At 38.7% G+C, this 144,179-nt stretch overlaps 1 protein-coding gene and 1 non-coding gene across 2 annotated transcripts; both read left to right on the forward strand.

Moving 5' to 3' along the window:
• The first annotated feature begins 311 nt into the window (after positions 1 to 311).
• On the forward strand, positions 312 to 110,160 carry HIBADH (3-hydroxyisobutyrate dehydrogenase). The gene is made up of 8 exons (XM_061165463.1): positions 312 to 512; positions 12,384 to 12,544; positions 25,938 to 26,047; positions 29,064 to 29,185; positions 92,235 to 92,368; positions 93,950 to 94,026; positions 101,077 to 101,233; positions 109,180 to 110,160. The coding sequence occupies exons 1-8, from the start codon at positions 422 to 424 to the stop codon at positions 109,336 to 109,338; spliced, it is 1,011 nt and encodes a 336-aa protein (XP_061021446.1). The 5' UTR covers positions 312 to 421; the 3' UTR covers positions 109,339 to 110,160.
• Positions 18,910 to 18,980, forward strand: LOC133073184 (small nucleolar RNA SNORD56). The gene has a single exon (XR_009696892.1). It is a non-coding gene; the product is annotated as a small nucleolar RNA SNORD56 (small nucleolar RNA).
• Positions 110,161 to 144,179: the final 34,019 nt, after the last annotated feature.

Consider the following 144,179-nt stretch of genomic DNA (forward strand, 5'->3'; position numbering starts at 1 on the left):
CTGAGGGGCAGGTGTTGCAAGAAGGCGCTGAGTGACAGCCACCGCCTCCCACTCGCCCTCTGGGTTTTGGTAAACAAGGAGACTCCAACCCGCAGTCCGTAAATAAGGGAGGAACCTGGGGGCGGGGCCATGGAGGTATCCGCCCCCCTACTGGTGGTTCTCAAAGGGCGGAGAGCTCTGGGACGTCTGATTGACCTCCTTCCCTGTTTGTAAGGAGATTGACGGCGCTTGTCCCGCCGGGTCACGCCTCTCGGCTCCGTGCTCCTCCCCTCGTGGGTAGGTGTCCGCCCCGAGCGGCAGAGCGCGTGCGCATGCGGCCCCACGCCGCAGCCGAGCCCGCCCGCCGTACCACGCACCCTGGCAGTCAGTGGGTGAGCCGGGAGCCGCGGAGGTCACCGTGGGGAGGCGGGGCGGGGGCAGCATGGCAGCCTCCTTACGGCTCCGTGGAGCCGCCTCCGGCCTCCGGTATTGGAGCCGCCGGCAGCCTCCGGCAGTGGCCAGCCTTGCAGTGGGTAAGGACCCCGCTCCTTCTTCCCCCGTCCCTCCTCCAGTCGCCCGCTTCTAGCTCCCTGATCGCCGAAGAGGTTTTTTTTCACTGGAGGCGCTGCGATTAGATCGGGGCTTAAAACCCAACATTTTGCCTGGTTCCAAGGCCTAGGCTCTTCTGCGGCCGCGGCTCGCGCCCGCCAGTGCGTCTCCCAACTCTCCCCACCTGGATCTACATGAATAGGGTTTAGCGTCCTTCTGGGACTTGGTAATGCGAAGAGCTTGGGATAGAGGGAGGAGTGTTTGGGTCCGATTCGTGCTTCTTTGAAGTTAGGACTTCGAGGACAATTGGAGGCCCCAGCCTCACGGCCGACCCCGTACCCACGCTGGCGACCCCTGGCCTTGCAGCGCTGGCTGGCCTTTCAACGCCCCGGGTGGGCGCGCCGTCTGGCCGCAAGACCTGATTTTTGTTAAACTACCTTAACTGTTTCAGATGTTTTTACACAAATGGAGTCGGTACAGACCAGATGATCAGTCAGTCTTTCCAGCAAAGTTTTAAGTCACCTTTCGGTGGCCAGGAGGGCTCCTTGCCCTCCCCGCCAGCCCTCCGGCCCCCAAGTTCTCTGTAACTGTGCCACCTGAAGATGGCACTTCTGTCAATTTTATTAACCAGAATACTTTCTGTGTCCTTATAATTGTGGCCTGAAGCTATCCTGCTTACGTCCCCTTCCACCCTCCGTATGATTATAACTTATGGAAGCTAACCATCGATTTAGCAAGAAACAATTTTTTTTAGACCCACAGAGAACTAATAGTCTTTTCATTTTTCAGAGGAAAGAACCTAAAGCCTCTCGGATAAGTGAATTAGGATATTACAACAGGACCTAGAAAGTAGTCCTTGGTTCTTCCTGATTCCTGCATGTTTCTTCTACAACAGGATTCCTGTTTAATTGAAAAATTGATTGGTTTGTGCAGACACTGCCATTGTCTTCCTGTAAAAAATTTTAGTTTTGACAGTGCACTGTTTAACACGCTTATACTTGAGAGTTTTGAGAAAGCCTTGGTGTTAATTTTTTTCTGATCCTCACTGAAAAAAAAATATAGCAGGCTGAGAATTGAGTTCTTAACAGCCTCCCTTCCTATCCCTCAGTAAAAACCTAAGCAGAAGAGTGGATTTCCTCTCTGGTTTGAAAAAAGAAAGCTCCCTGTGATGAGAGAAAACAGATGTCTGATACAGAATCACAGTAATAAGATACAAACTCACAGAATTTGTCAAACTTGAGTGTAACCACTGCTTCATCTACATCTATTAAACTACAGAAAATGCCTCGCACATTGGAGATATTAAAAAAAAAGTCACTTTTCTGCAGTAGTAAATGTAGCACCAGTTTTCAGATGAATGTATGATTCTTTCAGTTTTGATTAGTCAAAGAAGACATATGTGCTGTTTAGTGGTTTTACAAGGTGTTCTAATGATATTTTAATGAACCCTTGAAGTACCTTTTAGAGTTACGAAAGTTCTTAAAATTCATGGAAGAGGAGTCAGAGGCCTTTGACTATAATAAATGCTTCTCTAGACTGGAAAGGCCTACCTTGAAACATTGATAGACTACTTTGGCATGTAATCTTGTTATTTACCCAAATACATTGTAATAATACAGATAAATGACAAATTTTGATTTTTTTTTTTTGGTGTGTGTGTGATGATTGTTTCAAATGCTTCAGTGTTCTTACTCTGGAATTGTTTTAAATGTTTTTGTTAATTTACTGCAAAAGTGTTAACTTTTTTGATGTTGGAGTCCTAAAAATTAGATGCCGGTTTGGAGTCTAGGGACATTAAGAAAAACAGCCAAGTTCAAACAGTAACATTATTTAGTGTGCTAAATTCTGTAGGCTCTTTGTCTCCATGGTATGTTTAACATGTTTATATCATATGGAGGGTAATATTACAAAGATCTGTACAGTTATTTACAGTTTGAAAAAAATAATATCTAGTAGTTACTGGTTAATAGCATATCTTAATTTTAATATTTAAAGCTTTAAAAAGGAAATAGAAAAATGAGAAGCATTAGACTAGCCATACATCACCATTTAATAAAAGTAAGTTTTGTGTTTTATCTTAAAGGGTAATTAAATTTAGTTTCAGACTTCTTTGTACAGACAAAAAAATTACAGATGTTGACCCTCTACAGCCATTGTGATTCACTAACAAGCATAAGTAAAAATAAATTTGTAACAGATCATCTTAAAGTGACCACCTGAGCAAAAGTAGAATGGGAAAATTAGCCAGAATTATAGACAGAAATGGGAATACACTTCTTTATTATTGACGCTGTGTGTGTATGAAATCTGCTTTTAAAACAGCATAACTTCTTGTGTAAATAAGACTAATGGCATTTTTTTTCTCTTTGCATTAGCTTCTAGGGTTGCACACGAAGCTCTGAGAAGCTGCACGTGACCTTGGGACCAAAAGTTGACCTTAAAATTGCATAAGGAAAATACAGTTGACCTTTGAACAAAATGGGTTTGAACTGCAAGGGTCAGGTTACAAATGGATTTGTTTTCAATGAATTTGTACTACAGTTGGTTTAATCTGCAGATTTGGAACCATGGATGTGGAGGGCCAACTACAAATTATATTTGGATTTTGTGAGGAGCGTCACAAAACCCCCACTTGTTCAGAGGTCAACTGTATTTCTAAAATAACTTGATCCAAATAATGAAGGCCTTTATAGAGTCACTACCCTTAGTCTAGTAATACATAGCAGTAAAGCAAAAGGAATGCTTATGACATAATATGTGATAAAGTAGGACACCAAGTTATATATACAACATGTCTCGTGATATAATTTAAAAAATGCATTCAGAAGACTGGTTCAGTTCCTCTCAGTTGCTCAGTCATGTCTGACTCTTTGCGACCCCATGAATCGCGCAGCACGCCAGGCTGCGATTCACCAACTCCCCGAGTTTACTCAAACTCATGTCCTTCGAGTCGGTGATGCCATCCAGCCATCTCATCCTCTGTCGTCCCCTTCTCCTCCTGCCCCCCAAGACTGGTAGGGCTATACAAAAAGCGAACTGGTTATTTTTGTGTAGTGAAATTAACTTTTTCCTTATGACTTTGTTAGTTGTTGTTCAGTTGCTAAGTCATGTCTGACTTTTTGTGGCCCCATGGACTATAGCACACCAGGCTCATCTGTCCATGGGCTTCTCCAGACAAAAATACTGGAGTGTTGCCATTTCCTTCTCCAGGGGATCTTCTCGACCCAGGAATCTAACCCGTGTCTCCTGCATTGGCAGGCAGGTTCTTTACCCCTGAGCCACTAGGGAAGCACCTTTTTCAGATTTTCCAGTTTTCTACAATGAATTACTTCGATGCAAGGAAAAAAAAAATTTTTGGAAATATAAAATCATTAACCTGTTACCAGTTTTTGCATTTTTATGCTTGGAGTAGCCTGATTTGGTTTGACAGTGTTAACAAGATATGGGTAATTTTGTCCATGTCTCATTGGAGAAAGCAGTCATAACCTGTAAATTTCCAGCTATCCATTTAAAGATTAACTTTGCCAAATTTTCTGGCTATTTCTTCCTCCTGGTTGCCACCTATGTCGTGGTACTGAGAATCACAGAGGTTTGCTGATTAGATATAATCGTTTCTTTAATCTCTGTTTCATCTCCTAGTACATATTCATATTTTTCAGAGATTCTCTAAATCTTTTATTCAATGTTATCAATCTGTGAACAGTCAGTTGCAGAGAGATGGCAGTACGTAATTGGTTTGGATAACTTGGAGCTTGACTCTAGGTCTGGGAGGAAAGGATATTGGGGAGTAAACCTGAAATGTTTGTTTAATGGTTGCTGCAATACAAATTAAATTAATTCTTTGCTGAATCCATTTTATCATTATCTTTTGTTTTAGCACTGATTTTTATCCCCATTTGATGAAACCTCTCTCTAGTTAGTAATTCATTCATGTAATATTATTAAACAAACTGTGTGTCACCAGGGCACGTTTTATTATAGAAGTAGTTATAAAAGTTGTTTTACCATATGCACATGCTAAAAACTCAAAAGGTGATAGAATGAAAAGTGAAATTCTGTGCCATCAGTCCAACTCTCTAGCTGTAACTGCTGTTTCTTATGTAGCTTACAGAAATTTGAAAGAATTTAATGCATGTGTATTTTTTTTTTACGGACTTCCTTGTGGCTCAGGAGTGTAGAATCTGCCTGCAATGCAGGAGATGTGGGTTTGATCCCTGCATCAGGAAGATCACCTGGAGAAGGAAAGGGCAACCCACTCCAGGATTCTTTTTTTTTTTTTTTTTTTTTCAGGATTCTTGACTGGGAAATCCCACGGACAGAGAAGCCTGGCAGGCTATAGTCCATGGGATCGCAGAAGAGTCAGACATGAATTAGCAACTAAACAGCAATTTCTTTTTTCTCCTCAAACACTGTATGTTACTACATATAATGTTCTGAATCTTACTCTTTTGCCTTAACATATCCTGGAGATTTTTTCCTTATACTTTTAGATAGATATACCATGTTCTTGTGAACATTACATAATATTTCATTGTGTTGATTTTCTATGAAATATTGAGGGCCCTGTTAATGTATATTTAGTTATATAAATTAAATGTCCTATTAATATGTATTCAGTTCGGTTTAGTCACTCAGTTGTGTCTGACTCTTTGCAACCCTATGGACTGCAGCACACCAGGCCTCCCTGTCCATCACCAACTCCTGGAGTTTCCTCAAACTCATGTCCATTGAGTCGGTGATGCCATCCATCCATCTCATCCTCTGTCATCCCCTTCTCCCGCCCTCAATCTCCCAGCATCAGGGTCTTTTCCAGTGAGTCAGCTCTTCACAGCTGGAGTTTCAGCTTCAACATCAGTCCTTCCAATGAACACCTAGGACTGATCTCCTTTAGGATGGGCTGTTTGGATCTCCTTGCAGTCCAAGGGACTCTCAAGAGTCTTCTCCAACACCACAGTTCAAAAGCATCAATTCTTCGGCACTCAGTTTTCTTTACAGTCCAACTCTCACATCCATACATGACTGCTAGAAAAACCATAGCCTTGACTAGACGGACTTTTATTGGCAAAGTAATGTCTCTGCTTTTTAATATGCTGTCTAGGTTGGTCATAGCTTTTCTTCCAGGAAGTAAGCGTCTTTTAATTTTATGGCTGCAGTCACCATCTGCAGTATTAGTTATTTATAATTTTTCTGTTGTTACAAACATTCCTATAGTAAATTACATTTTTGTGTTTTTCAGAGTTTATATATAGTAGGAGTCAGCACACTGTGGCCCAACAGCTGGACCTCTGTTTTTGTAAATAAAACTATATTGGAAAATAAGCACAGCCACTTGTTTCTATATTGTCTATGGCTGCTTTAAAACTGTAGTGGGTGAGTTGAATAGTTGTGACAAAGGCCTTATAGCCCCAAACTGAAATTGTTTACGCCTCACCCTTTAAGAAAAAGTGTGCTGACCCCTTACATATAGCGTATATTCCTAGAAATGAAATTACTGTTTCAAAGAGTATGCACATTTGAAATTTGAATTTTATAATGAGGCTCAAATGTAGATCTTTTTTTCAAATTGCTGCCTAGGGTTGACATAAAATACAATTCTACTGTGTACAAGAGTATATGTTTTTATCAGTCCTTCCTAACCAGTTGTGCGTTTTATCAGAGAAACACATTTGTCCAGCTGATAGGTGAAAATGATACTACCTTGCTTTGTTTGCATTATTCTAATTATGACAGACATTGAACATTTTTAAAAAGTTTTTTTTTGGTATTTTCTGTTAACTGTCATTTTGTGATTTTGGCATACTTTAAAACAATGGGTTATTTAAATTTTTCTTATAGATTTTAAAGTTATTTGCATATAAAGTAAAATAGCCCTATTTCTATCTTGTGTTTCAAGTGTTCTTCCTAGTTATTTGTGTTTGGTCATGTTTTTTATTTTTATTTTTTCGCATATATATTTGGTAAGTTTTCCCCCCTTGTTTTTGCATGAAAAATTTCAAACATAAAGTTTTGAAAGAATAATGCCACGAACATCTATGTACTCTTTGCTTAGTGTTAATGGTTGTTAACCTTTTCCCAGGTTTGCTTTATTTCTTTCCAAACATGTTCATATCCCACCTGTATTATTTGAAAGTAGAATGCAGACACAATGACACTTTCAACCCTAAATGATTCTGCGTGAATCTCTTAAGAACTGTCTCCTACATAACCAAATTACCACTATCTCAGACAATTAGCAGGCTTCCCTGGTGACTCAGTGGTAGAGACTCTACCTGCCAATGCAGGAGATGTGTGTTCGATCTCTAGGTCAGGAGGATGCAAAGATCCCTACGTCAGGATTGCAAAAGGAAATGGCAACCCACTCCAGTATTCTTGCTTTGGAAAATTCCATGGACAGTGGAGCCTGGCGGACTATAGTTCATGGGGTTGCAAGGAGTCAGACATGACTTAGCGACTAAACAACAACAACAAGGCAGTTAGAACTTCCCTGGTTATCATCCTAATGTACGGCTTATATATAAAATTTCATAATTTTCCTTAAATGTCTTAATGCTTCCCTGGCACCTCAGATCCATCCATATTTCACATGCTGGGTTTGGTTGATGTATCACTTTAGTTAATCTTTGGACTGAGGAATGTCTTCTCTTGGTTGTTTTTTTGTAAACATGTTGACTTTTTAAAAACAGCTTTATTGCAATATAATTGACCTACAATAAACTACACATATTTAATGTGGAGAGTTTGATGGGTTTTGACATGTATGTACCTGGGAAACCATCATGACAATCAAGATAGTGATTATATCCATTCATCCCTTTCCTGCCAATTTCCTCATACCCCTACATACTCAGGTTTCTATAATTGTATACTTTCACTGGCTAGATAAATCCTAGCTTGACGATCATTTTTTGTTTCAGTCCTTTAGAGATAATGCTCTCCTATTTTCTCACTCATTTTAATTCTGACAGTAAATCTGCCTTCATTCTTCTCTCTGTTCCTCTGTACATAATGTCTTTTTTCTGCTGGTTGCTTTTGAACATTTTGATTGTGACATGTCTTGTAGTTTTTTTCATGTTTCTTGTGTTGGAGTTCATTGAGCTTGGATGCGTGGGGTTTATGGTTTTCATCAGATTTGGAAATTTTGCTCATTAGTTCTTCACATACTTTTCCTGTCTCCACTTTGCTTTCCTCTCCTTTGAGGACTCCAGTTTTGTTGTGTATTTGGCTGGTTGAAGCTGTCTCATGGCTCACTGATGTTCTTTTTATTTTTAAAATTCTTTTTTCTGTCTCTGTGTTGTGTTTTGGATAGTTTCTGTTGCTTTGTCTTTTCTTCCATTATTTCTTCCATTATTACATTTCTTCCATTATTACATTATAATGAGGCCTACTACTATGTCCTTTTGTTACTATATTTGAAAAATTTTTCTTATCTGTATTTTCTATGGCACTGCCCTTTATTAGCTCTGAACTTAACTGTGGACTGAATGTTTGCAGCCCTCCAAAATTCATGTGTTGAAATCCTAATCCCCACTGTGATAGTATTAGGAGCTGAGGCCTTTGGGAAATAACTGGGTTATAAGGTTGGAGCCCTTATGAGTGGGATTAGTGTCCTAAACAGAGGCAGGAGAGCCCGTGTTCTCTCTCTACTCTCCAGAGATACAAGAAGATGGGTCATCTACAAGCCAGGAAGTGGGCTGTCACAGATACTGAATCTGTTGCCTACCTCATCTTGGACTCCCCCAGCTCCAGGTCTGTTAGAAATAAATACTTGTCATTTAAGCCACACAATCTATGGTTTATTTGTTGCAGCAGCTGGAATGGACTGAGACTTTAGACAGTCACTTTTATATTGGTCTTTCTGCCTCCAGTCTGCTCTTAACGGTTTATATTTTGTACACTGCTGCTCTGTCTCTCTCCTTTTAAAGCATGGGTTTGATCAGGTCATTTATCTCACTCAGCCCTTTCAGTAACTACCTGTTTTAGTCTGTTTGGGCTGCTATAAATAAATACCATCGACTGGGTGGCTTATAAATAACAGAAAACTATTTCCCACAGTTCTGGAGGCTGGGAAGTCCAGAATCAGGGTGTTGGTATATTTAGTGTCAAATGAGGACCCACTTCTTGGTTCAAGGACAGCCGTCTTTTCACTGTGTCCTCACATGGTGGAAGGAGGCAAGGGAGCTCCCTGCAGCCTCTTTTGTAAAGGCATTAATGCCATCCTGAGGGTTCTTCCATCATGATCTGATAATCATTGCCTCAAGGCCCCACCTCCAAATACCCTCACATTGGGGATTATTTTTTCAACATAGAAATTTTGGGGTTACCAAACATTCAGTCTGTGGTACCACCACTTTCTTACAGAAAGTGAAAGTGTCAGTCACTCTGGTGTCTGACTATGCAACCCCATGGGCTGTAGCCCACCAGGCTCCTCTGTCCATGAGATTCTCCAGGCAAAAACACTGGAGTGGGTTGCCAAAATACAGTCAAATTGTTTATAGCATACTTTGCAGCCATGTTATGGTTGCATTTTTTTCTTTCAATCTTAATCTTGCTCTTTTGTTTGTGTGTGTGTCCTGCAGGAAGAGTGGATGGCAGTTAAAAATGAAGAACCTAGAGTCAGATTGGCTGGATTTGAATCTTGGCATTACAACAACTTGAATCTGTGTGTTTTATTTAAACTAAGCGTCAGGGACCTGAACTGGAAGATAGGCTTAATGATGGGATGTAATGACAGTGCTATTTATAAAGTGCTTAGTACGGTGTCTGACATGTAATAAAATTGCCACAACTATTAACTTTTAGTATTCATTTTTTTCTTGGCTTTCCTATTTCCTTGCATACACTCATATGCATACTCATTCCTTTTTTGTATGGAATTCCCTTTGTTTCTACTCTCATTCCATTTGAAAGCCTGCCCATCCTAAAATACTCAGGTCAAATGCTGTTTTTTTGCAGGTTCTCCTTTAGTATCAGCATTGATTTTCATACTTGATCTTTTACTTTCATGTTGTAGTGTCTGTACCTAGTTGTCTTCCTGTGCTTTTTTTTTGTTTTTTATTAGTTGGAGGCTAATTACTTTACAATATTGTAGTGTTTTTTTGTCATACATTGACATGAATCAGCCATGGATTTACATGTATTCCCCATCCCGATCCCCCCTCCAACCTCCCTCTCTACCCGATTCCTCTGGGTCTTCCCAGTGCACCAGGCCCGAGCACTTGTCTCATGCATCCAACCTGGGCTGGTGATCTGTTTCACTATAGATAATATTACATGTTTCGATGCTGTTCTCTCGAAACATCCCACCCTTGCCTTCTCCCACAGAATCCAAAAGTCTGTTCTGTACATCTGTGTCTCTTTTTCTGTTTTGCGTATAGGGGTATCGTTACCATCTTTCTAAATTCCATATATATGCATTAGTACACTGTAATGGTCTTTTTCTTTCTGGCTTACTTCACTCTGTATAATGGGCTCCAGTTTAATCCATCTCATTAGAACTGATTCAAATGAATTCTTTTTAACGGCTGAGTAATATTCCATGGTGTATATGTACCACAGCTTCCTTATCCATTCATCTGCTGATGGGCATCTAGGTTGCTTCCATGTCCTGGCTATTATAAACAGTGCTGCGATGAACATTGGGGTGCACGTGTCTCTTTCAGATCTAGTTTCCTTGGTGTGTATGCCCAGAAGTGGGATTGCTGGGTCATATGGCAGTTCTATTTCCAGTTTTTTAAGGAATCTCCACAGTGTTCTCCATAGTGGCTGTACTAGTGTGCATTCCCACCAACAGTGTAAGAGGGTTCCCTTTTCTCCACACCCTCTCCAGCATTTATTGCTTGTAGACTTTTGGATAGCAGCCATCCTGACTGGCCTGTAATGGTACCTCATTGTGGTTTTGATTTGCATTTCTCTGATAATGAGTGATGTTGATCATCTTTTCATGTGTTTGTTAGCCATCTGTATGTCTTCTCTGGAGAAATGTATGTTTAGATCTTTGGCCTATTTTTTGATTGGGTCATTTATTTTTCTGGAATTGAGCTGCAGGAGTTGCTTGTATATTTTTGAGATTAATCCTTTGTCTGTTGCTTCGTTTGCTATTATTTTCTCCCAATCTGAGGGCTGTCTTTTCACCTTACTTATAGTTTCCTTTGTTGTGCAAAAGCTTTTAAGTTTCATTAGGTCCCATTTTCTTCCTGTGTTTTAAGCTTGTTGAAAGCAAGGACTGTATGTCATTTGTGTCTTTGATGGCATCTGGCATGGTACAAATGATTGCTTCATGTTTATTGAATGTGTGAATATATCATGGTTCTACTTTGCCATAGTTATTGTTTGACTTAGTTAAACAATAACTGTTAAAGTTGCCTGTTAAAGTTAACTGCATTTAAATAATATTTCTAGTTTCTAATGTTTTTAGTTAAATTATACCTTTTCAAGCTTAACACAGTAGTTGGGCACACTAGTTACTGGTGTTTATGAGAGTTCTCTTACAAAGTATACTTAATATCAAAATAAAAATTCAGTGAGGAGTCAGTTCTCTGTCATTAAACCCCTTGTGAACCAGAAAGTTAGGCACAGGACTCCTGTCATGCCCAGCATGTTAAACTCAGCACTGGTAAGGTGGTGATGCAGAGGAAGCACACCCATCTTTAATGGAAATGGTGGAGACAGACATGGAGTTCATAGGAATTAAACATGCTTCTGACCCAAGATGACCTCTTTTTCTTAAGCATTAGGGCTTCAAATAATCTGCTTTTAGGAAATCTCACTACATTGAGATTAAGTTGAGGGAAGAGCAGGGATCCATCAGTTGAGAGGATCTGAAACTTAAAAAGTGTTACTGTGATTAGTCAGTATACCCTTTACTAAACACTACACAGTTTTAAAACTGGAGTCCTTGAAAGAAAAAGAAATAATAAAGCTGGAAAATGATAGGAGAAAAGGCAAGTTGAATTATTTCGCTTCCTTCTTTCACTGGATTGTGAACTTTTGGAGGGCAAGGACCATATCTTGGTTGTGTCATAGAACTTCATGCAGTAAATACTTGTTGAATGGAGTAGTAACACCATCTAATGTGGAACTTCTCTGCTGTCTTGCAGAAAGCATTACCTTGAGTTGTATGCCCCAGTGTGATTTCACAAAGTCTTTTATGAAAAGGAAGAAAATAAAATCAAAAGCTGTATACAGATTTTTAAGAACAATTTTCTTTTTCTGTGAGTGAAAATGCCTCTTCTCTGAAAGTGCCTGGAGTTGTTAGCCCAAGGTCCTGAGACTGTTACTGTTGTCATGGAAAGCCCATGAAAGTGTCCCCCTGGTCTCTCCTAGACCCCGTTTATAAACTGGTGACTTTTAAGTTGAAATACATTCTTCTGGGTTTAACATTTTATTCAATTGTTTTTTTATACCATTGGAGGGAGTAGTTTCTATAAATGTGAAGGTGGGAAGCTATCTTGGTGCTTGTCCAAGATACAGGTTTTATTGAATATTTCCAGTTTTTTGTACGCATTTTTAAAGAGGATAATATAGATAAGAGAATTTAGGATACTTCACTTAACAGGCAACGTAAATAATAGGTACATGGTAACATTATTAAGTCTATTGTTAAAATAGTAAAGGGATGTTGTAGAGGTAGAAAGTAGAAAGGAGATTACTTAAAATTTTATGGTTATTCCTAGAGAATTGTATATTCAGAAGTTAGTCTGCCTGTACATTGTTGATATCTTTAAATGATCTTTAGCTTAAAATTCTCCTTTAAAAAGTTTTTTTAATAGAAAATGTCAAGATAACAATGACTTATTGAGTGAATATTTAAAATAAAACATTGTCTGCTCCTGTTAAAAATAATGTGTTGAAATCAGTGTGTTCTAGGTCAATGGCTTCTAAGACTCCAGTTGGATTCATTGGAGTCGGCAACATGGGGAATCCAATGGCAAAAAATCTCATGAAACATGGCTATCCACTTATTATTTATGATGTGTTCCCTGATGCTTGCAAAGAGTTTCTAGATGCAGGTGAACAGGTAAGGCGTTTTCTTAACTTTCTTTCAAGATATTGATGTTTAAAAATGTTTTTCAGACTTTGGTGTTTGACATTCAAGTAAGTAATAGCTGTTTGGAAGTATACATGATGGATTTGTAAAGTTAACTCATTGTTAATTTTATTTCTTTATATGTAGGATTACATATGTGTATATTATATAATATGTAAAATACATGTACACACACACATACACATGGGAGACTGTGTACTAGTAACCAAATTTAGAGGTTCCCCCCCTACCAAGATATAAAGGAAATTCTTCTTGTATAAGGTGTAGAGTGGTAACTGAGGGCTGGATGCAATCCCAGAGCTGGGTGAATACTAAAAAATACTGAGAAATATAGAAAAAAGTTAGAGAACAAATAAACTTCTAGATAACAGACTTGAAATAAATACTGAGAAGACGCAGTGTGTATGCAAAGAGCAGGTTTAGGTAACTTGGAGGCCGTTTGTAGAACTGGATATCCTCTGTCTCCTTCTCCCTTGTGGTTGGTGTGCCAGACGGGGGTGGCTGCAGTGTTGTGCGAGGATGTGTGAGTATCATGTTGGAACTTTTCAGGGTAGGGTTGTGGCTGTTTAGGCCCATATAGTCTCTGGATGTTGACAGTGTGCTACCAGTGCAGCAGGCTTACTGATGCTCTTAAGTAGCTAGGGACTTAGACTTGTTGGAGAGATTTGATCAGTTCTTTGTTCTGGGAAAGGTTCGCCATTACCATCTTCAAGGGTGGACAGGAGTTCCAAGTTGATATTCAGTCTGGGGTGAATGAATTGTTTTTTTCAGGAGATGAATATTACTTTTTGGAATAACACATCTTTGATGTTGGCACTTTCCAATAGTTTATGTATTTATTTGTAGAAATTACAATGGTACATGATCTCTAAACAGAGGAAATATCTATTAAATACAGAATTTAATCAAAGTAACAATAGGAAATTCTTTCGGCATTTTGGAGACTAATATTCCAGAAGTTTTTATGTGTGTGTGCGTGTTTATGAAAAATCCCATGAATTCCTCTTCCTCCCCCTTCTAGTGATAGAAAGGTAGAAATTGAATGGAAGCTGATTTACTGTGGACTGACAAAGCAGATGCTGAGGGCGTTTCAGATTGTTTCTAATGCCCTTACTCTTCCCTCTGTTCCTGTAGAGCTTGCCTGTGGAGAACTGAAACTTTCATCATCCCTTTGTGAATCTCTTTGCTGCTGCTTCCCAGATTGCTGGAGCTTTCTGATGCTCTGTCTGAATTGCCTCATACTCTGAAGGATGTGAGGCATTCCCTAACAAAATTCTGGTTTTTTTAGTGTTGCTAATTTTGGGTAGATGTGAAGGAAGGTCACCTTAAGAATAAGACTTATACTTGAGTGAAGGAGACGTTTACATTTTAAAAGGGAGAGAAAAACTAATATTTAATGAGTCCCTACTATGTGTCAGGTCCCTTACTAAATATTTTGTACATATTATCTAATTTTATCTTCGCAACAGAAGTATTTTCAGGAAACTGATGCTTGGAGAAGTTAAATAATATCCCCAAGTTTACACGGTGAGTGAATGGCAAGAGCCAGGATCTGAACAAAGATCCGTCTTTGACTTTGGAGTTTTAACTCTTTTAATTATATGACATATAGTCACTAACTAATGAAATTTATGTATGGGACATTTTTAAGTGTATCTGTGGTGTCTTCCTTGATGATTCTGAAATAAGCTACCTATTAACCTATCTACAACCTAGACTACTAGACAATAAAATGCCTAGATTTCTTTTGGATCAGATGATGTCAGGGCAGTAATGATTATATACCACACCCTACTTAATATGTTGTTCTCCACCCTTGAAATTTGTTGGAAGTAAATAATAGTTATCTATTATGATAGATTATATAGTTAGTGAGTATACAGTAGGTTGAATAGTAGCTCCCCGAACAAGTAACTTAGAAAACTCTTAAAAGAAAACATTAGGGTAAATCTTTATGACATTAGATTTGGCAAAGGACTTTTAGGTATGATACCCAAGATCATGAGCAACAAAATAAAAAAAAAAAAGACTTCACCAAAATTAAAACCTTTTGTGCTCCAAAGAACACCAGCAAGAAAGTGAAAAGATAACCCACAGAATGGGATTAAATATCTGCAAATCATGTATCAAGAAATACCTGGAGTAACAGGGAAATTTGGCATTGGAGTACAAAATGAAGCAGAGCAAAGGCTAACAGAATTTTGCCACGAGAACGCACTGGTCACAGCAAACACCCTCTTCCAACAACACAAGAGAAGACTGTACACATGGACATCACCAGATGGTCAACACTGAAATCAGATTGATTATATTCTTTGCAGCCAAAGATGGAGAAGCTCTACACAGTCAGCAAAAACAAGACCAGGAGCTGACTGTGGCTCAGATCATGAACTTCTTATTGCAAAATTCAGACTGAAATTGAAGAAAGTAGGGAAAACCACTAGACGATTTGGGTGTGACCTAAATCAATCCCTTATGATTATACAGTGGAAGTGAGAAATAGATTTCAGGGATTAGATCTGATAGACAGAGTGCCTGAAGAACTATGGATGGAGATTCGTTACATTGTACAGGAGGCAATGATCAAGACCATCCCCAAGAAAAGGAAATGCAAAAAGGCAATGGTTGTCTGAGGAGGCCTTACAAATAGCTGTGAAAAGAAGAGATGAGAAAGGTAAAGGAGAAAAGGAAAGATATTCCCATTTGAATGCAGAGTTCCAAAGAATAGCAAGGAGAGATAAGAAAGCCTTCCTCAGTGATCGATGCAAAGAAATAGAGGAAAACAATAGAATGGGAAAGATTAGAGATCTCTTCAAGAAAATTAGAGATACCAAGAGAACTTTTCATGCCAAGATGGGCACAATAAAGGACAGAAATGATATGGACCTAACAGAAGCAGAAGATATTAAGAAGAGGTGGCAGGAATACACAGAAGAACTATACAAAAAAGATCTTTATGACCCAGATAATCACGATGGCGTGGTCACTCACCTAGAGCCAGACATCCTAGAATGTGAAGTTGAGTGGGCATTAGGAAGCATCACTACCAGCAAAGCTAGTGGAGGTGATGGAATTCCAATTGAGCTATTTCAAATCCTAAAAGATGATGCTGTGAAAGTGCTGCACTCAGTATGCCAGCAAATTTGGAAAACTCAGCAGTGGCCACAGGACTGGAAAAGGTCAGTTTTCATTCCAATCCCAAAGAAAGTCAATGCCAAAGAATGTTCAAACTACTGCACAATTGCACTCATCTCACAACACTAGTAAAATAATGCTCAAAATTCTCCAAGCCAGGCTTCAACAGTACATAAACCATGAACTTCCAGGTGTTCAAGCTGGATTTAGAAAAGGCAGAGGAACCAGAGAGCAAGTTGTCAACATCTGTTGGACCATTGAAAAAGCAAGAGAGTTCCAGAAAAACATCTATTTCTGCTTTGTTGACTATGCCAAAGCCTTTGTGTGGATCGCAACAAACTGTGGAAACTTCTTCAAGAGATGACCTGGCTCATGAGAGATCTGTATGTAGGTCAAGAAGCAACAGTTAGAACTGGACATGGAACAACAGACTGGTTCTAACTTGGGAAATGAGTACATCAAGGCTGTATATTGTCACCCTGCTTGTTTAACTTCTATGCAGAGTACATCATGCAAGATGCTGGACTGGATGAAGCACAAGCTGGAATCAAGATTGCCAGGAGAAATATCAATAACCTCAGATATGCAGATGACACCACCCTTATGGTAGAAAGTGAAGAAGAACTAAAGAGCCTCTTGATGAAAGTGAAAGAGGAGAATGAAAAAGTTGTCTTGTAGCTCAACATTCAGAAAACTAAGATAAGGCATCTGGTTCCATCACTTCATGGCAAATAAATGGGGAAACAGTGGCTGACTCTATTTTTTTGGGCTCCAGAATCACTGCAGATAGTGACTGCAGCCATAAAATTAAAAGACTCTTGCTCCTTGGAATAAAAGCTATAACCAACCTAGACAGCATATTAAAAAGCAGAGACATTACTTTGCCAACAAAGATCCGTTTAGTCAAGGCTGTGGTTTTTCCAGTAGTCATGTTTGAATGTGAGAGTTGGAGTGTAAAGAAAACTGAGCGCCACAGAATTGATGCTTTTGAACCGTGGTGTTGGAGAAGACTCTTGAGAGTACCTCAGACTGCAAGGAGATCCAACCAGTCCATCCTTAAGGAAATCAGTCCTGAATATTCATTGGAAGGACTGATGCTGAAGCTGAAACTCCAATACTTTGGCCACCTGATGCAAAGAACTGACTCACTTGAAAAGACCCTGATGCTGGAAAAGATTGAAGGCAGGAGAAGGGGACGACAGTGGATGAGTTGGTTGGATGGCATTACTGGCTCAATGGACTTGAGTTTGAGTAAACTTCGGTAGTTAGTGATGGACAGGGAGGCCTGGCATGCTGCAGTCCATGGGGTCGCAAAGAGTCGTACACAACTAAGCGACTGAACTGAACTGAAATCATGTATCTGATAAGGACTTGGATCTAGCATGTGTAAAGAAGCTGTGCCACTCAAACAGAAGGACAAGTGACTCAATTAAGTGGGCGATGGATCTGAATAGACATTTCCCCAAAGAAGGTATTCAGACAGCCAGTATACACATGAAAAGATGCCAGTATCTTTCGTCATTAGAGAAATGCAATCAGACTCACAATGAGATTTCCACACCCCCTAGGTTGGCTAGAATCACAAAATCAGATGACAAGTGTGAAAAAATTGAACCATCACACACTGCTGATGAGAATGTAATTCTACTCCTAGGTATATGTGAAAGAGAATGAAAAACATGTGCCCACACAGGAACTTGTATATGAGTGGCACCATTATTCATTTATAGCCAAAAGACAGAAACAACCTAGATGTCCCATCAGTGATAAGAAAAATGTGGTATACCCATACGATGATATATTATTCCACCATAAATAGGAATGAAGCAGTGACACATGAAAATCCAGAACAGAGAAAGCTATAGAGACAGAAAGTAGGTTTGTGGTTGCCTAGTGCTGGGTAGGAAAGAGGGAGGCAGGCACAAGAGAGAGATAGCAAATGGATACAGGATTTTTTTCTTGAAGTGATGCAAAGTTCTAAAATTATGATGGTTGCACATATCTGCAAATACCCTGAAAACCATCACATTATATACTTTATGTGGGCAAATTATATATCACAATAAAGTTATTGGGAAAAAAGATAAATGTCCACTAACCCTAGTACTTTTGACAGTGACCTTAATTGGAAACAAGGTCTTTGCAGATGCAGTTAGGTTATATATCTTGAGATGAGGTCCTCCTGGACTTTGCGTGGGCCCTAAAGGCAGTGATGAGCATCCTTACAGAGAGACATGAGGGCAGGCTATGGCAGGTCCTTGCTGACTTCAGAGTTAATGGTGCAGCAAGCCAAGGAGCAGCCGGGGCTACCAGAAGCTAGAAGAGGCAGAGGAGGCTCTTCCCAAGGGGATAGCATGGTGGTGCCTCCACCTTGATTTTGTCCTTCTGGCCTCCAGAGCTGTGAGAATAAGGTTCTGTGTTTTAAGCCACCACGCTTATGGGAACTTGTTGCGGCAGCCACAGGAAACCAATACAGCAAGAATTTTGGGAAACGAACATGACTTTACCACTTAGTGTCAGCAATCCCAGGACAGATATTTAGTGTCTTAATCTCTGTTTCCTCCTGAGGATAATAATAACAACCTTTCTCAGAGAGTTGGTATGAGGCTTACATGAATTCGTATTTGTAAAAAGCTTAAAGTCATGCTTGGCATGGTAAGTACTATGTGTGTTAGGTCTAAGTTAGTTCCTAGAAGTCTCTGTTTCCCCTCTGCTGTGCAGAGCTGTTATTCCTTTTCTGATGCTTTCTATTCACATGACACTGTCAGAGTCTCTTACTTCTTTGTGAAGAGAAGTTACTTTGATCGCTGCAGATTAAGGCTACTTAGACTCTCCTAGCAAAACAAGGGATAGGACCTTCATTTATTTGCTACTTTGACTGATGTTTCTTGAGTACTTTCTTTGTGCTGGGTGTGGGTATTATAGCCTAGAACAAAACAGTTACAATTTTGCCTTTGGGGACCAGCAGGAGGTATTAGATGATCAGATCACACAAATATGTGATTCCAAATTTTGATGTCAAAAGAAAAAGTAGCGTCTCCTCAGTTTTCAGTAAAAAAACCTGCATTACATTGGGTGAGAGGGTGGTTAGGGCTGTTCTCTGAAGACTAGCAGTGTAGGCAGATAGCGCAAGAACAAGCAGGATTTATCCAGATGAATAATGGGGACAAAGGCGCAGTTTTCTTTAAAAGTGGAAGGCTCTACAATGATGGCAGTATTTTTTGTCAACAGCAGTTCACCTAGTGAGTGTTGTTACTTTGGGTCTGAGTAAAGCTGAGGGTAGAGGGAAAAAATAATAATAAATAAAAGTGGAAGGCTCCCTCTCTAGTTTCTAGAGATTTCTAATTAGGTCAACAAATAGAAATAGAGTACCAGTATGACTCAATTCTCAAGTCCTTCTTTGGAAAGACTGATGTTGAAGCTGAAACTCCAATACTTTGGCCACCTGATGCGAAGAGCTGACTCATTTGAAAAGACCCTGATGCTGGGAAAGATTGAGGGCAGGAGGAGAAGGGGACAGCAGAGGATGAGATGGTTGGATGGCATCACCGACTCAACAGACATGAGTTTGAGTAAACTCCGGGAGTTGGTGATGGACAGGGAGGCCTGGTGTGCTGCAGTCCATGGGGTCGCAGAGAGTCGGACACGACTGAGTGACTGAACTGAACTGAACTGAACCAGTATGTCTAGCAGTCCACCTAGTGCTGTGGAGAATAAAACAGGTTGAATGTGGCAATGTTTTAGATGTGTCCTAGGTAGCCAGACTAAAATTAGGAGGGAGTTTCTATTAAAATTGCGTTTTGCCAATAATGAAGTGCTGAAGCAGGTTTTGAGGGGAAAAATAATAAGTAACTGTTAAGAGACATTTCATTTCTGATAGAAAAGTACATGAATATTGCTTTTAAGGTTTGCTGGCCTGCAAACAGAAATGCTGTAGTCTGAAATGAAAGTCATGTAGACAAGATCTCTCAGACTCCTGAATAGAAATCAGAGGATTCTAGGGCACAGGCTCAGTCATTGGATTTCCCTTCTTTCTGTCTTCCTTGAGATAAGTGGGTATGAGGAAGGAAAGAAGTTGGGTTCTGGGTAGCTGCCCCTCCCAGATTAGTGAATAGTGAAGACATGTCCTAGCTTCATGCCTGCAGCTCCCACCCCTGACTGCTGCACACAGCGGGAAAAGTTCTGTGGATGCTCCACACTAAGGTGGCAAGCCTGGAAGGCAGGCTCCTCTTTTCCCACATTCTATCTCTGCTTCCCCTCAGAGTCTTGACTCTAAGGAGTCCTGTGTGTATTGATTGTAACAGCAGTGGAGGGCAGGAGGACATGAAATTTAGATGAATGAAGGGAGAAGGGTGAAAAGTAAAAAAGCTTTGGGCCTGAGGGGGAATAGTTTGTCATAAATATCATAAAATGAAAACATTTGTTGATAAATGATTTATGCTAGCAGCTTAAAAACCATTTTGAACAGTGGCAGTGTCATTCAAACAAGTATGATTTCTTAAGAGTCCTACTTTAAAAGATAATGTTAATCTGGATGAATGACTTCTGATATGTTAAAATGTCAGTATTATTTCATAGCTATATTTAGTTTTAAATGTTTGATAAAGGAAAAAGTGAGTTTCATTTTACCACTAAAAGATGAAGATAAGACTTGGGATTAGATGGGAAAATACAGGTGAAAACCTTGAAACCTCTGCCTATTGTCCACAGTAGTACAATGGATGGATTAAGAATTAAGAATTCAGAGTATATTTGAGTTGGTGCTTACATTTTAAGGACAGATGTCCCTTTCTTCCCTTAATGTTACTATCTCAAGGGAAGTCCATGAAATGGCAGCCAAAGGAAACGTAATTTTTTTCCCTTAAAGTTTGTGGAAAGCATGGCTAGTTGATTTCTAATGTCAACTGTGCTTTCAGTAGGAAATATGCGGGGAGAGAAAGTATCAAACTAGACATATCTGGAGGATCAAAAAGCAATCACCTGGATTTAAAGATCTTTGAATATCTCCTTGGAGAAGTGCTTTTTCAATTTTTAAAAAGCAAAAACTGAGAATTTGTTGTTTCATGTAACTGAAGAGTTGGGGAGTGGCCTGAGCCTAAGCACAGCTGAATTTTGGGCACAGATGTAAGCAGATCCATTTCTGTCTGTATCTTGGCTCCCCTTTCCGCAGGCCAGCTCCTCCTTCCCCTCAAGGTACAAGGTGGCCGCCTGCAGCTCCAGGTGCAGAAGTGCTTTGGATGTGACCACCCTGGAGAGTTTCCTTCCAGCTGTACCTAGTAGTGAAAAACACTACTGGGTTATGAAGGAAATTTGTACATTTACATGTTAACGAATTCTATTGGGACATTTACAACTGGTTTAATATGTTATTTGTGGTCATTCCCATTTAAAAAAAAAAAAAAAAACCAAACCTATGCCTTCCTCTTGCAGTAGCCCTTTGTTATGTCTTTATTTGTTGGAAACTCAAGTTTAACCTGGGCTTCCCTGGTGGCTCAGCTGATAAAGAATCAGCCTGAAGTGCAGGAGACCTGAATTCAATCTCTGGGTTGGGAAGATCCCCTGAAGGAGGAAATGGCAACCCACTCTAGTATTCTTGCCTGGGAAATCCCATGGACAGAGAAGCCTGGAGGGCTACAGGTTTAACCCTAATTGCATCTTTGCAACTTATAGCATCTATTATAAGAGTGTAACCCTGGTAATTGTCAGCCCTTTGCGTTTTAGAAATTATGAATCAATAAATGGTGAATGTAGTGGTTTAAAAGCACAAACTAGGAACTTGACTGTCTGGTCTCAAATCTCAGCTCTGAGTGACTTTAGTTAGACAGATTAACGGCTTTCTATCAATACTTAAGTGTCTCATAAAATGTCAATAGTAATAGTACCTTCGTTTTAGTCCTAGAAAACCTGGCACATAGGAAGTGCTATTATTGCTGCCGCTGCTATTACTACTCTTATGGTTGTTGCTTTAGGATCTATACCGTATTTCTCCCAAATCTTCATCCCCAACATCGCACATAGAAGTGCACCACTGTCTTGACTGAGTCACTGAGTCCAGAGTTGCTTGGAAGAGAATTTAGACATGTTTTTGAATCAAAGAATGATGATAAAAGTTAAAACCAAATTAGGAGACAAAGAGGAATTTGACCACGTCCCTGCTTAAAAATATATTTTGCAGAGTCCCTTGTGTCCTGGACACAGAAGATACCAGTTTCTCTTTTTAAGCATTAGTATCAAGGGCATGTGACTTGTGCTTTATTTTCATTTTCATTGTCTAGGAATTTCCTTGGAGATGCCTCCGATCGGTGCCAAAAGTCTTGAGACTTATGCACCATTTCTCTATGAGTTTTCCGGATGAATGAGGCTTAATTGGATTCTAAAAACTTGGAAGCCATCTTGTTGTTCCTAGGTTATAAGGCTGAACATGTTTGGTTAAGAAAGTCTCTTGGGATCTAATCTGGCATCCACTCAGGTCTCATTAAATGGGAACTTTAAAAGCCTCTTGCTGAGTGGGCTTCATCATTGTTGACCAAATGTTTCAAGATGTAGGCACAAACCATTTCGGTCAGTTTTTTTAAGGGTGGTGCAATTTTGAAGCAACAATATGCTTTTCTACTTAGAAAGATGAAGATACACAGAGTGGCATGTTAACCAAGGTCACGTTCATCTTGTTTCTTTGCAATTTCTCTGTCCCACTTAATTTATTTGGAAGCAGTGCTAAGAGCTTGACTTATGTGACTGGTTTGTCTAGAAGAGACAGATTTTTCTCTTTATGTAAAATAGCTAGGTTAATTGTTGTCTCCTTCCACTGATAACGTAAAAAGGAAATGTGAATGTAATGTAATGTGAGATGTAATGTAAAAAGGAAAGTAATGTAACTATAGAAAAAATCTGCAGTTACTTCAGATTGCTGTGGACCCTGATGCCTGTCATCCCCTGCCCCCCCCCCCCCGCCCCGACCCAGCAAAGCAGATTTTGTCTTCCATCTCTCTAGTCATCTACTCTTTATAATGTACACCTGCCATTGTACTTACTAGCATATGGATGAATCTGATTGCAGAAATTCTTAAAAACTAGATATTTTGAAGGGAACCAATCTCCTGTAATTAAAATTGAGATAATGGAGAAATTGTTGTTGTTTAGTTGCTAAGTTGTGTTTGTTTTGTGACCCCTTGTACTGTAGCCCACCAGACGTCTCTGTCCATGGGATTTCCCAGGCAAGAATACCAGAGTGGGTTGCCATTTAGTAAGGTCATCTTAATTCACAGTGGTGTAAGAAGGAAGCAGTTGGAATTGTCAAGAATTTCTGGAATGGGCATGACAGAGCAAAGCCACGGTCCAGAGTCAGGCCAGATCAGTGACCACCCACACATGTGGAGGTGCATAAGAGGCCTGAGTCACTGCAGATGCTTCCTATCCTATCAGTCCCTTTTCACAGAGGCAATACCTTCCTAGAATTTAAATTTACTCAGTGTGAAACAATTTCCTTGCCAGAGTTTCCTTTCTACTTTGGAGGTAGAAACCCTTAAAGATAACACAAGTCAGTTTTCTTATTTTGTAGGTTCAGAAACTGAAGTCAGAGAGGTTAAGTGATTTGCACAAAAGCACACGTGACTTAGTGGCTGAGCTATAACTAAACCCGGGTCTCTGCCTTCTAAATTAGTGTTCCTTTCACTGATCCCTGCTGTCTCTCTGTGCTTATCCATTCAATTAGCAAATGTAATTGAAGGGACTCTAATTAGTTTGGCTCCTAAAGGCTTTTGTGGTTAGTGTCAGATTGGCAATAAGGTTTGCTTTTTCCTGCCAGCTTTTGAGTCGTGGCCAAATTTTGTTAGTCAATTATTTCAGAGTCTTGAAGTCATCACATGGAAGGCAAGATGATTTGAATAACTGGACACACATGTCTGTCTTATCTGTCTAATAAACATGCCTTTTCTGTAGTGCAAATTAGAGACTGTTAGAATGTACCGAATGTATATAGTCATTAGATATGGAGCAGTTGTGGCCAGTAGAGTGGTGACATTCCAGCTATCACTATCATTGTGTGTTTTTTCCGGACCTGTGAGCTTTGACACTACTCTCTTATATAATTGAGGGGTTAGCAGTACTCTGGCAACCCAAGCGTCCCAAGAAGCAGATGCTAAGGATGCAGGGGGCTGATTTGCCACCCCATGCACTTGGCAGTTGTATGAATTGGCAGTGCCAATTCATGAACATGAGAAGCTTGGAGGTGTGAAGTATTCCTAGATCTGTGAGCTGATCGTCGGGGTCCCTGAAGGCACGTCTCAAGGAGCTATCTAGATGGAATTGAATTTCCTTCAGTGGAAGAGACTCAATTCCTAAGAGAAAGTTCGAAGTTGACTCTTAGACCTCAGGGCTGAGGTCTTAGAATACAGTCCCTGAAAGATCAAGAGAGATGGAGCTGCGTAGAAGGAAAGGCCGCTGAAAGGTACGCCACCATTTCCTCTGCGTTTATTACATCATTTAAGTAGGGTGAGTAGGTGGGGCTCTGTCCATGTAACCCATATTCTTGACACAGTCCAGAAGTAGAGAATCACATCTCCTACAACCTTTCTTTTTCTTATCGTCTCATCTTACTGAACTTTTTTTTTTTTTGCTTGAATAAACTTAGAATTGTTTGCCAGGAAATAGTTGCCTCTTTTCAAATCTCAGTATTTGTTTGAGTGTAGGAAAGATTTTCACCTAACTTAAGTGTTTCTTTGTCATTGGATGGAAAAAATTTTTTTTCTGGAATGAAAAAAAAAATCCCTCCTATATATCAAAATATACATGTTGTTGAATGTGCCACATTGTAGACTCGAAAATACTGTGTTGCCTTTAGGATGAGAGAGACTATATTTTTTCTTTTCTTTTGGTTTTTAGAGTCTGTGGTATTTCACTTAATGTTAACACACAAAGTGACAGGATACTTGATTGTCTGAAATTTTGAAGTACAATGTACGAAATTCTGTTAAAACTTCCTTTATGTAGACTTTGATTTAGAAGCTGGTAGTCTCTTATGGAAAATTGAAATGTAACTGCTTCTAGTTCATAATATTTAGATTGCACGCTGTGTTTGGCTTCTCATTCTTTCATCAGTTGAACATCAAAGACAAAAAGAAAACGTTTTGTATACTTCCACTGCATGAAAAACAGAGGCATTCCCATTCCCAAGATACTTATGTGTCAGTTCACATTTCCTTGTAGAAAATATGTTTGCTTCTAATGCATAAGTAAATCATCCTATGGAGAAATCTTTGATTATCCTGTTGATAATAATTTGTCTTTTTGTAAAGAGAGAAAAAGCTTTGGACAGGAACTTTTATGACAGGGTGATGGATTCTTTCTGTTAAAGGAGAGTTTTAGTCAAGAAGTGATTTCCTGGTCTCTTTTGGCCTCTTTGGTGGCTGACCAGCTGGTCAGGTGTATCGTGGTGTATGGATGCGAGAGAGCAGAGGATGTGGGGGATGTGAGTGAGGGCAGATACATCCACGCTTGTATGCACGTACGTTCAGAGGATGGACAGAGCAGCTTTCCTGTGTGGTATGCTCATGGTCATCGTTAAGGCAGAAGTCAGGGCTGCAGACAGGGCATGCCTCGATGCCTGTCGGCTTGTCTTCCTTGTGTATGTGGTTTCCACAGGAGTCCTGGCAGCTCAAGCTCTCAGACTTTCATGGTGGTCTGAGTCAGTGCAGGGCATGCGTGTCCTTGTTCTGACTTTAATGAAAAGGCTTATTATTTTTTTTTTTTTCCTCTTGAAAATAGAGGCTGGAAGATAGTGGTAATGGGGGCTTGAGAATTTTCTTGGGGATTTTGCTGCTCATGAAATAACTGGTGAATCCTGGACTTCAGCTAACAGCTCTGTTATACTAGAATGTTTTTCTTAGAGCATCTACCAAGAAGTATGCTGTTTTAAGGGTCCAAGTTGGAGGAATCCATGAGAAGTGTGTCTGTTCCCAGGACTGTTGGGTTTTGCCCTTTTCCCCCTCAACTCACTTCACACTTTTAAAAGTAAACAGTGGATGTGATTCCATAGAAACTGCATCTGTATGTGTGTAAGGAGTGGACTCTCTATTTTAGGCAGTAAGGTTTTTTTTTTTTTTTTGTCATTTGAAAACAAGTATTGGTTTTTATTCACTGTTAATATTATAGGCATGCATAAAAAGTGGGTCCAACTTGTGCGCTAGAAGCATTTGATTTAAATAATGTGCCTTTGCAATTTTTTTTAAAGGTAGTGTCTTCCCCAGCAGATGTAGCTGAAAAAGCTGACAGAATTATTACCATGTTGCCCACCAGCATCAATGCGATAGAAGCTTATTCTGGAGCAAATGGAATTCTAAAGTATGTATTTCTCAACTACAGATAATGTTCTTTCTATGGTAGTTTATGAATTTCACATTTGTTAGAACAGTTGTGAAATTACAGTTATGTTTGTAAAGTCTTCTTGTACTGTTTTCTTTTGTCTTAAAAGTGAATGGTGTGGTTTCTCTCTCATTGTAAAGGGTTTATTTTTTCGCTGAAGTCAAGTATGTGACTTTTGGGAATGAATTTTTTTGTTTCTCTTCCTTTAACTCTTGCGTTAAACTTACACTTTCACTGGTAAGCTGTTTTAAGAGATTTTTTAAAGCTTGACTTTAAACTGTACACAAATGTTACAAGCATACTTTTCTTATGGTTTATAGAAATTCAGGAAAAGATTTCTATGAAAAATAAAACCAAGCATTGGAAAGAACACTATTATTTAAAATTTATTGTGAAATTAAGTTACTGTATGTCCTATGGGTTAGTACATCTGTAGTAAGAACTTTGAGAAGCTGGAATGAAAGATTAGCAGTAGCTCCCTGATTAATATATAATTTAGGCCAGCATTTCCTACCCAGTGCCTCGCTTCAAGAACCTTTTGGTTAATGGTGCCTGCTGCCAGACCCTTGTGGTTATATTAGGATGGCAATGGTTGAATTCCCAGTTTAGTTTTCTGGTCTTACTGATTCCTGTACCTAACTTGTTTTGTTGTTGAATTTTAGCAGAGAGCTAGAACAAACTGGTAGGCTCAGTAGACACATGAAAGGCTGAAAGAAAGGGTTTTGATTTCATGAAACTGTAATACATGGAATGGGAGCTTTTGGGAAATGGAATTGCCTTGGAAAACTAGCAAACTTAGAAGCAAAAGACACTTGAATATTAGGCAGAAAACCGATAAGATAAATGTTTAGATTTCAGAGAAGGTTGAAAGACACTCATTTTGGATGAAGCCCTCAGGCCCTCAGTGTGTGTGGTCCTGAGTGACCTAGCTGTGTCATTACCTGGTCTGTTCCAATTACGGCCCTGCTTTACCTCTCAGGGAAAAGTTACTAAAAACTTGGTGTAGACAAAATCCTATGTTTATTAATATCCTTTATTAGGAATATGGTGGCCACCAACCAGGGTGGTTTTGTCTAGGGAGTGCTTTGAAGGAGTTTGGCTTTACATTGAACTGTAATTTGCTTCTCATGGGTGGTTCTTTATTTTCTTCTGGGTCAGGATCACTTCCCCACACCCAGTTGCATGTGTAGGTTTTGAGATGATTTCCCATTTGATTAAAGATTTAAGATCTTAAAAATACTAACATCACACACACACACACACACACACAAAATACTAACATCACAGAAGACTGGTAAACTTAATTCTCATATTTTAGGGTATATACATCCTGGAGTGTGTCTATAATAAGGTATGCTGTTTCCTTTCTATGGAACATACTCAGTTACTGCACTTAGACCAGATCAATTCGTATATCAAAAATTGTTGCTTAAAGCATTTTATGTGCTATTTTTTTCTGTAGAAAAAAATTTTTTTAATGGTTTTAGCAGTGATTTTCTGTTTCCCCTTTAATATTTATATTTATTCAGTTTTAATTTTTGAATCATAGTTATGATTAAATGTCTTGTGGGTTAGTTTATCTGTAGTAAAAACTTGGGGAAGGTTAGCCATAGCCCTTTAAAAAAATTATAATTTAGGTCTATAATTAAATTATAATTACAAAATTATAATTTAGTTAGTTATAATTAACTAATTATAAATTAGTTTACAAGCCAGTGACAATAGCATAGATTATATACTGTAAGGGAACTCGACAGGTATATAGTCTGTATTTAGAGTGCAAACAAAACTTTTACTTTAAAGTGAAAGTGAAGGTCACTCAGTCATGTCCGACTCTTTGCGACCCCATGGACTATATATACATAGAATTCTCCAGGCCAGAAACTGGAGTGGGGCCTTTCCCTTCTCCAGGGGATCTATCCAACCCAGGTCTCTTGCATTGCAGGCGGATTCTTTACCAGCAGAGCCACAAGGGAAGCCCTTTACTTTAAGAATGCCATTTAAATATTGATGTAAAATATGATATATGAAAAGACTGCTTCCCCCTTTTATCAGTGTATGTATATAAATTTACCATAAAGAACAAGAAGACTCTTTGAGATTTCTAGGTCCATTCCTATATTTTCCTTAGTATCTGTTTGATATTTTATCTTTACAAAGTTACAATTATTAAAGAATATACCATTTTAAGGCAAATGGCTAAATTTTAATTGCTTATATTTTTTCTACCTAGTGGAAATAAAGTGGATAAGTGAAATTTGCAATATGGCTTGTTAAAAACAAGTAAATTACTTTTTAAAGAGACCCAGCTATTTTACAAACAAAAATTTAAATCTTACCAAATAGCCCCTTTAAAGTTAATAGGTGTTTAAAATTGCTTACATCTTAGCTAACCTACATTATTATGGTTAATGTGTATTTCACGTGAAACCAGAATTTATACCATGTAGTTTATTAGGTTACTTTGGTTTATTTGAAATAGTTTGAGTTTACTTTGAACTGTAATTGATCTGAAAATGAATTTGAGATTTTGAACCAGTTCTAATAATGAGCTTTTTAAAAATATAATTTATTTTTGGCCGCTCTGGGTCTTTGTAACTGTGTAGGCTTTTCTCTAGCTGCAGGAAGCCGAGGCTGCTCTTCGTTGTGGTGTGCAGGCTTCTCATTGCGATGGCTTCTCTTGTTGCAGAGCACAGACTCAGTAGTTGTGGCACACAGGCGTAGTTGCTCTGCGGCATATGGGATCCTCCCTGATCAGGGATCAAAACCATGTCTCCTGCGTTGGCAGGTGAATGCTTTACCACTGAGGCACCAGGGAAGTCCCTCATAATGTTTCTAATATTTACACCAGAGACTTCCTTGATATCTGGCAGCTTTTAGCAGATTCTGATTCTATAAGTAGTTGCATGAAATACTTATTCAGAGTTGTAAACTATATTTTTAAAACTATAAAACTGTACTTTTTAAAAAACTATATTTCTGTTTGTTTACTTAGAAAAGTGAAGAAAGGCTCACTATTAATAGATTCCAGTACTATTGATCCTATGGTTTCAAAAGAACTGGCCAAAGAAGTTGAAAAAATGGGAGCAGTTTTCATGGATGCCCCTGTTTCTGGTGGTAAGTGGTAGCTGAAATAGATGCACACCTATTCTGTTTGTCAGAAGTAACAATTACAATTTTGTGGTACCCAAGATAATCCAATTATTTTTAGAGTTATTGAAGATTCTCAGTTTCCTCATTACAAATAAAAAAAGCAAAACTGACATGTTGTTTAGCCCTCTCCAAATACAATGCTTGTTCTAAACTCAGATAAAAGGATGTTACAGCTTTGAAGAGCTGTGAATTTTTTATCTAGATTGCTGTGGGTAAGGCTAGATCAATTGCTAGAAAATCTGAACTTTTCAGAAGAGATTCAAGAAATAATTAGCCTGAAGAATCTTGTAACTATTAAAGAAACTGAAGAAGTAGCAAAAAAGAGAAAATGATTTCATGAGGAAAATACTAGGCCCAAGTGATTTTACCAAATGTTACCAGAATTTCAAGGAGCATACCATCTCAACTTTATATGAACTTTCCCAGACAATAGAAAAGAGGAAATGCTTCCCAAATCATTCTATAAGATGTGTATAACTCTGATAATTAAACCAGTTAGAAACATTATGAGAGAGAAAAACTATAGGTCTACATCAGTCATGAATATAGAAGTAAAAACTTTATAAAGTACATTAACAAATTAAATACAACTGTATGAATGAGATCAGGCACTGCAACCAGGTTTGGTTTATCTCATGTATGTATAGATAGCTTAATATTAAAAAATCTATAAATAAATTTCAAAATCAACAGCATCTCAATCAGAGGACAGGGAGCTAATAAAATTCTAAAAGCTTAATATTATATAAAATACTAATATGGATATCTGGGTATTTTGGAATGGCAGGATTATGATTTCCTATAATTTAAAAATTTTCCAGAGTTACTGTGTAATCAAATATATATCCACATACACATACATATGTGCATACATATATACACATACATATGTAATTATAGCAGTAGACAATGGAATAACAATTTTATTCCTATTAAACTTGATTGTTGGCTTTGGAATTAAAAAATAATGAAATATAATAATTTAAATCAGTTTCTTTTTCATAAAGAACCTAGTGGGCTTGTAAAGGAATCTTATATCCCAAACCCTTTTGATTATAGAAAGTGAAAGTCACTCAGTCATGTCTGACTCTTTGCAACCCCATGGTCTATACAGTCCATGGAATTCTCTAGGCCAGAATATGGAGTGGGTAGCCTTTCTCTTTTCCAGGGTATCTTTCCAACCCAGGGATCAAACCCAGGTCTCCCGCATTGTGGGCGGGTTCTTTACCAGCTGAGCTACAAGGGAATCCCAAGAATACTGCAGTGGGTAACTTGTCCCTTCTCTAGTGGATCTTCCCATCCCAGGAATCCAACTGGGGTCTCCTGCATTACAGGCAGATTCTTTACCAATGAGCTCTCAGGGAAGCCCTTTGAGTATAGGTGGAGGTATAAATAATTTTTAGCCCCTATAATTGTTATATTGAATCATTTAAGTAGGATTTTAGGTGTAAAGATTTATAATGTGGTATGGATCTTTGATTACAAAATACTAATAATCAGTTTTAAGCTTGGTATTGAAATTTATTTATAGAATAGATTCAGTAAATGAACAGTTCTTTGTTCTTTGAGTGGTTCTGTAATTTAATTTGACAATTGCTGTGGAACATTATCAGTTGATCTTATTGATTGATCTTCTTTTGCTTCAAGAGTATAGCCTGAAATTATCATTTGATAATGAAAAATACCAACTTGATTTTTTTTTTCCAACTTGATTTTTAAATGTTATTTTAACCTTTAAAATACAGTCTTTTTTGTGATAAAACTTTGAGATTACTTTTCGTCCTTATCAAGTTATTTTTATCACAGTTTTGTGGTTTTAGAGTATAAAAATGCTTATTTGTAAAAGTGAATTTACTTCAGTCTGATCTGTATTACAGATTGAAAACTTTGTGTAGAGATGGTTTGTGATAATTTGTTGCTTGACACATTATCATTATGAGATTGGCCAGCATATTATAGAAACTTATGTTTGTCTTCTCATAGTTAATATTTTTATATTTTTTACATGGGTTAAAATTGTCTACACTTTCTCAGTTAAAATAGAGGGAACTTTCTGTAAGTTAGAGTTAGCAGGTTTTAAAATCATTGTATTTTAACTGAATAAAATTTAGGAAAAGGGATCTGGGAAAAGCCTGGGTTAGACACCCAGATGGGCTTACAGTTTTACAGAGGTTCTATGTTTGTCAGTCCTAAAACACACATTATTTGAGGTAATTTTCATAAAATCTTAAAAAAAAATTTCCCCCATTTTTATCCTCCTCCCCCCACTCTTCGTTTGTTTCTTATCTTAGGCTTAAAAAATGCATTTTTATGTAATTATATAGAGGTGTTACCTACAAATACAGTAGTATTCTGAAAATTAAAATGGGAACACATTATACTCCTTATTCTGTGGTTAGCATTTTAAAGAGAACCTTTTTTAAAATCCAGATGAAAAATTTGAAGTTGTACAGATTTTTAAGACAGTGATTTCTTCAGTCCAGCCCCTTCTTCTGCTTTCTGCTAGCTTTTATTCAATTTTACTTGTTTCATATGATTTCTTTTTTAAAAATCAAAAGCAAATTGATGCTTAAACTGTTGTAATTATCATCCTGAAACCAATGTAAATAACTGTTATATGCTTGTGCAGTTATCACTTTGTACCATAGATACTACTTTATAAAATATTTTGACATACCTCAACCGATTTTGGTGCTTCCTTTTTTAACTTCCCCAGCCAGGGATCAAACCCTTTGCCTCTGCAGTGAAGGCACAGAGTCTTTAACCACTGGACCACTAGGGAAATCCTGGTGCTTCCTTTTGAAGCTGTGAAACTGTACATGCCTTTATCAAAGCCCATATTACATTATATTTATAGATGTTGATTCTCTTCTTCCTGTAAAGCTGAATCTTTTTGAGTGCAGGGAGTAAGTTTTTTCCCCGAATTTTTATTAAATATGAATTTATATATAAAATATTTATAAAATTATAAAGGTACAAACTATAAGTACACATCAGGCCCATGTGTTCCCCCCTCCCAGTTTAAGAAATAAAGCCTTACTATTACCTTTGAAGTTCTTACGTGGTTCTCCTACTCTTTGTCCTATCTGGGGTGGCTATTAATACTTAATTTGACCTTTCTGGATATTTAAAGAGAGGGTAACGCCAGATCTGATTCATACACCTGATTCTAGGCTAGTAAAGGATTTTAAATTCTGGAAGTGGAACATTTATGTTAAAGATTGGCTGGAAACCTTGTAGATGATTCACAGATCCAAGGAGAACCATTGGAATTTGGAGTTAGATTTGACTATTCTGTAGTAAATACTCTTTAAGCAAGGAAGAAAGGAAATTGGTTAGTTCATATAATTCTACCACCTTTGGTTTCATTTTCTGTTGTACTTCTGTTGATAAATTGAAAGACCTTCACTTTTACTTTTAAGTTCCAGGGAGCCTGGAACTTAAAAGTAAAAGTGAAGGTCTTCAGTTTTTTCTTCAGTGGAATGTCTTATACTTAAATTATTGTATTTATATAATTCTTACAGTGTTATATACTGTTTTCTGATCATATATTCTAGTATTCTCTTTTATGCTGACAGGACCTTGATTGCAGGGGACTTGCTTCATTCTTCCTTTTGTGCAATAAACATTTATTGAGTACTTGTTATGTACTAGGTATGTTCTAGGTACTAGAGATAGAGCTTTAAAGATCCTCAACATCTTTTGTCTTATGGAGCTTATGATTTGATCGGAATAGAGAGGATAAACAAATAAGAATAATTTCAATAGTAAGTACTGTGAAGAAAAAAACAGAGAGTAAGCATTTAAGGAGACAGACGAAGGGGAGGGCCCTTTTACATCGAGTGGACAGGGAACCTTCTCTGGGGAAGTGAAATTTAAGCAGAGATCTGAGCGCATAGGTCCAGGGGTAGACTGTTCTCAGTGAGGTACTCTGTAAGGGTTTTGAGGCATGCACAAGCTTGGTATGCTTGTGGAACATTTCTCTTTGTATTGCTAGGACTTCGCAGGTAGTTTCACTTGGAGTTAGTTAAACTGGATCACCTGTATATTGAGTCCCTATGTGTCTAATGCCATGCCTTTGTTTAACAGTTTGTTCATCACAGTAAAGCTAACCAGGATCTCTGTCTGTTAGCCATGACACTGGCCTCATAAGTATGATGCCCTAATCTATTTATCTGTTTTGTGTAAATCATATCTTTGTGAAAGTTGTAATCCTTTAATGTGAAATGTTGTTTAGTGACACCGTTTTGGACACATGCTTTTTTTTTGCGGGGGGTGTGGTCTGCTACCCCAGAGTTAGTTCCAGTTTGATCAGCTCTCTTGTATAATGAATACTAGATATAAAGCAAATTAAAAACTATTGTTTGTAATCGATATCTAAATACTGTTCTTTCTGTGCCAAGGGCATAATTATAGCATTTAACTGTGCTTGAATAATGGAAGAACCAGATCATTGATTGCATAGTATGTCTGTAGGTTTGCACAGAAACCTTGAGTTGAAGTGACTCTGAAATGGCTCTTGTAGATAGCCCAAGTCTTTCTGTGCTGGCCAGCCTCATTGATTTGCTAAACTGTGTTGCCCTGGTTAGGATTAATGTCAAAATTAAATAATTGAACTTGTGTGTATGTGTTTGTATAACAGTTCCTGACCAGGAAACCAGATTTTATACTCTACTTGGCTGGGTTAAATTTTAGTAATTTGTTTGAGATATTCTTAGAATATGGAATAGTAAGCATAAGACCTATTAAGGAGTTTCTCTTACAGTGCTAGACTTGCTTGCTTAATTCTTCAATGAAAGTCTCACATAGACTCCATTATTGTTTTTAAAATCAAATGTACAAGTCTTAGCCTTTACCACTCACTGAATTGGATACCTACTGTTTTTCCACTCGACCTGTATCTAATTTATGGTAAAGGGAGCACAAAAACAAAATTTATTTACATTTTGGCACCTAACACCGTTATGGTTAAGGGTCTCTTGGCATTTCCATTAAAACATTTTCTTAGGTTTATAGCTTGGCAATTTTACTTTGCTTTGGGCTGAAACATTGCTATTTCTGTCCAAAAGCAAATTCTTTTACCAGATTTCATATAACTTAATTTACTGTGGTTTGTAATGTGTGTGTGTGGGGGAAGAGCTATCATAGGAGGTCTTTGGTGCTCTCATAAGCTGTTTGATTATACAGTAGTATTTTCTACAGTATTCATTGTTGAATTTTAGTCTTACCTCAGTAATATTGTTTTTAATGTTTTGAAATCAGTTGGTTTAACATGACTCAGATAATTCATTTTCATGGGTTCTTTCCTTTAAAGAATTGTATTATTGTGATGATTTTTAGTTCTTTTAAAATGATCAGTTTCTATTTTTTATTATAAAACTTAGAAGTACTTTGTGGCATTGACTTCTGTATCAGAGACTTGGATTAGTCTATCTTAAAATGCTAAAGTAAGCCTCTCCTTGGTCTGATTCAGTGGCATTTAAAACTTTAGTAGAAACTCAAATAATTAAATTTTTCTTTAACTTGATTTAATGGACAAATCTATTTCTTTAGATATGACATAAGATTCATCAGTACCAGTATACCCAGAAATGAGTTAATTATGTTATCCATTTACATTTACCCATAATTTTACTTATCACCCTGTATCCATTAAGTATCCCTTCTGTCTCTGGAGAGTACATTTTGCCTGGGATTTTCTCCAGTTTGCACAAAGTGGTTCAGAGACGTTTGGTAAATAAATTCCAAGGATTTCTTTGAAATTAGTCCCAAAGAAGAGGTGCCCATAAAAGCGTCTTTTTACATTCTTTAGCATGTCTGAAACTCCCTTACAACAGTTGTTGTGGACGAGAATCCCTATACAAGGTGTTAAAGAGTTCTTAACATGTTTAGAGAAGACTGCTGACTCACTGCCCAAGATAACGTGGTTGAGGCAGTGTTAATAATTTGTCTCCTAAGAAAATAGTGGAGGAGTGGGGTAGAGGATGCAGGGTGATCACTGAATGAAGTGTTTGTATTATTACTATCAGTTATTCTTGGTAGTAATTATTATTGCTAACAGCAACTTAGTTTATTTCTAAGAATTTACTCTCTTGCAGTTTGCCATTCCCTCATCTCCAAATCTGCAGGCCAGATTTTAACTGCATCTCAATTTCCAGTCAAGTAACTATTACCAGAGTTGCTCTTGCTAGGCCCTGTCCTGTGGTAGAGGGACACTGTGTTCTCTTCACATGGTTCTGTTGGAAAGCGCATGGATAAGGCAGGGGTCCTGCCTCAAGTAATCCTGGGGTATTTTTAATGTCCTTTAATTGCCATTCAGGATGTAAGTCAGACCAGACACAATTGGGTCTGGTCACATAGTTTAGAACTGCCTAGCAGTGTTTATATAAAGGTGAAATAGATTTGGTAAATAAATCTAAGTCTATTAATTGTATATAATTTATTTTTCATTAACATCTGTTGATTCCTTAGCAGCATGAAATTAATTCCAATATCCCTGATGTATTATATGTCTTTATTTTGTTTTGCTTGTGATCCCGGGATAGCTATTGGGGGGAAGTGAGAGGAGGCAATGGAATTAAGAATTTGACAAGGGCTTTGTCATCACAATCTGTTACCAGATTTATTTGCAGTTTTATAGTTGTCTGATTTTCTTAAAGTTTGATGATAGCAGCCGATGAAAAAATATATTACATTGAATTTAATACCTTCTCTGTATATATTTGGCATACAATTCTATTTTATTTTACATTATTTGGGATATTTTAATTGTGAAAAATTTAAATTTACATGCACATTACTTGGTAGCCATCCTCCCAACATGGCCAATGAAGGTTTGATAGCCAACTCACCATCTCTCTGCTCCATTAAGCAATTTAAATCGAGCTGAAGGTAGAGAGTTTTTGTTGTTACTTTGTGTTTAGCTAAGGTTAAATCCAGCAAGGGAGAGGTATGGAGTCTTTTCTAGAGTATTAAGAATTTTAAGATTTGCACCTGATGTCTTTAAAAATTAAATTGTTGACTATTAGTTGTGGTCTTCAGAATGTTTATCCATTGCAGTCTCTAAGACAGCATTGTTCTTATGGAGTTGTGAAACACAGTATGAAGCCAGTCATACAAGTGGTTTTTATCATTAATTATGTTTCTTTTCCACTAATTCTTATGTGTGAGGGTAATACTTGTTTTCAAGTGGCCAACATTTTAATGTACTATGTACATATAGTAAAACTAGAAAAATAATCTTGGCAGACAACTGAAATAGTTAATTTGCTTTTCTAGCCAAGATAGGTTTATAAAACTTTCTGAAAATTAAGAAATGAGAGAATTTTTCTTTGCATTAATGCCACATTAACCCTTTACCTTAGGCTATAAAAATTTTCTTGCAGCGTTTTTTTCATTAGATAAGCGGCTAGAGGAAGAAGGATAGTTGATTTATTGTAATTGTGAAATATCTGCAAACACTCAGATAGTTGAATTATTTTGACATAAAATCCTGAGTAGAGATGAGATTTTTCTTTAAAAGTAAATGATAATTTTGAGAATGAAATAGAAGCAACAGTATAGTTATGGCTTTGAGATCTGTAATCTTTAGTAGCAAACATCTAAAAACAGCATTTAGAAATTTTTGATGGTATCTTATGGGCTTTAATTGGGCTGTACTTTTACATTCTTACTAGTACTCGTATAAAATCAACAACTTTTCATGATCGGGCATTTACATCTTAAATCTTACACCCTGCTCTGTTGGGAACTAGATCTGGCAACACTGAGTATCTTGAAGTTAATAGAAATAGCCTACTTTTATACAGAAAAGTTGCTTTATGTAATATTCAAGGGCTGGTGGACAAGGGTGAGAGTGAGGGTAGAGGGAGGCTGGGTGGGTGCATGTCGGGGATTGAGAAAGCTGACATTGTCCTTACCCATTTTAGCTGGTAGTTTGGAATAAAACTGCAGAATTAAATTTTTTGGAATCGTTACTACCCCAAGTGGGAATGTAAACTATATTGAACACAATTTATGTAGCCTGTTAAGAAGTCAACTGAACACTGGTTAATTAGTTTACATTATTACATCACTTCTAGTAGAGACTCGAACTGGTACCGAGTAAGAGGAGCTCTATCAGGTGAGCTGACTGCTACCCATATGGGGCTTTAAGATAATGATGAGTTTAAATTTCCTCTTAGAGCTAAGTGAGAATAAAACTGGAGGCAATAAATACTCTGGGCCAAAGCCATTAAATGAAAAAGCTGGGAATTCTCCAGCTCTTGACTTAAATTGTTTGTTTATCAGCTGGCGCCTAGTCTGGAGTCAAGAGCTGGAGATTTCTATCTGTGACAGAACTTTGAAACTCTTGCAGGACACTTTCATTTCAACTTAAGGTAACTTGAGTTTATAGCTTTGGCTTTAAAGATTACTAATGATTTACTCATTTCCTTACCATTTAACCAGAGTGGACTTTTTCCCAGGAAGGGATCTGTGTTTATTTAGGGCCTTTGTCTGCGGAGGGATTAAAAGGCAGCCCACCAGCATTGTGAACTTGATGGTAATAAAAGGTCACCAAAACACACCATAAAAACATTCTTACCATGGAATTAATTATACAGTGTAATTTTACAAAGCCATTCGGTTACTCCATCCCTACATCCCCAATTCTTAAGTATTTCATCTTTTAAAAATTAGAGCTTTGGTAGTTGTAGGTTTTTGAAAAAAGAAAAAAATGTTTGGCTTCCTTTATGATATTTAAACACTAAGGATATTGTCATATGCAGTTAATTGCTTAAAATTTTTAAAGTTTTAAAATAAAAATTAGTCATTATTATTAAACGGCAGGATGAATAATTTGTTTCGGAGGAAGGCAGAGTAGCCTGAAGGGGTGGGTTGGTGTTTTCATAGAATAGCTCAGTTTCTAAAAATCTAAGCTTCGTTAAAAAAAATTTTTTTTCTGTGCCACCAGGTGGCATTGCATCCAAACCTGCTTGTGATAAAGGGAGGATTTTAAAATCTTCTTTTTTGTTCATGAGAGGTCATAATACTTTTTCTAGATTTTGCTTTTGAAGTTAGCTTAAAAATACATCTAATATCAAGGTTGATTAAATGTCACTCTCCAAAGAACTGAAAAGATTTCTGAACTGCAAGTATTTGCATTTAGGTGGTTAATACTGAAATGAAAGTAAATTAAAACGTTGAGACATTTGTAGAGGATTACCTTTTTTTTTTTTTTTTTTAATAAAATGAACATTTAACAGTTGGGTATTTTTTTGGTTTTGTTTTACTTGTCTAAACCCTGGAGAGGGGATCCTGCCTATGAAACCCTCACAAATGTTGCAAAAATCCATCCGCCCCCTGCCCCACTGTGGCAAATCAGTGCCCTGCTCCCCTCAACACCCAGCCCAGGCCTTGTAAAAGCGGTGTCAGCAGGTTTCACTGTATGGGAATTTTTAAAAAGAAGGAAGGACCTCTGAAATGTGCAAGTTGGTCCTGTTCACAAGCCTAACTATGAGATTCATTAGGCAGTTCACGTTCATGTCTTAAAAGCTGTTTTTGGGAAAGTAAATTCTTGCAGTTTCCTGTACTGGTTTTGAGGGAGTCTTTATAGTCTTTTGAGTCAGCCCATTTTAAGAAAGTGATAATGTAAAAGCAGGGAAAAAAAGACTCATTATAAATTTTAATAAAAAAGATTCTTTCATTAAAATATATTAATGTTCTATTTTTATGAACCCATATATAAGTTAATAAACTCTTCAGAAAAAAATTGTATGATACAAGTATTCAGGTGCCACAGTATTTTGTCAGAATAAATAAGGTTCAGTGTATTCTATTGATTTTTATCCTTTTAAAAAATGTGTTCACTGTACAGAGCTATGTTTAATGCTTAGCTTTGATTATTTATTAAAATGCTTTATGAAATGTTACTCAGTTTATATTCTCACCTCTTCCTCTGAGGCTCCTTAGTGTGTACAGCCTGATTAAGAAATGTGTATGTTTTCAAATTAAGTGTTTGACCTCCCACTTTGGTGTTCCTTCTTTTATATATACACACACACACAACACAACCCTCTCCTCCCCTATATTTTGAATAACTTGATTGTAATGTGTGTTGTACTAAAAATAAATACATGGAAACCTTCAGTATTACCAAGAATACTTTGTTTTAAAAATTAGGAAAATTTCGTATTTGAAACTTGACAAAAGGTGTGCATGACACTTAACGCTGAATATTTTACTTTTAAACTTGATACAGCAGTTTGCTTCTTGGCTTTGTTGTATGCTGATATTTCTACTTATTTAACATCAAAAAGCTGTAGTGGTTTTTCTTTATAGATTGTGCCTGTGTTCTGGAATTGCCTCCTGCTGTCCATGAATTGCTTCTTGGTTTTTTTTGTTAGAATTTCTCACCAGGGTTTTTGTGAGCTATGTAGCCAACCTTAAGGGGGGGCAGGGAGAAGAATTTGATACAGTAGGCTGGATTAGTAAAAATTATACTATTTATAATTATAATTGAGTCAGCTTCCTGACTCAGTATATCAGTTTTATGTAATAAAAACAAGCACATGCAAATCTCCTGTAATAATATGCATATATAATTGCCTACAATGACTGTTTTTTTATTTCTAAAATATTAAAATGACTTATTTTGTGGAAATTGTAGAAATCTACTTTTTCATTAAAAAATGATAGAGAAAAATCCTTACTCTTAGGGTGTGTGTAATTTAGTAACGAAGCATTAAGAGTTTGGCTTCTTTCATTTCAGTTGGAAATAGTATTGGTGTAAGTGAGTGTTGCCATGGGAACCTCCACATAGATATAAAAGGCAAGACTGTCTAACTGGAGGAGGAGGGGTGATGTTCTCAAATACCACTGGCTTAAATGATCTATTTTATGTATATGTTGGGGGTCTAGAGGGAGCTAGGATGAGAAGAGAAGAAAAAGTAGTGTAGAAAGTAGACATTAAAGTTAAAACCATGTACTCATACTTTTGGAGTCTCATAGATGGAAGTGTTTTAAAATTTAAATGAATGAAATGTGATTCCTAATTATTTGTATCATTTGCGTATGTTGGGGAGTGTCTGCATATCTTATTTTTAAATTGTATTGATGGAACATGTTTAACTTGTTTGATTTTAGATAAAATATTTAATTCTGTGAAATTTTCTTGGTTGGAAACTGAGGATTTCAATCTCTGAGATAGCTTTAATTATAAATTTTATTAAAGAGTTTAACATACTTAATTTTTTTCAGATATCTGAAAAAAAAATTTTTTAACTGTAACTTTGCTGACGAGCAGACGGTTAATGGGGGCTTTCAAAGGAAAACTGACTTTTAGACTTCATAGTATTTTTAATATTAGATTTTGAAAATTAAAGAATTTTTTGCTTTTCTATAAATATGGGTCAAGGAAATAATGATTTACTGTATTTACATGTATAATATTGTATGGTTTTCTAAAATAAAGAATGAAAATAGCGAAAGCAAGCATCAAATCCTTTTATATCCTCAGGAGCACATGTAGCTGCTGACAAATAGGTTTAGAGAACAGCCAGTTTCACTGTTATGTAATGGTTTTTGTTTTTTGTATATTTATGCTACAAAAACCAGTGAAATTGTGCCAAACAGAAGTTACTGTGGTAAAATGCAACATTATTATTGCAGTTTTAACACTGTGGATTCTGGTTGTCATGTATGCGTGTAAAAAAAAGACTAGACATTAACCTGACAAAAACTGTTTAAGCTTACCTTTTTAGTCTTTCCAGAGAAAAAGTAAAGCTGCCAAGGTAATAAAACATCCGGAAGTTTTTAAATTAAAAAGAGTAATTTAAATTTTTTAAAAGGGAGGGGGGAAACAGGAGAAAGAGGGTTAAGACCGCACACTGCTCCCCAGGCCTGGCCGAATCTGATGTAAATTAACCAGCAGTGGAAGTGTATTGTTCCCAACTCCACACAGACAATGCTGGCATCTCCTGGGGGTGGGTGGGGTGGGAGTGGGGGGGTGTTGAGAAGTGAAATGGAATGCGAAGAGTTCAGTCATCAGTGGATTCTGTGGCTTAGAAAACCACGGGGTTGAGAGTAAAGAAGGAGAAAGTGTGTTGGCGTATAAAATTAATCAAGGGAAACGTTCAAGTGGTGTGAAATAGTTCATAACTGTGAGAGAATGTTTAGTTGTCCGTACGCGTCAGTCTTTTTTTTTTTTTTTTTTTAAAGAGATTGCATGAGGCCCTTAAACTGTAAAATGTTCAGCAACCAAGATACATCATGCTCACTTTTAGGTGTACTTTTGGCCTAGAGTGTCGGCTTAAACTTGATTTCTAATACAAAAAGATGAAGAAAAACTTTCTTGGAAAAATAGATAAGAGCGATAAAAAGTCAATTTTGTTTTAAAAAATACTTAAGAAAATGAAAGGGCAATACCATCTATGTTGTTTTTCTGTTTCAGTTTGTCTGCTGCCTCCCTTCCCCCTCTTTCTTAGAAAAAATCTGACAATTTTAATGGAGTGAAGCGTAATGAAGTGGAAAGCACACAGCCTTATCAATAAGTGGATTCAAAATATATTTAACCTCCTTAAAATTCATAATACAGAAACTTTTAGAAGGCAGCTAATATTTATTAAGTACCTTTGGTGTGTCTGGCTATCATGCTAGGTGGTTTGTGTATTTTAAATCATTTAATCCTTATAGCAACTTCGTGAAATGCAAGCTGTCCTCTTTTTTTTTTTTTTAGTGTGAAAGTTGAGGCTCATTTTGGAAGGTGTGATATGACAAACTGGAATTATTATAAGAATTAGCCTGATATATCAGGCTATATATCTTGCTATAGCAAGAAGACATTTTAGGTAGAGGGTTTTATTATGAAAGGAGAAGTACTTTCAAATTTGGAATTTCTTTGGTTGCTAGAATAACAAAAAGGCTTTTTTTTTTTTTAAATTAAAAAAAAGAAATCAACGAAATACTTTTTCACATTCCATTGATATCACCATTCAATGACTTCCCCCCTCCCCCTGTCACCCCAATATAGAAGAAATTATTAGAAAACTTCGATTATTTATTATTTTTTTATTTTTTTAAACTTCGATAATTTAAATCAGTTTTGGTTTTGGTCTTCTATGCTTGAATCTAGTCAATGACAAGAATAAAAGGGACGAGAAAATGCAGAACCAGAAGTGAAAGCCAGAAGTTTTAAACCCTCTAAAATAACTTCCTTGGAAAGAAGATGAAAAGATGTCAGAGGGTATCTTTTTAGCTATGTGGTTGAAGTATGAGTACACAGAACAGTTTGACATACGTTTACTCTTTTAACTTGTGTTTTAAATTTTTATTTAAAAAAATAAATTATTTATTTAAGTGTACTTTTACAACTTTTTAATCACCAAAAATTGGCCTTTACAAAAATAATGTTTAACTGCATGTATACCATTTTTAGTATGTTTATAGTATTCAGCATTAAGCCTTGCAATTAACAGTGTATCAAAGTTTATTGCTCAATAATAATAAAGTACAGTATTTAGTCTAATTTCACATTACAGCTATCATCATGTGTTTTACTGAAAGAATTATAATGTATTGGGAGTTAATGGTTTTTATCCTGTCATATTTTTATACCCTCTCAATATGCACAGTTCTTCAGTCATATTTTAAAAAAAATCTGTCCCAACAGCTTTTGCAGAAGGCCTTTAAGAGTCGTGTGTGGTATGTGAGTGTGTCTGTCTTTCAATAGTTTTATTCTGATTATTGAAGGTACTTTCTAAACATAATTCATATTAGTTGAAAAAAGAGAGATGCACAAACACACCCATACTCCTCATAGCTTAAGTATAAAACATAGATTTCATCAAAAGCTATAGGAAAATATGTTTATTTTGTTTTACTTTGCTAATTTTTCTTTGAATTTTGTGAAGATCAAGTATGTTGAAATGTGATATGCTAGTATATATTTGGAATACAAACTGGACCTCACCTAATCTCTTTTTTTGCATATACTAAGAGTGAGAATTTCAAGTGTGATACGTATGGTTTCATCCTCATAGATCTAGCTTCAGGCATGATTGGCAGCAGTTTGAAAAGAATGATGAGTGCACCCTTCTTCCCCTTATCCTGGTGTGTTCAACGGGAAAAAAATAAACCAGCATTCTTGTTACTAACAGCTCAGAACACTGAAGAAGAGTATTGTGGTCTTCCCAGGTTATTTTGGAAGTTATATATGAAGCTTCTTTTATTTCAGTTTGTTCTTATTCTAAGGATTATCCAGTTCTCCCCAGAAATGCTTACAAGATGGATTGCTGTGAATATGAAGAATAGAAAAGGCAGAGTAGAGAATACTGGCAAGAAATTTCTGGAAAAAAATTTTTCTTAAGGATAGTTTGACCCTGATCTTTACTGGGGTGAAATTCCAAGTGAATAATTATTATTGCTGGTCAGAAAATTGTCCAACTGGATAATGATGAAAACTGAAAGTTAGTCACATGTTATTTTTTTGTGGTTTTGCTCTTTTTTCCTATTGTGGGTTGTATTGGAAGGGACCTTTAATGGTTCATCCGATTATGGCAGGGTCAAGATTAGCTTTGCCCTCTTCAATCATGTTATCTTTTCTAACCAAAGTGGCTTATGATATTGAGATTCTTCATGGAAAAAAAAATGAGCAATTCTTGATCTTTATCTATGCATCAGTTTTAAGTGGTGATATGTTTTTTGAAGATGGAGGCTATGACTTTAAACGAATGAACTGCTGTTATTTCAGGAAGTATGCTAACGTGAACATAGGACAGTGTTTTCGTAAAGGGGAGGTGATATGGGAAAACTAGTATTGAGGTAAGGAATTGTATAGAACCTACAAGAACAATACCTATTCTGTTTTGTTGTTGCGGTGAGAAAACTAGGGCATTTGTATATCTTACCAATTATATGTAGATATAAAGTTAACAGGAGCAAAACAGTTTTGAAATAGTAATTTTGATGTCCACCCCTTATTAAGTATATTTGCAGTACAGTTGAGCAACAGAATAAACTTCAAATAAAATTCCAATATAAGGAATTGTTGACTTTTAATTTGTCCTGTGTGTCATGTGGGTATGAATGTCACAACTGGGGAACAAGTTTTGGGAAAAGATACTGTGAAAATGAGCTGTTTGTGGTTTCACGACCTAACCATTTACTATTTCCCGCTTACTTTCCTTTGAGAATCATAGATGTGTATGTGTGTGGATATGCATCTTTATCTGATAGTTCTCCCTTATCCTGCCAAAGCAAAATTTTAACATCTAAGAAGTAAGAGGTTATTTTTCTATTATGCGCTCCACATCTTATAGTAAATTAAGCCCTGAATTTTTTTCCATTGGCAACAAAAATGAAGGTGATATACCTTCCTTTTACTTATTCTTGAATTTTAAATGTTCTTGAGTTTTTTATATGATGATACCACAATGTACACAAAGAAAGAAGCAAGCATCTGTTTATTTTTCCATATAAACCTTTTTTGAAAAAGAAAAAAACTTAAAACTTTCCTTAAAAAAAACTTTTCAATAATTGCCGTTTAATTTTATTTACATTCTTATCCTTTCTCCTTAATTTTAATCATAATTTAAAAAGCTAGTAAACAGTATAAATGTAAAGAATTCAAAAAGTTTAGGATGAAAAATTTATCTGATAGCATCTGGCTTTTTCCTGTGTTTTCTACTGAAATTTCTTAAAGCTCTTTCCTTTTAACTGTGCTTTAAATTAAACCTGAGGAAGGCATTTAATTAACTTTTTCCTTGGACCCCAAACCAGAGCTTTGACTGTTATTGGTGTAGATACTCCTATCTGAACACAGATCTTTGAATATGGTGTTTGTGTTCGGAAGGGCTCCTCGATGATTCCCTCTCAGTAATAATCTAAAATGGGTGGGATCAGTCTTTTATTCTCCTAAGGTGTTCTGCACCTAACCTTTGACAGGGGTGGTTATGTTATATATGTCCAGTTTGCGTTGTACCCACTCTGTCTTGGATATGCTCCTAAGTGGGCATAGTTTTTGCTTTTCTTTCCAGTGTTCCTTGTACGTAATTACTGAAATGAAAAGCTTGTGTGGGAAAGAAGTCCTTGTTTCCTGTCTTTGTTGGTCCTTGTGGGTTCCTAATCTCCTAAAAGCCTTGGGATGTGGATCTGTACATCACAACTAGGGGTGGGTAGTTTTTATGGCGAGGAAGAGGGGAAAAGATAGTATTGAAGCAATTCCTGTCTAGGTCTGCAGAGCTCAGATTGCATTTCTCTTTCAGTGGTGTTAGGTTTATGGCCCCTTTTTTGGAAAGTGCTGTTAAGTGTTTGGAGACCTTTATCTTCCTCTGTTTTGTTGTAGCAGATGGAGTTGTCCTCTGGTGGTTTTGCTAGGTATGATAAATGTTGTACTAAAACTGCTTGGTGGAAGTTTGATCTGGAAAGATTACTATTTGTTTCAGTTTCCTGAAGAAAATGGAATCTGAGTATTCAAACTGTTGAATACCAAGCCTGTCAGCAGATCAACAACAATAATGCATGCTTCTCTTTGATTCTTGTGACTTTTCCACCCTCCCTTAAAAAAGAAGGTTTAGGAATAAAAGCTAGAAATGATGATCAGTTTTGTCTGAAGTAAAGTAAGTGGGAAAAATAGTCAAACTTTTCTTCTCAGAGCCTATAGGAAGAGGTGGCTGTATAATGAAGGATTGTCCCTATTTTATAAAAGAAGAATGAATGCAAAGCAGTTGTGCCTTTCTCTTGTGTTCACAGAAAAATTATTCACAAGATAGTGTTGAAGTCTTTTATAGCATAGCTACCTTAGTTTTAGTGTTAAAAAGACGTCCTTGTGCATGTTTCTAATATTCTAAGAGGCATTTCCCTCTTCGGCCACGACTTTTTTTAGTTTAATTTTGATTAATACAACTAGTAGTGTTTTTAGATAATTGTGTAGTTCTAGCTTTTATGCAAATCTGATCTGTAATATATCTACACTGGAGTTGAAAGATACTGGCTACCGGACCTCACTGCTGAATTGAAATAAATTTTCATTGATTGAATCCTTCTTATAATAAACTTGTTCTAAAAACACATAGGCGATTGTAACCAAATGACCTGACATTTGAAGAGTTTCACTGCTGAGGGTCTGAGTTATATCCCTGGTCAGGGGACTAAGATCCCTCAAGCAGTGCAGCATGGCCAAAAAAAAAAAAAAGAAAAAAAAAAATGAAGGTAGTTTATTTCTTTCTTAGATGATTCTCACTCTAGATTGGCTGTGATCAAAACTGGGAGTAAAGTTGAAGCTTCTATTGAGTCTTTGGGGGCAATTTGCAAATTATTATTATCCTCATGTTTCAGTTATTTGCATTAATACTACCTTACATTGATAAAGTTAAACATAGATAGTAGTTTTTAATCCGAGACTCCCTGTTCCAGCTCTTTTACCATTTATGTTCTACCTCTTAAGTATTCATAGCTTCAGTAGTCAGGAATAGCATAGCAGAGCATAATAGTAAGAGTATCCACAGTCTTAAGCCCCTTTTTTTTACTGGTGTTGGGGGAAAGAAGCAGAATACTGGGTGGTTTCAGTGGTATCTGAAGTTCACAGAAGTCTTTATCTGTGGTTACTGCTTCTGAAGTAGAGGATGCAAAAGGGACCTCCCACCGTGATATACCTGTTGGAAGATTATTGACTCACAGCATCATATTTTTCCTTTTACTGAGATTGCTAGGAAACTCAGAGATAACGTACCCAGTAGTAATCATTATTTTCCCCAGCGTGCTCTTCCACATGGTTTCCATTCTCATTTGTAGCTTTAACTTAACACATATTTATTTAGTCCCTACTGTCTGCTGCTAAGCACTGGTAAAACAGTGGTGAACACGAGAGACCTGTTTTCCCTATTCTTAGTGCTTAAGATCTATGTGTTTGTATCATCTTACCAACTATCTCGAATCTTTTTTGGGAGTAAGGATATGAGTCATAAATATGGACTCATAAAGACATGAGTTTTCTTATCACTTCTCTCTCTTTAAAATCTTCCTCTGTGTACTTTTATTCCTGCCTTGCTTTCTATTTTTTACTTATTTTTCATGTTTTTTAAAACAAAATGACTCCCATTTCTTCCTAAAACTTCTGTATATTATAATTGAAGACTGCATCTTAATATTTAAAAAATATTTTACTGCATGTATATACATCTGTACACTTGTTAAAAAACAAAATGGGATTTTTTTTGCAATTTTTAAAGTTCCATGTAACTAATCTTTTAATATGTAATAGATTTTATTTTACACTTTAGTTACTACAAAGTATTCTATCATGTGGACAGATTTCTGTATTATGAAAAAGTTACTCTGAATATTCTTGAACATAGGTCTTTTCATGTATATGCAAATTTATCAGAGAAATTCTAAGAAATGGAATTGCTGGGTCAAAGAGTGTGTCTTTTCAGTTTTGCTAGACACTGCCAGTCTTTTCACCAAAGGTGTACTTCCACCAACAATGTAGGAAAGTATTTATTCTCACACTTGCCAACACTGTCTTTACATTTCCTTTTTAATCTAATAGTTTAAAATATCATACTGTGGTTTTTATCTTTTTTTTTAAGTTACGAGTTTGAGCATTTTAGGAATGTTCATTGACCTTTTATTTGTTTTTCTTTTATCCAGTGATTGCTTCTTCCTGTTCTTTAGACATGTTTTTATTGGATTCATTCCTTCAGCAGCTATCTGTTGAGTACTTAGAGGGTACTGGACACAGTGCTAGGCATTGATCTTTTCTAATTGATATGTATGAATGTCAAATGCTCATTCATTTATCCAGCAAATATTTACTGACCATCTACCATGTTTTAAATACTAGTCTAAGTCTGGGAATACATAATTGAGAAAACACACACAAGCACTCACATATATACACTCTCTCAGAGAGGCTGTATTTTTAATGAGTGTGAGTATGTGTGGGGAGATATGTTGTTGTTTTAGGACTATATATCCCACCAGGCTGGTCTACCATGGGATTTCCCAGGCAAGAGTACTGGAGTGGGTTGCCATTTCCTTCTCCAGGGGATCTTCCTGACCCAGGGATCGAACCCGTCTCCTGCACTGCAGGCAGATTCTTTACCATCTGAGTCACCAAGGAACCCCATAGGGAGATACATATTTTGCAAATATCTTTTTCCAGTCTGTCCTTTCTTTATTCATTTTGTTTATAGTACTTTTTGAAATACAGAAGTTTTGAATTTATATATAATTGATTTTTGTCAATATTACCTGTGGCTTCTGAGTTTTATGCCCCATTTCTTTTTCTTTTTTCTTTGCCACACTCCTTGTGGGTTCTTAGTTTCCTGACCGGGGATTGAACCCGGGCCCTCAGTAGGGAAAGTGTGGAGTCCTAACCCCTGGACTGCCAGGAAATTCCCTATGTCCTTTTTAAAAAGGCCTTTCCTCTCCAAGATTATAAAAATTTTAAAACAATTACACATTTCTTTTAGTTATTCTATGATTTCCTTTTTAAATTAAAGAATTTAAATCTTTGATTCATTTAGAATTATGGGGGAGATAATGAGGGTAGAGATGGAGATTACAGTTTTTTTTGTTGTTGTTAATTCACTTAATGAAAATTCATCTTTCCGCATTAATTTCAAATAATCTTTCTGTCTTGAGCTCTGTGCACTCTTCTGTTGATACCTTACTGTTGAGTCTTTCCTAGGTTGGACATTTAACTTTCTGTTGCTTTATTTTTCTATCTAGGAGGTTAGTCTTTCACTGGTCTTTTTTCCCTTTTAGAATTGTCCAGACTACTTTTGCCTATTGATTGTTTCATATAGACACGAGTGGCATTTTACTATGTTCCTCGCAAAACATTCTGTTATTATTTTGATTGGGATTGCACTGTTTATAGAGGAATTTATGAAGAAATTGATATAGTTACAAAGCTCGTGGAGAGTAAGATTTACACGTTATTGATTTCTTCTTTTATGTCTCTTATTAGGATTTTAAAGTTTTCTTTTTGTACGCCAAATATTTCTTGTGCAATTTATTTCAAAGTCTTTTTATCTTTGTTATTTTTGTCAGCAAATATGGAGCCCCTTCTTTTTGTATATTTCTAACTTGTTAATAAATATGACAAATATTGATTTCTATATATTAATTTGAATTCCATCTCCCTTTTGAATTCTCTTACTGTTTCATCAAATAGTTTTTCAGTTGGTTCTTTTGGGTTTTCTAGTTCTAAAATAATAATTTTGCTTCTTTTCCAAATTTCAGCTCTCTTTATTTCTTTCATAACTAATGACACTGGTTAATTCTTCCAGAACAGTTTTGAATAGCAAAAGTGTGGTAACAAGTACCCTCATCATGTCTCTGACATTAATGAGAAGGCTTTTTTACATTTGATGGTAAATAGAGTGGTAGCTTTTGGTTTGAGGGAGATTGAAAAAAAATTGTTAGGAAAGTATTCCATTACTTTTATTTTAATGGGTGTTTTCATTATTCATTCCCTCAACAGATATTTATTACATTTCTAGTATGGGTCAGACACTTAACTTTGGCACTGGGAAGTGAGCAGTCATAACCAGTTCCTGCCCTCATGAAATTTATAATCTAGTTGAAGAGAGACTGATGTTGGTCATCTAATCAAGAAAGTGGTATAGTATTCTTAGTAGTATGGTACATTGGAGATACACTGGGCTATGGAAATATATAAACAGGGAGATTTTCTTGTTGGAGGAAGTAGCTTCTGATTTGTGATCTTTGATAAGTAGGCACGGGAAGAAGATTCCAAGCTGAGGGTGGGCACATTTGCAGGGAAGCACAGTGTTGGACAGTGTTGAAGAGAGGGGTCAGGGGTTAACAATCAAGACCTTTTCAGTGATGCTATTCATTTTATTCTGTATGCTAAGGAGAATGGAAAGCCTTTGAAAGTTGTAAGCAGGGAGGCAGCATGATTGGATTTGGATTTCTAAAGGATCACATAGTTATAGTGTGGAAAATATTAATATTTTAGAGGCAGGGTGAGGGTCAAAACTGGGAGACTAATTGGGAGGCTATTGCAGTAGGCCAGACACAGGGGGACGGTACTTTGAGCTAGAGTTGTGGCTGTGGAGTTAGAGAAAATGGCAACCTAATTGATTGTTTATTTGGTTGTTTTCCTAAAAGTAGCTTACATTTAGGCATTACAAGGAGTCAATGTATAAAATTCACCAAGAATAACTCAGAGGATTGGGGGAAGCCAAGTGGAGGTGCAGCTTTTGAATAAAAATGTTTGTCCCAGGAGTTGGTTTTAATTGTTTCTATCCTTGTCCTCTATTTCTTTCTATCTTTACTCTTTTTGTTTCCTGATCTGAAAATCCAGGCTCTTTTCATCAGATTTCTCTCCATTCTTAAGCATTTTTTATCCAGCAAATTTTATTGAGCATCTCCTCTGTGTTGTGTTTTCTACTGGGTGCCGGGAAAAGAGATGACTGTATAATGTAATAAATGAGGCAGATGTATATTCATAAAACAACAAACAACATACTGTACCAAATGTAACATACAAAACATGCAGAATAGAGTTATTGATCCTTTGGGGGGCATCTTGTTTTTGGTTTTTTTGAATAGGGGAGGTCTAAATTACATTTTAAAAGATAAACAGAAATCTGCCAGGGGGAGGACAGGCAAAGGGAATATAGCATGTGCAAGGACACTGAAACTTGAAATAGCACAATGTTTTTACTGAAATGTGGCAGTTTGACATTTCTAAATTTTGGTGTTGCTGGTTGTAAATGCAGGGGAAAGTGGCAGGAGATGAGATGGGCCAAATTGGCAAGACGTTCACCATGAAGTTTCTTCCAGAATCACTGCATTCAGAAAAGCATTTGTGTTGACTGGGAAGTAAACAATGTTTTGTTTTTAAAAGCTTATGACTTCATTTAAAAAATGTCTTCTTATCTAGGCTAACAAGTTGTGAGACTGAGTTTCAAGAGAGCAATAGCATATTTTGTAGAAAATACTATCTTTGAAATTGCCTTACACTATGTAACCTATAAATGCTTGCAGATAGTAAAACTAAATAGTGAAAGAGCCTATGTTGTTCACTGGAGGCATTCAGAACTTGCAGTGGCTCAGTGATATCTGAGTGAGCTGAGAGGGCTGAGGTCCTCACCAGACACTTTCAGGGAGAGACTTGAGGCTTGTGAAGAATCTTAAATGATAATTTTGATGGTACTCAGTTAATCAAATTTGTGTAGTGCTTCCACTCAGAAAAGATGAAAGCAAAGCTTATTTTAAAAAAAATTTTAACCTTAAATAAGACCATTCGATACCAAAATATGATAGTGTTATCATTTAAGTCACTTATGAAAAGGAAAACTATGGCAGTTCCCTTGCAGTATTAGCACTTTTCCTGAGCTGTTTTCTCCTCCTGTTAACCATTTCTCTGTCGCTTGAGAGAGCTATTCAAGTGCTGATACTAGCAGAGTGCCTCAGTGAAAGGCTGGAAATATAATTTCACTTAACTGTTGCTGGTATGTTTTCCAAATGTGATAAGAAGGTACTTTTCTAATTCTAGGTGCTAGTATTATGCCCAGACTTTGAAGAAATTGATATTGCTAGTTTACAGAATTAAGTGAGATCCTTATCTGGGACTCTGAAGGAATTAAGAGATACTTTGAGAACGCTCTGCAGCTGAGGTGTAGATAGAGGTAAAGCTCTAAAGGGATCAGATGGGTGGTAGTTAAGTAATAGCAGATGTTCCTTTTAAAATCTGCAAACCAGAGGTCTGTTATAGTTTTTGCTGACTTGGTTCTGTAGGAAACCTTTGACTTGTGCCTTATACTTCTGAAAGAATCAATAAGAAACTATTCAGATGTTTGGAGACAAGTATTTTTGTTTTGTAGATGGTTTTGCATACAAAGGAAATTCTAATTTACCGTAGTCTAGCACCAGAATATTTAATTAAGGAAGAAAGAGAGTTGGGCATAGTGAAAAGGACAATTATGTTAGGAATCTGAAGACAGGTTTGAGTTGCATTGTTTCCACCACCTGTGGTGTAGCTTTGGGAAAATTACTTGACTTCTGTGAGCCTTGGCTTTTCTGGGTGTGTATAAAAGTGGTGAGAGTACATATATGCTATTTTGAGGTTTAAGTGAAATATTGTATGAAATGAAAACCTTATTAATTGGTTCATAAAACCATTGAATTTCCAGAGTGAGCATATGCCATTTTATGTCTGTGCTTCTTGTGAAATAAAATAATGATCAAGCAGGGTAAAGCAGTAAAAATAGAGAATATAATATGCTTTCATTTTTAAGTTTGTTAAATGCTTTTATTTTTTGGCTGTGCCACGCAACTTGTGGAATTAGTTCTCGACTAGGAATTAAACCCGGGGCCCTCGGCAGTGAAAGTGAGGAGTCCTAACCACTGGACCACCAATGAATTCCCTATAATTTGCTTTCAGAGTGTTGATTCTTCAGATGTCATTAAGGAAATGTTAGTAATTTCTAGAAGCAAAACTAGAGAATTATAAATTAAATCATCTTATCAGATAACAAGATGATTTTGAGATATATTTTAAAGTACTGTATGTTTTATTATATATATTTTAAATACTTATATACTGATGTAAAAATACTGTACAACTGATATTAAAAATACTATATATGTATATAGTTACCAAAATCTCTTACCTTGTATTTATCTTGGACCATCTTCCCTTATTTCTTTACTTGCTTAGAAAATGAAGCAAAACAAACCAACAAAAAAACACCCTTCCTTCCTTGTCTTTAGGCTTTAAACCTGAAGTGCATTTTAAATGTGGTTTGTGTCTGGCCAGCAGTCTCTTCATTCTTTCAGTTTTGCAGTCAATAGTAAATTGTTGTTTTCAGAGTACAGATGCTAAATATTCCTGTGCTAGAAACATTCCTTGGGGACTGAGGTCCAAATACCATTCTGTCACTCTGCAATATCTGTTTTAGCTAAATTTCTGTTGGTATTTGTATCATTGCGTGATTCATAAACAGACATTTCCTTAGACCCTCTCCCTCCTGAGCTGCCATACTCAGACCATGGAATCTGCTCGTTTGGAAGTATGACTACTTGATATGCTCATCTCTCTCTTACCCTCTCACTTGTTTAAAATGTCTGATTTTATAATGATGTTACTTGGGTGAGACTTTTTGAACTGTAGCTTTAGCCTGGTGGGAATCTTTTCTTGGGTGTTTTTTGAAAGGGTTAGAAATAGTTAAATGCTCTTCAATGCTCACACCCCAGATGATTTTCAAATTGTTGGTTGGTTAAAAAGAGGTATTAAAAGAGAAAGAAACCAAATTGAAAGGAGAGATGAAAAGGGTGTAGGCAGAGGAGGGGGAGGGTGTGCCTCTTTGGGGGGGTGCCTAGCTGGGGAGGGGTTGTAGGGGAGGGATGAAAGTAGACAAGGCAGTGAGCCCTCCACATGAACTGTACCTGATGAAATTTGTCACTTCTTTCCTTTTCATTTAAAAATGACTATTAGCCAAAGTACCACTACAGCATTTTTCCTAATAATTTTTTTTTTTTGGCCCAGTATAACTTCTTATACTGACTGGATTTTCTTTTAGGTCATTAAGATTTAAATTTCGTATCTCTAGTAGTAAAATCATCCTTGTCAAGTGTAGGGAGGCTGTAGCTTTAACACCACTTCATGTCTGATTAGAAGGTTCCCTTTTGTAATTAATTTTCCTCTGAGTTCTTTGTGGAGCACCGTAGCCCACTGCAGAGAGGTTAGAATACTGTGGACTTTGGCTGTTCAGCTTTAATGATACAAGGGAATAGCAAAGCAAGAATAAATGAGGTACTTTTTGGTGAGCATAAAATGTACACTGACTGTCAGTGTGAGCTTGGTTCTAGGAGCAGTTAGCCAGCAGTAATAGGGCACACTTGAGTAATTGAATTTGCATAACAAGGCTTGCCGAAGAGATCTGACAGGCACAGAGATTTGTCTAGCTAGCGAGCTCCAGATGGACATGGCCGCGCAGCAGCTGGGCGGCACGTTGCTCAGCATGGACAGCACCGCCCAGACTGGCAGCTGGACCCTGGCGACTGCAGGGCTGTGGCAGGCCAGCTGGTGGCTTCTGACAGCCCGTGGCCCTGTTGGAGAGCCTTTTCATAATGGCCTGTCAGGGTATGGGACCTGCAGGGACCGGCAGGAGAATGTCACAAGTCACCAGTGAGGGTTGTTAAGCTGAAGAAATCTGTCCTAGGGAAATGGAGGTGGTCACCATTGCAGCCCCAAAGCGAATGCCTTCCAGAGCCATTCCCCTGCTTTTCGAAGAGGACAGGCTTTCTTTCTTTCTTTCTTTCTTTTTTTTTTTTTAAAACACATTTGCTCCAGGCTGCGGTCATTCTGAATTATGTCATATTCTTAAAACCTTGAAACCAAGTTGGCCACCTTCCTGAGAGCACATGTTGACTGTCAGTTGAGATGAAAGAGAACATTGTTTTTTATGTTTTCCCCTCTGTCTTTGCATACTTGCCACCAGGGCATATTTGTTTTGGGGGGAAATAGGTGATAGTTTAATGATCTATCTTGGATTTATTGCTTATAAAAAAAAAGCGATATATTTTAAGAATAAGCTGCAGAGAAGATGAGTGAACTGGTGTGAGGTCAGTTTGTTCAGGCCACTCCCTTCCTGTGTCCAGGTGAGCTGCATTTATGTAGAAGAATTATATAACCACCTGTCTTCTTAGATTAGAATGAACATAGAGGAAGGCCAACTCTGTGCTTGCTATTAATAAAGTTTACATCTGTAGTTTAACACTTTCACTCTAAAAAATCATATAACTAGACAATACAACCTTTTTTTTTTTTAAGGACAGGAAAAGTCAGAAGCGTTTTTCAGTAAAATGAGAAATTTGCTGTTATAAGCCCCAGGCTCTTGTACTTTCAGTACAACCAAATTCTAATGAAACAACACAATTCATACTGGAGCACCTCGGGCTTTATGGTAGTAAAAACAGTTCAAAAGGTTACCGTTTTAACCTTCAAATAAGCAAAGATACAAAAGCCTGTTTTTAGCCAAGACAGAGGAAATATGAAGCCTCATTGATTGCTGTTGGGGATGGAAAATTATTACAACCAATTCAGACAGCAATTTGGCTGGATGCATCAAAAGCTTTAAAAAAATTACGTAAAATAATTTATCTAGTAATTCTAAGAATGTATCCCCACAAATTGAGAATGTATATGAAGGTTTACCTTTTAGAATGTACGTTTAGTGTTGTTCAGAACACTGGTTCTCCGTGTGCCATCCATGGACCCTCAGGGTGGCCATGAGGTCAGTATTATTTTCATACTAGTACTAATAATATTGATTTAATACTAATACAATGCAAAAGGAATTGTGGGTGAAAGTGTTGGCCCCCAACATGAATCAAGACACTGGCATTGTGTTCTTCGTTGCCACCTGCATGCAGTTTTACTTAAGAATGGCCTTGAAGCAATACAAATTAAGTCTTGATCTTTGAATACTTTTTTTTTTTTAATAATCTGTGTGATAAAATGAAAAGCATGCATAAACACTTCTGCTATACTAGATTGTTTTGAGGAAAAGTTCTTTTGTGATTGAGTTGCCAGATGAACTATATGCTTTTCCATGGAATATCATTTTTATGAATGACTGACAAGACATTTTATAGAAAAAGCACAGAGTGAGCCTGTTACTTCAAATATTTGTTGCCAATAATAATATTGGACCTTTCAAGCAAAAATCTGAATTTTAGAAAGCCTGATTCTACAAGCCTGACAGCTTTTTAACACTAAAGACTATTATGAAGAGGTTTGTGGTGCTGTTAAAGAGTGTGAATTTCTAATATTGTATATTGGTAATTTGAAAGATATGTGTAACTCATGGAACCCTTATTTTCCAAGATATCTTTATATATTGCTACAGAACTATCCTAAGTAAGAGGTGTGTTCAAAGTATAAAGTAGATAGATTTTAATATAACAGACTGAAAAAAGTTCATTGGTAACAATTTTAGATTCCACCCTGCAGCTGGGCTTTAATAAACTATCAGTTTTCAAAGTTTTGGTTTAATATCAAAGAAAAGTATCTACAGTTATCTGAAAAGATTCTTGAAACACTCCTTCATTTTTCAACTTCATACCCATGTGAAGCCAGTGTTTCTTTATACATATCAACCAAAACAACATGTATTTGCTTCTGCACTCAATCTGGTATGAAAATCCAGCTGCTTTCTAATCAGCTAGATTTAAAGAGATTTGGGAAACTGTAAAACAGTGCTACTCTTCTCACTAAATTTTTTTTCGCTTTAGGAAGTCTTGTAATTTTTCATAAAAATGTTAACATTGTGTAATGGGTTTATTGTTTTAAGTTAATAAATAAATACTCTTACATTTTTTCAATGTTAATTTCTAATGTAGTAAGTTCCAGTTGATATAATCCACCTAAGCTAAAGATCCACAGTAGTTAAGACCAGAAAGTTTAAGAACCACTGGTTTAAAATAATGACTACTTGGAAATAGCACAGATGTCCAATAGGAGGGAATTGATTAGATTGCATAAGATGCGTCAAAATGTTAAATATTTGACCTGAAAAAATTTTACAGTATTTTGTTAGGTAAGAAAAACAGGCTATAAGATAATATATACAATATTCCATTTTTGTAAAAAAGTAACATAAATGTATGTTTATATCAAATTTATTCTATAACACTCAGGTATGAAGCAGTTTTCATTGGGAAAGAGGGCAGAAAAAGTTCTTAAAAAGTTGTAAGAATGTTAAGGTGCATCATGAGATACTGTTTCCTCCTGGCTTTTGATGAAAACATCTTGTTCTTTTCTAACCAGCTTACCTAACCTGAATATTTCCCCCTTATCTTAAAAATCAGGACAATAGCTACCTCTTAGCTAGTTGAAAGAATTAAGTGAGGTCATAGTACCTGGCATATGATAGTTGTCCCATATATATACTTCTCTCTAACATTTCTCTCAGTTCTAAAATTCTGTATGGTAGCAGTGTGTCTGTGATATTCAGTGGCTAGTAAAATATTCCCTTGAAGTCAAAATAAGGGTCCTTTGAAAACAAGAGCATTTCAGGTGACTATCATCTTACTTCTGTGAAAAAAATTTTGGACTAATAGCCATAATACAAAAAGTAAAGAGCCCCATACACATGCTTTTTGGTAAAGATGGGTATGAGAAACTAGTATTTAATGAGCTGCAGATACCTAAGTCCCCAGCCAGGTACTTTTGTAAAATAGCTGGATGCTTTACAGACATTATTGCATTTAATCCTCACAACAGCCCTCATTTTACTGAGGCAGAAATGGTCAAACAAGAGATGTTACAGAACATGTCTTTAGTCATTTGTGAGGGTGGAGTAAATTCAAACCCACGTCTGGCTGACCATGAGGTTTATACTTTGAACCCTATAATATACTGCCTTTGATAAAAGAGACGTGAATACAACCAGATGAATACAAGGAACAAGCCAGCGCTGCTCCTTACTCTGGGAGATTCTGAAGTAGGGGAAAACCTGGATTCAGGTTTATAAACTTCATGATCTCTGAGTCTCATTCCCCAGTGTTAAAATGGCATATATAAAACACAGTGTCTGATATGTCATAATCATTGAGTAAATGGAAGTGAGTTGTTATAACTGCATGACCAAGCCAAAAGTTTGGGTTCCTGACTATAAGATATGAAAAGAAAAAATATCACTGTATGTTCATAATCCCTTACTCAAAACTCTAGGAACCATATGAGTTTTGTTTTAAATTTTTTAGGAAGACAGTACCATACACTTACCATATATCATGTAACATCCCTAACAAGGTCCAGGGCCACCCTTGGTAATCAAATACATTAATTATTTCTGCAGTGAAATATGTGATATTCACACTAAGCATAATTAATACTATTAATATAAAATATAAAGACTATGAATATGTAAATAACCTATGTCAGTTCAGGTTAAGTTTTGATGTCAAATGAGTGAAGAAAATAACCTTTTGCTTTTAGAAGTTTTATAGAACAGAGTTCTAGGGGCGGGATTATGGATTCAGAAAGCATACAATATAATGTTTCAAGAGAAAAAAGAAGCCTAGACTTCTTTAGCAACTGAGGAACAGATAGTCAGATGATTGTTGTGTTCAAAAGAGACTCTACATATTAAGTCAAAAGCAATAAGTCCTTTTTGCTCCTAATCTCAACTACTAACTGTATCCAAGGAGAAAAAAAACATGCATCTCCTCTCATATAAATATGCTTCATGTTAAATGTTGGGGACAGAATCAAGTCCAATATTTCATCTGAATGATCTGCCTTTATCAAAGAAACCACAAAAAACCAAATCTATTTGCCTTGCTCTCTTCTTCCCAGATGTCTTCTTGTAATAGAATCTCTTTCTGTCTCTCTCTTTCTTCAGTGAGAGTGGAAAATTGATATTCTGGGTCTTGGTCTTCAAATATTGAAAGTTCAAGTCGCTCAGTCATGTCCAACTGTTTGCAACCCCATGTACTATACAGTCCATGGAATTCTCCAGGCCAGAATACTGAAGTGGGTAGCAGTTCCCTTCTTCAGGAGATCTTCCCATCCCAGGGATCAAACCCAGGTCTCCCGCATTGCAGGCAGATTCTTTCCTAGTTGAGCCACCAGGAAGCCTTTCAAATACTGAAAAATTTGCAAATACTACATTCTCCTGAACTGTGAAGGAGACTAACATTATAGGTTATGTTTGGTCATTCCCAAACAGTGGTATTCAAGAAATTTGCCTTTTGTAAAAGAAAAAGAATTGAGTAATTTTAAAACAAGGGAATTTCAAATGTTGAGAAGATAAGCAATATAGTTACTGACTGTGCCCGATGGAGTCAGAACTGAGGGAGAATCATAAAACATAAAACATAAAATATCCTTTATCCCTATCTTCCTCCAGCCCTCACTTTTCTTACTCAGTTTATATTCTGTGGTACATGATTAAACGTCCCTCTGTTGAATTTATTCCATCCCTATTCTGCCCTTCATTTGCCCTTGAGGAGCTGAACATGCTTGGAGTAAATGAATGCCCATGTTGACCTGGTTTCACTTTTAAATTATCACTAATCTCAAGTGGGCCCTTAAGACTGACAGTTTTTCATTTGCTTAATTCATTCACACTTTTCATCACCTAAATATTTCTTTGATAGCTTCTGTTTTCTCTTCAGACCTCTAGGACCCTTCCCCAATATCATCTCGTGAGCTTCCTTCTTAACTTTCACTGAGGAAATAGACAGTCGTCAAAGAACTTCCACGTGATCCCAGCACTGCCTCTACTAACCTCCATGCTACTTGATGCATGTACTCTGCTTTCCCTCCTGTCATTGAATGAGCCCTCAGGCCTTTGCCTAAAGTTGACCTCTGTACTTCCGCCCTGATTTCTACCCCTCTTGCTTTCTCCCCAAGTAAATCAGAATCTCTAGGAGCTGTTCTTTGCAGTTGGGGTTGAGAACTACTCTTAGACTATAAGCTCCATGAGAGCAGATATTTGTTCGGTTTTGTTTAGCGCTTGTAACAGTACCTAACACATAGTAGATTTGCATCCGTCTATCCATTGTGTTGAATGGATAGATGAGTGAATGAATAAATTTTTCTAGAAAGAAAAAAGATATAAATTGTAAGTACTGAAAAGGACAAAACATACACACCTAATAAATAGGCTTTCCCTGTGCTTTATAATTAGAAATTCAGATCTGTTCACCAAAAAAATATTAGTTTAGTGAGGTTTCTAATGAGTTCCTACAAATATGCTCATTTGAATTTTTTTTCCTAGAATTTGTTTTTTGCAGGTAATTCTAGTTATTTGGATATTTTTTGGTTACTGAGAGCTGAGGTTTTTCTGATACATGAGTGCTCAAGCTTTTTCATATGGATTTCATTGGTGGCAGTTTCACAAATGAGTGGATCTATTTAAATCCAAACCCCTATTCCTTTTTACCTAGTACTGCTGCTCAGAAGACCTCGCTTAGAGCTCCATCACTTTTTGTCTTCTCTTAAGGAGACAGATTCTCTTATGGCCATAAAGTAATTGATTGCATTTCTTCTTTTCTTTTTTTTTAAGCAAAAAAAAAAAAAAAGTTTAATTGTGGTTAAAAAAATCTAAAATTAATAAGAGTTGGTAATAGCTTCATTCACTAATTAATCTACCTACCCAGCATTTACTGAACACCCACTGTGGACAAAACACTAATCCAGGCACTGGAGACCTTCTAGATGAGAGAAACAGTAAGGATAAACCTTCAAGTGTAATTTAAATGATATAAAATTACATTAAGGTAAATGTTATTAGATTGTGACAGAGATCTTCATTCAGTTAAAAATGAAGAAGTATTCTGTATTGGCTTTGAGTGTAATTGATTGCATTTCTTTCTTTAAAATGAGAATAAGAGTGTTTATTTTCATGATAGCTCTATTTCATGAAAAGTCATAGGAAAAAGCCACATATGTTTTAATTTGGCTCTGTATCTCTTTTCTCTAAATCGTAATTTATAGAAATGTGGCTCTTCAGACTCCTGTGTGTTTTCAAAATGTACATGAGCAATGTACAATTTGTGTGGAGTATGGAAGTAAGCATTAGGGATGAGGGAGAGATGGTTAGATAGCATCATCGACTCAATGCACGTTAATTTGAGCAAACTCTGGGAGATAGTTGAGGACGGAAGAACCTGACATGCTGCAGACCATGAGAAGAGTCAAGCGTGACTGAAGGGCTGAGCAACATGGCAAGGCATTGTGGATTCCATGGACCGTGACTCAGTAGCATAGCGCTGTGTAATAGAAACAGCCCCCGAGCGCTGCTTCCTCACAATCGAATAATTTTAGGATAATTATACCAGCTTCTTTTTTTGGCAGTTGAATTTTTATTTGTAAAACAACCTTAAAATGAAACTCACGTAATTTTTATATGTATGCCCTGGTAGATAGTCTAGAACAAATCCCGTTGGTGTGGTTAGTCATTTACTTGGGAAGCTATTGCCAGGGTGGACTCAGCGCTACCAGGGACAGAAAGCACATATGTAAAGCTGACTGTAACAGTGGAGATACAAAGTGACTCAGCAATATAATAGTGTAAATGAATGAGGGATTACTCCACTTGTAGAGGTTTGATGCAGATGTTTCAGGAAAGTATCTTTGGTAAATCAAGGTGCAAGTATTTCTCTCTGTTGGTCGGTCTTTAGGTCAGAATTTTCCCTCTGTCACCTCCTGCCTTTTTAAAAGACAGTAAAAGTAGAGTTTGTGAAACATTTCTAAATAATGAGTATACAAAGATGCCATTTATAGGTGGACTAGTGCTATTATTCTATTTTTTCATTTTATTGGAGTGTAGTTGATTTACAATTTTTGTTTTTATTTTTAATTTCAATTTGTAGGCTCTTCCCTTGAGACTTTGTTCTTTTTTCTCTATTTTTAAGATTAAATTTATGTTTAAAAATTTTAATACTGTTGTGTTGGTTTCTGCCAATAGCACAAGTCAGACCTATTTATACATACATCCCTTCCCTACCCCCATTCCATCCCTCCTACTCTTTTTGGCTGAAGCATTTACTTCTATCTAAAAACTATTAACATAAATCTCCTGAGAACCAAGACATGTTCCTGTATAACTTCAAGACTGCTGTCACATCCAGGAAATTTAACATTGATTCAGTATCATCTAATGTAGAATCCATATTCAGGTTTTCTCAGTTAGTCCCCAAATAACTGGGCTTTTCCTTTTCTGTGATCCATATTCTGATAAAGGTTCATGTATTATGTTTGGTTGTCATGTTTCATCAGCCCTCCAAATTTTTCCTTTAAAAAAATCTTGCATGATGTCATTTTTGGAGTCTAGATCAGTTATCTTATGGAATTTTTCTCATTCTGAATTTGTTTCCGTATTGATTGATATAAGGTTAAACCTTTTTGGTTACCATACAGAGCTTGATTTTTTTAAAAAAGTTGGCATTCACTTGTAGAGAATCTTGACTTTTTGCCTTTCTCAGATGCTTTCCTTGAAGTCTCAACCAGGTATAAAGAGGCAGTTCAATTTGTTTTTTTATTGTAGATATTGAAAACCTGCCATATTGTAATGAAGAAAAAAATTTTTAAGCAAAACTCAGCTGTCCAATTTATGATCTAATGAGCCTTTCCAAAACCTGATGGTAGGGTGTTTGCCTCATAGAAATCTTAAAAGAGCAGCATTAAATATTCTTCTGAAATTCAAAGCTTTCAAGCTTACGTCCCATCAAAAATTCCCATTGTGTAAAACAGAAACAGGCTGAGTTGCAGGTGGATTACTGAAATAAAACCAACAAAGTGAGTATTTCGTACCAGCTCTCTTGTGCCTTATGCTCATGGGAGGAAATAGGCATTCCAATAACTGTGTCTTTAGGTTATTCTGAGTTTATCTCTGGTTTAATTTAGGAACTTGTATATAAGTAGTAAGAGTTTAACAGTGAACTTTAAAACCAAAATGACATCTTACTGTAGCCCTGGTTTATAATGCTATCTAAGAAAATAAAGCAAATATTTAAAATAACATATATTGAACTTATAAAATCAGGCATCTCCAAAACAATAGTTCCCACAGTTGTAACAAATGTTTATATTTAAGTATTGTCTTCAGCTCTTCCTTTTTCAGAACTCTTGACAACTTTCACTTAGTAAATTTGCATACCAGATTTTCTAAAAATACTGTTTTCATCTAAAGATTTGTTTTCTGTATGTTCATACTAAAGAACAGTGGATGTTAATAACAGGAGTAAATTCCCCCCCACCTTTTTTTTATTGAGGTCAGCAGTGTTTAGATTTATCAGGTTGACATTTCTTGCTGGTGGGTCATGAACTGTTGATAATAGCATTAATGGTGATTCGCTTGTTGCAGAAGGTACAACTCATTATCCAGCTACTGTATTAAATCATCATGGTACCCCCACATCCATGTGTTCTGTAGAAATAGAAGATGAAGAAGTATATATTTCTTTTGTTTGCATCTTAAATTTATTGGAGGCTTAATCACGTTTTCTATGGAAGCTGCAGCACTGCCACTATTTTAGAGGACTAAAATGCTCTGACTGATAGGGGGAGATGAAGGGGTGTAGAATTTTGTAAATAACACACCCAAAGTTTTCTTTTCATATTGTGAACCTTTCTGAAAACTTGTTTGAAGAATGAGTATACCTGGGTAGCAAGTAATAAAAGCAAATGTTTACAGACTTGTAAGTTGGATTTAATTTTAAATTATAAGCATATGAATATTTTTAAAAGATATATTCATTTTAAGGGAGAGATGATACTTGGAAAGCTCAGTTACATACTATGGGAGTAAGATTTCTTGAGAAGTGTCATTGTTATAAAAAACCTCTTTTTTTAAGAAAAAGGCTAGATTTTTAAATAGCTGCTTGTCAGCTGCCTTTTAAGATAAACTTCAGTAGTTTAGTATTCAATGACTCTGAAGTTACAAGTCTCTTTGAATTTTAGATTCAAATGTGTTTTAATTTATACATATAATATGCACATTAATATACACACGTCCCGTGTGTATATAATAGGCAGTGAATAGTAGCATGACTCTTGTATTAATCTTGACTCAGTTTCTGATTGGATAGTATAGAATGAGTGAATTCAGTTTCTAGTTATTAATAAAACACCCCAAACACCCAGCTCAACGGTCTTATAGATAGGTGCTCAGTAATAATTTAATAATGAATATGTGTCATTTGTGCAGAAGCAGAACTTTTTTAGCACTTTGTATTTGTGACACAGAATGTATCTTAAGGAGGTAAGGTAACAAATATTTCCTTTTATGGGGAAAAAGAATATTAACATCTTCAAAGTAACAGCCTTATTTAGAATAAATAGGTTCTTGCTGACTCAAAGAGAAACGTAGCATTAGAAAATTACAGGCCACTAGAGGTCACTGTTTAGTAATCAACTTTTAATGAACCAGAACAGTCAGGAAAGCCAATAAATTACAGTGTGGGTTTTTCTAATTATGAATTCATATTTAATCCTTCAATGCCAAGTTAACGGTGGCAGTGGTTCTATGTATTTTGCATATGTGGTTATGCTAATATACTATTATATTTCTCAGATGCTGGTCCTCCATCATTAGAGAAGTATTGCCAAAGGCTTTGTTATCTAGTCTTAATTACTAATTACGAGATGTAATTAACTTTGTTACCACCTTCACCTCTTTCGTGGAACAAAAAGTTCTTTTGAAAGGAAAGTTTCACTGTAAATGAAAATTACATTTATGTGATCACAGGTGTAATGGTTCTGATCCAGTCCACCCTCTCCCCTGTCTAAAATCTTCATGCTTCATTCTTGGTTTCTCTTGATCCCATTTCTGTTCTCTGCTCTGTCTAACCTGGTTTCTTTCCTCCCTTCTTTGGTCTACTTTATGTGAATCAGTTGCTTGATTAACTCAGTGACTGTTTACTCTCAGGCTTTCCAGCCTTGAATTAGTGAGGAGTAGAATTTGACTCTTAACTGCATATGTCAAACGAATTCCAGGGTGGGTGACTTGGACCCAGCAAACCTGCGAAGGGAAAACCACATGCGTGTGAGCAAGTGTGCTCTGCTGCCGCCAGTGCTGCTCCAAGCAGATGTCTCTCGTCATCCCCTCCAGCCCAGGATCCATTCAGGAAAAGGCAAATTTCCTTGCTCATGTGATATAAATTTGTTTTCTTCCTTAGAGACTAGGCTGGTTGCCCAGGAGGAGGCCTCTTAAGCATAGGGAGAAAACTGGAACACGTGCAGATGTGTTTTCTGTTCTTGAAAACAGTTTTGTGCGTTCTGCCCAGAAACAGGTACATCAGTACTTTGCTACTCAGACTTCCTCTGTTTCCTGTTGCCTTTACTTGCCCTGATGCTGGGCAACTGCTGGGTGCTCGGTATCCATGGGGGATTGGTCCCAGGACCCCCTGCGGGTATCAAACTCCTCTGTGCTCAAGTCTCTTATATAAAAGGCATAGGACAGTCGGCCCTCGGTACCTGAGGTTCGGCATTCACAGGTGGGAGGTGCCCCCTGTTTCCACTCAGAACTCTCAGGGTTGCTTCAGTCTACGCAAGGCGCACGCAAGGCACGTACCTGATACATTGTTCACCCAGCCCAGCCTCCTCAACCTGCCATTCAAGGCTTTCCACAGTCTGGAGCAAGCTAACTGTTCTACTCTTGTTTCTTATTACTTCTCTTCACATGCCTTAACTTCTAGCCAAACTGAACCATTCACAATTTCTTATGTATTTTATTTACTCAAGTTTCTATTTCTTGTTTATGCTTTCTTTTACTGCAGTTTTCATCTCTTCCTCATTTCCTATCTGTCAGACAATAAGCCTGTCAGACAATAGGTGCTACCTTCTGTGATATTCTCCTTCAATAGTGGTGAGCCTTCCTTTGAACCACCATAACAGGTAGGACACTTCCCATCGCACCTTGCATTGTAATGGCTTGTGTACCTGTGTTCTTGCCTTGACTCAATATTGCCTATACCCAATATAGAGTCATTGAAGAAAATTCTTGGCAAATAAATCAGAAACCCTAAAATACAAACAGTTCTTTGTTCAGTACAAATAGTCCTTTATTATATCACTTAAGGGAGAGGGAAATGGAAATGTATTTTATACTTTAAATGATTCTCCTCATATTTGTATAGCTCTATCTTGAAGAGATTAAGATTATTTGCTTAAACAGCTACAATTTTTTGTGGTTTTATAAAAATTTGTAGAAGTAGGAGGATATATGAATTTTGAACTTGAACCAGCTCTTTTCAGTTAGTCTTTCCAGTGGCTGAATACATATATAAATTGCATATTATTAGAGAAATAAAGAATGCACTTTATTATGATAGAAGCTAACTTGCAGAGTGTTTGTTTATAACAAGGTAAAATAAAGTATTGCCTGCTTGAATTTGGAATATACTTTTTCTTGGAAACAACATTTTCTAGTATATTTAGGTCCTTTTTTCTATCAAATGTAGTCAACACAGGATATTCCTAAATTATGATAAGTATCATGTTTCTGTGGGAAATGATTTCAGAGATCCAGCTTGGAATGCCAGCCAGGATGCCAGCCCTTTTTATTCTTTAAGAAAATCAACTTACTGCTTCTTCCTCCTCTTTCTAGGTTGTGGGCTCTAAATTTTCCTGTGGGATTCACTTACTCTTCTAAAATTTCAAGTAGCTCATCTCTGAAATGTTTTCCTAATTCTGTATTTCCATCACAGTTTTTTTTTTTTTACTTTCTGGACCTGCATTTTTATTTATTTAACTGCTTAAGTTAAAGTCTTTTTTTCTAAGTCAGGCTCATCTTTTCTATAAAACAAGTTCTTCCTCTTGATTTCTATTTATAGTGTGCTGCAGTTTCAAAATTTTTAAATTTTAGGTTTAGACTGTGAGAACAGCACTGTCCAATAGAAATATAATGTAAGTCATATGGGTAATTTAAAACTTCCTAGTAGTCACATTTTAAAAGTGTTTTAAAATACAGAAACAGAATTTAATAATGTTTCATTTAGGCCAGAATATTTAAAATATCACCATTTTTGAAACATGTAATCAATGTAAAAATTATTGATGTATTTTTACATCCTTTTTTTCCATACTAAGTCTTCAAAATCTGGTGTTCATTTCACACCTAAGTACATTAAGAAAACAATCCCATTTTAAATTGTTTTAAAAAGAATAAAGTGCCTATCACTAACTTTAATGAAGGTAAAAAAACTATACACTGAAAACTCTTAACACATTAATGAAAAAAGTTGTGTATGTGTTAGTCATTCAGTTGTGTTTGACTCTTTGTGACCTCGTGGACTATAACCCACTAGGCTCCTCTGTCCTTGGAGTTCTCCAGGCAAGAATACTGGAGTGGGTAGCTACCCTCTTCTCCAGGGGATCTTCCTGACCCAGGGATCGAACCTGGGTCTCCTGCGCTGGCAGCAGACACTTCACCATCTCTGAGCCACCAGGGAAGCCCAGAAGTTGAAGAAGATCCAAATAATTGGAACAATATTCTATGTTCAAGGATTGGAATAATTATTATTGTTAAAAATGTCCATATTACCCAAAGTAATCTATAGATTCAATTCCAGCCCAAATTCCAATAGCATTTTCCATAGAAGCAAAACAAGTAATCTTAAAATTTGATGCTGTGGCTAAAACTCCAAAACTTTGGCTACCTGATGTGAAGAGCCAACTCATTGGAAAAGACCCTAATGCTGGGAAAGATTGAAGGTAAGAGGAGAAGGGAATGACGGAGGATGAGGTGGTTGGATGGCATCACCAACTCAGTGGACATGAGTTTGAGTAAGCTCCAGAAGATTGTGAAGGACAGGGAAGCCTGGCATGCTGCAGGCCATGGGGCTGCAAAGAGTCAGACATGACTGAGCGACTGAACAGCAGCAGAATTTGTCAGGGACCACAGAAGACCTCCAGAAGCCACAGCAATCTTGAGAAGAACAAAGCTGGAAGCATCACACTCCGTGATTTCAAACTATTACAAAGCTGTGGTAATCAAAACTGTATGGTATTGCCATAAAAACAGACATACAGATCAATGGAATAGAATAGAGGGCTACTATCTTAACACCATAGACAAAAGTTAACTCAAAGTGGATTAAACATTTGAATGTAAGAACTGAAACCATAGAAGTCCTAGAAGAAAACATAGGCAGTAAGCTCCTTGACATCAGTCTTGGTGATTTTTTTTTTTTAAAGGATCTTATTCCAAAAGCAAGGCAATAAAAGTAGAAACAAATAAGTAGGACTATATCAAACAAAAAAGTTTCTGCACAGCAAAGGAAGTCATCAGCAAAATGAAAAGGCAATGAGATGGGCATGGAAAAAGTAACCCATTACAATGCAGATTTATAGTTGCTGTAACAGTTGTATAAGCAAGTTCCATGATGAGATGATATCGTTTGGATTATATGTATTTATCAGATTGGATAAGTTCAAGGTCAGTTACTTTCCTGAGCTGATGAGTGTTACCATGTATTTTATAGTTGGATGAGGGTATTTTAAGAAAAAGAGATCGTTTTGAAGGTTTGGAATTGCAAAAGGGGATGGAGTATTTAAGGACTATTAAGGGAGAGTTTCTGAAGTTTTAATTGTTTCAAATTGACCTGCTTATTATTTTCTGAACAGATTCGTACTTTTATACCCTTAAGTATTTGCGTTTGTAGTTCACTGCTTCTAGAATTTCTCTCTTTGCCCCAAATCTTTCCCTGCTAGCATATCCTAGTCTTAATCATCTTTCATGGCCCATATTGTACTGATCTTTTTAGTGAAGATTTTCCTACTCTCTTTTCCTAGTTTTATTCCACAAATGAATGTGACGTTTCCTTCTTTTGAATTTTAGACATTTTGACTTTTCTTATGGCAGTTGTCTTTGTATTAAGATTAATTTTATAATAGAGTAACTGTTGGTCTGGATCACAGAAATTAATTTGAGCAAGAATTGGGTCTTAATTATTTTTTTATACTCTGAAGAACCAAGGGTGAATTCCTACTATGTAGGAAATATTCTGTAAGTATTTGATTTGTATGTAATAAATATATTTTCTGAGATGTAAACCAAACAAAAACACAAAGTAATCTAGAGATTCCCCAAACCTAATATTTTCTTTTAGATTATTTTCATGAAAAATATTCATAAATTTGATTGCCTGCTATACCTGGATAAAATTTCTTGATTTCACTTGTAAAAGTGGATGCCGTAAAAGCAACATTCTGTTGTAAATTTTTAGTGTAACACAGGTGCTAATGGTAAAGATAAAACCTTTTTTGTTATCATAGAAGAGTTAAAGATGGCTCAGCATAAAAATAACATGGAAATCAGTCATGCCTTTGACATTTAAGGACATGTTCTGTTTTCTTTTTTTACATATCTATCTGCTTCTTCTGGCAGTATAGTGAATTAGGTATGTTAAAATAAAACACCTAGGTACAGGATAAATAACAACAAACATACTTTTAAATGCATTTCAGATACTTCAAAAAATAAGAGAAATCCTCAGTGACCAAATAATTTAATAATACAGGCATATCTCCGAGATACTGCTGGTTCAGTTCCAGGCCAGTGCAATAAAGTGAGTCACATGAATTGTTTGGTTTTCCAGTGCATATAACAGTTATGTTTATAGTATATTGTAGTCTGTTAAGTGAGCAATAGCATTATGTCTAAAAAACAATGTGCATACCTTACTTAAAAAATACTTTATTGCTAAAAAATGCTAACCATCATCTGACAACATAGGGTTGCCATAAACCTTCAATTTGTTAAAAAAAAAAAAAAAAAAAACAACACCTGCAATATCTGAGAAGTGCAATAAGCAAAGCACAATAAAACAGGATATGCCTGTAACCTGAAGTCAGAGTAATAAATCCAGAAGCTTTGGCTGCCCTAGAGGCAAATGTTGATTTCAGGAACCAGGAGCTTTAGGGATTAATACTGATGAATGAAGAATCAAAGCATAATGGGAAACTAGGCCTTGTGCTCACACCAGTTCGGAAAGCTGACCCCTGCCTCATAGTCCCCTACTTCCTAAAAGTCAAAATACCCAGAAGCTGTATCCTCTGGGAAAAGGGTGGTCTGTGGATAATCTCCCTGCTGATAAAGTAGATTTAAAGACTACTGGAAAAACCACACTATCTATGGTGGTAACCGTGAACTTCCAAATGTTCAAGTTGGATTTAGAAAAGGCAGAGGAACCAGAGATCAAATTGCCAGCATCCGCTGGATCATCAAAAAAGCAAGAGAATTCCAGAAAAACATCTGCTTTATTGACTACGCCAAAGCCTTTGACTGTGTGGATCACAACAAACTGTGGAAAATTCTTCAAGAGATGGAAATACCAGACCACCTGACCTGCCTCTTCAGAAATCTGTATGCAGGTCAAGAAGCAACAGTTAGAACTGGACATGGAACAACAGATTGGTTCCAGATCGGGAAAAGAGTACCTCAAGGCTGTATATTGTCACCCTGCTTGTTATTTAACTTACATGCAGAGTACATCATGAGAAATGAATGAACTTGGCTGGATGAAGCACAAGCGAGAATCAAGATTGCTGGGAGAAATATCAATAACCTCAGATGTGCAGATGACACCACTCTTATGGCAGAAAGTGAAGAACTAAAGAGCCTCTTGATGAAAGTGAAAGAGGAGAGTGAAAAAACTGGCTTAAAACCCAACATTCAGAAAAATAAGATCATGGCACCTGGTCCCATCATTTCATGGCAAATAGATGGGGAAACAATGGAACAGTGAGAGACTTTATTTTGGGGGGCTCCAAAATCACTGCAGATGGTGACTGCAGCCTTGAAATTAAAAGATGCTTGCTCCTTGGAAGAAAAGCTGTGACCAACCTAGACAGCATTTTAAAAAGTAGAGACATTACTTTGCTGACAAAGGTCTGTCTAGTCAAAGCTATGGTTTTTCTAGTAGTCATGTATGGATATGAGAGTTGGGCCATAAAGAAGGCTAAGCACCTATGAATTGATGCTTTTGAACTATGTTGTTGGAGAAGACTCTTGAGAGTCCCTTGGACTGCATGGAGATCCAACCAGTCCATCCTGAAGGAGATAAGTCCTGGGTGTTCATTGGAAGGACTGATGCTGAAGCTGAAACTCCAATACTTTGGCCACCTCATGCGAAGAGATGACTCATTGGAAAAGACCCTGATGCTGGGAGGGATTGGGGGCAGGAGGAGGAGAAGGGGACAGCAGAGGATGAGATGGTTGGATGGCATCACCGACTCAATGGACATGAGTTTGAGTAAACTCTGGGAGTTGGTGATGGACAGGGAGGCCTGGCGTGCTGCAACTCATGGGGTCGCAAAGAGTCGGACACAACTGAGCGACTGAACTGAACTGACAGTTTGCATAATATATCAGCCTCCCTCTCCCCGCCAAATCTTTGTAACAGTAGATCTGATCTCAGGTATAGTGTTCAAATTTAAGCAAGTAACCCAGTTGGGGAAACACTCAAACAATAAGTTTGGTTTCTGAGTTGGTAAGGCTGGTAGAGCCTGTCAGCCACAAAAAGAATGAAAATCTCTCTGGAGAAAATCACCCTCAATCCAGACCTCTTGGAATTCACACGTATTCAGCTTAGTAAACACAGGCTGACAAAAAATACATATATCCAAAACATAAGGAAAGTTTCCAGCACAAGAGTTAACAGAAACAAACAAATCCCTAAAGCTCTTGGTCCTGAAGAGCTACAGATACTAAAAACCCCCAAATAGAATATATAATTACTATATGTAAAACAATTTAAAATGGCAAACATAGAATTAAAAATAAACGAACAAGGAACGAGAGAGTATCAAGAAGGACCAACCACTCAAATTTGGAAAAAATATTGAAATGTTAAAGTTAATAGATGAGTTAAGGGCTTTTGGGAGAGAGCTGAGAGAGAATTAGTCAATAGGAAGAGAGCTCTAAAGAAATCACCCAAATGTATTACAGAAAGACTTGGAGATGAAAAATATGAAAGGAAAGTTAAGCGGCATGAATACATGAATAGAAAAAGTCAAACATGTGTCTGATTGGAATTCCCAGGTATAATCGGGGAAAATGGTCTAAATGATAATGCCTAAGAATTTCCAAGATTGACATAAATCCACAAAAAACAGGAATCCACCTAAAACCTCTCCCCACCCCCAGATCTCCCAGCCTGGATTCAAAGACCCCTCGAATTCTGAAGCTGTGCATGAATACAAACAAAAAGAGTTCTGAGGAAAGGGTACTTTCTAGTCCAAGGAGCAGAAAGAAAGGCCCCATGAAACAGAGAGGAAGAAATTCTTAATTTTTTTTCCTCCCAGCTCTGCCACTGTAAGTCCAAAGAGTGTGGAAAAATTCCCCTTGCTTTTTACTTTCTTTATTCTTCTGCTCCTGGTACCCAGAGACAGACCTAGTTGTAGGAATTGCAGGACTTTACAGCTGGAGGACCAGAATAGGGGGAGGATTGGTAGCTGGGATGGGGCTTCCCTGATGGCTCAAGTAATAAAAGAATCTTCCTGCCAATACTGGAGATGCAGGAGTTGCGGGTTCGATCCCTGGATTGGGAAGATCCCCTGGAGAAGGAAATAGCAATCCACTTCAGTATTCTTGCCTAGAAAGTCCCATGGATAGAGGAGCCTGGCAGGCTACAGTCCATGGGATTGCAAAGAGGTGGACACAACTGAGCACCCATGCACATAGCCAGAGGACCAGAAGATGGAGAAGATTGGAAATGGGGGTACTGGAGTGTCAGTGAGTGGGGGCTGGTGGGATTTCACAGGTAGGAAGGGACTCAAGAAAAAGGGATCCCTTAGTGTTGTGTGCACTTTTGGGTCCATCCCAGGGCCACACAGCATGGACCTCTCCCTAAACAGCATACCAAAAAGAACTTAACTATGGGGTAGACAGACTGGCCCCTGCTGATGCATACGTAGTACAATTCAAATATCACCACTGAGACTGATAACTGAACTGACATTGAAACCACAATGCACGACAAGTAAATAGCAGTTTGCAGCTTGACCCTTACCTGGTCAGTTGTCTGCTGAAGCAGACAGACGAAAACCAAAATGCAATGTTCTTCATGGAATTTGAGCAAGACCCAGAGTCTCATAGCATGTAATATTCCAAATGTCTGTGATACACTGGAAAATTAACTTGACATAGAAAGAACCAGGAAAATCTGAAAAATTCTCGAGAGAAAAAGACTATCAAGATGCCAACTCTGAGATTACCCAGATGTTTCATATCAAGCAATGACTTTAAAATAGCTATCATAACCATGTTCCAAGAAGTATAGAAATAGAAGCTATAAGAAAGAACCAAATTGAAATTTTATAACTGAAAAATACAATAACCAGAAATTTGAAAAAAAAAATCACAGAAGGTATTTAAAATGCAGAGTGGATATGACAAAGGTAAGAGTCAGTGAATTTGAAGATAGAAATGACATGAATGCAAATTATTCATTATGAACAACAGAGGATAAAAAGACTTTAAACAATGAACAGAGCTTCAGGATCCTATCAAATACCATCAAAAGGTGTATGTGCTGTTGGTGTTCTCAAAGGAGATGAGACCGTGTGATGCAAAAAAAAAAATGTTTGAAGGAAAAAATGACTGAAAGTGCCGCAAATTTGACAAAAGAAAATCTTGTAAATCCAATAAGTTCAGCGAACCTGAAACAGGATAAACTCAGAGAGATTAATGCCTAGATATATCATAAACAAAACTGCCAACAATCAGAGAGAAAGAAAATTATCTTGAAAGCAGCCAGAGAAAAATGATGCATTACAGGGAACAGTGATATGAGTGACTTTAGAGAAACCATGAAGCCCAGAAGGCAGTGGAACAACATTTTTAGTACTGAAACCAGAATTCTATATATGGCAAAATATCTTTCAGGAATGAAGTGAAATAGAGACATTTTTAGCTAAAGGAAAACTAAAAGACTTTATCTTCACCAGACCTACTTAAAAGACATTACATACTGCACCTAATAAAATAACCTTAAAAATTTATAAAGCAAAAAAGAAGACAACCATAGGGAGAAATTGATAACTGTCCACCATAATAGTGAGACATTTCAGTATATCTCTTTTAAACAATTGATGAACAATTTTTAAAAATGCAGTAATTTGAATAGCACAATTAACAAGTTTGAACCTTATACCTAGAAATTGAAGAAATGTATTTCTTAAAACATATGGAAAAAGTATTAAAAATTGACCATGTGTATAAAGGAAGTCTATATAGCAAGTCTCCAACTCCAAAGAATTTATATCTTATAGATTTCATTGTCTAACAGCAATGTAATTTAATGAGATATGAATAGCAAAAATAATTTCTGTACATTTGAAATTTAAAACCACATTTCTAAAGAGTTCATATTCTTTACTCAAAGAAATCATATGAGAGCAAAAGAATAGTACTCAACAATAAAGAAAAAAATACATTCAACTGGGATGCAGCTAAAGTAGGATTTCTAGGAGAAAGCAAATTCAAATTTTGAATAAATTCTGAAAGTATATTAAAAGGAAGCAAGCTGAGTATAGGAAAGAGCTCCTAATTTTTTTTTTCATTTTCAAAGCAAAAATAAAACACAGTTTGAAAAATGAAATTAATTTAACAATAGCAGAAAACAACCCACTTTTAAAATGGGCCTAGGACTTGAGTTAGACATTTTTCCAAAGAAGGTATACAAATGGGCAATAATCACATGAAAAGGTATTCAGCTTCACTAATTAGGGAAATTCAAATTAAGATCACAGTGAGATACCACTTCACATTCATTATGATGGCTACTATGGAAAAAGCAAAATGACAAATGTTAGTGGGAGTTTGGGATTGACATATACACACTACTGTATATAAAAATAGATAACTAATAAGGACCTACTGTATAGCATAGAGAAATACTTAGTGGTCTGTGGTGACCTAAATTGGGAGGAAATCTGAGAAGGAGGGGATATATGTATGCATATAGCGGATTCATTTTGCTGTAGAACAGAAACCAACACTACATTGTAAAGCAACTATATACTCCAGAAAACATTAATTAAAAAAAAAAAAAGAACCACAAACACAAGATTATTTTAGAAATCACATCACAGGGACTTCCCTGGTGGTATAGTAGTTGAAAAATCCACCGGCCAATGCAGGGGATGCCAGTTTGATCCTGGCCGGGGAACTAAGATTCCCACATGCTGCGGGGCAGCTAAGCCCACGAGCTGCAACTGAGCCTGTGGGCTCTGCAGCACAACTAGAGAAAGCCTGCACATTGCCGTGAAGTCCCAGAGCAACCAGTGTGTGCGTGTGTGAATATGTGTGTGTGTGCACGTATATGTGTGTGTACACATATGTGTATGTGCGTGCATGCCTGTGTGTGTATCGAGCTTCCTTGGTGGTCCAGTGGCTAAGGCTCCAGGCTCCCAATGTAGGGGACCTGAGTTCAATCCCTAGTCAGGGAACCAGATCCCAAATGCCACAACTAAAGATTCCACATGCTGCAACTAAGACCTGGCATAGCTAAATAAATAAATAGTTTTTAAAAAATCAAACCAAACTTTAAGTATTGATTGTTTAAAAAAGCCTGTTTTTGTGTGTTTAAAAAGTAAAGCTAAAAGTGGACAGTAGTAAGATTTGAGGTACGTGTGTAGTGAGGGAGCAGTGTCCTCTGCCACTTAACACTCATTCAGCCGGTGAGTGTCCTCTGCCTTGATGCATGCTCAGGTTCAGCATGATGTTTGAGAGGAGAATAGCAACACTGAAAACCTGTAGGTTATTGGAAAATGTTATAGTTAATTTTGTATATGTAAAATTTTTAAGGACTATCATTAGAAGAATAGAAAAGTGATTCATAGCTTCCAAAGCCCACTGGTCAGGGGAAAGATCTTAGAAAATGTTTATCAGTCCAACAGGAGGCAAGAGAATAGGAAGAAAGTAATTTAAGGAAAAATGAAAGTAAATAACAAAAACCATGTTAGGAATAAATCTAACTGTAATACATATAAGCTAGCTAAGTTCATTTTTCTTGAGATTGTCATTTAAAACTTCAGCTGTCTACTCCCTATGAGAGACATATCCAAACATCTTTTTTAAAAAGGAAAGAGGGAAAAAAGGAAAGAAAGAATTCCCTGGCTGTCCAGTGGTTAGGACTCCCAGCTTTCACTGCAGAGGGCCCCAGTTCAATCCCTGGTTGAGGGGAACTAAGATCCCATAGGCTGTGCAGTGCTTAGAAAGCAAGAAATAAAAGCTATGCAAAAAGATTAAACATAGGGGGAGAGAAAACACTGAGAAAATATTAACCAGAATAGAAATTTCAGATCAGAATTAACAAAAAATAGGAGCTGGATATAGAAAGTTAAAAAGAAGTCAGATGATTGAAGTAGCATTTCCTGAGACAGCTCCTGAGAAAACTAATTCTGAGGAGATTTCTTTTTTTGTATTCAAATAAATTTGAGAAATGATACATTTTTTTGGGTCACCATTTTGGAACTATTCAAGGTGCGTGTTTTCATATTAAAATAAGCCCTTAAATTCTTAGTTATCTGTTTAACTTTGTTTAAGCCAGTATGTGTTTGACCCTAAAGCTTTTAATTAGTTTGAGAGATGGGAGTCAGGGGGTAGGAAATTTATGGGATAACTCTCAAATTGAAAGAAAAGCTTCAAGAACCAGGGTTTTAGTGACTAGAATTGAGCAGCTGATGCTGCTGAAACACTCTTTATTTGTCTTTATTATCTGCTAGTTTTTGCTATGCTCTTTTGCTTGTTGGCCTCATCATCTTTTACTGCAGACACTGTCCATGTAGGCCTTCAGCAATCTTAACTTAGCAACCTAGGACAGGACTCTTGGTTTTGTTGAATTTCCTTGTACATAGACTAGGTACTGTTTCCTGAGGATGGGGTACCTTTATGGTCTATGAACACAACCCTTTGGCCAGAGAGGAGGATTTGTTAATAGGAGAATGGGAAAGCTTACAGGGGCCAAAAACAAAACCATATCACTAAACATTCAATAACATCCTGTAGAAGTAGTATTCTGAGGAAGTGGCCTTGAGAAATACTGCCAGGGATTTCTAGTGTATATGGATAGTGTATACAGATAGTCAGAGAAGGAAATGGCAACCCACTCCAGTATTCTTGCCCTAGAAGATCTCATGGACCAAGTCTGAGCCTGGTAGGTGACCGTCCATAGGGTCTCAAAGAGTCGGACATGACTTAGTAACTGAGCACATGTACAGATAGTAGTTATGTCTACTGCGAAAGGATGCACAGAAGAAAGAACCAGTTTGGGGTCTGTGTGAGAGGAGGGTTGGGAGGACAAAACATGCTGAGCTCGTTGTTTAGTCGCTCAGTCATATCTGACTCTTTGTGACCCCATGGACTGCAGCATGCCAGGCTTCCCTGTCTTTCACCATCCCCCAGAGCTTGCTCAAACTCATGTCCATTGAGTTGGTGGTACCATCCAACCATCTCGTCCTCTGTTGTCCCCTCCTCCTGCCTTCAATCTTTCCCAGCATCAGGGTCTTTTCCAGTGAGTTGGCTCTTCGCCTGGGGTGACCAACGTATTGGAGCTTCAGCTTCAGCATCAATCCTTCCAATGAAGAACTATTCAGAGTTGATTTCCTTTAGGACTGACTGGTTGGATCTCCTTGCAGTCCAAGGGATTCTCAAGAGTCTTCTCCAACACCACAGTTCAAAAGCATCAATTCTTCGGTGCTCAGCCTTCTTTATGGTCCAACTCTCACATTCATACGTGACTACTGAAAAACCATAGCTTTGACTATACAGACCTTTGTTGGCAAAGCAATGTATCTGCTTTTTAATACACTGTCTAGGTTTAGCAGAGCTCATTAGACTGGACATTATTCAGTTGTTGTGTTTTGGACTGGATGATTTGGGGGCCCAAGGACTATAACCCTGTCTTGAAGTTGCCTTGCCCAGTGCTGTGGATTGCAGTGGGAGTTCAATAAAGCTGAGTGGATGTGTGAATTAACTGTGATTAATTTGTCATTTTCGCAGATTAGTAAAGTTGGAGATGAGATTCATTTTATAGAAGAGGGCACTAAAGTCCAAAGTGGTTGATTTGCCCAAAATAGCACTGTCCTGTCAGAACTGGCGCCTGAACATAGGTCTGGTGTGTTTTCCCAAGGCTGCTGTGTCCCCCTCTGCAGGTTTGTCCCCTGCTGAGGAGACCTGAATTGGGGCTGAAATTCTGTTTATCCTCCACATGCCAGACTTGGTGGTCTCACCTCCTTCTGTCTGTTTGGGGTAAAGCCTTTTTCTGATTTGTTCACCCAAAGGGGCTGCCCTTTTCTGGGCTCTTTTCCCCTGAAGGGTTTTTACAGTTCACACAAAGGCAGATTTAAAACCCTCTTCTTTTGGCCCAAATCTGGTTTCATAATTAGGCAAACCGGATAACCATCACTCTGCTTCTGAGTAGTAGTATCCTGGGATTATTGCCTTCTCCTGAATCTTCAAGGCATTTCGCTTTGCTTTATTGTCTCTCCTGTTTTGCGTACCTACTCTTTACCCCAACCATGTCAAGACAGTAGGTGCTATTTTTATATACAACAGCATGTATATATGTGGCATGTATAACATACTGGGTTTCCCTCCCCCACTCCCATGTTTATAGTTTAAGTACCAGGCCACATGGATTTAAAATCGTTTGCTTCTTTAGTTTAGCCTATGCTTTTAGTTTAACCAGTTCTTGATCTTAGTTTTTGTGCTTTGATTAGTCTCCTTTTTCATCTTAACTGTTGGGTGACCTCTTATCAGAATTTGTGCATTTTTCTTTGGGGAGGCAATTTGGCCTAGTGAAATGAGCATTATACTGCAAATTAGAGGATCCTAATTTTACCCATTTGGCTCAACTATGTACGTTTACTTATTTCCTGTTAACTGTTATGTGTTTTTAAAATAGACATTATAAGACTAGTATGACTTTCCTTAGTTTTCTCTGCATAACTGCAGTAATGATTTGTAAAACCCTCTACATAACTGCATTAATGATTTGTAAAACTCACAGTTAATAGCATATCATTGAAACGCTCTGTTCTTTTGCAGGATGTGAGAATATCAGAATTGTTGTTGTTCAGGCACCAAGTCATGTCTGACTGACTCAGTGGGCTATAGCACTCCAGGTTTCTCTGTCCTTCACTATCTTCTGGAGCCTGCTCAGACTCATGTCCATTGATGTTATCTAACCATCTCATCCTCTGCCGCCTGCTTCTCTTGCCCTCAATCTTTCCCAGCATCAGGGTCTTTTCCAATGAGTCGGCTCTTCGCATCAGGTGGCCAAGCACAGGAGCTTCATCTTCAGCAGCAGTCCTTCCAATGAATATTCAGGGTTGATTTCCTTTAAGATTGACTGGTCTGATCTTGCAGTCCTAGGGACTGTCAAGAGACTTCTCCAGCACCATAATTTGAAAGCATCAGTTCTTCGTCACTCAACCTTCTTGATGGTCCAACTCTCACAACCATACATGACTACTGGAAAAACCATAGCTTTGACTATATGAACCTTTGTCAGCAAAGTGATGTCTCTGCTATTTAGTACACTGTCTAGGTTTGTCACGTCCAATATGGTACTGGGGAAGAGCAGAGAAATAGCTCCAGAAAGAATAAAGAGGCTGGGCCAAAGCAGAAATGATGTTTAGTTGTGAATGTGACTGGTGGTGAAAATAATGTCCAGTGCTGTAAAGAACAATATTGCATAGGAACCTGGAAGGTTGGGTCCATGAATCAAGGTAAATTAGATGTGGTCAAGCAGGAGATGGCAAGAGTGAACATTGACATTTTAGGAATCAGTGAAATAAAATGGACGGGAATGGGCAAATTTAATTCAGACGACCATTATATCTACTACTGTGGGCAAGAATCCCTTAGAAGAAATGGAGTAGCCCTCATAATCAACAAAAGAGCCTCAGAATACCACCAGTTAAAAATTATTTTTCTTTGCCTTTTATTTTAATTAATTTACTTATTTAGTATAATTTTAATTGTTGTAAATGCGTATAACATAAAATTTACCATCTTACCCAAGTTGTAAGTGTAAATTTCAGTAGTATTTGCAACCGTCATGGTCACTGATCTCCAGAACTCTTTTCAACTTGCAAAACTGAAGTTCCACACCCTTTAAACAGCAACTCCCTATTTCCCTGTTCCCCTTGGAAGCCTATCTCCTTCCTTTCAGTGTGAATTTGACTGCTCTGGGTACCTCATACAGCATTTGTGTTTTGGGGACTGGCTTATTTCACTTAGTGCAATGACCTCAACTTCCATTCATGTTGTAGCATGTGTTAGAATTTCTTTCCTTTTTTAACCTGAACCATACTCCATTGCATGTCTGTACTGATTCTTATTCCCACCAACAGTGTTCAGGGGTTCTAATTTCTCACATTCTGACCATTGCTTGTTATAGTTCTGTTTTGTCTTAGAGTAGCCATCCAAATGGATGTGAGGTTTTCTTTGGTATTCTTACAGAATGAATTCTGATTCACATACACTGAGCTAGACCTGGGACTGACAAGTTGACTTCGTACTCAGCATCCTGAACAAAATAAAGTGGCTGGCTGTGAGTGTCATCAGGAGGTTGTTTGTATTAAGGGGGGAGGAGGGAGAAGGCTGTCATCTGTGATAGGATGATGTATATGGCTTATTCTGTACTTTCAGGAAAAAAAAAGAGGTAGGGCAAGAAGCATTCCTTCCTGCCATGTTTCATTCTCATGAAACCAGGTGAAGAGTTCTCGTACCACTTACATGGTCAACATTCACTAGTTGCCTTGACCACATATTTGGTCTCACAGTATTCAATAAAAGTTTTCTGCAGGTTTTAGTACTTGACCACAAATATAATAATTTTTTATTACTTCCTATAGTATTGTTTTTCTACTCAATAAGGAAATAATAAATGGGATCTAAACCCTGTGTAAACTGCAGTATGTTCTTGATCATCATGCAGATACGATAATTACCCTTTCTTACTATGGTGCTATGCAACATTGAAATGGTGGCAAAAGGGTGCTGAAAAACCAAAGGGCTGGAAAGCATGGCAGAGTGGACTGAGACCGGCATACACTTGGAAGCGCCACCTCTTCAACTGTGCCTGCCCCTCAATTCCAGAGGCCAGAGTCTCAAGGAATTCCCAGTGGGTCCTGGAGACTGTAATTCCCAGTTAGCTGAGGGTAACTTATTAGCACAGCTTTCTCTTAATCTTTAGTTTCTATCCTGAGTTGGGTCTGATTTGCTTCCAGATTATTACCTGCCCTTTAGCTTTTTCCTCCTTATTCTCTACTCTCCTTTCTCTGTCATTCGTCACTTCTTTTACCTTTCCCCAAAGTTAAACAGAACTCAGGTGAACGATCAGTTGTCTATAAAATAGAAGGTGGATGAACATGCTTGTGTTACTTCTCAAGCAAACTAGAGAAGGGAACCACAGAGGTTTGTGAAATACGGCAGTGATTGGATTACTCAGAATTTGGCTTGTTAGCCTTGCTATACTTTGTGATTGTTAATGCTGAATGCAAGGAATGTGTAGAAAATACACAGGGAAGAATCTGACTCCTATCACAGAAAACTGTTGCAAATTATGCTACTTCTAAAGAAAGCAAAACAGAAGGACAAAGGCTGCAAGCTGTTTAATACAAGATTTCTTATTTGGCTTTTAAAAGTGATTTTTTTTTTTTTTTTTTAAGCTGAAAGACACGTTATCTGCAAGATGGAGTTTTGAAAATCACAATCTCTGAAGACATCATTAACTTTCTCCTTGGGCTCTCCTTGGGCTCCAGATATGTAGCTTTTAGGAGCCTAGAGTTTCATAGCAAATCCAACATTATGCACCATCTTGATCTGGGGTGACTGTCAGAGAAGTGGTTTTTAAAGTGATTTTCAAAATAAAAGCAAACCATTTCATTCTCTGATTTACCCCCACCCTATAAAAATCCCCACTCTGTGTGATGGCTTCTGTACTGTGTTGGTCCTGAGACCAGCCCAGCTCCATGCGGGATGTTCTGTTGCTCTTTCAGCATAAGCAGGTCTATTGTGATATTTATCTGAATTCAAACAAGGCTAATTAAAAGAGCTGCTGACAGTTGTTGTGATCTGACTTTGACTGCAGCTTGATGGTCATTATGGGTAAATAATGAACCAGGTCTGCAAATGTAGCAGCTGCCAACTTGGGATAGAAGAACGGCTATTGCTTCCAATTTAAGGATCTATCGACCGCTTCCCTTCTCCCTGCAGATCTTCTACAGAAAACTAATGTTTTCTGCTGCCGCGTATTGTGGTTTCAGCTGTTTCAGATAGAGCCTATAATTTCCTTCTTTAATATTTAACTTAGGACATTATTAGCTTTCAGAGTTAACAACTTTTCTATTTTGAAGAAGTTCAGCTTTGTCCTTGTGTGTGCTATAACTAGCTAACCAGCTGTAGTTTATTTGTATGCGTTTAATTTGTATTATGTAGGAAAGAGTCTGAAAGAGCAAGGTACAGCTTTATGAAGATGTTTCAAAATCCTACGTAAATGGTTTTTACTTGTTTTTTTAAGAGAAACATGTCCCTTGCTTTTGTTTTCTTATAGATGGACACCTCCTGCCAAACCTGTTTCAGGTTTTGTTCACTGATTCAGTGACTTATGAAATATTTTGATACACAGCTCCATTTATCAGTTCAGAGGAACTGCAGTGACTTACATTAAAATGTGATACTGAATATATTGCCACTGTATCATGAACTTTTCCTTGTACTATTAGCACATCAGAACAGGTGCATTAAAGGTAAGAGAGAAACACATTGCGTTCATAGATTGATGTACTCCCTTGAAGATTTCCCGCACTTATAAAACAGGGCCTCTGGATTTGAAAGTCACAGTCTAGAATTTAACACCAGCTAGTACTTAACAACACACCCTAGCATTTGTTCACCTGCCATGGAGAAGGCTGTCTGCATTATGTAAAGGCTGAGGAGACACTGGTGCTTTGTGCATAATGCAGCAGAGCTTCAAGATCTTGCTGGGAGGAAATGATCCCAAACATGCCCCTGAAAGACAAGTCTTATTTTGAAAAATAATGATGAAAAATTGCTTATTTCTCCATGTATTTGTGTCTGTGTTTATTGCAGGAAGAACTAAACTTCATTTATCCAACTCCAGAATAGTGCAGTGAATGTTTCTGCTTTTCTGTTTCCAGCTTGGATAATGCCAGCAATAGTGTTAACAAGGGGTTATGTTATGCTGGCTTATGTTAAACCAGATCACCCCCTAACATGTGCAGAGCCATTCATCTGTGTCACCAAAACCCAAGAGGACATCTGACATGGGCTCTGAAACAGAAACAGTGATCACTTACAAATCAAACATGGCACGCTCTAAACTGATTGTGCACGGCAATCTTTTCTAGAAAGGACAACTAATTGAACATGATAAAGTGTAAAGTTAATTAACACCCTTAAATTTGTTGATTACTTTCACGGGATTATATTGTTCGTTGAGGAGCAGCTTTCTGTCCCAGCTGTCGCCTTTTTCAGAGAATGTCGCTGGTAAACAATAGAGACACCATAACAAGTCGTAAATGGTCCCTGTGACAGCAGCCCCTTGTGAGGCTGCATCTGTAGAAAATGATTAGAACAATTGCATTTTAAAGACGGCTCACATTGCAGCCCGAGTCCCATTGGTCCTCTTCTTGATCTCGTCTGATGGCAGACTGGTTAAAACATTTAAGTTCTTTTGAGTAAATTAAGTGATTTACTACATTTTGCTATATATCAATGAGAATGCTTTGGTGGCAGGATTTTTACAGTATTGAAGACAAATCTAACTCGATTGTACTCTTTAGATTGCCATCTCTCCCTTCTCTGGTTTTTGAAGATTTCTTTCTAATAGCCGTTGGATTGAAAATGACCTTCTTATTTGTGACTTATAAATGGTTATTCTAAGTTGTCTATGCTTGCATAATAGTTTTTTTATTATGAGCTGAACTCTTGGTTCAGCTTCTCATTAAGGCTAAATTCCGTATTTCAGTTCTTTGCTGCTGGTAGGCCAAAGACTTTAACATGTTCAAAGTGAGTAGATTTACTTTGTGTTATATTTGAATTTTTTGTAACACCAGGGTAGAAACTGTGTTCAGTATCTTTCCAATGTACTCTTTCATTTGAGTTTCAAATTTAAGTATGGCAAGTGTTTTTATATCACCATTTTCGGATGGAGCAACTAAGATTGAGAGGTGTTGTAAGTGGTCCAAGTGGTGTGACTCTCACTCCAGGTCACTTAACGCAGATCACATGTTCATTTTTCAAGTCTTCATGATAGTATCTCCATACATGTATATTTATGTGCATGCATATTTATTCAGCAATAAGTGAGAATGCCATTATCACATGTGGAGAATCATGCTATTCCAAAGTGAAAACATTGTGTTATTTAATAAGTTAGAAAACATTGTCTTAGTATTCTTGGTCATTTTATTAATCATTGATTTCTTTTCTGCTTACCTCCTAAAAAGCCAGGGATCATTTATCAGACACATGCTGGATGCTAAGATTCAAACAGCTCATGCCCATAATAATCTTATCAAGACCCCAGAAACATCATTGATTAGTATCAGTGCTTTATCAGAGATATCACTAGGAATGTCACAATCATTGAAAAAGGAGGTCATGGTCATTCATTCCTTCTCAGAGTTAACCTGAGATGAATCTTTGTTTCAATATTTATTTCATTATTTATTTATTTGGCTGCACCAGATCTTAGTTACAGCATGTGTTCCCTGACAAGGGATCGAACCCAGGCCCCCAGCATTGGGAGTGCAGAGTCTTCGCCAGCAAACCATCAAAGAAGTCCCCTGAGTCTAGAAAGAAAAGCAGGAGTTAGACAAAGAAGAAAGAGAAGGAAATTTCTTAAGAAGGAATGCCCAGGAGAGGCATGGATGCATGAAAAGCCATTGCACATGGCAGCCACTGAAAGGGTTTCCAGTATGCATTGCGTAGTGCATTTTGTTGCAGGGATAGGTGAGGAAACCAGAGAAGTGGTTAGAGTTCATTAAAAAGAAAAAAATTCAGAAACTAGTTACGGAGAAAGAAGAGAAAGAGAAAGTTATTGCTTCCTGTAACTAAAGAAAAGGGGGAAGATACAGTGAATTATGAAGTTCTCTTTTTTGCAGAAACATAAACATTTAAGTACTTCAGAAAAAATAGCTTTTCCTTAATGGAAAAAGAAACTGACACTATATAGAAATAGTAAGGAATAGTTATTAATGTCTCTAGCTGCTGGTTATATTCATGTTGATGCATGACTTGAGACTTAAGCCCGTTTTGGTTCTTCTGTCCAAAATGCCAAAGATTAGAATAAACAAATATTAGAATGAGGTTATTAATATTGACTTATGTTACAGGTACAAGACTAAGATTAGCCTGTAAAGGATATAAAGAAGGAACTGAATTTTAGCTCAGTTTACCTTGAAAAAATTGTCACTACTATTTTGTAAAAATATGAAGAACACTTTCCATTACTTTATTTACTGTCTCCTGCATAAAGTTCCAAATGATAATATTTTAAGCATGTAACTTAGTTCAAGGAAAAGTTATATTTTCCTTGAGACTGCTTTATTCCTCTCCCAAATAGGATTTGCCGAAAAGAAAGAAAAACAAAAGCCCTGATATCTATATTTGAAATTCATTGTGAAATCTTACGGTTTCATTTTGGTATTTGTTCTTAATTCTCATTTTCAGTTTTCTGATTGTTTCGTTCTACTAAGCAAGCTCAAATCTGTTGTGAAGAGAGGTAGGGTATTATGTGCATTTAGATAACAGGCAGAACTCACTGTTTTATATAAAACAAACAAAATTACATGCTCAAGTTACTTGAAACTGCTCTGAACACAATTTACAAATGGGTTCAGAATACTTGTATTCTTATCAAAGTTTTCATAAGCCTACCCACAGTTGACAGCAAGACCATTCTGAGATCAATTTCTTATTTGATTTTCACTCTTTCTGTCTCTGAGAATCAGTGTTCTTTTGATGATGGAGGTTAAAAAGTAGAAGGAAAGGGGGAATTGCTGTTTGATGGTGATTGTCTTCATCCATCTGACACGTGGTATGTGATGCTACCTTTTGGCATTTACTTCTGAGTATGTGTCTCTTTTTCCTAATTATTTGTTAGACTTTTTGAGAGCAAAGACTATGTTTTATACCTATCATGACCTTACATTTTGGACTTTCTGGAACAGTTGTGTTTCAGATATTCTCCTGATACCAAAAAAGAGGTCCCAATTTTTCATTTAGAAAATATGCTTACTCCTTGAATCTTTGTACCTAGCACCAAGATCTATCAAGCTGTTAGAAGGACTGATAGATAGGTCCTGCTGATATTTTCTTCTTCGAACTTCTTGCATTTGTGTGTATACCTCTCCTGTAGCTTGCATCTAACAGTCTTTTATTATTTATATTTGCATTTGTCTTACCTCTTCTCCTGTCTCCATCCACATGTACCCCCACACTGCCACAAACACTGGCTGTCAAACTCCTTGGATGCAAGGACTGTGTCTTTGCCATTCTTGGTTGAGAACTACTGAGGAATGGATTTCGGATGGTCACATTTTTTTTTATGTCAACTATAAGGAGGAGTGGAAGGAAGGAAAGAGGGAAGGTAGTTTAGATAACGGAGGCTCCCTGTGATGCCTTTTTTTAAAGGGGAGGGGTGATTTAGGGACTTGGATTAAAGTGCTTCTCCACTGTAAGGTTGATTGAAATCAAACTGCTACCAAGAAAAGTGATAGATATCTATCACTTTAAAAGCAGGGTAGTCAGCCACCCATTTTGAATGGTTTGGGCATTTGCCTTTTCATTTGTCTGTACCAGTGCATTCAGTTTTTCTGATCCTAGGGTCATAGGAGAGAAACACAAATGACATCATCACAGGAAAGTGTTAGATAAACCATCAAAGGCAACTACAAGTCTTTAGGCTTGTCAGATTTAATTACTGTAGTTACATGAAAAAATTCATTTTTTAACTTTTCTCTATTCTGAAACTTTTTATATATTATTTGCATAAAATGAAACCTGCTTCACTTTTGTGTGTTAGTATGATGGATGTGGGAAAGTGTATGTGTATGAGCTGGAGAATCCAAAATTACAGAATTTCAAAAGCTTAAAAGTAACTCAGTGATAATCTTGTCTAATCATCTCACTTTAAATGTGAGAAAACTTGTAGAATGACAAACGCTGTGTGTGTTTCCGGGAGCAGCTCTTGCATGACTGTAGTCACTAATTTCCTGGTTCTCCCTTTGCCCCTTTCTCTTTCTGGAACACATAGTGTATTTACTAAGCATCTCTTATGTACTGGACCCTGCGTATACAGGGTGAATAAGCCAGAGTTACTGCTCTCCTAGAGCTAATTTTAATGTGGGGAATTCAGATCAGAAACAAATAAATAGAGATGTTAACATAAACAGATGGTACTCAGTGCTGTGAATAAAATGAAATCTGGAAAGGGGATAGAGAGTGGCCGGGTGCCATTTTAGATGGGTATGTTACAGAGATAGGGAAGGCCTCTCTAAAGAGGTGAATTTTGAGAAAAAACCTGAATGATATAAAGGAAACAAGTATTAAATACCTAGGAAAAGAACATTCCAGGAAGAAGGACTAGCAAGTGCAAGGCTTTGAGAAGGGAACTCACTTGAGCTGCTTCAGGAGCAACAGGGAGGCCAGGTGCCTGGAAAGCAGTGAGTGCTGAAGAGAATGGTGTGAAATGAACTAAGAGAGGTAGCCAGGGACCACACCGTGTGCTGCTTTTTAGGACTTTGGATTTTATATTGAGAATGATGGGCCACTTTGGAGGCTTGAGAGGAGGGAGGAACCATGAACAGGGGCTCTACTTACGTGCAGATTTTTTTCAGTAATAAGTATTTCTGTACTATACGACCCATGATTGGTTGACTCTTTGGATGCAGAAGGCTGGCCATAAATTAGACTCAGATTTTCAACTGCATTGGGGTGGGGGTCAGTGCTCCCCATCTCTGTATTATTCAAGGGTCAGCTATGTTTTAAGAAGGATCCCTCTGACTGTTGTATGGAGAATAGACTTTAGAGACAAGAGCTGAAGCGAGATCAGGTAGGACCTGGCTGTCACAGTAATTCAGGTGAGAGATAGTGATGACTCAACCCAGGTTTGGTGATGGTTAAGGAGAGAGGGGGCTGGTTCACAAGTGTATAACTTAACTTCTTGGGATCGGGAGCACATGTTATTCATCTGTCACCCTAGGGCTTAGCACAGGGCTTGATTCTTAGTAGGTTAATTTTGTTGAATGAATAAGACCAAACAAATGCAGCTTTCTTGTCACTTTCCAACATTGTGTTGCTTTTGAAAGATTTTACAAGAGGTCTTCACTGTAATCTTAATGTCACTGGCTATGGACTACTTTAGTAGTTCTTAACTTCAACCAGCCTGCTTCCATTATTTATAGAATTGGCTCAAGCCAGCCACTATTTAGCCAGAGAGGCTAAAATTATACTAGAGCAGACAGCTTAGATAACCAAATAGGAAAAGACTCAAGATATTATATAGGTAAAGATAAAACCACTCTATGAAAAAGCTATTAATGTTTTCCTATTTTATACACAGAACCTCAGAGAAGTGAAGTAATTTGTTTATATTTTGTTTATAATAACAACATAACCAGCACATCCCCAAACCAGGTATTTCATCTCCAGATCCTTTACTGTTTGTACCATGCTCATAAATTAATTTACTGAACAACTATCTGTTGAATGTATCAGGCACCATGATAGATAATGGAGTGCTGACATAAGCATGACCCAAATGCTCCCCTTGTAAGTGGTTTATGCTGTCATGGAGGAATCAGGTAAGAAAGTCAAAGGTTTTAATAAGGTGTATAAATGCTGTAATAAAATTAAGCATAGGACATATTTCAGTTTTGTATGTATAATACAATTACTAAAATACAAGGTAAAATAAATACTCCCAGTAGTCTAGCAGCTGCCTAGTTATATATTCGATGTTTTCCTATTTTGGGGAGTGGATCTGATTTAAAACGCATGGCAGAGTAATTAAGTTATTGTTTATTATTCATAGACGTAAAAATGTGTGCAATGTCTTCTGAAATCCATGAGACTGTCTTATACAGCTTTAGAGTTCCAGTTGTCTCTATGTTATTTCAAAACTCGAAATGGTTGCATTTATTTTGGGATAACTTCAGTTCAGTCACTCAGTCATATCTGACTCTTTGCGACCCCATGGACTGCAACATGCCAGGCTTCCCTGTTCATCACCAACTCCTGGAGCTTGCTCAAACTCATGTCCATCGAGTTGGTAATGCCATCCAACCATCTCATACTCTGTCATCCCCTGCTCTTCCTGCTTTCAATCTTTCCCAGCATCGGCGTCTTTTCCAGAGAGTCAGTTCTTTATGTCAGGTGGCCAAAGTATTGGAGTTTCAGCTTCAGCATCAGTCCTCCCAACGTATATTTAGGACTGATTTCCTTTAGGATTGACTGGTTGGATCTCCTTGCAGTCCAAGGGACTCTCAAGAGTCTTCTCCAACATCACAGTTCAAAAGCATCAATTCTTCGGTGCTCAGCTTTCTTTATAGTCCAACTCTCACATCCATACATGACTACTGGAAAAACCATAACTTTGACTAGATGGACCAGGTCTTAATTTTGTCATTGCAATAGGACTCGGCTTGATAGTAACATATGGTTAAAGGAATACATGTGGAAAGTTAGAATGTGGTCCCAGGGAATGCCAAAACTTTAGAATTACCCAGTTTAGTCAGACCCTTAACATTGGAATATAGACTATGATGAAGTCGGAAATAATTACATCACATAATGAGAGAAGGAAAGAGTGGAAATACCACAGACTTACAAATTAAAAGATGAATTATTCTTTCTTTTGTGGTATTCTCTTAAGTAACTTATTTCTTCTTTTTGAAATATGTGTTTGAACAAGTGAGAAAGTACACCTGTCAAAAGATTAACCAGCTGAGAACCATTGTCAGCATTAATTTTCCTTTAATAAATGACTCTCTGAAGCTATTTAGCAGCCTGTAATCTAGATACAAAGCTGTTGACCTATGATGGATAGTGCTGGGTTTGTTTGTAAGCTTTGACTTAAATCGTCTGCTTAATTTCTCCTGGTCAGATCAACAGGATTTGGAGTAAGGGTGGTTATGTGGTTTGAATTAAAATAGCCATAGAAATTGAGCAAAATGATTGTAAAACATTAATGATCCACCATCTTGGTGAAGTAAATTAGAAACTAACAAAATGACAGTCACTTAAACTTCACCATTATCAGAATGTTCAAATGACACAGATAAGCTAATTAAAAGCATTTGTTCTAATTGGGTTTTTGTACATAATCAGTTCCATAGTGTGTCTGAAAATATTGTGAAATAATGTAATTTAACCATATGTAAGCATCTCAGACTTTCATAGCATGTGGGCACTTCCTCTTCCAAGATTGTTTGGCTAACATAATGCTGACTTCTCTTCCTTTTAATAATTAGTTAAAAATAGCATGAACTGTAAAATAGAAAGGCTATCAGTTTGTGAAATGTTCACAATTAGAATGAAATAAAGATCCTCATTTGGCTTTTTATGTATAAAACCTGTATTTCATTGAATAAATTAAATTTAAAAGTAGGCCATTACTTGTAGCTGTCTATTCTAATAGCCAGGTTTGATACATAGCACAAATAGTTACAGTTTCTTTATTCCTAGCTATACTATAAATAAGTTGTAAAGACAAAAATTGTACTAATATAGTTCTTTCACATACTGCCCTGGTTTTGAACAGCAAAACCTAACCTGAAAATTATGAATTAAGATTTTTCTAATGCTAAAAGCAATAAATAATACTCTTGGTTTTATTTTATAGTTAATAATAATATGGATGAGTGAAGCTCCCCCCTACTTCCTTTTTAAGACAAGTGTCAGTTCAGTTCAGTTCAGTCGCTCAGTAGTGTCTGACTCTTTGCGACCTCATGAACCACAGCACATCAGGCCTCCCTGTCCATTACCAACTCCCGGAGTCCACCCAAATCCATGTCCATTGAGTCGGTGATGCCATCCAACCATCTCATCCTCTGTCGTCCCCTTCTCCTCCTGCCCTCTATCTTTCCCAGCATCAGGGTCTTTTCCAATGAGTCAGCTCTTCGCATCAGGAGGCCAAAGTATTGGAGTTTCAGCTTCAACATCAGTCCTTCCAATGAACACCCAGGACTGATCTCCTTTAGGATAGACTGGTTGGATCTCCTTGCAGTCCAAGGGACTCTCAAGAGTCTAAGCCATATTTTCTGTGCTGAAGTAGAAGTTGCTTCTCCAGTCATTTCCATTAGTGAACACACTTCAGACCTTTGAGAGGCTAAGGAGTGGCCACACCATTGATAAAGTTTATTTCTTCTTCCCGTCATATCACCAGGAATGAACTGCCCGAAAGGTGTATAGGCCTACCTTGTTATATTGCTCTTTACAAATATTGGGTTTTTCCATTATACACAGAATGGGTACACAGCAAGGTCCTACTGTCTGGCACAGGGAACTATATTAAATATCCTGTGATAAGCTGTAAAGAAAAAGAATATATGTATGTATAACTGAGTCACTTTACAGCAGAAATTAACAAGACATTGTGAATCAACTGTACTTCAATAATAAATAAATTAAATATTTATTTAACAGAAAGAACCAACATGGTGGTAACCTTGATGTGTCAGGTGATACTTAGCATTTTTAACAATAAAGAATTTTTAAATTGTGTATGCATTGTTTTTATAGACATAATGCTATTGCCCATGTAGTAGAGTACAGAACAGTGTAAATATAACTTTTATATACATTGGAAAATCTAAATATTCATGTGACTCTCACCTGATTACAATATTCACATTACGGGGGTGACCTGGAACTGAACCCACAGAATCTTCAAGGTATGCATGCTTATATAGCAGGAGGAAAAAGAAAAATCAAGTAATAGCTAGAAAGTGCACATCAGAATAATCAGTCTAACTAAGCAATTGTTTTCTTTACCTTAAAAAAGAATGTTTCCATCTGAAATTTCTGGTTGTTTATGGGAGAAAAAGACAAGTCCCTCTCTTTGTCAATCTCATTTGTAGTGTGCAGAGAGGGAGTGAGTGAACCAGAGACCCCAAATCCAAACCTGGGCAGCTGACCCATGGCTGTTCCCAGGGCACAGATACTGGTCAGGGTACAGGTCATCTTTTTCACACACTATTACTGAATAGGTTTTTCAGGAGAATAAGAGATGCATGGAAATAATAAAATTCACATTTCAAATTCCCATGGTACTCCATGATCCTGCAAAAAAACTTGAGATGAATTGAGTTCTGTGGGTTGCCTTTGGCTTATGAGTAACCTTCTTAATACTTGACAATTAAAATATTCCAGGAGAGATTTATGCTTGACACCAATATAACTTGGATTTGGTTTGGAATTTTCTCTGATTTTATAATCTACTTAAACACTTGAAGAAATGTATCCCTCTGCTTCTGTCCCTTTACCCCCAAATCATTCAGGTGTGGGAGCCGCTCGGTCGGGGAACCTCACATTTATGGTAGGAGGAGTCGAAGAAGAATTTGCTGCTGCCCAAGAGTTGCTGGGGTGCATGGGCTCCAATGTGGTGTATTGTGGCGCTGTTGGGACAGGGCAGGTAACGTTTTCATATCATTGACACTGATTTGATGATGTAAAATCAGCTAATGTTCATTTTTCTTTCCTGACGACAATCTGATTCTGCCTTACTCTGTTCAATCTGTGGATTTTTTGTTTGCTCAGATTTTCTTAAATTAATTTAGAAAAAATTAGTTTTCCATCATTCCTACTAGAAGTAAGCAGAGATCAGCCAATTAATTTAAAAAGATGCCAAAAGTTCCTTTATTTCAGACTTTGACATGTTTGCCCTAGCGACCACTGAAATTATCCTTAAAATGGCTTCTGTATGAAGTGCTCATGTTGTCTGATTTGCTGTTATCCTCCCTCTAACTTTGTAATTGCTTGCCACAGCTCTCTTCTTAGTACTGTTGGGTAGAAGTAATGTATGCACTTTAACTTTAAAAAAACAAAACACATAATTTTCCTTAAGAAATGTGTTATGTTACTCTTCTAATCAGACAGAGGTGAATGATCACATTGAATCTGGAAATCAAACAGGTTGTCCCCCTCCCACCCAACACTCTCACTCCTTTCATGCTTTGTCCTGGTCACTAGTCCCTTTTTTTTTTTTTTAAATCATATTCAGGACTCTTCTATGATCCTAGATACATCTGTTGTCTCCATTCCCTTATCCAGTCAGTCTCCAGTTTCTGATTCTGGCTTCAGTGGCTCTCACTGTTTTCTCTCTAGTTCATTGCACACATTACCTGGTCTGGTCTTTCGTTGTGTCATGCCTTGTTTACTGCTCGCAGGGCCTAGTGGATCTCTGGACACTGGGCTTACCCCTCTACCAACCCTATAACCAGAACCAATCAAGATGCTTGTGTCCTTGTAGAGTTCCCAGTTCTGACACTTTGTGTAGATCTCGTTTCCTACCATGTCAAACTCGAGGACACGCTATTCTAGCTTCCGTAGCTCTTGACCCAGTCTTAAGCTGTCAAACTTCTTCCCAGTCCTTAAAACCACTGCCCAGGAATCCGTTTGCTTACTGTTCTCAAGAATATCCCATACTCTTATGTATTTACTTCTTCTCCTGGTCTCCTCCTTTCCCTCCCTTACCTATTTAAATCCTGCCAGACCTTCTGAGAGATGGTTTCAGGTTTCACTTCCTCTCTCCTCCTGCCCTCAGTGATCTGGTGTCTCTGAACTCCTCCTGTCTCTGTCTACAGCTTCTACCGTACAGTTTACCACGTAGTTGTGTTTGCTTGTTCACTGCCCTTTCATTCAGTGTCTTACTACTGTTTCCCCGGTGAGGATGTCAGCCCCATTCCTGAAGGAACAGTTGTGCCACATCAGTCAGTATTCCCTGTCGTGCCTGCACCCATGAAGTAACTCGGTCACCTACACTTCACGGTTCTTCCCTGGTGCAAGAGACACCCCCACCCCTACCCCTGTCAGCTCTGGGAGCTTGTGTTAGGCTTGGAGGGAGGTTTGCAGCACCAAATGCCTTTTCCTGTTTGAGAGAATCAACAGTTGAATGCTGTTACTTTTAGAAACATGTAGAATTGGGTGAAGAAATCTTCCTGTGAGTTATAGCTTGAAAATAAATATATTTAATATGTACTCAATTTATTTTCAGGCTGCGAAGATCTGCAACAACTTGCTGTTAGCTATTAGTATGATTGGAACTGCTGAAGCTATGAATCTGGGAATCAGGTTTGTTGAATACATATACTAACAATTTTTATGAGCTTTCCGATTTGATTTTCTGATGTTGAAAACAAATGTTCATGAGAGATAAATGAGTTGATCCAGGAACATTTTGAAAGTATTTCATTATTGAACTTTAATAGACTTTGCTTATTGGACAACCAATAGGACCCTGGAGAGCATGAGTACTCTTTGCCCTAAGCCATAAAATGCGTTGTGCTATTTGAAGTTACATTATCCTTTTTACATTGGGAGCTCCATTTCTTCTATTATGTCACAATGTAAGAAACACTTTTACTATAAAATTTAAACAGTCTTTGGCAGTGTAGGACAAATTTTTATGAAATACAGTTTTAATGTATAGTGAATTCAAGTGTTAGGCTACCATGTGACTGGTTTTATGTATTTATTTAAAATATAGTCCCCAGTATCTACACTAAAAGGACTCTTGGTTATTTATTCTCAGGATAAACTGGGTGGCATTTATAAGACTACATAGCATAACTCTTCATTTTAACTTGCCTAGGGTTTTACATTAAGGTTTTACATTATCCTTACTTTACATTAAAAATGTATCTTTTCATTGAAATAAAATGGCATTCATACTTTGCTGAAATTGATTGAGGAATTCAGTTTTTCCTACGATGGGGATCATCCTTTAGAATGCTTAAGGTTAATGGCTTAATTTTAGTCTTTAATCTTTTGGGTTAGGAATTCTAAATATGATTAATCACCTAATTAATTTTTTGGATGTTTTGTATTTCATGAATATAATATATATTTCTTATTTTAGAAAATGCTTAATGAGAAAGATGCTTTTATTCAGGTGTTTTCTTTATACTTCCCAGAACTGCTTGCCAAATATATTACAAATCAGAGTAGTGTTTCATATCATAGCTTTTGATAAAAGTAATAAAAGAGCCAAAGTACTTGAGATATTTTTTAAAACACAGTAATGGATTCACATTTCCTCTTAATTACCATATCAAGATGCTGTTGTTTTATTGAATTGCCCTTGTCTCAGATGTTAAACTATCTTGACCTATTAAGTTGTCATGTTGTAATTGAGATAAAAGAGGAATTTGCTTTGCATCAGTGCTAATTGGTTTATCAATATCCTGTACCATTTACATTTTAAAATTGAATGTCTGTAAGATGGTAAGGCATATCTGTACAAAGTCTTAATAAAACTGGTAGTATATAGGAAGCTTTTCAGAGTGTTGTGTGTGTAATGTAGCTAGTTTAGGCTATGGGTCACTTATCATAATTGGAAAACTAGTTACTAGTAACTTATTTTCATGTCCATTCTTTAGACTAATTTTATGAAGGAAGAAAATGTAAATTTCTGGAACCAAATTGCATACAAAATTAATTGGTATTTACAACAGGATTAGAGTATTAGTATGCATTTTCAGCTTTAGAATTTTATTTTCTGTTTTCTGGATATAAATGAGTATATAATTAAAAAAGTAAAAGCCTAGATTACACTATACCAAAATTTCCCTCTATTTTTGCCAATTTATTTTATATTCTGCCTCTTACATTAAGCATCACTGGATCAGAATGTTCATTAGGCATCTTATAGCATTCCTCAAATGTTTCTCCTAGCAAAACTCTTATTAGGTGATCGTTCTAAAATGAAATTTTTGTACAGTAAGTGCTTATGGAAGTCTAACTCCAAAGGCCAGCTAATAAAGAGTAGTATGAAAATCAGTTGAATAAAATGTATACATTAGCTATTAGAGTAAGTTTATTATCAAAGAGGAAAACAAAGTGATAAAATTTCAAAGAAGTATTAAGAGCAAAAGCAATAAATCTTTTATCATTGGCCTTGATTCACTATGATAAAAACAATATTTGGAAAATATTAAGCTTTCAATGTTTAATTTTTCCAAAACTGTATATTACTGTTATTGATGTATATGTATATAAATAAAATATTTACATATGTATATACACACATACACATATGTCTGAATTCAAAGCAGGAATTCATTATTTTTACTTATGTGCTACAATATTAATAATCTGTAAGTTTGTGGTACTCTACATTGTACTAATGAATTGTTTATTTTCACAACATTAGGATTTTATCAGTTTATCTTACAGAGATTCTCAGTGGTTTGAAAGTCCTAAAAATGATTGCTTCGGCTATTGTCTTTTCTCCATGGTTTACAGACATGGTTTAAAATGACAGGATTGTTCTCTAATAGAGTATAGAGAGCGGCCACGATTTATTGAGCTTTGCAAGGTGAAAGAGAAAATTGGCATCAGCAAGCATAAATTCCCAAGTAGTAAATTCCCACAAAGTACTATAGCATCAAAGTGGTTCAGCCACATTTATATTCTGTTCACTCTGAAGTGAAAATTTTCTAGAGCATTAATGTCAACATTTACAAATTGAGTCACTTGTTCCTATGAAGTGATCATTTCTGATTAATTTCATTCTCATAAGGCAGTGTTTTTTTCTGGAACACTGACGTTTCCCTTTTTTAAATAGAAGAATAAAACCTTATAGTTTTAAACTCTTATTGACCCTATATGATCTTTTACAATGAATGTTTATGGATGTCAGTGAAAGTTTAAATGCTATAAAAAAAAGTAAAGCATAAAAAGCATTGGTATACAACATATTTTGAGATTCTTTTTTACTGGACCTTTCTGCCTTCTAATTGGGTTCTATTTAGGACTCAGAGCATAGTTTTACGGTACTAAAAATGCCTTATGTGCCTTAGAGAGATTTTGTTCCCATGCACCACGTAAGAATAAGGTTGGTAATGTGAGTTTTGTTGTTTTGTTTTCATTTTTCTTCTACCAGAAATTGTGTTTTTGTTTGGTTTTCTTTTTTTTTTTTTTTTCCCCCAATATGGGTAGTGTAACAAGTTATTTGCATTACCACCAGGGCCCAGGGCCCTCTAGCAACAGCCATATTGTCTCCTTCCACCAAAAGAAGCTTAAAACAGTTAAACTTCTGGAAGGCTGTTCAAGTTGAAGACTTTCCCACTAGCATAATTTTAGCTTCTTGGCTACTGTCCTGAGGTGGTGTTGCCTTTTTGTTTATGTGATGACTGAAACCTCTCAGTTGTACACCCTAATAGATAAAACATATGGCCAAAGGTTTATAATAAAGGTTTGACCAAATTTCTTACTAAACTGGTAAGATGGTCGTCATGATGGCTGATTATGTGACTACCCATATGACCTAGTGAGACTCAGGGTGGTGAGTCTGGGTGCCTGCTGATGACCACATTCCAGCTCTACCACCAACTTAAACTTTTCTCATCTATAAAATGACAAAAATAATAGTATCTATCCACAGTAATAATAGGATCTGTTGTGAAAAGTGCAAGTGTTAGTCACTGAGTCATGTCCAACTCTGTGTAACCCATGGACTGTAGCCCTCCAGGCTCCTCTGTCCATGGAGTTTCCCAGGCAAGAATACTGGAGGTAGCCATTCCCTTCCCCAGGAGAACTTCCCAGCCCAGGGATTGAACCCAGGTCTCCCACATTGCAGGCGGTTTCTTTACCATCTGAGCTACCAGGGAAGCCCTGTATCTGTTGTGAGGAGTAAATAAATTCACCCATGTCAGTCTTTTAAAACAGTTCCTGAGACATAGTAGGTGCTTAATACATGGTAGTTATTGACGTGATGGTGGTGGTTAGTATTTGAATTGTACGTTAACATTTTTTCTTCATAATGCTTCTCACTGGCTAGCATTATATATTTGTTTGTTTGTTTGTTTACTGCCTGTCTTCCCAACTAGAATGCAGGTTCTCTGAGCTTTGTCTGCTCATCCATGGCACATAGTAGGCACTCAGGGAACATTTGTCAGGTGAATGAAGAGGAAAGAGTGGGGGAGGTAGGTAAGGCTCTTCCCCCTGCCTTAGGTAAATGTTACTATGTGGATTTCCTAACTGGCCCACTCTTGGAGGGCAGGTACAGCCTCTCGTTAGCTGGCAGGTCTGCATAAACTTTGGTGAATAAGGGAATGATTGATTTAAATTGACCTAGTCTTGGATGTTTCATTTCCAGATCGGTTCCTGTGATACAAACATCTCAGTTTAGGGACATGATTTGCTGTGTTCTTATATAAACCAGACAGTATAGATACTTACAGAGACTATAAAGTGAGCAAACTTTTTTGGCCTTTAAAAGCCTTGGTTACAGTGAAGGCAAACACTTGGCTTCTCTTGAATTTTTCTTACAGTTTATGCATCATTTTTACTTCTCTCAAAAGTTCATTTCAAATTCTTGTGTTTTAAAGGTGAGTAGATTTGACACAGTGACGTTTATTTGAGTTGCATTATATATGCGGTCAGAGCAATGAATTCATTCTCTGTTTATATCAGAGAACATTCCAGCAATTGTAAAGCCACATGCATGCACGCGCGTACTCTCGAACCACATCCAGTGGCAAGTTATTATGGGGACTGACAGACTGTCATCCTTTTGATGGCTTGAGCTGTATATCTCCTGAACAGCAATGGGGCTCTTATGCAGAAAGTATCATATGTTCCCAGCCAATTTACAGGGAAACAGCAATAACATTTTATCATGGTTGAGAGCCCAGTAGCTGCTTCCTATTAAACTTGCCCTTTCAGATACCTGTCTTGGATTAATTTGTTGATTTCAAATGGAAACTCAGTCTTCTCCAGTGAAGCATGACGTTCTAGGATAGACTCCCTGAATGACAATTACTGTGTATTCTAGCTGGTTGCAGACCATTACAAGCCTTGGGCACAGTGGAAGACAGAGGACTTCAGTAACTGATTTTAATATCATGTCTAATTTTAGCTGTCAGTTATATATATGCCAGTGAAAGAATCCTCAGAAAGATGAAATGCAAAACACTTCTAACTTGCTCTTTTTAATGATACACTTTGCTGTTGGTGGGGGGAGTGGCTTGGGGAGGTGCAAAGAGGGAGCAGCCATCTCCTAAAGGGTATCAGCACGGTGGGGACGCATCACATTTGAAAAGTGAGCAAGTAACAACTGTCACCTCATTTTTTGGTGTGCCCCTCAGGTTGCTTCTAAATAGTAACATGTTCACCAAAAAGAGTTCCATAAATCAGTGCCGGTATTTTTCCTTGAACATTCAAGCAAAATGAAAGGTAGGGTTTTACAACAGATAATAAGCTGTGCTCCCATTTGGTGAGTATTATAGACAGAGTATGAATTTCTTTAGCAATAAAGAGCATTGTGAGGCACTGTTGAGTCCAGCCTGGTCAGCAGGGGAGTATCTCTGCTGCTCAGAATGTGATGAGCCATTTTAAAAGAAAATTTAAATTAGGAAGCCTGAATTACATTTCAAGTGGAAGGAAAAAGCAATGTTTTGGAGAGGGGGTCTTTAAAAATATCCCCTGCTCATAGAACACAATATTTGTGCTTAGAAAATATATTTGCAGTTACAGCAAATTGACTAGTTGTTCATTTGTGACTTTATTTTCCACAATTATTCCCTGAGTGCATTGGCTTTGGGTCATCTGCTACCATAGCACCCTGGTAGCCTGGTTTTATTTAAAAGAGAAAGAAAATGTCAGTAGCAAATTATACATGTAACAAACTTGGATCTTTATAAAAGAATGAGTGAAACTGTCAGGTTACTTTCCAGCAGAAAGTATTTGTTACAATCTTTTAGTAAATCTTTATTTACTAAATTTATTTACTAAATAAATCTTTATTTACTAAATTTAGTAAATTTAGTACTAAATTTAGTACTAAATCTTTATTTACTAAATTTACTACTAAATTTAGTACTGAATTTATTTACTAAATAAATCTTTATTTACTAAATTTAGTAAATCTTTATTTACAATCTTTTAGTAAAAACTGCTCACTATAACATGGCCCACTATGTGAATTCGTGTAGATGGCATGCCATATTGTATTACTTGAATCACAGTTGCTCCTTGAAAGTCTGATTACATAACAATTGTATTATGTGGTAAGTCCTTATCCATCCCAGGTATTATTCCTCGACCCCACTTGAGCGTTTGGAAAAAAGGTTTTCCTGGTTGTTATATTCTGCCCTGGAAATAAACAGATATATTTCAACACACAGGTAATAAGCAGCATGCCAAAATACACAATTCATTTAACATTTATATGTCTCTTTTTAATCTTTTTTTTTTTTTCCATTCTGGAACGGATTAATTTTAAGGAAAAGTAGAAGGTTTTATTTGAAACTTGATTAAAAGATATTTAGCAAAACTGTTCTTCCCAGACTGCACTAAGATACTTGAAATCGAAGTAGTACAGCATTTTAATTCTTTTTTTTTGTCCACATTTGAACAGCCGTTTATGCCATTGGCTCAGTGATAGAACAAATGATGTTCCCGCTTGGGCAGGCTTTGTTTTATCAGGATCAGTAACCTTATCAGCAGTTGACCCAGAACTATAATGCATGCCTCTGAATAGATAGCATATGTCACAGCTCTATGCAGACTTGCTTCATAAGCAAGATGGTCTAATGAAGATTTAATAAATAAGGAAAAGTTTACAGCAAGAAATGTCCTCTTTTATAATAATAACTTCTCATAAGCTCATTTTACTGCTCATGACTCATCTCTTGCATTTATTCTCATAAAAGCTAAAAGAATAAACATACACATAAATGATACATAGACTCCCATGAAACGTAGCTTATCTGTCAGTATTTCTTTCTGAAATATATCATTTGTGAGTAAAGACTGTAGAATTTAGATGATCATCTTGGCTTAAGGTTCTTAGGCGACACATAAATGCAATAATGTTCAAAAGACTAGAAAACCTATGTGTATGATAAGCCAGCAACATTTTTTATGCAATTATATATTGTTTCTTAAAAGCAGGGTAGCGCAGGTGTTCTCTCAGTGTAGTGTCCTGGCTCAAAAGTGTTTCTTCACTAGCTTTTAACACCCTATAATTTAAGATTGGATTCTTCACTCATCCATCTGCTTTGATTTTTGAAGACATCATAAATGGAGAGAGAAGATGGAGCACCCTCAGACATAAATAAGTCACATGTGACTTGTACACTTTGACATTTAACACTTCTTTCCTTTGACCTTTGACAGGTTAGGGCTTGACCCAAAACTCTTGGCTAAAATCCTAAATATGAGCTCAGGACGATGTTGGTCAAGTGACACTTATAATCCTGTACCTGGGGTGATGGATGGAGTTCCCTCGGCTAATAACTATCAGGGCGGATTCGGAACAACACTCATGGCAAAGGTATGGGAAATGCAGTCACTACCCAAGAGAGTGGGGAAATGTTTAATGGTCTCTTCTTCTCCTTCCATCTTTCCCTCTATCATTCTCCACCCACCCCCTCTTGCTACTACCTCCCTCCCTCCCCAGGGCTCACCACCCCACCCCACCCCACCCCACTCCCACTCCTCCCTGCTTGTAAGAAAGCACACGTCTATCCTAGAAGGCAGATGACTAAAATAGCGACTCACTCACAGGAAATTAGTTCAAACTTAGCTTGGATAAAAACCCTTATCTTTTTCATGTTTAATCCTGGTCTTTTGGATGAGAATAGATTAGGATGTTTCTCTTGTGTTTGGCTTTGTTTGTAATGTGAGTCGGTAAAATTTTGTTCTTCCTATAGTTCATAGTCTTCTTGTTTATAGTCATTTACCAAGTCCTTAGAAATGGAAGCAGTAAGCATTTTCTGATGGCTAATAATATAATGACATTAGATGTACATATCACAGAAGAGAGGATCTTTCTCATGATACTAGATTTCTAAATACATCTTCCTGCTTTAAGAATATGAGTTTACGTGTAAAGTCATTTGAAAAGCAAATTATCAGCCTTCTCTCATTTGTGATTTCAACGTTAGAAAATACTTTTTAGACAAACAGTTTCAGATTTTTGTGTAGTGCGTTCCCCCCGTTCTCACTCCCCACAACCCTGCCCTTTACTTTTCGACCAAAGTAATAGTACGAACACTTGGATATGGTGCGCATGTTACCCTCGCTCATTCCCCACGATGTTCGTGCATTCTGCTTCTCTACTGTGCCTTGACTTTGTCCACTCGCCCTCTCCACCACCTCCAGGACCTTGGCTGAACCTCATTTGGATGCTGTCACATCAGCCCTCCTTGCCTTTCATTCTCATCTTCCCCAGTTCATTTTCCATGACATGGCAAAGGGTGGGCTTCCTAAAATGTAAAAACCTGATTATGTCGTCTCTCCTGTTAAGTCTCTTTCGTGGATTCCAGTTACTTGTAGGTTAAAGTCCATCTCTGCACGTTTTCTTAAAGGCCTTTGCTCTCCTCCCTGACTCATCTCTGCTTCCCACTCCCCTCCTTTGCTTTAGCCACATGGAACTCATTTGGCCCCTTGTTTTCCCTCCTTGGCCGCCCTGCGCCTGGTCCACCTCAGGCCTACCTCAATGCTTCCTCGCCCTCCAGCCCGACCCCTGGCACATTGTCAGCTCATTTGAAATATTTATTGGGTGAAACCAGGTTTGAAACTATGTTTCTTATTTTGTGGATTTTGTAGTTTCATTTCTCCTCATGTTTCATTTAAGAAAATACTTATTTTTATGCCAATCTGTACCTTGTATTTTGGCTTGCATATCTTCCACACAGGCTTTTATTGATGTAGTGTGCTGTGTTACTTTTATTGGAGAAAGTAGCTCCTTAAGTGGATTGTTTTCACAAAGCTGCAGGGTCATTTATCAGGACACAGAAGAGTGAAAGAATCACATTTATGCCCAGTTTGCTTTATGTATCTGTGTGAAGTAGGTTGTGACCTGTTAGCTTGTTTGGTTTCTCAAATACTGCTAATGGCTCCAATTGAAGAAGCAACTAACAAGTGACCTGTAAGCAGTGCTGGCTTTATTTTGGGACTCTCAACTGTAGCTAACCTGTGTATCACACCTTTCCTTCCCCCATTTTCTCCAGTGCCCCTGCCCAGGAAGAATCTGTCCCTATTGAGGTCCTTTAAAATTATTTCCTTGATAGTAGAAGATAGCATAAGACAATTCAGTAGTAAAACATATGAACATTGTTCTCTTTTGCTCTTGTTTTCTCTGTAAAATGCAGTTGTCATTTCCCTTACAAAGAACAAGACTTCTGAATTTTGCTTACAATGAGAGAATTTACACAGAAATGCTTTCATCACCTCAGAGGGCTGTTAGTGAAACCCACTATAGATGTGTGTGTATATGTGTCTCACACTATAGATGAGACTTGTGTCGAGAAATTGATAGAGGTTAAAAAAATCCCCGTGAATGCTACTGATGAAAGCAATCATACCTGCTTGAGCAGATGAGGCTATTTGTTGTTGTTCAGTCACTAAGTCGTGTCAGATTCTCTGTGACCCCATGGACTGTAGCATGCCAGGCTCCCCTGTCCTTTACTATTTCCATGATTTTGCTCAAATTCATATCCATTGAGTCAGTGATGCTATCTAACCATCTCATCCTCTACTGCCTCCTTCTCCTTTTGCCTTCAGTCTTTGCCAGCATCCGTGTCTTTTCCAGTGAGTTGGCTCTATGCATCAGGTGGCCAGAATATTGGAACTTCAGCTTCAGCATCAGTCTTTCCAATGAATATTCAGGACTGATTTCCTTTAGGACTGACTAGTTTGACCCCTTGCACTCCACGGTACTCTCAAGAGTCTTCTCCAATGCCACAATTCGAAAGTATCAATTCTTCAGCACTCAGCCTTCTTTATGGTCCAGCTCTCACATCTGTGCATGACTACTGGAAAACCATGCCTTTGACTGTATGGACCTTTGTCAGCAAAGTGATGTCTTTGATTTTTAATATGCTGTCTAGGTTTGTCACATCTTTCCTTCCAAGGAGCAAGCGTCTTCTAATATCATGACTGCATTCACTGTCTACAGTGATTTTGGAGCCCAAGAAAATAAAATCTGTCACTGTTTCCATTATTTCCCCTTCTGTTTGCCATAAAGTGATGGGACTGGATGCCATGATCTTAGTTTTTTGAATGTTGAGTTTTAAGCCAGCTTTTTCACTCTTCGCTTTCACTTTCAAGAGGCTCTTTAGTTCCTCTTCACTTCCACTAGCCCTTAGAGTGGTATCATCTGCATATCTGAGGTTATTGATATTTCTCCCAGCCATCTTGATTCCAGTTTGTGATTCATCCAGCCCGGCATTTCACATGAAGTACTCTGCATATAAGTTAAATGACTAGGGTGACAATATACAGCCTTGTTCTACTCCTTTCCCAGTTTTGAACCACTCAGTTGTTCCATGTTGCTTCTTGACCCACATACAGGTTTCTCTGGAGACAGGTAAGGTGGTCTGGTATTCCCATCTTTTTAAGAATTTTCCACAGTTTGTTGTGATACACACAGTCAAAGGCTTTAGCATAATCAGTGAAGCAGGAGTAGATGTTTTTCTGAAACTTCCGTGCTTTCTCTGTGATCGAGCAAATTTTGGCAATTTGATCTCTGGTTCCTCTGCTTTTCTAAACCTAGCTTGTACATCTGGAAGTTCTCAGTCCACGTACTACTAAAGCCTAGCTTGAAGGATTTTGAGGATAGTCTTAGTAGCATGTAGTAGCACTCATTTCAGTGAGTGCAATTGTACAGTGGTTTGAGCATTCTTTGGCATTACCTTTCTTTGGGATTGGAATGAAAGTTGACCTTTTCCAGTCCTATGGCCACTGTTGAGTTTTCCAAATCTGCTGACATATTGAGTGCAGCAGTTTAACAGCATCATCTTTTAGGATTTGAAATAGCTCAGCTAGAATTCCATCACTTCCACTAGCTTTGTTTGTGGTGATGCTTCCTAAGGCCTACTTGATTTCATATTCCAGGATGTCTGGCTCTAGGTAAATGATCACACCATCGTGGTTATCTGGGTCATGAAGATCTTTTTTGTGTAGTTATGTACATTCTTACCACCTCTTCTTAATCTCTTCTGCTTCTGTTAGGTCCTTACCATTTCTGTCCTTTATCCTGCCCATCCCTGCATGAAATGTTCCCTAAATAGCTCCAGTTTTCTTAGAGATCTCTGGTCTTTCCCATTCTGTTGTTGCCCTCTATTTGCACTGTTCCTTTAAGAAGGCCTTCTTATCTCTCTTTGCTGTTCTGTGGAACTCTTGATTCAATTGGATATGTGTGTGTGCTAAGTTGCTTCAGTCATGTCCAACTCTTTGTGACCCTCTAAGCTGTAGCCTGCCAGGCTCCTCTGTCCATGGGATTCTCTAGGCAAGAATACTAGAGTGGGTTGCCATGCCCTCCTCCAGGATATCTTCTCAATCTAGGGGTTAAACTTGTGTCTCTTTTATCACCTGGGAAGCTCTCAGTTGGGTATTATCTTTCCCTTTCTCCCTTGCCTTTCACTTCTCTTCTTTCCTCAGCTATTTGTAAAGCCTCTTTAGACAACCACTTTGCCTTCTTGCATTTCTTTTTCTTTGGGATGGTATTGGTTACCACCTCCTATACAGTGTTATGAACTTCCGTCCACAGTTCTCAGACCCTCTACCAGATCTAATCCCTTGAATCTATTCATCACCTTCACTGTATACAATCATAAGAGATTTGATTTAGGTCATACCCAAATGGCCTACTGGTTTTCCCTACTTTCTTCAATTTAAGCCTGAATTTTTCAATATGGAGCTCACAATCTAAGCCACAATCAACTCCTGATCTTGCTTTTGCTGACTGTATAGAGCTTCTCCATCTTTGGCTGCAAAGAACATAATCAATCTTATTTTTATTGACTCTCTGGTGATGTCCATGTGTTGCTGGAAAAGGGTGTTTGCTGTGACCAGTGTGTATCCTTGATAAAACTCTGTTAGCCTTTGTCCTGCTTCATTTTGTAGTCCAAGACCAAACTTGCCTGTTACTCCAGATATCTCTTGACTTCCTGCTTTTGCATTCCAGTTCCCTATGATGAAAAGGACATCTGTTTTTGGTGTTAGTTCTAGACGGTCTTGTAGATCTTCATAGAACTGGTCAACTTCAACTTCTTCAGCATTACTGGTTGGGGCATAGACTTGGATTACTGTGGTGTTGAATGGTTTGCCTTGGAAGCAACCCAAGATCATTCTGTTGTTTTTGAGATTGCACCCAAGTACTGCATTTCAGACTCTTTCATTAACCATGAGGGCTACTTTATTTCTTTTAAGGGATTCTTGCCCACACTAGTAGATTTGGACTCTTTCATTAACCATGAGGGCTACTCTATTTCTTCTAAGGGATTCTTGCCCACAGTAGTAGATATAATGGTCATCTGAATTACATTTGCCCATTCCCACCCATTTTAGTTCACTGATTCCTAAAATATTGATGTTTACTCTCGCCAACTCCTGCTTGATCTCGTCCAGTTTGATTGACTCAAGGACCTAACATTCCAGATTCCTATGCAATATTGTTTACAGCATCAGACTTTACTTTCACCACCAGGCACATCCACAACTGAGTGTTGTTTCCACTTTGGCCCAGCCACTTCATTCTTTCTGGAGCTATTAGTAATTGCCCTCCACTCTTCCCCAGTGGCATATTGGATGCCTTCCGACTTGGGGGACTCCTCGTTCTGTGTCATATCTTTTTTGCCTTTTCATACTCTTTGTGGGGTTCTCTCAGCAAGAGTACTGGAGTGGTTTGCATTCCCTCCTCTAGTGGACCACGTTTTGTCAGAACTCTTCACTATGACATGTCCATCTTGAGTGGCCCTGCATGGCGTGGCTCATAACTTCATTGAGTTATGCAAGCCCCTTCACCATGACAAGGCCTTAACTTACTAGGAGATATTTTGCTTGACTGCTATTAGATCTCATTGTGTAGGGGGAGATAATGTTAGTGTGTTCTTAAAGTAGAGGCTTATATGTTTCTAGGTCTTAACATCATAAAATTCTAATATAGGGTGTGTATATAATCAGACCATAATTAGAACATCCAAAAACTCCTCAACCTAAAAGTCTGTTTCTGATGGCCTCTAAGAAACAACTTATGGAATATCATGACCACTCTCGTTACTTATTTAATGTACCTGTCTCCTTGTAAAATGCAATGACTTGGTCCTTCATTAATTTGTTGAAAAGTTTTGCAATTGTTTTATTTTTTCCCCTGAACCACCCACTGAGCTCATGAATTCATAAATGTTTTTATTTGATTAGTGAAGTGGGGCATTTGTTTGTTTTAAATTACACGTTACAAACTTCAAAAGATGCCTTCTTTTCTTACATTTCAGGACAGACAAGCCACTTAGAGTTTTATAGACTAAATCACCTTTCTCTTTTTAGAATGTCCGTCCTCTGAGGTAGGAGCCAGCAAAGCTATTTTAGCTTCCTTTTTTTGGTTTTATTAGCTCTTATTTGGAATATTTACTTGCCCACTTGAAAACCTCTACTAGACTTTCCTTCTCAATAATGTTGTCTTCTCCTCAATATGTTATGTTTACTCTAAGTTTTTATATTCTAGTTATAGTTCTAGGTTAAAAATTACAGGCAGTCTTTCTATGTAGATTTTCTCTCTGTCATTTTTAAATAAATGCATCTTGCAGATGTGCAGCAAAATGATGTTGACAAGAGGCTTGTCTGCTTGTCTGTGTATAAGCAATAATGTAGCTTTTCCACCCACATTTGTTAAATGTGTGGGTAATAATTAACCTTGCTTTTTAGTGGAAGCTATAGACAAGTTTTAGGTTAAGTAGATTTTTGAAATCTATGTGTTTGTATATGAAAAATATATAAGTAAGCACAAAAACGTGTTAACACGTATAGCATCATACATATCCAAGCGGCTAGAGATTTAACCCATTCTTTAAACTTTCCTTCTTTTTTCTTTGAGTCATTTCCTCCTTTGAGTGGATGGTATCCATAACTGCTCATTTATCAAGAATGTTCCTCAAAGAGTACAAATGGTCCTGATCTTGCCTCTTGTCTTCCTCTTTCATTGCTTGTTGACTTTTCTGTTGATGAGGAAATGAGGATGGTAATGGTAAGAAGGCAATCTAGTTGGTTTTGCCACTTATGCAGCTCTTATATAATCACAAATAAAATGAAATGTGGGGAATATTGTTTCAATTATCCATGCCTTCATTGTCTTCCATTTACCCTACATATTTCAAGGTGGGACACGATTCTATTCTTGTAGTAGAAGATACCATTCACTACAGTTTAACTATAAAAAATTTATAATGTTAGCTTTTGTCTATCTTTAAACAATCATAAGTTTTCCAAAACTCTCAAAATGAAGCATTAGCTCTCAGAGATGTTAAAGGGTTGATGTGATGCTGACTGTCCATTGCACTTGAAAGAAAATCCAGCCTTCTCACCAAACATCATAAAGTTTTCTTATTCCACCTCTGCCCATCCCCAGGTTCATTTCCCTCCCAAGCACCTTGCTCACTCTAGTTCAGTCTCATTGGCCTTCTTACTGTTTCTTGAACATCCAAGCTATGCCTCCTGCGGGGCCCTTCCCTTGCTCTTCCACCCACCTGAAACTTCATTCCCCCAGCTCTCCAAACAGCTCACTGCCCCCTCACATTCACATCTTAGGTCAAGTGTCTTCACCTCGGGAGGTCGTCCCTAAACATCTCATCAATCAGAACTCTCTTCCTTCCACTCTCCCCCTTGCTGTGTATGACTTCCTGACCCCTTACCCTGCGTATTTTTCCTCATCACTTGTCATTATCTGGAAGTTCAGCAGTTGTTTTCCTGTCTATCTTTCACACTGGACATTAAGTTGCTGAGAATAATGACTTGGTTTTATTATGACCACCTATCACCAGCACTTAGAACAGTGTCCAGCACACAGCAATTTTTAAATATGTGTTGACTAAGAGATTGAATGGATATTTTCATCATTGATAATTTCATCATGCTTAATTTCATATTGGGGTTTGTCTTAGGCTTACAGGCTTCTGCAGATGTGAAAAAACATTTCTCTATGTGGTCTCATCTGGATGGGAACATACCACAAAACAGATAGGTTTTGTGGAGGAGTAGAGAGGACACTCAGAAATTAAGGTTTGTCTCTGGAGTAGTTTTGTAGCTATAAGATAGCACTTATAAAATATTTATACACACACACACATACACATATAACTTAACATCATTCTTGTAAGTATCTTATTTTTTCAGATTTCATTTTTTCTTCTTTGAAACCCAAGCATTAGGAGCCACAATTCCGAAGTGAGCCTTAACTGCACAGCCTCAATGTATTCCCTCCACCCTTGTTTGATTTAGGATCTGGGATTAGCACAAGACTCTGCTACCAGCACGAAGAGCCCAATCCTTCTGGGCAGTCAAGCCCATCAGATCTACAGGATGATGTGCGCGAAAGGCTACTCAAAAAAAGACTTCTCATCTGTGTTCCAGTTTCTACGAGAGGAGGAGACGTTCTGAGTTTGCCCTTTGGCTGTGGACACTGTTGGAAACCATACTCTCTTGGAGCCCCTTATAGCTCACTCCACAAGTAAATGGGCTTAATCAGAGGTCACCTGTCTGCTTTTGATTGTCTGGGTCACAATAAACCCTAGGATTTTTCACCCATTTTTAACTGCTTGTTCTTTTTATCTATTTAGCAAACACATATTACCTGAATTTTTTTTTTTTTCCTTTTCTGCAAGCCACTGATGGTCTCTGCTAGCTAGCCAACTGACCTTTTTCAAAAATTTGATTCCTGAGCATCTTCAGCTGAAACATTGCCTACTTCAATCAGGATGTTATTTACTCCACTTTTCACTTTCACACTTTCACAAATAAGACCAGTTTTTTTCAACAGGATAAAACCTATCCTCAAGGAAGGAAAAGAAATTGGTATGAGGAAACGAGTTAGGGAAAGGGGAAGTATAGTGGATTACTCCCTGTGTCCCTCAGGAAGTTTGTCCTGTTAACCCAGTGGTGGTGGTCTTGCATTCTGAGGTTATGGTTTATTTTCCAAGAGTTGATAAAGCAAGATAACACCTTGCTGCATGTTATGTAAATTGGACCCTGTTACAGTATCTTGGTGTGTCCCTCTTGTAACAACTCCCAATACTCAGCAGACTTTTTTTTTAAATATATTTTTGCTTCCTTGTACATTCTTACTACATATTTTTTGATTTCAGAAGAATGACTTCTTTAGAACTGTTTCAGAGCCAATGATATGCGCTTTAGATGATTATTACATTATCTTAAATATAACCATATTATTTTGAATTCAAATAAATTTCTATGCTGATAATACTTCCTTGGAGTTTTTGTGTCTTCCTAACCTTTTTGGTGAACAGTCAAATGACCTGACAAATTGGTGTTGTAGACTAATGGGGAAAGGATGGGACAAAGGGAAGTGAGGGGAGGTCAGAAGGAACTGAGTGTGAACTGGCCAGTGGGCAGCCCTCATCCTGCTCCTCTGCCTGTATCCTTATTGAGTCTTTGTTTGTTTTCTGGGTCGTGGGTGCTATAGGAATTTGGCCTGCAATAGATGTAATTATGTCCTAATAGGGAGCACAGTTGCCTTTTTTCCCCACCACAGCCCCTAGAAACACTCCAGGCCATATACCTAGACACCAGATTTAGCAAAAGTACTGCTACTTTAATCATTTTCCTGGTGATCAAAAATTCCAGGCATTATTGTTAAGTGCTAACGCTCCAGTGATGAGCAAAACATAAAATCCTGCCCTTGTAGACCATAAATTCTGGTGTCTCTTAGATGTATATGTGAGGAGGTGTGAGAGACAAGAAATAAGTGTTCAATGTGTATGTCAGGTGATAATAAGGACTAAAAGCAAAAATAAAGCTGGGTGAGGGTGATGGATGGAGAGTGTCGGGCACCTTATTAGGCAGGTAAGGGCACTGTGGCCTTTGAGCAGAGATAGGAAGGAAGCGAGGGAGGAAGCCATATAGATATCTGGGAAAAAAACATCGTAGGCATAGGGAACAGAAAGTGCAAAGGCCCTGAGTTAGGACAGCGTAAGATATATGAGGACTAAGGAGGCCAGAATTGTGTGTCATAGATTGAGGGAAACCAGATCGTGTAGGACCTTGGAGGCTATGTTGGGATGGTAGCTTTTGAGTGAAATGCAGCATGTCAGTTAGCAAAAGCGAAAGGTAACCAAAACACTGCCGTCCCAAGTTTAGTGGTTTAAAACAACAAGTGTTTATTATTTTTCATGGTTCTCAAGGTGGGCTATGTTATTCTTCCGACTGGGCTAACTCATTTGGAGCTGGCAGCTGTGGTTTGGTCTCACGTAGCAGGGACAGTTGGAATGATTGATGCTCCTTTCCACATGGTCACTTACCCTTTGGGAAGATCCAGGTTTGTTGACCTGGTGGCAGAATGTTCCCAGCGGCAACATAGGACAAGTCCCAGTGAACAAGCTTTTTTCAAGCCTCTGCTTGCTTTATGGCTGTATTGTCCCATTGGTTAAGGCAGGTCGCCTAGCGAAGCCCCGAGTCAGTATGGGAGGGGTTGCATAAGATGTGGACACAGAGAAGGGGGCAGTATGGGACCATTGTGCAAACAACCTAATATCACAGCCAGCACATGAAAGATTTTGTTCAGAGGATCTGTGTGTTCTGACTCACTTTTTAGAGGGATCCCTCTGACTGTGGTGTGGAGAATAGACTATTGGGGAAAGGGTGCAAGCAAGGAGACCAGGTAGGCAATGGTAATAATCCAGGTGAGAAATGATGGTGGCTGGGACCAGAATGATGAAGATGGAAGAGGCAAGAAGTGGTCAGATTCTAAACATCAAGATGGATGGGGAGAGTGAAAAGGAGTCAAGGATGACTCCAAGGTTGGTGGAGAAGGTGGAAGAAAGGAGTGACCATCTACTATGAGAGCAAGATTGTGGGAGAAGAATTTAGGAAGGATTGGGAGAGGTATAGGAGAAAAAATCAGGAGTTTAGGATAGACATCTAAGTGGAGAAAAAGCAGGTCCAAGGACCGAGCCCTATCTTTCTCTAGGCTTTAATGGTTGAAATATGAGGCAGAAATAGCAGATGAGACTGACTGGCCAGTAAGACGGGAAAAAATGGGAGCACTGTCCCAGAAGCCAAATGAAGACTCACTATAAGGGGAGAATGTGCATTTGTATCAAAAGCTACTGACAAGTTGAGTAATATAAGGGATGAGAATTAGTCATTTGGATTTGGCAAAATAGAAATCATTGTTGACTCTGACAAGTGTTTTGGTGGAGTGCTAGAAATAAGATTGGGAATGGGAAGAGAGAAATTTAAAGAAATGAATAGAGACAGATTTCAAGTTTTGCTGTAGAAAGAAAACAGATAAATTGGTTAGATACTAGTAGGGAACATGAGGTCAAAGGAAGTTTCATTATATTTTTAGGATGGGAGATGTTATGGGGTTGTGCTGATGGAGGTGGAATGATCACAGAGGGGTGAGTAATGACACACAAAAGAAGATACTTGCTAAGTGGTGTGTTTGAGTAGTGAGAGGAGAAGGGTAGAGGCATGGATGGAGCTTTGAAAACTAAAAACCAGCACAAAAACCATGTGTCAAACTGCCATCATCTTATATGAAGGATAGAGTAGTATTCCAATTAAATATAATTAAAAATTATACTTCTTTTTTCCCAACAGAATAAATATTAGTGCTGGAAAGGACTTCAGTGACCTGTAAGCGTTAACCTGTATCAGTCACCCTCCTGATCATCAGCTTTCTCATCTACAAAGTTATCAATAGTGTAGCTTAATATTAAATGCTCTTTTAGAAACTTGAAACAAAATGTGAGTCAAGGACAATTGCAAGTTTTAACAAGCATGCAGAGGAAGTAGAACCCTCATAACATTGCTGCTAGGACTGTAAAATGGTGCATCCACTTTGGAAAATAGTTTGGCAGTTCCTTGAAAGGTTAAACATGGAGTTACCACATGATCCAGCGATTCTGCTCCTATAAAGTGCTCAAGAAAAGTTAAAATATACACCTCCATAAAAACCTGTACAAGAATGTTCATAGCAACAGTATTCATAATATGCAAAAAGTGGAAGTAATCCAGACATCCCTCAACTGACGATTGCATAAATGCATCGTGGTATATCCATACTGTGGAAGACTGGCCATGAAGAGGAATAAACTACTAATGCACGCGAATGTCAATCATGGGGAGTCTGAGAAACCTTGCTCAGGTATTCCACAAATACCTCAAATTCAGTGTATCAAACCTGAGCTCCACATCCTCCCCTATTGACCTGCTTCTTCTCCTTGTCCCTGTCCATCCAGGTTCCCTGAAAGCATCCATGAGGCTCTCTCCTCCACCCATTCTCCAAAGCAGATTCTAAATCTCTCGTACCTGCTTCACACCATCATGGATTAATGTCTAGAATACTTAGGTTTCTTTGTGGTTGCTTCTTTTTTTCCTAAGAACTTCTCAGAGGTATAACTTACATACAGTAAAATTTGCTCAGTTTAAATGTACGATTTAGTGACCCTTAGTCATTACCACAATCCATCCAGTTTTCCATCACCACCACCCCCCAAATCTTATTTAGTCACTTGCCATTCTCTTCTTCCCCTAACCCCAAAGCTCTAAGCAACCACTCATCTTTCTGACTCTGTAGACTTGCAGCTGCTGCTTAGCCACCAATCTGGTTCTTCCCCAATTTGTTCCCCCACGGCAGGAGAAGTGGAAGTCTAAAATTCCCCTGCATAACACCTTTTGTGGCTCAGCTGGTAAAGAATCCGCCTGCAATTTGGGAGACCTGGGTTTGATCCCTGGGTTGGGAAGATCCCCTGGAGAAGGGAAAGGCTACCCACTCCAGTGTTCTGGCCTGGAGAATTTCATGGACCGTACAGTCTATGGGGTCACAAAGAGTCAGACAGAACTAAGCGACTGTCCCTTTCACTTTCGCTTTAACACCTTTTGGCCTCAAATGCAGCCTGAACCCCTCGGCGTGGTATTCAGGCCTTTCATCCTCTGGTTCCTGTCTTACTTCACCAACACTGTCGCCCTTTGCTTCCTCTGTGGCACCCTGTGGGCCCCGCTTGTGAACCATAGCACTTGCCATTTCCCATGCATGCCATGTTTCTCACACCTCAGGACCTTTGCACATGCTGCTTCCTTCACCTGAAATACCCTTCTCCTACACTTCTGACCCACTGCTCAGGCACCATATCATCTAAAAGGTCTTCTTTGGCCACCTCAGGCTGAGTCATTTCCCCTCTGTTTCTATAGCTCTTTGTTGATCCAGCCTGCATCATAGGACTTTCCTCTTACATTATGTTTGCTGGTTTGCTCATCTGTCTTCTAAACAGACTGTGAGCTCTTTGAGGGCAAAGAATGTATCTTATTCAGCTTTGAGTCCCTGTGTTGAGGTCAGCAACTGGCATCAAATAAGAGCTCAATAGAAGACCGATAATGAGTGGAAAGCAGCGGCACTGCATTTGTGTTAGGTTGACTATGATCTGCGTGAACTTTTTCCTGAAAGATTCTTCCTTGGCGGATCAAGTTTATTTTCCTTTGGATTGTAAATGATGCGGTTTGTTAGACACTTGCAGAGTGTGGAACTTTCACTAAGTTTTCTTAGTCAAAAGGTTAGCTTATGACGTTTGACCTAAGAACTTGTGCAATCAAAATACGCATTTTTGGTAGCAAGCTTTAGTCTTGTTAACGTACTTTAAACATCAACTTGCATGCAGATAAAGCATGCACATATTCCACCTTATGGAGTACAGCAGTTCCGAATGTGATCTTTTATATCATGCAGCCTAGACCTTGAGGCATAAGGTGAATTTCATAATAACACAGGTTTGATTTATTCAAGGGATCCTTGAAGAGTTAGGTGTTTCAGAGACTCTTTTGCTATCCTAGTGATCTGAAACCATGATGAGAGAACATATGCAAGGCCACCGCTGGGTCCATATTTAAGGGAACCCCAAATGGTCTGGGCCTACCCTTGGCCAATCTTCTCATTGCAGGGATTTTGATCTTGACTTGTTTTCTAAGCACTCTGAAATGTGTGTGATCTATCTGCTTCCTATGGGGGTTAGAGGAGAAAGGGCAGAGAATGGGGTTGCATTATCCATGTGCATAAATCCTACCCAGGCTACTGTCAGAAGCCTGCTGCTGCTCAGGGAACCTTCACAGGTTACCACCAGCTTCAGCCATGGTAACTGCCCCCTTGAGCATTCTCAAACAGCCAACCAATGGGGAGTTGTCTGCCTGAGTGGGGTTTTTAGCCATCTTTCAGTTCAATTGAAGCGGTAGCTTAAGGACATCACAGAGATTTGTAACATTCCATGCAAGGTGTCAGGCCCATAAACCAGCATGTCTATCGCGCCGATGCGCACGGGGAATCATCTCTCGTCGGTGGCAGAGATTGAAGATGACCTTTTACTATTTAATTGTATTCATCATTTAATAATTCAAGAATACCTAAAAGGGATGATGACTTCTTCATTCAGACTAGAATTCAACTCTTTGAGAACATTAATAGGAAAATACAATAAAGCTGAAGCACTTTGCAAGCAGCCTGTAGGGAGTGCCTAAGTGTATTGTTTCCCAGAGCTGCCCCTGGCTGGCAGACAGGAGACCTGGGTCAGCATTCACCTGTCCAGCATCATGGTTCAGTTTCCTTCTCTTTAAAATGAGGGCATTGCGCTGATCTCCAGGGTTTGTTTTAGCTTTAAATTTCTGATTCCTCTTAGTTAAGGGTTTAGGAAAATGTAAGGCACGTGCTTCTGACAGTTTTTGGACTCTGTCTGGTCAGGGATTATTTATTGCTCATATAGGCATCTTATTTATTAGGGTTTTTTTTATAGCTGGGAATAGATTCAGAGATCAATACATTTTTATTAATGATAGTCCGTCATGCCTGGTAAAGAGATGGCAAGAGAGCTCATCGAGAATGAGCCCCTTGAATAAACCTGACACCCTGAGCTTAGCTCTGAGCTGCATTTTGGCAGGCCTCTCTGTAAAATAATGACATTGGCAGAGGGAAACACTATGGAAACCTTCCTTACAGCCAGACTCATAAAATCAAAGGGCAGATTTGGGGTGTGTTTCTCAGCCTTGGCTGTATATGCAAATCCCATGACTTTTTGAGTGTAGCATTTTATCTTCAAAAGGACAAAATTTGGCATTTGCTGTGGTCATTAAAAATGATAAATGCCTAAAATGCTTGAGCGTTGGGATTCTTGTAGGTTAGAACAAATATTGTTTCAGGACCAGACGATACCCTACAATAGAAAACTTCTCACTGAAGTTGTCAAATCAGAAAATAAAAAATCCTCCATTATTTTCCCTTTAAGTCAGAGGATATTGGGCATAATTGTTGCCACTTCTCCTTATAAAAATGAATGGTCTGGGCCTTTTGGAGGTAGATGATGACTCCCGACTCCATGAAGAGATAGCTTTGTGCCCTGAAATGGTTAACTTGCCTCCAGATGGTGCTTCTCAGCCCCTCTGAGCACAGCTCAGATGATATCAAATTCACTGTTCTTTCACATTTGTTTTGTGCCTGTTGCACTCAATTTTCATTCCATTTGTGGCTAGAACTTGAAATATTCTATGGTAATTTTAGACAATTTGAAGCCTTTCTCCAGAAATTTCACATTTGAGTTCCAATCTCAGAGACCCTAAAGAGCAAATGTAGCTTTCATTCCCCTCTCCTCCTTTTAATGACCTTAACCCTGACCCCAAACCTGCTCTCTATAAGTGCCAAACATGATTCATTCTCCTTGCTTGATTTAGTCTTGCCTCTTTAATGAGCCAAGATGACTAGGGAGACCTGATAGCTTATTTGTGCTAATGTAAGTATGCTCTACTAGTTAACTCCTAACTCATTTATTTGTCTTTTACTCTTGCCTAAAATTGGCCCTTTGTCTCAGAGATGAAAAGTCCGTATTTTAGACAAGGGAGATGCAAACAGTTAACGTTAACAAGCAAGTCAGGAGACAGACATTACCCAGGAATGAAAGATAAAGCAAACTGCTCAAGAAGGAGAGAGTCTTTGTATTCTGTGCCTCTGCACACAAATATGTGTACTGTGTTATAGATAACAGTGCAAACGTTCATTAAGAACATAGTTTATTGTGCAGTTATACCCTAATGCGCTATTTTGCAGAACCAGTTTCCTCTTCTGAGTTGTAGGAGTCATAATGTCTTCAATAAAAATTTTCGTGCTTGAGGCTTTGCTGTATGAATGTCTTATTTCTCCAGTCTCTCTAATGTAATTTCTGATCCTGTCTGTGTGTGCAGGAATTTTTTTTTTGACATGGTGTTTAATGCATGCTATCTGATTTTTTTTTTTTTTTCAATGTTGCAATGGCAGACCTGGGCCATCAAGGACGCTTAGAAAGTGATAAGCACGAAGAGACTTTTAAAGAGATTTACGATGGGTTTAGTTTCTCTGTTGTCTGCCTCTCCACTTTCAGCCCAACTCATTTGGGTTGGTTGGGGTCTGACCGTGGGGTTCTGACAATGTGTTTTTATCCTTGTGAATTTATGCTTGCTTCAATGTCTGGAAAAAAAAAAAAAAAACTCCACTATTAAAAACTGATATGACTTTGAACAGTGGCTTGATCCCTGATTATGGCCTCTCCCAGCCATCCCATTTAATTTCTGGCTGGTCCAACTAGTGGCGTTAAAAGCTGCCCCTTCCGAGGTTGCCTGTTCCCTGAGTTGCACTGCACTCATAGCAGTTAGTCTGGCCCCTTTTATAGGTCAGTGACACCCTTGAGCTTGTATACCCGTGTCACCACAAATCTTAAAAGATGCAATTTTCTTGGCAGCTTCATCCTCCTAAGATGAATTGGAGGGTGGGAGTGAAGGACAAGGTTCTAATCTCCCTGTTAGGACCAGGGAGGGCAGACACGCCTGTCCTCCCTCACATGGGCCCCAGGGAGACTGCTGGCTTGAAGGACTCTCTGAAAGAGGGATTTCCACAGTGACTACTCACACACTGGCATTTTTGGTTTTTGAAAACAGTCTGTTCTCTTCTCTGTCTGGTTGTGCTTCTCCTGGAGCAGTACCGATGGCATCCCTCATCCATGGTACAGCTTGGTGTGCTTGTTTTCTTTGGAAGAAATAAAATTAAAGCTTCAAAGAAAATTCTCCTTAAGGCAGTCAAAGAGTTATCTAATCTCCAGCTCTTTAGAGTTGGGGAATCTTTTCTTATGTTAGCCCTGTTATACCAGATGGTTTCCTCTTAAAAAAAAAAAAAGAAATCATAAATGAATTCTGCATGGTCAGGTATTGTCATCTTTGCGGAGAATTTTCTTTGCCTAATGTCCTATCTGATGGGCCATTCTATGTATTATATGCTACATAATCTCCACAAATGTATACTGTGGTCTATAAAACTGCCATACTGTTTTCAGAAACGAGTAATTCACAAAGTAAACCTGAGACAGTGCTGTTAATAAACACAAATTGCAAACAAGAAGGTAGTAAGTGGAAATAATGCACTCATTTAAGAGTAATAAAGCCTTTGATCTTACTTTGAAGGAAAAAGTCTATGTTTAAACTCCCCATTCAGGGACAGCCAGATGCCCATAAAGAGCAGTGCTTTGCTTTGATAGAAAATCACTGAGGCCTGTCTAGCAGGTCTGGTTTGTAAACAGATTAGTTAAGGGCTCATCAGGACTGATTTGCATAGGATTCAGCAAGCCCCAGTCACTTTTTCAACCTTAATGAGCAATGCTGTTTCCAGGTTGGAAATTACACCGTTTTTTTAAAGCTAGAAATCTTAGGTAATTACTTTGTGGGAAAGGAAAAGAATATTCATATAAAGTGAACACTTGCTGTCCACAGCTAATGGGAAAATGATGACCTAAGACTTGTTTTGCTTGCTCTAAATCGTGAAGGGTATAATGAAGGACATAGGTTATGAGTTTAAAATTAGGTTACAAAAAGGTTTTCCTCCCTTTCTATGTTATTTGAGAGGTAAAGGAGGATTAATCTGAATTATCACAGAAAAGGTAACATTGGACTGCAGAATCAGACCACAGATATTTATTTACCTACCCATGTTTCTGAAGGACCTCCTTGGAGCCAGGCTGTATTCTATGGACCAGGCTTCCCTCCACCGGTGCTCAAGGCAGACAAAAGCCCTGATCCCATGGAGCCTACCTTCCAGAGCCTACCATTATGGAGAAATGGGAACAGTAGAGGAAAAGAATTGGGCCAGTTTAAGCACACGTTCTAAATAAAATATGCTAGTTAGCAGCCCTCCGCTTGAGAGGTGGGCAAGGCTGATATTCCCAGACAGAAAAGATCCTCTGATCAGTATAACTGCATTTTTACTTTTGGTTTTCAGAATAATAAGTAATTACCTTGCTATCAGTAATCAAGAATATCTTTTGGAGTGAAGAAATTGTCAAAAGAAAACCTTTGCTTACTCTGATCCTTGAATAGATAACAAATGGGCAGCTCAGTAGAGACAAAGGGTAACTTGGAAAATAAACAGTCCCTAAAGAAAATGAAATGATATTGAAAGTTTTCACCTGCGACCTTCCAAAAAGGCAGTGAATTGATGGTGGGTAGTAGTCTATTTCTTTGGCTTGCAGCAGCATCCTTATTCTTATGAGAGATGTTTGTAAGCATTGTAAACGTTGGCGACACTAACTTGCTTAGTTGAGAACTTGAGTTTAAATAATAACCTTCAGCTTTTGTGTCTGGCCTTGTCAAGGCCAAGGACCTCAGCCTTACCCTGCTTCCTAATCAGCACACTCCTATAAATGTCACCTTGGAGACATTCCACTCTGAAAAAAAAAAATGGTCCAGCTCTGGTAAGTGTTAGAAGAGAGGCTGGGGACAATTTCATACTGACTTGGCCAGGACTCCAAGTCCTGTCCAGCTAATTCAGATGGATGGAGGGTGTAAAGGGAGGCCATGCCCTCTGTTTCTCCAGATGGGTTTGATTAGACTGAGGAGGAAGAGAAGGTCTTGTTGAGGTGCCTGCTTGTGAAGACTGCTAGGGAGATGGTTGCAGGGCAGTCCAGCTGAGGCCAAGCAAGACACCTGTACTTCTTAGAAAAGCTGGCTTATGTGCATTCTCTATCTCTCAAGGGAACATATATGGGGCCTTGGAAGGCCTTGCGGTTCCCCCTTTCTGGCACCTCCATCCCCCATACACACCCCCACAGTATTCCTTCATAGGAAGAGTCTCCCTCCAGCCTGCCCCTTTCTACATCTCATCTTCCACGTGGGAATATACCTGACAGCCTCTTCCAGGCAGGTGTGCTTGTCTGAGAGGAACCCTCTACGTGAGCACTGATAAGAAGGCTCCAGGAAACTGACTTTCAGGAGTCTGGGCAACGCCTGCATCCTAGACGCCCCACAGTGGGAAGCCAGGCTGTTCCCCTTCCTCCTCCCCCTCTTCTCTATAGACATCACTCTCCAGTTCACTTCTTCCCGGCTCAGGCCAGCCTGAGGCAGACCAGCATGGCTAGTGCCAGAGCAGACGTCCAGATGGAGCTCCAAGCGGGCGAGAGCCATTGTTGTCATGTGTGTCCCAAGCATCCAGTGCGGTGCCTGGCACACAGTATGGGCTCAGTAAATACTGCATCTGTAGAGAGAATGAATGAATAAATGAACGAATTGCTGAGATACCAGTTTTCTGTTATAAGCATCCCCAATTTTTATTAGTAATACTCTGACACTCGCCCTTGTTTGGCTCACCAGGAACAGAGCTGAAGCCAAAGCTCCCGTGGGCTCTGCCACTGTGGGCTCTGAGCAGGAGCGATTGGAGGGAAGGGACTGGCTGCAGTGGGGCTGGTTTGCCCGGTCTCTGGAAGCCTCGGGGTACTGTATGGGTGCTGCCCCATGCCCAGCTCCAGAAGCTCTCCTGAGTTCGAAACAACACTTAGCCCCTGTTTTTAAGGGCCCCAAGGCCAATTCTACGGCATCAGGAAAAGCCCCTCTAAACAGCCAGTTACACATGTAAAGCCACTAGCACAGGCTTGGACCTATAGCAGATACTCAGTAAATGTCCCAGAGTGACTTGTGTCTGGATGTTGGCAGATGAGCACTTCGACTGGTCATAGGCCCATTAGTCTGCAATGCTGCTTGGCTAATCACCAAGCTTAGGGGACACGGAAACCCATTGTAGCAGAAAGCCAGCAGCTTTGCTTAGTCTCTTTTTCCTGGGTTCACATACATGACTGAAATAGGTTTAAAACCCCATCTTTGTTTTACAAACTTATAATCTAACTTTTGAAAATAATGATGGGGGGAGGAGCCAAGATGGCGGAGGAGTAGGACGGGGAGGCCACTTTCTCTCCTACAAATTCATCAAAAGAATAACTGAACGCAGAGCAAACTTCGCAAAACAACTTCTGATCGCTAGCTGAGGTCATCAGGCGCCCAGAAAAGCAGCCCATTGTCTTCGAAAGGAGGTAGGACAAAATATAAAAGATAAAAAGTGAAACAAAAGAGCTAAGGCCGGAGATCCGTCCCGGGAGCTCTTAGGCGGCATTGCTTGGGGTAGGGTCCGGGCCTGAGTGCCCTGAGGACAAGCGGAGGGAGCTTCTGTGAGTTGCCAACTTGAACTGTGGGAGACCAGAGGAGAGAGAGTAAATTAGCCGGCCCGAACACACTGCCGGCCGTTCGCAGAACAAAGAGACCGAGAGGGTCCAGAGAGGAGCTCGCAGGCTGCGGACCGGCCCAGCCCCGCCGGAGGCAGGAGGCAGGGGGGAGGGGAAGGTCGCTGCGAGACACAGGGCGCAGGCGCCCGACCGGCGCGGGCGGGGACTGGGGCTGGGGACGCGGAGGGCAGAAGGCACGCGCACCCGACTGGCGGCAGCGGAAACTGAGACTGGGTCCGCGGAAGGGAGGGGGCGCGCCACACCTGGGGAGAGTGCGCCCACCAAGCCCCTGGCTGCCTGGACCGCTCTGACGGGGAAGGCACTGAGAGCAGGCGCAGCTTTCCCCTCCGCGCTTTTGTGGAACACCCGAGGGCTGGAACCTCGCGCAGCGCGGGGCTTGCTCCATATAGAACAGCCGGGAGCCTGAGCAGCGCAGAGGAGAGAGCAGCGTCAGCCCCTCCTGGCAGCCCCAGCCCATCCCGCGGCGCAAGCCCCGCGGCGCAAGCCCCTCCCCCAGAGCGACGGAACTAGCTACCTGAATAAGAGTCCACCTCCGCCCGCCTGTGTCAGGGCGGAAATGAGGCTCTGAAGAGACCGGCAAACAGAAGCCAAATAAACAAAGGGAACCGCTTCAGAAGGGACTGGTGCAACAGATTAAAATCCCTCTAGGAAACATTGTCTACACTGGAGGAGCCTGTAGATATCGAGAAGCGTAAGCTGGAACGAGGAGCTATCTGAAACTGAGCCGAACCCACACTGACCGCAACAGCTCCAGAGAAACTCCTAGATATAATTTTACTTTTTTCTTTTTTTTTTATTTTTTTTTATTTTTTTTTTTATTTTTTTCTTTTTTATTTTTTCTCTTTTATTTTCCTTTAAAATCCCCTATTACTCCCCCATTACTCCTTAACTTTCATTTCCATAGACTTTTACGATTTTTTAATTAGGGGGGAAAAAAAAAATTTTTTTTTCCTTTTTTTTTTTTTTTCTTTTTTTTCTTTTTTTTTTCTTTTTCTTTCTTTTTTTTCTTTCCTTTCTCTCTTCTATTTTCTATTTTTCTTTTTATCTTATTTCTTTTAAAGTCCTCTAGTACTCCTCTACTACTCCTTAATTTTCATTTTCAATACACTATAACCTTACAAAAAAAAAAAAGAAGAGAAGCCCTATTTTTAAACCGAAGATTATTCTCTCCCAATCTTGACTCTCTGTTTTCTACCTCAGAACACCTCTATTTCCTCCTTTCCCCTTCTCTTCCCAATCCAATTCTGTGAATCTTTGTAGGTGACTGGGCTACGGAGAACACTCTGGGAACAGACAGCTGTGTAGATCTGTCTCTCTCCTCTTGAGTCCCCCTTTTTCTCCTCCTGTTCATCTCTATCTCCCTCCTCCCTCTCCTCTTCTTCATGTGACTCTGTGAACCTCTCTGGGTGTCCCTAACGGGGGAGAATCTTTTAGCCATTAACCTAGAAGTTTTCTTATCAGGGCTGCATAGTTGGAGAAGTCCTGAGACTACAGGAAGAATAAAACTGAAATCCAGAGGCAGGAGACTTAAGCCCAAAACCTGAGAACACCAGAAAACTCCTGACTACAAGGAACTTTAAGTAATAAGTGACTGTCCAAAAGCCTCCATACCTACACTGAAACCAACCACCACACAAGAGCCAATAAGTTTCAGAGCAAGACATACCACGCAAATTCTCCAGCAACGCAGGAACATAGCCCTGAACATCAACATACAGGCTGCCCAAGGTCACACCTAACACATAGACCCATCTCAAAACTCATTACTGGGCACTCCATTGCTCTCCAAAGAGTAGAAATCAAGTTCCACGCACCAGAACACTGACGCAAGCTTCCCTAACCAGGAAACCTTGACAAGCCAATCGTCTAACCCCACCCACTGGGTTAATCCTCCACAACAAAAAGGAACCACAGACCTCCAGAATACAGAAAGCCCACTCCAGATACAGCAATCTAAACAAGATGAAAAGGCAAAGAAATACCCAACAGGTAAAGGAACATGAAAAATGCCCACCAAGTCAAACAAAAGAGGAGGAGATAGGGAATCTACCTGAAAAAGAATTTAGAATAATGATAATAAAAATGATCCAAAATCTTGAAAACAAAATGGAGTTACAGATAAATAGCCTGGAAACAAAGATTGAAAAGATTCAAGAACTGTTTAATAAAGACCTAGAAGAAATAAAAAAGAGTCAATTAGAAATGAATAATGCAATGAATGAGATCAAAAACACTTTGGAGGGAACCAAGAGTAGAATAACGGAGGCAGAAGATAGGATAAGTGAGGTAGAAGATAAAATGGTGGAAATAAATGAAGCAGAGAGGAAAAAAGAAAAAAGGATCAAAAGAAATGAGGACAACCTCAGGGACCTCTGGGACACTGTAAAACGCCCCAACATTCGAATCATAGGAGTTCCAGAAGAAGAAGACAAAAAGAAGGGCCATGAGAAAATACTCGAGGAGATAATAGCTGAAAACTTCCCTAAAATGGGGAAGGAAATAGCCACCCAAATCCAAGAAACCCAGAGAGTCCCAAACAGGATAAACCCAAGGCGAAACACCCCAAGACACATACTAATCAAATTAACAAAGATCAAACACAAAGAACAAATATTAAAAGCAGCAAGGGAAAAACAACAAATAACACACAAAGGGATTCCCATAAGGATAACAGCTGATCTATCAATAGAAACCCTCCAGGCCAGAAGGGAATGGCAGGACGTACTGAAAGTAATGAAAGAGAATAACCTACAACCTAGATTACTGTATCCAGCAAGGATCTCATTCAGATATGAAGGAGAATTCAAAAGCTTTACAGATAAGCAAAAGCTGAGAATTCAGCACCACCAAACCAGCTCTTCAACAAATGCTAAAGGATCTTCTCTAGACAGGAAATGCAGAAAGGTTTTATAAATGTGAACCCAAAACAACAAAGTAAATGGCAACGGGACCACACCTATCAATAATTACCCTAAATGTAAATGGGTTGAATGCCCCAACCAAAAGACAAAGATTGGCTGAATGGATACAAAAACAAGACCCCTATATATGCTGTCTACAAGAGACCCACCTCAAAACAAGAGACACATACAGACTAAAAGTGAAGGGCTGGAAAAAAATATTTCATGCAAACGGAGACCAAAAGAAAGCAGGAGTCGCAATACTCATATCAGATAAAATAGACTTTCAAATAAAGGAAGTGAAAAGAGACAAAGAAGGACACTACATAATGATCAAAGGATCAATCAAAAAAGAAGATATAACAATTATAAATATATATGCACCCAACATAGGAGCACCGCAATATGTACGGCAAACGCTAACAAGTATGAAAGAGGAAATTAATAGTAACACAATAATAGTGGGAGACTTTAATACCCCACTCACAACTATGGATAGATCAACTAAACAGAAAATTAACAAGGAAACACAAACCTTAAATGACACAATGGACCAGCTAGACCTAATTGATATCTATAGGACATTTCACCCCAAAACAATCAACTTCACCTTTTTCTCAAGTGCACACGGAACATTCTCCAGAATAGATCACATCCTGGGCCATAAATCTGGTCTTGGAAAATTCAAAAAAATTGAAATCATTCCAGTCATCTTTTCTGACCACAGTGCAGTAAGATTAGATCTCAATTACAGGGAAAAAATTGTTAAAACTTCAAACATATGGAGGCTAAATAACACGCTTCTGAATAACCAACAAATCATAGAAGAAATCAAAAAAGAAATCAAAATATGTATAGAAATGAATGAAAATGAAAACACAACAACCCAAAACCTATGGGACACTGTAAAAGCAGTGCTAAGGGGAAGGTTCATAGCATTACAGGCTTACATCAAGAAACAGGAAAAAAACCAATTAAATAACCTAACTCTACACCTAAAGCAATTAGAGAAGGAAGAAATGAAGAACCCCAGAGTTAGCAGAAGGAAAGAAATCTTAAAAATCAGGGCAGAAATAAATGCAAAAGAAACTAAAGAGACCATAGCAAAAATCAACAAAGCTAAAAGCTGGTTTTTTGAAAAAATAAACAAAATCGACAAACCATTAGCAAGACTCATTAAGAAACAAAGAGAGAAAAACCAAATTAACAAAATTAGAAATGAAAATGGAGAGATCACAACAGACAACACTGAAATACAAAGGATCATAAGAGACTACTACCAGCAGCTCTATGCCAATAAAATGGACAACTTGGATGAAATGGACAAATTCTTAGAAAAGTATAACTTTCCAAAACTGAATCAGGAAGAAATAGAAGATCTTAACAGACCCATCACAAGCAAGGAAATCGAAACTGTCATCAAAAATCTTCCAGCAAACAAAAGCCCAGGACCAGATGGCTTCACAGCTGAATTCTACCAAAAATTTAGAGAAGAGCTAACACCTATCTTACTCAAACTCTTCCAGAAAATTGCAGAAGAAGGTAAGCTTCCAAACTCATTCTATGAGGCCACCATCACCCTAATTCCAAAACCAGACAAAGATGCCACAAAAAAAGAAAACTACAGGCCAATATCACTGATGAACATAGATGCAAAAATCCTTAACAAAATTCTAGCAAACAGAATCCAACAACATATTAAAAAAATCATACACCATGACCAAGTGGGCTTTATCCCAGGAATGCAAGGATTCTTTAATATCCGCAAATCAATCAATGTAATACACCACATTAACAAATTGAAAGATAAAAACCATATGATTATCTCAATAGATGCAGAGAAAGCCTTTGACAAAATTCAACACTCATTTATGATTAAAACTCTCCAAAAAGCAGGAATAGAAGGAACATACCTCAACATAATAAAAGCTATATATGACAAACCCACAGCAAGCATAACCCTCAATGGTGAAAAATTGAAGGCATTTCCCCTGAAATCAGGAACAAGACAAGGGTGCCCACTCTCACCACTACTATTCAACATAGTGTTGGAAGTGCTGGCCACAGCAATCAGAGCAGAAAAAGAAGTAAAAGGAATCCAGATAGGAAAAGAAGAAGTAAAACTCTCACTGTTTGCAGATGACATGATCCTCTACATAGAAAACCCTAAAGATTCTACCAGAAAATTACTAGAGCTAATCAATGAATATAGTAAAGTTGCAGGATATAAAATTAACACACAGAAATCCCTTGCATTCCTATATACTAACAATGAAAAAACAGACAGAGAAATTAAGGAAACAATACCATTCACCATTGCAACAAAAAGAATAAAATACTTAGGAGTATATCTACCTAAAGAAACAAAGGACCTATACATAGAAAACTATAAAACACTGATGAAAGAAATCAAAGAGGACACAAACAGATGGAGAAACATACCGTGTTCATGGATTGGAAGAATCAATATTGTCAAAATGGCTATTCTACCCAAAGCAATCTATAGATTCAATGCAATCCCTATCAAGCTTCCAACGGTATTTTTCACAGAACTAGACCAAAGAATTTCACAATTTGTATGGAAATACAAAAAACCTCGAATAGCCAAAGTAATCTTGAGAAAGAAGAATGGAACTGGAGGAATCAACCTGCCTGACTTCAGACTCTACTACAAAGCCACAGTCATCAAGACAGTATGGTACTGGCACAAGGACAGAAATATAGATCAATGGAACAGAATAGAAAGCCCAGAGATAAATCCACGAACCTATGGACACCTTATCTTTGACAAAGGAGGCAAGGATATACAATGGAAAAAAGACAACCTCTTTAACAAGTGGTGCTGGGAAAACTGGTCAACCACTTGTAAAAGAATGAAACTAGAACACTTTCTAACACCATACACAAAAATAAACTCAAAATGGATTAAAGATCTAAATGTAAGACCAGAAACTATAAAACTCCTAGAGGAGAACATAGGCAAAACACTCTCCGACATAATTCACAGCAAGATCCTCTATGACCCACCTCCCAGAATATTGGAAATAAAAGCAAAACTAAACAAATGGGACCTAATGAAACTTAAAAGCTTTTGCACTACAAAGGAAACTATAAGTAAGGTGAAAAGACAGCCCTCAGATTGGGAGAAAATAATAGCAAATGAAGAAACAGACAAAGGATTAATCTCAAAAATATACAAGCAACTCCTGCAGCTCAATTCCAGAAAAATAAATGACCCAATCAAAAAATGGGCCAAAGAACTAAACAGACACTTCTCCAAAGAAGACATACAGATGGCTAACAAACACATGAAAAGATGCTCAACATCACTCATTATTAGAGAAATGCAAATCAAAACCACAATGAGGTACCATTACACGCCAGCCAGGATGGCTGCTATCCAAAAGTCTACAAGCAATAAATGCTGGAGAGGGTGTGGAGAAAAGGGAACCCTCTTACACTGTTGGTGGGAATGCAAACTAGTACAGCCGCTATGGAGAACAGTGTGGAGATTTCTTAAAAAACTGGACATAGAACTGCCATATGACCCAGCAATCCCACTTCTGGGCATACACACTGAGGAAACCAGATCTGAAAGAGACACGTGCACCCCAATGTTCATCGCAGCACTGTTTATAATAGCCAGGACATGGAAGCAACCTAGATGCCCATCAGCAGATGAATGGATAAGGAAGCTGTGGTACATATACACCATGGAATATTACTCAGCCATTAAAAAGAATTCATTTGAACCAGTCCTAATGAGATGGATGAAGCTGGAGCCCATTATACAGAGTGAAGTAAGCCAGAAAGATAAAGAACATTACAGCATACTGACACATGTGTATGGAATTTAGAAAGGTGATAACGATAACCCTATATGCAGAACAGAAAAAGAGACACAGAAATACAGAACAGACTTTTGAACTTTGTGGGAGAATGTGAGGGTGGGATATTTCAAAAGAACAGCATGTATACTATCTATGGTGAAACAGATCACCAGCCCAGGAGGGATGCACGAGACAAGTGCTCCGGCCTGGTGCACTGGGAAGACCCAGAGGAATCGGGTGGAGAGGGAGGTGGGAGGGGGGATCGGGATGGGGAATACATGTAAATCCATGGCTGATTCATATCAATGTATGACAAAACCCACTGGAAAAAAAAAAAATAATAATAATAATAAAAAAATTAAAAAAAAATAAAATAAAATAAAAAAAAAAAAAAAGAAAATAATGATGAAAGCCATCCTTCATTCCACTCGTCTTCTGCACCTTTTAACACAGCAACAGTGAGACAGGGTTGTTGGGCCATAAAGAGGTCAGGTCTGAGTTTGAATCCCTGCTTTACTGTCTCCTGGTGTGTGGCCTTGGAAAGGTGACAGCCTCCCTCAGTCTCCATTTTCTCATCTTAAAATAGGGATGATAATAGTACCTACCTCATGGGCCTGTTGAAAGGCTTTAAAAAGACAAGATATGTGCAGTGCATGGCACAGTGCCTGCCACAGAGTAGATGCTTTGAGCCAGTCATTTCATTCCTAGGAATGCATCTTAAAGAGACAATGAAGCATTTGCGTGTTTCAGCACATAGATATATATTTATAAGCATACCCCTTCATCTTAGCTTGTTTTGTAGTATTGACAAGTCGTTCAGTGCCTTGTCTGTATCATAGTCTTCCTCAGGTTCTTTCCAGTCAAGCTTTGCCAGGCCTAGAGTCAGCTGGTGAAGAGATTTGGCTTTGGAGATGCGAGAAACGTGTGAAGAGCTACCACAGAATTATAGGAACCTCTGAATGTTCCCTACATCTGTTAAATTGTGAACAGAGGCACAGCACAGCCAGTGAAGCTTATCCATCCGTCTTTGCTTCTAGCTACCTATAAGCCTCCTAGTTACTGGAGAGAAAGTACAAATGACTGTATTTAGGCAGACAAATATGATCCCAGAGTAAATGATAGAGCTATGGAAACTAAAACAGAACTGCTGTGTGGAGGCAGGAGAAGGCAGGAGTCAGGAATAGGGGAGAAGAGAGCGGTAAAGAGAGAGCTGCCTTTGTCTGGCATGATACCTAGAAAGGGGATGAGCAGTGGCCTTGGAGTATGGCAGACTTGTATTGGAACACCAGCATTGCCAACAATTAGCACGTTAACATTTCTAAAGTTAGTTTTCTTAACTTTGTAATGGAAAAGCAGTTCAGAGGGCTTTGGGGAGAAATAAATGAAACAAAAGAGTATCTATAAAGCATCTGACCCATGGAAGATAGTCAATACGATTCAGTTCCATTTTCAAATATTTTGTCCAGTTGTCTCCTCAGGAAAACTGTGTAGTGTACAAGGTGCATTGATTTCAAATCCAGAGGACATGATCAATGTAACATCTTTAAAATTATTTTATGCCCCAGATGTGAAAGGTCTGGTTTATATAGTTTGTATACTTTTTCATTATCTTAGTAAGATTTTAAAGCATTTACCCTTGTACCAACCTTATTGATTAAAGATCCTGTTATTTATTGATTCAAAAAGTTGGTTGAGTAGTGAAGAAGTAGATTAGTAAGGCCAAGAGAAGTAGTTTAAAAATGTGAAATGTGGTGCTTAAGCCTCCAATACACACTTGTGTTTATCGTCATGGTGAGCTGTGTTCACATGTACATGTACTGCTTGACTGACAGAGGGCTTTGAAGTTTACTCAAAATCCAACTAAAAAGGCTGCTCAGATTAGGGGTGGGGGATGGCATAAAGCCTGCTTTTACCCAAATGTCCCGTGCAGATAAGCACCAGGATACAGGGAGAATAAGAAACGGTCCTCTCAGCTTGAGACTCCTGTTTTACTTCGTTCTGTCCAGAGTAGTTGCTTAAGTAATTTACAGTTTGGAAAGCTGTGATCACTCTACCTGAAGCACTAAAAGTTCATGGTGAGGCTCCCAGCTTATCACAGGCAGTAAATGCTCAGAAACCATAATGGACTAAAAGACTCCTTGCCCAAGATTCTCACCCAGATGATAATACCACTGAGGCAAAGCCCTCCTTCTCCCCCCTTCAGATAAGTAAGTGTGTAGTCTACTGGGTATTTTTAGAGCTCACATATTTATATTATGCTTTTTTATTTCATTAAACCAGCTCCAAGGCTGGCTTTCATATCTTCAGTAACGTGCCCCTTTTCTTCCTTGTACTTCCCATCTCACTATTAACCTCTGCTCCAGTAGGGCTTTTTGGTGTTTGAAGAGGGTGTGCAGTTTAATCCACCTTGCAGTTAAAACAGGGAAATATGTACACGGAAAATGAGGTTTGCATTCAATCAAGAATTAGCCTTCTAATTTCAATAGCAAAACACACATCCCAGACTTAGCATCAATGGAAAGCAGCATTATTGGAAATGATGCAGCAGGAAACTTACTTGCTGAATTTAGACCATAAAAGCCTTTTTGTTTTCTTGGCTTGTGGGATCTTAGTTCCTCAACCAGGGATTGAACCCAGGTCGTCATCAGTGAAAGCACGGAGTCCTAACCACTGGACTGCCGGGAATTCTTGCTGAGTTTAGAATGATTACCGACTTCCGTCATACTACCTTCTGGTGAACTCTAACAGTTTCTTATGTCATAGAAATTATTCAAAACCAATCCATTTAGCAAAATGATGGAATTTATTGATGCCAGAGAACAGATTTATTTAAAAACCCAAGACTTCTGTTTAAAAAAAATTTTTTTTTAATGATTGCTTCAAATATTATAGTATACTGAAACCTCAGAGGCCCTTGGTCCTGATTTTGACCATCTACATCCACTCTATTTCTAAATGCAATAGAAAGGAAAATAAGGGCTAGAAAGTATCACTGACTTTGCCTCTTTACTGCTTATCTTTTGGACAGGATGGAAATCTGTCTTTGTTGGCTTTGATTTAGGTTTTTCTTTCTTCCCAAGTAAGTAACAACAGTTACCTGTCATCTCGTTCTTGTGGACCTGGGACCAGCAGGAATGGCATCACCTGGGAGCAGAAGCCCAGCCCCAGCCCAGAGCTGCTGAATCAGCATCTGTACAGGATCCCCAGAGGATTCCCTTCACATTTAGGTCTGAGAAAAGCTGGTGTCTGAATACGGCTCAGCCCATGCTGTGTTAGGGGATACTGTGGTTAGGATGTAATTAGTAGGTTTTTAGTTTGAAGCGGTATTCTTTGGGAGCAAAAAACAGACTTCCAGAAGCAGAGGATTTACTGATGGTATATACATGGACCTAAGCTGCTGCCTCATAACTTTGTCTTCCTCTTTGCCCATAATGGTCCCTCCCCCATTCTTTGTTCCACCATCACATCTTTTCAACTTCAGCTCATATTGGTGCCTAATTTCCTCTATATTTGCCAGATCAAATTCTTAAGAGCTAGAATCTAATTAGTCCAGTTCAGTATTTTGCTCCCAGCCACCCATAAGTCACTGGCTAGTCTATGGATTGGACTTTTGGATCAGCTTGATGGGGGCAAGTTGCTTACATAAAGGCTGCCTCTTGACTGGCTCCAAAATCACTGCAGATGGTGATTGCAGCCATGAAATTAAAAGACGCTTACTCCTTGGAAGGAAAGTTATGATCAACCTAGACAGCATATAAAAAAGCAGAGACATTACTTTGTCAACAAAGGTCCGTCTAGTCAAGGCTATGGTTTTTCCAGTGGTCATGTATGGATGTGAGAGTTGGACTGTGAAGAAGGCTGAGTGCCGAAGAATTGATGCTTTTGAACTGTGGTGTCGGAGAAGACTCTTGAGAGTCCCTTGGACTGCAAGGAGATCCAACCAGTCCATCCTAGAGGAGATCAGTCCTGGGTGTTCATTGGAAGGACTGATGTTGAAGCTGAAATTCCAGTACTTTGGTCACCTCATGCGAAGAGTTGACTCATTGGAAAAGACCCTGATGCTGGGAGGGATTGGGGGCAGGAGGAGAAGGGGACGACAGAGGATGAGATGGCTGAATGGCATCACCAACTCCATGGACATGAGTTTGAGTAAACTCCGGGAGTTGGTGATGGACAGGGAGGCCTGGTGTGCTGCAATTCATGGGGTCGCAAAGAGTCGTACATGACTGAGCAACTGAACTGAACTGACTTGACTGGCAGGCAAGGAGAGAGACCTGAGAGGTGGGCTCCTGACAACACATCAATCTAATCACAGCTTTTAAGAAACACGAAATTCTGAATGCACCTACCTGCTTCCCAAGGCAAGTGTCAGCTTGAGCCAAGATGATAAAAAAACTTCCCTAAATTCATCTATTGCCAGACCTATTCTAGGGCAGGAAAGAGGGAAAGATGAGTATGGGAAACTGAACATTAATTTTAAGATCTTCTGTGGGCCAATTCATTTAAGAGACATGTCATGATGAGGTACAGAGCTATCTATGTACATGGGAGCCTGGTGAGAGACAGTCCCACTGACTTGATATTTGCTGGGTGCTTATTCAGAAGACAGGCCACCTCCTTACAACTCTTCAAAGAACCTAATAGCCTAGCTGACTTTATGAAGCCCTGAAGAGACTGCCGGAGAAAATTTTAATGTTTAAAAATTGTTACTGAAGGATTTAAAATCTTTAAGAATTCCATGAACAAAAAAAAAAAAAAAAAAAAAAGAATTCCATGAACTTGAGTATTTCAAGAAAAATTGTAAATCCCAGAACAGATATATCAGCCATCTGAGGACCAAAAACTAATAACCCCTTTGACGCTGTAACAGGGTAACCCGACCTCATGGAAGCCCAGTAGCCTTGTTTTACAGGCACTCCCTGGAGCCGGTTACAGGCTCCATAAACGAAGATGATTCTTTATGCAGGGCATTTCTCTGCTTGTTGGGCCACTCTTTTCTCCCAGCTTCTCCTTCCTGGCTCAGCCTGGACCACGGTGGCAGTGGGACTGATCCTGCTTCCTGTGCGTTCTCCCTTCAACCTGTTCCACCCACAATTGTCCCTGTGGCCTTCCTGGACAGCCCCAACCTGCTCAGCCTTCAGAGTTGCAGGCGTTTCAGTCGCCCCAGGCCAGCCCCGGCCCCACCACCGCTCACCTGACCACAGCCCCTGTCATTCTGAAGGGCCTCCCGGCCCCTCCTCCCCAGTCCTTGCCTAGAATCTCCTCTGATCTTCATCCACACAAATGCCGCCCCCTTTCCAAACATGTCTACGATGCTGCCCCTTCAAGCTCCCTCTCCTTATTCTCTTCTCAGCAGCTATGACTCTCACACATTACTTCCCTTTTGGGTTTTGAGGGTTTTTGAATTTTAACCTAAGAAGGACATTCCTTTCCTGTCGAATCAGAAATCCCTTGGGAGTGGGGACCTTGAACCTCCCAGGGAGAGAGCATAGTAGGAAACCAGAAGGATAGGGTAAGACCTATAGCATCTGGACTCTGATTTCTGTCAGAATTCACACTCTTGGTGGCTTCCTCTCTGTGGTTTGTGTGACCTTTGAACAGGCTTCACTGTCCTCTCCCAGCCTCAGCTTCCAGATCTGTCCAGATAAGAACTGTACACATCTCACAGGCTCGCTGGAGGATCACTTCTGAAGCAATGAGTCCAAGAGGTAAAGCACCTCTTGGACTCCCAAGTGCCTCCCACACCATCAGCTACTGCTCTGGTGGTTACAGGAGGTGCTCAGCAAATGCCAGGCCCTGGTGGTTACAGGAAGTGCTCAGTAAATGCCAGGCCCCGGGCATCTGCGGGACTGGGATGCCTGAGGCTCTGGGTTCTAGCCAATTGCCTTCATCTGCTCCTCCATCGACGCTTTTATAAGCACTGCTAACAGGCAGGAGGATGTCTGGGTTTGAGTTTCACCTCCTCCTCAACCCCTCACCTTCTGGAGGAGGTGCTAATGAGCAGTGAAATGACCACCAGGTGGGCTGGGAGGGAGGCGGAGGAAGGAGCTTGGATATCCTTCTGCTGGATGCTGGGCTTTGGAATCCGTGAGGCCTGACAGGCATCCCTTCCAGAACCCCGCACTGTGTCCTACTTGGCACGAAGAGGAGAATAACTGCAGGGTCAGAGCAGTGGTTCTGGTTCCAGAGGAGTTCTGGGACGGAGCCCAAATGGGGCCTCTTTCTGTCTGGCCCTGCGAGTAAGCTCCCAGCCCCCAGCGTCCACCCTAGGCATTGTGGTGCTGTAATAGCTGCTCTTTCTCTCGAGCAGATACTATTTTTATTGATCATCTTCTTGACAGAAATATTAAGCCACAGAATGTTCCTGGCAGGTGGCAGCCTGAGTGCCACTGGCAATGCACGGACTCACGTCTTCTGTTCCAGGGCCCTGGCCAGAGCGGGCAGGCCCAGGACTGGCAGCTTCCCAGACACCCAGGAAGCCAGTAAACTTGCTCTGTGTGGGGGTTAGAGTGGAACAGGCTGGGTACCAGTGAGCCTTCCTTTCCCCTCTGTGGTTGGGGGCTGTGGGCGAGTTCCAGGTCTTGAAGGAACAGGTCTTCCCAGGGATAGAGAGATCAGTGGCTCTCAACACCTCTGCACTTGAGAACCACCCCAGGGAGGTTATTTTTAAAAAAAACAGAAACAAACATAGATGCCCACACCTGATCTCCATGGTTTTCTTATTGACTTGGTCCTGGGGTGGGCCCTGGGCAACCACATTTTTTAAAAATTCCCCCAGGTGATCCTGATTCAGCCTGGCTAGACACCCACGATCAGAAATGATCAGCGAGGTCACTGTATTATATGAAAGAGCAGAGGGCTCGGGGTCCAGCAGATGTGGGGATCCCCCTGGACCACTGATTAGGCACCAGCCCCTCATGAAGAGGCCCAGTCTTCCAGGTTTTTGATTTCCTAAATCAGCAAAGGGGTGGTGGTGGTGGTGTTGCCCCTCCTGCCCTGAAAACTGGCTCTGGTTCTGGAGGAGTTCTGGGAAGGAGCCCAAATGGGGCCTTTTGTGTAGTTAATTGAGGGAAGATGTGAGTAGCTCTGGGACCTTAGCAAAGTATGTCTTTCCCTGTATTTGTAGGTCTACACTTTACAAATAACAGTATATTCACTTTACATAAGTTATAAAACTTGGACACACTCTACAGTACCATGGTCTATACTTCTTTACTCTGTTAGGGTTCCACTGGCATTAAATCAGAGATTCTTGATGGGGGCAGTGGGGACAGAAACATGCTCCCTCATGAAGACACATGAGAAAGGGGGTGGGGAAGGAGGCATAGTACACTCTGGAAAAATATGAAATGGGCTTGATGCCAAGAAAGACTTATGGACTGTGTTTTCTGTGTCATCTAAGTGGCTGTCTTTTATTGTAGGCAGAGAGTATGCCTGACCTCTTCTGTGGAGGGAGATGCTGTACCTTCCCAGGCTGTAGGTTATACAAAATGCTTAAAAAGATAAGTGTGGGACAATGTTATTCACGCCTCTGCTTTGCTAGGTGTGAGAAATATGAGACTCCCCTGAGAACAATCCCCTAACAAGTCTGTGCTCTTAATGCCCTACACCAGGGTCAGTAAACTACCATCTGTCGGCAGGCAGCCTGTTTATTCTACAGCCAGTGGGCTAAGAATGATTTTTGCATCTCAAACACACACACACATACAGAATATGCAACAGAAACTTTTTGCGGCCTGCAAAGCCTGACTGTCTGACCCTTTGCGGCATAGTTTGCCACCCCTGCCCTACACAATACTGCTTCTGTAACTACCCTGGCCAGACTAATGCCAAGTAGATGAATCTGACTTATTCTAACATCTTCTGTAAATATTGGATTTTATAGGGCTAGTGTGTTGCAGATTGGATTCCCTTAGGAAGCAGACTCTGAGAGGGAATTTAATGGAAAGGATGTTTATTAAGGAATGCCTTTGATATCTTCACCTGTGGAAAATGGGAGAGAATAGATAGAGGGAGGAGCCAAGCTGTGAGGCAGACCTGGCAATAGACTCAGCCAGTTCCACAGGCGCTCTGGATGTAGAATATCCTCTTAGAGTGTTTCCAAGTTGGGCTGAGATGTCTGGGCCTTTATACTCCTCTAAGAGTCAGTTATTGGGTATCAGCCACATGGGAGGGGTCAGAACTTGGGCAGGCGGCTCTCTGGGGCTGAGGGCATCCCTGAAGGAACTGATGACTGAAGGCTGGCTGCCCAGCACTCCCAGCCACTGGAATAGTGGATCTTCTGATGAAGGTGGCTCTGGGAGGTGCACACATAGGGCACAGCATAGGGCAAACACTCTAGGGCCTTGACAGCAGAATTGTTACAGGTGGGAGTGATTTTTCTAACCTCTTTATACCCTGAACTACTTAGCATAGGGTCTTGCAAGTAGTATATATTCACTGAGGGGATGGATCGATGCTTGCTTGCATGCAATGAATTTTGTAAGTTTAAGCATAAGGACCTTGTCTTCTAGTTCTTTGGCCTTCCTTTTGGCTCTTTTCTGCTCCCTCTACACCTCCCCTGACCCACTCCATTTTAACTTTTAAAATCACCTAGTAATAAAATGTTGAGAACAGAGATGTTCAAAAATATGTGTAGGATGAATTTAAAAAATGAATCAATTACAGAATTTTAAATCTAAAATAACTTAAAGTTCTGAGTATTCTAGTGTATTTCATTATAATTTTATTTTTCATGAAACTCTTCCAATGTCTCTATTTTTAAAAAATTTAAATCTTTATTAAGTAATTTTTGCTTGTAAAAAAAGAAAACAAAGTACATAAAATAAAGTAAGTCCTCCCTTTCTGATTATATTAACAGCATGTTTTGTGTTCTTACAAATTTTTAAAATGTATATACTATTATTTACTTATACATAGATGTGTTTATTTGTCTAAAAATGGTACTATCATATACATATATATGTATATATATATGTGCTATTTCCCCCAAAAAAGCATATGATAGATATCTTGAGGTTATTACACTAAAGACTTCTGTTTCTTTAGAAAATGCAATGTGCTAGTCATATATGCAGCCCCAAGAATTCAACAAAGGTGATTTGAATTGAATTTGATTTCTAAAGTCTGATCCCCCAGAGCCTTTATTACTTTTGATCCCCTGGCTTTGGAAGCTTGGTTAGGATGGGGAAAGAACTATTAAAAACTTGCCTGAGGGAGGGGGTGTAGAAGTGTTGTTAAAATCCTCTTTGAGCCATGGTGGGGGCTGGTACTCACATGAGCAGTGGAGTCTGGCAGATCTTCCTTGCATAAAAAGATGAAGGAATTGTGATAGGAGTAGGAAGGATCCCTCCCTGCCAGGCTTAGAAACCCCCAATTGCCTAGGGAGTTCCCTAGGGGCTTAGTGGTTAAGATTCTGAGCCTTCACTGCCCTGGCCCCAGTTCATTCTCTGGTCAGGGAGTTGGCATCCTGTGAGCTGCACGGCATGGCAAAAAAAAAAAAAGAAACTCCAGTTTTCTAAAAAGCATGAATTCTATGGCACTCATCTGTCCATCAGTGTCCAAAAGTTACTGAGGCAGGCTTTATGGAGCATAGAAAACCCACTGTTTCTGAAGCTTCCTTGAGAAGCCAGAAACCATGAGGTTCTATGCCCTGAGGGCCTTGACACCGCAACACTCACCTCCCAAGACCCACTTCCGTTCATCAGGAGCCCTGGAAAGGGAGGGACTGTTATAGAATGCCACCTCATCCTCTCTCCTTTCTGAAGGCTATTCTTCAAATTAGCTCAAACAGGAAATTAATAACTCTTATAGACTTGACCTTTGAAAAAGAAATGTTAGATTCTCTTTCCAGAAGCTGGGAAACTGAGCACTAGCAACAGAAGTGTGTGTGGTGTGTGTGTGTGTGTTTGTGTGTGTGACTCAAAAGAGGGGTCAGTAGCTGCAGCTCTCACCAATACAAGTGAGAGGACAAAAGGCAAATCAAAATATTATCTTGTGAACTGGGACCGTAGACCTGACTCAATACAAGCTTTCACCCCTTGGCCAAAATTAGACCGTAGCGGGGAAGAGGCAGTATGGTCTGTACTCAGGAAGACATCAGGTTTCATTCTCACTTGGGCCTTGGTTTGCCAGGCAATAGGCAATATCATGGGGCTTCCCAGGTGGCTCAATGGTAAAGAGTCTGCCTGCGATGCGGGAGATGTAAGAGACACGGGTTCGATCCCTGGGTTGGGAAGATCTTCTGGAGGAGGGCATGGCAACCCACTCCAGTATTCTTGCCTGGAAAGTCCCATGGACAGAGGAGCCTGGCAGGTTACAGTCCGTAAGGTCTCAAAAAGTCAGACACGACTGAAGCAACTGAGTGTGTATGTGCACACACACACACTCACAAAGAGGCAATATCAAGCATCAGTCTCTAACTAATAAAGTCGGGGGAAGGCAGATGAACCACAGAGAAAGAATTCTTGAATGCCTATATACCCCTAAATTTGCCCCAGGCAGAAGTGATTTTCTGTAGTTTTGTTGGTAATTCTTTTGATATTCAAAAGAACAAAGAATAGCTAATTCAATGATAATAGAGTAAAAATATAAAATAGCATTAAGGTAAAGTCACTCAGTCGTGTCCAACTCTTTGTGAGTCCATGGACTGTAGCTCACCAGGCTTTTCCATCCATGGGGTTTTCCAGGCAAGAATACTGGAGTGGGTTGCCATTTCCTTCTCCAGGGGATCTTCCCCACCCAGGGATTGAACCCAGGTCTCCTGCATTGAAGGCAGACACTTTACCCTCTGAGCCACCAGGGAAGTCTAAATAGCATTAGACTTTTGTAAATCAAAGATGTATATTGTATGGTTAAAAGTAAAATTTGCCATTAATTTAAAGTCTGTTTTTCTACTTAAAAAATAACCTGAATAACTTCCCTGTCATTAAATATTATATGTAATATTTTTAATGGCTGTAGACTAGTCCATTGTATAGCTGCTGTATAATTTATTTAGCTATTCTCCTATTGTTAGACACTTGAATTATTTCCAAATTTTAGAAGTAATAAATACTTCTAATAGGCATTCTTCATACATAATTTTTCCTCTGAGGATATATTCCTAGAGGCATAATTGTTAGGTCAAAGTTCCAATGAAATTTAAAGCTTTTTGATTCTTATTACTAAGCTGCCTTCCATTAAGGCTGTATCTAGTTGCTTTTTAATTGACCGGTATAAGAATACTGAGACTACATAAACAATGGTTTTTAACAAGTCTGTGAAAACTTGAAGCTTGCTGCCCATGCTGCTGTGGTCACACCTGGAGAATTATGCCCAACAGTGCAGGACAGTGTTGAATTCACAGAGGGGGGATAGTCTGATGAGTTTGTGTTAGTCTGGGGAAGCTTCGTGGAGCAGGTGAGGTTTGAGGGAGGCCTTGAAAGCAGGTAATCGACTGGCCCAGAGGTCAAGGAAACAGCTGATGTAAAGCAGAGGCCCACCTGTCCCCAATAGGGAGCTGTTGCAGAGTTGCTGGGGGAGAGAATGCGCTTCACGCTTCCAAGAGGAGCAGGACCAGGCTGGCTCTCATGACTGGGGACAGTGCAGTCAGCCCATGCTCCTGGATAAAATGGATACCAAGATCGGGACTCCAGAGTAAGGCAAAGACTTCATGCAAGGGACATGCCTATCTCCTCATTTTACTTCCACACTTGATGATTCCTCAGAAATGAAAAGAAATTGGGGCTTTTCTCCTTTTCATTATATTAGGGGGGAAAACACACAAAAAAAATCCACCAACCCTGCCAATTTGCTAGATATTCTTAGAAGGATAATAAAAGTAAAACTTCCTTCCTCTTTCAGCAGAATGGAATTCGACTCACCTTGTTACAGATTGTGCTGCTACCAATTAAAAAGAGAGGGAAAAACTCTGCTGAAACATTCTCCACTTTCCAGCTGCTTTTATTTAATCCATGTAGTTTAAATTCTCCAAGGACCTTAAACTAAATCGGCCACCAGATATTGAAAAATAAAACAAACTGTTAATTAGAGGGATTGCAAAGAATGTCTTTCCTTTGGCTTAGGAAAGTGGAGAGGATGTTGGATGAGAGCCCCTTCAAAGGTGAGGGAGAAAGATGTTTAGGGAATCTTTCTTTCTCTCCAGGGATTCCAAAGCAAAGATTTGTAAAGACTCTGCAAATAGCCTGGACAGCATTGGCTCTTGTTTAAACAGGTAGGGACCTCATTAGAGATTGATGAAAGGACACAGTTTCCCCACTGGGAGAAGGTGCAAGGAAGCCTGAGCATGGACCCAAGCTGGACTTGCCCGGTGGAGATGACCACCTGCCTCCCCTCTCACCGATGACCAGGACCAGGAGGAAGGGGTATCCTGACACCAGATGTCAGCTGCGAGGGCAGATCCCACCTCCAGGAGCAGGCCTAGTCTGCACCTGTTGCTTAAATACAGCCTGGGTCTGCCAGGAAGAAGTTGCTTCTCACGGGGGCAGATCACCTGGGAAGCATGCAGCCTGGACCAGGGAAAGGTACACGTCGGGGACAGCAGTGGGCAGCAGTGCCTTCTCCCTGCCTGCCCCCAGGGCCAGCCCATGCCTGGGGATTTGGAGCTCAGTCTCCACCCTGCACAGCTTGGATTGCAGGGTCATGTCACTGAATTCAAAAGCAGAACTTTGGGAGTCAAGAAATGGAATCTTGGATTTTTAACTTTTTGTTGTTATTTGTTAAAGAGCATGAGGTTTATGGAATGATAGTTACACTGCCCAGGTGACTATAGGTGACTTGCTTTTCCTCTTTGAACCCATCTCCTCTCTGTAAAATGAGACTAAAAGTAAAATACAGCTTAGGAGGTGTGAGGATTAAGAGAAATGATGCTCTTAACCATCTAGCAGGGACCCAGCACAGAGGAGGTGCCAGCAAGTTGGTTCTTATTCACACTCCAGAGTCCAGAGGAAATGGTACCTGGGTTGGGACCTCCACTGCATTTCAGGGTCAAGTAAAGCTTACAGCATTCTCATTAAAAAGAAAATGTATTTCTTTTAAAAAATTGTATAGGACAAATGCATTCCTTCTGGGCAAATATGCCCAATATGAAGTGGGATTCAGAGGTAGAGAGGCGTGCAGTCACCTGTAGGACTTCCAGGCCAGGTGAGTATCCACTAGAGGAAACCAGGCCCCCGAGCAATGGGTGGGTGGGGGGCTGGATTTTATACTTTTTATTTTACTGCTTAGTGCCCTACTGCTTTGGTTCAGGCCTTCATTTCCTTCATTTTCTCTGCATCAAACATATGTACTTTTGTGATAATTCTGGCCTCTGTGGGAAGCCTGTGAACAATTATGTAGGCATGTATAACTGTATGGAGTCTGTCCCCAATATTTCAGTCAGGGGACCTCTCCACTCCACCGGCCTCTGCACACCTGGATTGAGAGTCCTGTGTTTTCATTTTGCCTGATTCTGGGTCTAATCATGTCCACTAGGTGATCAGCCTCTAGCATGAGTACTGCCCCTGTGCCATGGAGATGCTGACTCAGTTCAACAGGGTGCGTGGGAGGGGAAGGGGGTCATGGCCTGGTCATTTGCAGATGGGCCATCCCTAAGGATACAGTGTAGTCTTGAAAGCCATGGAGCCTCACATTCAAGGCTGGCCACCTCCATCTTTGAAGATACAATCTGCTGTGACATGGTTAGAGAATAACACCCAGAGAGGCTTTCATGATGGGCCAGGTAATGACTTTGCACGGGTAGTTGGGCCTGGGCACAGTGAAGGTGAGGGTGAACTAACTCTGTTACAAGAAAGAGGTGACTCCACCAAAAGGAGTTTTCCACTTCTCTTGTGATAGTGTACAGAACAATGCTGGTCCTTCCTGAGAAGATGGACAAACGCACATTCAGTTTAAAGAGACAGAAGCCTTCTGCTGGCAGAGCTAAAACTTTGCAGAGCATATTAGAGGGAAACAGAGCTTTCAAAGAAATCAAAGGCTCAGTTTGAAAAGATTTTTTCAAGAGAACTGCAGAAGCAATAGCTGAGATACAGTGACTGAAGGCAAGAAGCAGATGTCAAGATTTAAGACATCTTAGACTGTAGCCTGGAAAGAAGGAGCCAGTGGGCAGCAACCCAGTAGTAGAGCTCACAGAGCCCCGTGTGGTGTAGGCATTGTTTCTGCATGGGCACCTTCCCCTTCAGAAACAGGGAGGACTTTGGGTGGTGGGTGCCAAGTCGGGCGTTTGAAGGTCACTCAGAAACCTCTTCTGCTGTCCAGGCAAGGTTTTCACCTTCCCAGCATTTGCCAGGCTTCCTTACTCTCTCTGCAGCCTTAAGATACTCCTATCTGGCTACAAATATGTCAAACAACTGATATCTTGGAAAAGAATAAATGGGACAAGTCAGAGTTTGATGCTCTACCTCTTAAAAGTCACATCTAGTTTGCCAGATGGCAGGAGTGAGAATGCGATTTGATGTGGACAGTTGGCCACGTCACCCAGAGAGAGGCTCCTCCTCATCATCAGAGCTCTCACCACAGAGCTGTCTCCCAGCTGAGGACCAAGGTCAAGTTCCCCTGCAGCCCACCTTCCTGTGGATTCTCCCTCCCTGTTTCCTCCGCATCCCTAGAAATCCCAGCTATGGATCATTGGAAATGTGACACCTAAATATTATGTTCACATTATTCCTTCAGTCCCCAAATGTGTCATTGCTGCTTACTGTATAGAACAGTATCCTTTGCTGTGTATTTATTGTGTTGGGGTTTTAATGTAATCAATTTTACTAAGTGATACATTACTAAGTAATACAATCCCCTCACTGCCCTGACTGATAATAATTAACGTGGGGCACACAGACACTCCTGCATGTATTCAGCTACAGTATTTTTTTGGAATGCTTCTGCAGCATTAGCACGCACAGACCAAATTCAGCCTCAAACACAAAACAGTAACAGTGCTTACCTAAGTTTTGTTCATCTCGGCTGCAGAAACTTGAATGTGATAGGTTGGGCCTACAGATCAGACCTCCCTGGTCCAGGTGATCATAGAGGCTGGGTCACGGACTCTGAGTGTGCTCCTTCATTCAGGGCTTGTACTCTGGATCCACCTCCACCATCTCCGCACTGCTCTGTACCTCAAAAAGCTGGCCTCCTGGGGCTGCCTGGCCCCAGGCTTCCTCCCCTCCAGCTGCTGGTTTGCTTTGGCCAATGGGAGGCGCTGGCAGGAGATCAAAGGGCAGGAGATGAGAAAGGTCAGGGTATTTATCCCACTGGCTCCTTCTTTCCAGGCTACGGTCTAAGATGTCTTAAATCTTGACATCTGCTTCTTGCCTTCAGTCACTGTATCTCAGCTATTGCTTCTGCAGTTCTCTTGAAAAAATCTTTTCAAACTGAGCCTTTGATTTCTTTGGAAGACTCTTTCCCTCTAACATGCTCTGCAAAATTTTAGCTCTGCCAGCAGAAGGCTTCTGTCTCTTTAAACTGAATGTGCATGTGTGCCATCTTCTCAGGAAGAACCAGCACTGTTCTGTACACTATCACAAGAGAAGTGGAAAACTCCTTTTGGTGGAGTCACCTCTTTCTTGTAACAGAGTTAGTTCACCCTCACCTTTACTGTGCCCAGGCCCAACTACCCTGTGCAAAGTCATTACCTGGCCCATCATGAAAGCCTCTCTGGGTGTTATTCTCTAACCATGTCACAGCAGATTGTATCTTCAAAGATGGATGCAATAATATCTCCCATCCCCCATGCTCTTCTGCAATGTGACCTTGACACTCTTCCCACTGAGAGGTGGAATTTTTTTCTTTCTCTCCCCCTGCTTGGATATGGGTAAGCTCATGGTTGTGTCCACCAGTGAAGTGGGGCAGAGAGATTCATTGTGATTGCTGAAACCGGGTCAAAGTCTAGTTGGTTTAGATATGTTCTTCTTGAAATGCTCACTCTGCAAAGGCCCCCCTCCTGAGGCCTTCCTCTCAGAACTTAGCTAGTA

This window comes from Dama dama, chromosome 18, assembly GCF_033118175.1.
Source record: "Dama dama isolate Ldn47 chromosome 18, ASM3311817v1, whole genome shotgun sequence".
Classification (NCBI taxonomy): Eukaryota; Metazoa; Chordata; class Mammalia; order Artiodactyla; family Cervidae; genus Dama; species Dama dama.

Bases quoted from the DNA above. Each gene is read 5' to 3' on its own strand.
- HIBADH (XM_061165463.1), top strand. From the start codon at position 422: ATGGCAGCCTCCTTACGGCTCCGTGGAGCCGCCTCCGGCCTCCGGTAT. The intron at 12,545-25,937 runs GTAAGGCGTTTT...TTTTTTTTAAAG, and splicing joins TTCTAGATGCAGGTGAACAG to GTAGTGTCTTCCCCAGCAGA. The intron at 92,369-93,949 runs GTAACGTTTTCA...ATTTATTTTCAG, and splicing joins GCGCTGTTGGGACAGGGCAG to GCTGCGAAGATCTGCAACAA.